This window comes from Odocoileus virginianus, chromosome 9 (genome assembly GCF_023699985.2).
Source record: "Odocoileus virginianus isolate 20LAN1187 ecotype Illinois chromosome 9, Ovbor_1.2, whole genome shotgun sequence".
Taxonomy (NCBI): Eukaryota; Metazoa; Chordata; class Mammalia; order Artiodactyla; family Cervidae; genus Odocoileus; species Odocoileus virginianus.
Genome location: NC_069682.1, coordinates 32,145,895 through 32,290,073, shown reverse-complemented (window position 1 = coordinate 32,290,073; position 144,179 = coordinate 32,145,895). Strand labels below are relative to the sequence as shown.

General features: G+C 46.4%; 1 protein-coding gene across 5 annotated transcripts; it reads left to right on the top strand.

Annotated features, from left to right (window-relative positions):
- Window positions 1-41,175: 41,175 nt before the first annotated feature.
- Window positions 41,176-119,442, top strand: JCAD (junctional cadherin 5 associated). 5 transcript variants are annotated; one of them, XM_070472162.1, is made up of 5 exons: window positions 41,176-41,310; window positions 41,634-41,755; window positions 96,781-97,122; window positions 109,059-112,660; window positions 113,042-113,377. In XM_070472162.1, exons 3-5 carry the CDS (start codon window positions 96,839-96,841, stop codon window positions 113,269-113,271), a joined length of 4,116 nt encoding a protein of 1,371 aa, XP_070328263.1. In that variant the 5' UTR covers window positions 41,176-41,310; window positions 41,634-41,755; window positions 96,781-96,838; the 3' UTR covers window positions 113,272-113,377. The 5 variants fall into 5 exon arrangements, with proteins under 5 accessions (XP_070328263.1, XP_070328265.1, XP_070328264.1 ...); XM_070472164.1 differs by lacking the exon at window positions 41,634-41,755; XM_070472163.1 differs by lacking the exon at window positions 41,176-41,310 and having other exon boundaries at window positions 41,525-41,755.
- The last annotated feature ends 24,737 nt before the right edge of the window (window positions 119,443-144,179 follow it).

The window sequence follows — 144,179 nt, the reverse complement described above, 5'->3', positions numbered from 1 at the left end:
CCTCCCTTCAGGCAGGACCCTGGGAAGGGGCTCTCTAGGGGGTGCACCTAGTAGCGAGGAAAAGCAAATATTTGGAATAAATAGTACAATCATACCATCTGCTGTATTCTTTTTTAGAAAGTTTTTTTCCCCCCCTTGAACTGATTCATCCAAAACTGAGATCTGGGGACCTCCCTAGTGGTCCAGTGGTTAAGAATCCGCCTGCCAATGCAGGGGACACGGGTTCACTCCCTGGTCCTGGAAGATCTCTCCAAGCCGCACAGCAACTAAACCCGTGTCCCACAACTACTGAGCCCACTCCCCCTAGAGACTGAGACCTGCAACAAGAGAAGCCACTGCAATGAGAAGCCCACACACCGCAACTAGAGAGGAGCCCTCACTCGCTGCAACTAGAAAAAGCCCATGTGCAGCAACGAGGACCCAACACAGCTAAAAAAAAAAAAATCAAAATTGAGATTTGTCCTTTTCAAGCCATCATGTGCTAATGAGATAAGAGATTGTCTTTCCTTACCACCCCTGTCTCTTCAGTGAGTGCGTGGCCTGGCTCTGTGGTAAAGGATGAGCTGCTTTGCCTCAGTACATAATGACCTGTGAACATCCAGTCCCAGAGTATGAAGGTGGTTCCCATGGCTACCTGTCCAAGTAAGGCACCAGCACTCTCAGAGCTCCCTCCACCTTCTCCTCAGGGTCTCTTATGTAGAACCCCACTTGGTGAGATGCTTTGGATGTCGTTTGGGTGTGGTTTCATGTCCATCATCATCTTGGCGGCGGGGGTTTCCACTGGTTTCCAGGCTGAGATTGCCATGAGATCCTCGTTTCTCTTAAAACTCATGTATATTTTCAAAAGAAGCTCCCATCACTGGAGGTGACTGGAGATTTCATTCTAGCCAGCAGAAAAATCGAACAAGACTCTTGTCTCTAAATATTCTGTACTTGCACACAAGGCAGGTAGTGGGATCTTCCTTTCCTCTAGTTGCTGACTGAGCATAAATTAATGGCGTTTACATTTTTAGGAACAGTCATCAGCTCATGATTCATGATGAAGAAAATGTTCCTATCTCTCCTGCTCTGTAAGGGTTTATTTTGGTTTCCTGGTTGTTTATGTTGAAAGTTCCAAGATTCACGGCCTTGGCTAAATCTGCAAAGAATCCATCATCTAAACAGCACCTTTCTCTAGGTCTGTAGGGTACAGACTATTTATTTTTATCTGAAAGTGACCAGCATTCATTTCAGCATTGGTCCCAGATGTCACACCCCGAAAAGCTGACCTAGCCCGGGGGTAGCTTTGCCTCTCTGCTCCTAAAGTGAGAAGGATATAGCCTCTTCATGCTGGAAGAGAGTGGAAGCCTTGGAGCTCTGAGGGTGACTAGGTGTTTCTCTTTGAACATCCGTCCTGTACAAATTCTCAAACTGGCCACATGAACCTCTCAGCTTGGTCTAGTGGTGTGTCGATATTGCACTACTTTGCTTGTGAGTGGTTGGAGGAGCCCTAGAATTAAGGTTAATAGAAAAGCTCCTTTAAGACGTCCTTGGTGGTCCAATGGCTAAGACTCCAGGCTCTCAATGCAGGGGGCCGGGGTTCAATCCCTGGCCAGGGAACTAAGATCCCACATGCCGTAACTAAGAGTTCATATGCTGCAACTAAAGATCTTGCATGCTGCAACGAAGATGAAAGATTCCATGTGCTACAACTAAGACCCAATGTAGGCAATTTTTTTTTTTTTTTTTTAAGAAAGAAAGGCTTCTTCACCTTGAGTTGAGCGAGGTGGTCTGATGACCCTCATGGACTGTTCACACACGGTCCCTTCCCCTGCCAGGCACACCTGGAGTGGCACTGCCCCTCACCTTGAGCTCAGGTGGAGCCCTAGCCAGTGAAATGTGAGCAAATGCCTGTGAGGGCCTGTGTGCAGTTCACTACAACCCCTCCTGACACAGCAAGGGTGATGCATCTGGTTATTGGTAACCTGAATGAAAGGAGGCTGAGCTCGTCTGCCCTGGACAGATGGTATGAGCAAGAAATTCTCTTTGTTATGTTCAACTATTGACATTTTGTGGTTATTTAGAACCATACTTAAACACAGGCCATCTTGGGCCGTGAAATAACATGGAGACTCAAAATCCAACCTTTTTCTAATTCTGACCTGAAACCCAGAACCATAAGAGAGAAAATTTACAGATGACTCTGTTTTTAAAAGTCAAAAGGTCCTAAATGGTAAGATTCAAAAAATGCAAAAAGCAAAAGAGGGAAAGTACACTGCGGGGAAGATGTTTGGAGCTCCTGGACTGTAGGCTTGTTTCTCTGTATTCAGGTCATCCATACTTGCTGTTCCTCCACTTAAAATGCTGTTCCCAAAGACAGACTCATGGCTCAGACTCTCACCCGCTCCCAGAATCAGCTCAAATGCCATCTTCTCAGAGAGGCTTTCCTGAACTTGAGTTCTCATGCAACGGCTCTCCTTTCCTTTCTTTATTCTCCTGATAACATGCTTTCAATGTTGTGCCCATCTATTTATTTATTAGGTCTGCCCTCTCCACCCTGGGATGTCTGCTGTGTTTGCTTGATTTACTGCTATGCCTCCAAAGTCAGACACAACTAAGCGACTAGCATTACTATGTCTCCAGCACACAAAATGTTAGGCACTCAATAAGGATTTGTTAAATGGATCATCCAAGTCTGGGGATGTGAAAAAAAAGTACAAAACAGTATGAATGTTATGCTTCCATTTGTGTAAAAGGGATTTATCCCCTCTTATGTAATCTAGACTGTTGGAAATCCTATAGAACAAACAAATGGTTTTGCCAACAAATAAATTGCAAGGAGTATAAGAGAAGAGGAAAAATCTGTAGATTAAAGAGACCTAAGAGGGAAGGTGGAGGGAGGGATAAATTAGGAGTTTGGGATTAATATTCACACTGTTGTTTTTCAGTTACTCAGCTGTATCCGACTCTTACGACCCCATGGACTGCAGCATGCCAGGCTTCCCTGTCCTTCATCAACTCCAGAGCTTGCTCAGACTCATGTCAATTGAGTCGGTGATGCCATCCAACCGTCTCATCCTCTGTCGTCCCCCTCTCCTCCTGCCTTCGATCTTTCCCAGCATCAGGGCCTTTTCTAATGAGTCGGCTTTTCACATAGTACTATATATGAAAGAGATAAACAAGGACCTACTGCATAGCACAGGGAACTCAATATTCTGTAATAACCTATAAGGAAAAATAACTTGAAAAAGAATAGACATATATATATACATATATATATATATGTATATGTATAACTGAATCACTTTGTTGTACACCTGAAATTAAAACATTGTATATCAACAATACTCCAATATAAAATAAAAATTAAAAATGAAAAAAAATAAAAGAGACTTAAAAGATGCATCAATAATAGCACCACGTGTATCTTATTTGGCTCCTGATAAACAGAATTTTTTTTAAGAAAAAAGGCTGACGTTTGTGAAGCCATTGGAAACTTGAATACTGCCTGAATGTTTTAGATTATTAAGGAATTATTGTTGATTTTAGGTTGTGATTACTGTATTTTGGTTATGTTTTAAAAGTCTTCATCCTAAAAAAAAAAAAAGGTCTTCATCCTTAGATAGACACACAGAAATATTTACAGATGGAATGCTGTGATGTCTGGGAGGGGACAGGGGTGTGTGATTGAAACAGGATTATTCTCAGGTTGATACTACTTGAAGTAGGGTGGTAGGAGCACAGGTTTCCACGAGAGCATTTGGTCTGCTTTGCATTTTCCACAGCCAAAAGCTTACAAAAGAACATCTGTATGCACATTTACACACACACACACACCCCTCTATTGACTTGTACATGCCACATGTCTCTCTAGAAAGATCCTCAAGAAACTTACATTGTCTGTGGGTTGGGGTGGGAGTCCCTGGATAGCTATGAGTAGCAGGGAGTTTTTTTTTTTTTTTCAGTAAATTTATATGTATTTTTCAAATTTTGGACACTATGAATGCATTCTCTATTCAAAAAAGTCATTTAATTATTTTAAGCTGGTCCTCAAGAATGCTTATTCTTAGCTGTATGACCTCAGGCAAATTTCTATAAAATTTTCCTCCTATAAATTGAGGATAATGGTGTCTCCTCCTGGAGGTGAGGAATATAACACCCTCGGCATAATGCCGAGGATATGGAGAAGTCTTCACAAGCTGTAGCTCTTTTCATTTTTACTAACCCTGAGTGAGGGATGGGGGAACCAAGAGAGGAAACGAGAGATCCTGGGCTTGGACCAAAAGCTCCGAGAGAGACACGCATGTTTGTTTTTGGGGTCCTGTGGCCTTGCCTTGATTAATATCAGCTGCGTGAGAGCAGACAGGCCGTTATTTATCTTAGAGAAGATGACTTGGGTTGGTACTCAGTCTGATTTTCATGTGCCTTTATTTTGAAATTGTGGTTTGAGGGCTGCCTCAGGAATTGGAAACAGCTGGGGCCTCAGAACCTCAGTGTGGTCCTGCCAGGCAATTCTTACCTTTTTAGGTTACCCCATCATCTTTATCGATAAATGAGCTAGTGAGGTCGGAGGACCATTCAGGACCACTGATTCTAACTCCTTGTTACTCCCCAGAAATATTCAGAAGTCTGTTTCCAATGGTCTCAGAGGGGAGACTTCAAATTCATTCATTTATTCAACCAATGTGTGCCAGGCACCATTCCAGACACTGGAAACTCAGCAGTGAACAAAGCCTAGAGGTGGGCTCCTCTCATGGAGCTATAATTCTAGGAGTGGAAGGTAAGCAACACTCAAGTGAGCCAACCACCAATCCACAAATATCTAAATAATTTCTGGTACCCACCTGTACTATCAGGAAAACAAAATATGAAAGTGGTACAAGAACAGAGAGGTGGTTAAGAGAGTTCTCTTTCGAGGGTGGAATACCTGAGCTGAGACCTCAAAGATAAGACATGAGTCATCTGTGAGAAATGGTCTAAAAAAATGCAATTTAAATGCAAAATAAATGACTGTTCTGCTCCACTTGCCTGGTGTGTCTGAATTTAATGAGAATTTGCTGTACCTGTTCCCATCCACTCCCACAGCCCAGGGAAGGGCTACCTTCAAGGCTGTTTGTTACTTTTAAAAATAGCTCATCTAAGGTACCTCTGAGAACTTCTCTAGGGATCTGATTTCCAAAAGCGTTAATGCTACATTTTGACGATAGATCAATCTGACAAACAAATGCCTCATTTTATTCTGAAAACTGTCCTGAGAATACATCTTAAAATGGTGAAAGACCTGAGGGACAGTATCCAATTCTCAAGAAGAAAAGGAGAGTCTTTGGAATTTGCTTTTTCGTTTATCTTATCTGTCCTTATCTTTCTTTTCATTTCCTAAAGCCTATGCCCTCAGATGGAGAAGGAAATGGCAACCCACTCCAGGATTCTTGCTTGGAAAATCCCACTGACAGAGGAGCCTGGCAGACTACAGTCCATGGGGTCGCAAAGAATTGAACACGGCTTGGCTACTGAGCAAGCATGCCCTCGTAATCTTTACCCAGAGAAGAATGACAAGCTTCTCCTGCTAAAACCTTACTTTTCTGGGTCTCTTTCCTCCACTCCAGCAGTTGTATGGGGGAGAAACATGCATAGGATGGAGCAGGGCAAAACTCATCCTTTCTGAGTAAATTCAGTGCCTCTTTGTCACACAAGCACACTGCTTTTGTAAACCTTACCGGACAAATAAGCACATATTTCCCACTGATTTTTAAGAAAAGACTTAGTGAATGTAGGGCACTTGAATTCAACCACTGGCACTTGGCGACACAAGCTCACACCCTGGTCACGGGACACTGACCCGGCGTCCTGGGAGTCAGGACTCGGGGACACATGGTAATGCATGTGAGCTGTGATGACCAGTGGACAGAGAGCCAACGTTCTCAGTGAGGGCAGTAGCCAGGGCCCATAGTAATTCAGGGACCCAGGAAAATGTCTTAATTTCTTTCAAAACCAGAAGGAAAAAATACAATTTTAGGCCAAATGAGAAGTTAATAGATATTACCAATATACTCATCTTTACACCCAAACAGTGATAAAATATCATCTTTTTAATGAAGGAACAGCCTTTGAAGGCCAAAGAGCCCAAGGCCATTGATATTGTTCAGGGTTAGTGACAAATAATGCAATAATGAAGCTGCGCGTTTATTATCTATGATCAGGAGTGGATTTGCTAGTGGCAGAACATGTAATAAGGTCACTCTATGAGAGATGATTGGCAGCCACCTGGGGAGAGGCCTGTTCTGCCTTCTTCACTGAAAGGGGCATTTATTTTCCTAATTTCCTCCATCAGTTTTCCCCCTGCCCTTTTTTGGCATCACTGTTGTGACTTCAGCAAGTCTTTCTTCTCTGTGTCCCTGTTCCTCCCCTCTTCCCTTTCTTCCTCTGATCCTTTCACTTTACTCCTCATTCCCTTCCTCTGGGCCTGTCTCCTTCCCACTAAATGTGTCACACTTTTCCTTGTGCCTGAGGTGACACCAAAAGGGGCGAAGCAAGCCAGGAAGTCATAATACACACAAAGGACGATCTCGGGATGTGGCTGAGTCCCACAGATCGCATCTCCATGATACACACACAAAGGACGTTCTCGGGATGTGGCTGGGTCCCAAAGATTGCATCTCCATGATACACATACAAAGGACCATCTCGGGATGTGGCTGAGTCCCAAAGATCGCATCTCCTATCCTTTTTATGTACAAGGGAGGGTGTATATGTGTGCATCCGTGTGCTTGTGTGTGTGCAAGTGTGTTTAGTAGAATCCACCTGCTTCACTCTCTCAGGAAGTCTTGTTATAAATTTGGTCTGCTAACTCCTCACACTACTTGCCTTCGAAATGTCCTAAAAACATACTTCTGTCGCTTGACAGCAAGTTGAGGAACATGACAACCGAGGACACAGAATTAATGGAAGTCATAAAGTTTTACCTCCATGAGATGCGCTCTTGAGATCATAAAGCTGTAGGCCATGAAAAACAGTGACTGACTGCAACCCTGGGGTGAGGAAATTCTCTTCGGAGTTGAGCTCTAAACTTGGCGGCAAACTGGGCAAGGCAATGCCTTTGTGGACAAACTGTGAATTAGTAAATAGATACAATTTAGACTTTCAAGAAAATGAGGTCAGGCAGGGGTTGATTGTGGGGCAAGTAGAAGGTCCTTGCTAAGTTTTTAAGGCCTCAGATTTATGAACATTCTGAAAGGTCACTGACTATGGTGGGAAGTTGAATCCATATTTCAACACTGACTCTGACTTTGCTACAGTACTGATGGTTTCCTGGGCCTGGCCAAGCCCTGACCTCTTGGCAGTAGTAAAATTTCTGGAATTTTAGCTTTCTCTGCTCTGAAAGTGCACCATGACCTAAAGGAAAAAGTTTTTGCCTCTAAATTATTGTGACTAATATGTTACATAGGTCTAATACAAAACAAACATATTTGATAATAATGTTATTCTACAACAACCTTTTATTTCTTGTAACTACTTGATGGGCTCCCCTGGTAGCTCAGTGATAAAGAATCCACCTGTCAATGTTTGATTCCTGGGTTGGGAAGATCTCCTGGTGAAGAAAATGGCAACCCACTCCAGTATTCTTGCCTGGGAAATCCCATGGAAAGAGGAGCCTGGTGGGTTATAGTCCGTGGGGTCGCAAATCAGACACAGCTTGGTGACTAAACAACACTAGCAACAACTACTTGATGTCCAGAAACTTAAGTTACAAGACATGTAACATTATTTGGTATCTAATATACCTGCTTACTTGAAAATGCGAGGAAAAAACAAAAATACAAGAAGAGAATGCATTATGTGAAACAGGAATCTTTTAGATGATGAAACTATTCAGTAATGGTGGCTATATTATGCTATACACTTTTCAAAACCTATCAAACTTCACAGCACAGAGTTAACCTTACTATGTGCAAATTTTTTAAAAAAATCATTTAATAATCAACAAGATCCTATTGTATAGCACAGGGAAATACATTCAATATCCTGTGATGAACCATAATGTGTGTGTTAGTTGGTCAGTTGTGTCTGACTCTTGGCGACCCCATGGACTAGCCCATCAGGCTCCTCTGTCCATGGAATTCTCCAGGCAAGAATACTGGAATGAGTTGCCATTTCCTTCTCCAGGGGATCTTCCCAACACAGGGATTGAACACAGGTCTCATGAACTGCAGGCAGATTCTTTACCATTTGACTACCCAACCAGCAGCAATAAACCATAATAGAAAAGAATATGAAAAAGAATGTACATATATGCATGTGTGTGTCTGTGTGTGTGTATGTACATATATGGGAAGCAAGGAATTCAAACCAGTCAGTCTTAAAGGAAATCAGCCCTGAATACTGTTTGGAAGGACTTATGCTGAAGCTGAAGCTCCAATACTTTGGCCACCTGATGAGAACTCATTGGAAAAGACCCTGATGCTGGGAAAGATTGAGGGCAGGAGGAGAGGGGGTGACAGAGTATGAGATGGTTGGATGGCATCATCGATCCAATGGATATGAACTTGGGCAATCTTTGGGAGATGGTGAGGGGTGGGGAAGCCTGGTGTGCTGCAGTCCATGGGGTCACTAAGAATCGGACATGACTTGGTGACTGAACAAAAACAAAAAGAATATAAATATTCATAAGTCTACCTTGATATGAATTAATAATTGAATACATTTAAAAATTGAAGTATAATTGATTTAGTTTCAAGTGTACAACATAGTGATTCATGTTCATATTTCAGATTCTTTTCCCTTATAGGTTATAAAATCTTGAGTATAGTTCCCTTTGCTATACAGTTGTACCTTGTGTATCTATTTCATGGATAGTATTGTGTACAGTTAATCCTCAATTCCTAATTTACCCATCCCCCAATACATTTTTCTAGTTGGAGGAGAATAGACATATTTCACACGCAGAAGAATTCTAAATGACTTCTGTAGACACTCCCTTCAAGAAAGACCGTCACTCCCATCCGTTAAGTGTGGGCTGTGACTTTGTAGTGAATCCCTCCAAGAGGACAGCGTGGAAAGGCGAACCTGAGAGAGTGGCTTTGCGATGGAGAAATCTCATACACACAACCTCAGCTGGGCAATCTAGGTCAACGTCAACATAAATCACATTGATAGGACCTGCCTTTGATAAGATGTGATGAGAAGGGCAACTGACCTCAGTGGTCTTCCTCCCCAAACCCATAACCCCTGTCTGACCGCAAGGAAAACATTGGACAAACCCAGAGGAATGTTGCTTAAAACACTTGACCTGTACTCTTCCAACTGTCAAGATGATCAAAGACAAGCAGCCTGAGAAATGATCACAGTCAAGAGGAGCCGAAGGAGACAGGATTAAGTGCGATGTAATGTCCTGGGTGAGAGCCTGGAACAGAAAGAGGACACTGGGTAAAAACAAAAGACATGTGAATAAAATCTGGACTTTAATTAATGATGTAACAAGGCCGGTTCATCCATTGTGACAAATGTTCACAATTGGGTAAACCAGATGTGGGCAGGTGGGGTTGTGGACTATCTTTGCAACTTTTCTAACCTGAAAAGCTTAATTAAAAAATGAAAACAAAACAAAACCAAGCAAAACACAGTTTATCAATTCTCTTTCCAAAATACAGAAAATCATCCAAGTCCCCCTTTCCTTTAACATTGCAAACAGGTTCCTGGCCCCTGAGAGCCCTGGATGGCTCTGGCTACTCCTTTCTTTGCTGAATTTCTTCTTCAGCCCTGGACTCGACAGCAGCTCCTGTTCAACTGTACGTGACCTTTGTTGGGTGAATTTCTGAGATTTTCACGGCACAGAGTGTCTTCTGACTATTTGTGATGCATCTGTGGGCACCCCACCCCCACCCTGTCCATACCCCCCAGCCAAGGCCACCGTGACCTCACTGCCCAGGCGTTCGGCCCGGCAGGCAGAGCACACCACCACCACGTGCCGCGGCAGCTGGCTCCTCCTTAGCACAATGGCCTGATTTTGTAAGCAGATGATCATGAAACTATCCATTGGGGCAGTTTTATTGTCTGGGTGCTTCTAGTGTTTGGCTCTTATTATGGCTGCACAGGACATCTCCTATCCAAGGAGTGACATGGAGCGTGCCCTCAGTGCTGGGTCATTGAGAGGCTGTAGATGCCCAGGGCAAGGCCTGCCGAAGGCACCGTGGCTCTTGGCATGTACTTAAGTCCTCATCTCTCCCTTCCCACCTTCCTGATCATAGAGGGGTATGTAGCCTAAGATGTGCGTGCATGTTATATCGCTTCGGTCATGTCTGACTTGGTGCAACCCCATGGACTGCATCCTGCCAGGCTCCTCTGGCCATGGGATTTTCCAGGCAAGAATACTGGAGTGGTTGCCATTTCCTTCTCTAGGGGATTTTCCCTAGAATAGGGTTCCCCAAATTGTGTCCTGCCCATCACTCTGAAACCCCCAAATAATGCATGTGTTGTAAACACATATGTTTGGGAAATTCGTGCACTGTGCCTTTCTCTTCGAGTTTGTGATGTACACTGTGGCCAGTTGATTTCCTGTAGTACAGACAGGTGTGATTTTTTTTTTTTTTTAATGAAAACCCCCCAAGCCTACTGAACTCTTATTGCCTGGGAGGTATCCACTCCTGAAGCAGTGGAAATCCTGGATTTAATGAGGGGCAGGAAGCCAGGCAGGAAGGCAGGAGGTGGCAGAAGTCTGAAGACCAAGTATCCGCAAGACAGATGAAGCTGTTGGCCACCAGCTGCTCAGAAAGCAATCGGAAGGGCAGCATGCGGCGGCGTCTGTGCGCGGCTCCCACCAAGGCCCGTGGAGGCTGCTTGAGTCGCTTTTTCCCTAAAAGGGCAAGTGTTGGGGGTGGCGGTGAGCCATGAGAAACCATGAAGTCCTGTTCTCCAGGTTCATGCAGTGAGCTAATCACCAGCTCCAGCTCCTCCGCTGTAGGAGGAGCAAAAACAAATCCAGAAGTCCCTGGTTCAGACTACTGCTGGTCCACGGCATCGGGTGATGGGTGATGATGCGTGCTTTGTCGCGTCTGACTCTTTGTGACCCCATGGACTGCAGCCCACTAGGTTCCTCTGTCCATGGGGATTCTCCAGGCAAGAAGACTGGAGTGGGTTGCCATTTCCTTCTCCAGAGGATCTTCCCAACCCAGGGATTGAACCTGTGTTTCTTGTGTCTCCTGCATTGGCAGGCGGATTCCTTACCACTGTGCCACCTGGGAAACTCCAGACCTCCTCAAGAGGCTCCAGTTCTGAGTTATTTACTGGAAATGGGGGAGGCTTGGGATAGCTTTCTCCCTCAAGATTTTCTGATTCCCGTGGGAGGTGGTTGGCAGTCTTTCTGGGATCCCTGTGTTTACCGAGATAAATTAATCCTTGTGTGATCTGCTTAAGAAGAGATAACTCCAGAGCATGCATCTGTCCAGATCCCAAAGCCTCAGAGAAGAAAAGCAGACCCTCTCAAAGCAGCCGCAGGAAGACCGAAGTGTAAATGTGGCTGGCCATTCGCCTGCTGGAAGGTTAAGTCCTGTAGTGTTTTATAGGCAGAGTTATAATCCCTCTCCTGGGGAAATTTAAAAGCCTCGGGGATAGACACAACTCAGAATGAAACACAGCACTGGAGGTTCCAACATGTCTAAGGCAAGCGTCCTCATACGAGACAACACCCATGAATCACCCTTCCTCTGAGATCTCAAATTCTCCTTTTGTATAAATGTAAATGCAATGAATCCACAGACATTGCATTTCAGATATCTTCAGCCAGATCCACAGCTGCAGAGTCTTTTTGATCTGGGTATAGTCTAGCTGCTTCACTGAATGGCTCTAGGTGACAAATACTTTCTCCAGTCTTTGTCCTTGTAAAGTAATTTGTTGTTACAAAAAAGTATCTTATTGTAGATATTTAGTTTTGAGGGCAGGAACCAGGGAATTTTTCTTGAAGCTGTGGGGCCCTTTCTAACTCCAATTTATCAACTGTAAGATACTTGATTTAGGATTTCTGGCCCCCAGGACTGTGAGCAAATCAATTTCTTTTGTTTTAAACCACCAATCTGGGGGGCATTTATCCCAGCAACACAGAAATCCCTAGATACCTTGCCCAAAGCAGTATCAGGTGAGTGGTGAGGGTGGACACCAAATTGAGGAGGTATTGATACTGGAATGCATGACTCACAATAAATTCCAGGAGGAATAAAAAGAAAACACAATAACAAAACTTTGAAAATATTGTAAGCAAATATAAGAGAATTAAAAAAAAAATAACCTTGGAGTGGGAAGGCTTTGAAAGAAACACAAACTCAAATGCATAAAATGAATAAATTTGACTATACCATCAATAATTTAAAAATTCAGGACTTCCCTGGTGGCTCAGAAGGTAAAGCGTCAGCCTACAATGCGGGAGACTCGGGTTCGATCCCTAGGTCGGGAAGATCTCCTGGAGAAGGAAATGACAACCCACTCCAGTATTCTTGTCTGGAAAATCCCATGGATGGAGGAGCCTGGTAGGCTGCAGTCCATGGGTCCCAAAGAGTCGGACATGACTGAGCGACGTCACTTTCACTTTCATATGGTACAAAAGACCATACACAAATTTTAGAGGAAAAATGAGCTATGGATTTTGATAAGCAAATATTGTATATTTGATATATATATATATATATGATATTAAGGTTCATAATTAATAAAGCATTTCTATGAATCAATAAAAAGGATAAATAGTCCAATAGGAAAATGGGCAAAAGAAACAAAAAGGCATTTCACTGAAGAGGAAAACCAATCTTCAGAAGGGGGTTCCAATTTGAAACTGTATCATTTCCTTCAAAATGAAGGGCAAGTGCTTAGATAAATAAAAGATTGATGACATCTTAAAAAAAAAAAAAGAAAACCAAGTGGGCAATAAATACATTAAAAGATGCTCTACTTTATTAATGATCAGAGATACATTCATATCATATTGGGGACTGGGCATTCCTCAAACATGGTTGGTCGTGGTGGTATAAATTGGTGCAGCCATGAAGGATGATTTGGAAATATTTATTTACAGAATCCACTTTGTATAATATGCCCTCAGAAACACTTACATTTGTGTAGAAGGTGGTTCATTGCTATGCTAGAAACAGACAAATGCAGCCAGCGCATCACCTTTTCATTCTGGAGCTCTGGGCCCTGTTGCAAATTTCAGTTCCTTAAGGTTTTAGGCCTGAGGCCCCCATTTTTTGCTGACTGTCAGTGGGGGGCTGCTGTCCATCCTGGAAGCTGCCCACAAACTCTGGTCATGTGGCTGCCTCTCAACAGGCACCTCATTTCTTCAAGGCAGGCAGGAGACTCTGTCTCCAGGAACCCTTGCAAAGACGGAGTCAAATTATGTGGTGTATTCAAGGGAGTGACCATCCCACCAGGCAAAAGTGGACACTCTCAAGGAAATTATTAATAACATCATGAACTTATTCTGGTCTGTTGTGAAGATGATTTTTGGCTTGCGGATTTTATTCAATAAGAGACCAGAAGATACTCAATTGTGCAGTATCACTACATTGTGTCTTTTATCTTCAACATCTAAAGACGATTGACTTACAGACCCCAACGCTTTACCTTTGATCAGATCAAGGGCGAATCAAAGTGAACTATACTAAGCTACGAAAAAACACAATCCCTGAAACGCTAAGCTTCCTGCTTGCTCGCTGCCCTGCGGTCACTTGTACAAACATTTCCTAAGCTTCCTATCTCCCGCACAGTCCTGGGAATTGCTGTCAAAAGCAGGTTGTACTGGCCTTTGCAACTTGGGTTTTGTTTTTCTTCTTTTCCAATGTGGATAAGCTCATGGATGATGTAGGCCTTGATTAAGACTGAATAGACCCAGCAGTAGAAATGTATATATATATAGGCCCTGGATTTCCTGCAGAGTTTGTCATCTTTGGAACATTCACAGTGGAAAATAAAGGTATCCCTCTTCCCCGTGGCTATGATAATACAACAGTTGTGTTCTTTGGACACTTTTGCTGCCCCAGCAGTCCATAAGTGATTTCCGCTTTGTCATTAAGGCACCATCATGAGCAAATTGTTTTGTTAGTTGGCCAGAACCTCTATATACACCAGCATCACGTTAGCAGGAAACTCCAGCTGCGAGGGTGGAGGTGGGGTGGCCTTGCCTTCAAGAAAGTTTCATTTTTGTTTCAAGTTGTCATCATCTTTTATTGGGTTCAGCAACATCAGATGAAAACATATGCAGGGGTGTTTCTACATCTGGAACTTAGACCTCCCGCTGAGGATGGTCAGGGTGACTCCAGGGAATAGCCTCAGAAAAGAAGCCAGAGAAGGCACTCTTCATTGCACCAAGATGCTCAAAGATCCTGTGTCAACCCCACCCGTGCCCCGGGAATAATCAGACTCCACCGCAGGCCCAGCACTCTTCACCTTTTCCAGCTGTTTTTCATCTCCTGTTCATTTCTCTAGACCCGGGCCCTGCCCAACATCTGCCCTGGCCGGAAGTGTACATGAAGTCTAACCAAGACTTACTGATCTATTGTACTCAGATCACTGGTACTGCCTGTGGCTTAATTTGCTTAACTCTCTGGACTCCCACGTGTTCCTGGCCAGTGCTATCTGCCTAGTCTGTGGTTTTGCTTCAACCACCTAAACTCTGGTTCAGCTGTACTCAAGATCATCCACGCTCTGACACCCTGGATCTCGATTCAGTCACCTCTGCTATAGCTTACTTTTTGATCTGTATTTGTCATGTTCTTCCTAACCCTAAACTTTCCATTTAGGAGCCAGACTGTGGCCCTTTCCCAGTCCCAGTGCCCAAAGACACACAAGCCCACCTGCTCACTCAAGGCAGCTTTTCAAATCCAGGCACTCTTAACCTATCCTGACCGTCCCCACCACGTGCCCTCGGGGAAGGAGGGAGGTGAATAATACAGTTAGACTCCAGGACAGGATGAGCAAAAGGCTGGAGATGGGGGAAGATGGGTGTCCACTGGCCACATATCCTGATTGTACAAAACTGGATGGTTAATGACATGATGAGAGCTGTGGAATTCGTATGGATGTCAAACTCTCAAAAAAACAAGAGTCAAAGCAAGTTTATGGTTACCAAAGGGGAAAGGTGTGGGGGAAGAAAAAATTAGGAAGTTTGGATTAAAATATACACAGTACTATATATAAAATAGATAACCAACAAGGACCTACTATATAACTCTGTAATGACCTATATGGGAAAAGAATCTGAAAAAGTAATAAGACACATATATGTATAACTAAATCACTTTGCTGTATACTTGAAACTAACACAACATTGTACATCAACAATACTTTAATATGAAACTTAAATTAAATTAAAAGAAACAACACAGTCAAGATGGCACTATAAAAACTCGCACTCCTGCCACCCACAACTTGAGTGACTTGGGTGTAACTGTTACAAGGCAACAATAATAACTCATTTTGTAGCATTTCTGAATTTAAACAGCATCTTTTAAAAAATTCTTTTTTAAACAATAATACTAATCAGGGCTTATTTATTTATATTTTTATTTATTTCAGCCAGGTTGCATACCCTGTGAGATCTTATTAAAAATTCCCTAACCAGGGATTGAAACTTCGTATCCTCTGCAGTAAAAACGCAGAGTCCTAACTACTAGACTGCCTAGGAAGTCCCCCTAAAGAGCATCTTTGCATCTCATGTTTAATCAGTTCCAAAATGGATATATTTTTAATGTATATTTTCAAACTTCTAAAATCCTGTATCTTGCAATCAATGTTTTGTGATCACTATGGGCCAGGTGTTACCTGTTGTCACTGCTTCAGCTTTGAAGATGCTGGCCTCAAAGTCAACAGCATGGGTGGCAACAGTCTGGGACAGTCCCAGGGACTGTGACCCCATAGTCCTTGGGGGCCAGATTCCTTGGTGGGAGTGAACGAGAGGGAAAGATGGTGCATTAGATGGACTTGGCAATTCTTAAAGGACAATTCAAAAGAAGGCAAGCTCTAAATAATTGTGGAGTCAGCTTAGGAGATCAGTACTGTTGGCTTGCAGCTCTTTGATGGATTCTTTTAAGATGCACTGTAGCATTAAACTCTTCATGGCACAGAGGAGAGTTTATGTGGTAAAACACAGCTTTCAGCGACTCTGAGTTAAAAAGCCATTTGGAAGAGTCTGAATGTGAAGATGTTTCTAATTTATTTCTCTCGTGTTTTCCTTTTTATAGATGCATGTATGTTATACAACCAATGTCTAAGTAAGACTTAAACAGCTCTTATAAGACAAGTAAGATAAAAATTTTTCATGATAAGAAAGCATTGTCTCATTGTTTGGCAGTATGTTTTCTTTCTTTCTCAGTGGCTTTCAGAGCATGAAATATGTCTTCATTTGGTCCCTGAGAAGTGGAAGACACTGTCCTCAAGTGTGAGCCACTGGTCCTCCTTTTGGTGATGAGGATTCTTTGGTGGTAAGATTTCATGACGATGTGTCAGCTTCCTACTCCCTAGTGGTTTGATTCAGTTTTGGCCACAGAACATTCCTTATTTTTCTGTTTCAAGGCACTCATAGGCTCTAGGTTGATAAATGCTTTTGAAATCCATGCACCTTGTAAAAAGCAAAGCTCAGAAATGGAATAGTGAAAAATATGTCCAAGTACAAAGCATTGGCCAGTGTTCGCAAGGCAGCTTGGGTGAGGCAGTGGAGGATCACTAATTCTTGGACGTACTAATTCTTGGCCAGAAGCCTTGAGAAATGTAGGGAAAGTGTGTGGGGAGGACATGTTGCAACCAGAGCTCATAGAAATCAAACTTGGTAAGACCACGAATATCTTCAGTGAGTTCACAGCACTCAAGCCAGGATTCATTGAAACCACAGTGTTCAATACCTACATCCTTCTCAGGGAAGGACTGTATCTTGCTATTATCAGCTATAGAGTATCCATTTTCTTTCCCAAAATACACTCAGTATTCCTATTGGAAATTACATCCTCCTGTTGAGCTCTTTTTTTTTTTGGCCCCTGCTTCCTGCCTTTCTTTACCTCTCCCCACTAAGGTTGGCAGAGGCCAAGGGAGCCCAATACTTCCTCCCTCTGCCTCTTACTATAGTCAGATTGGGCCAGTGATCTCAGCTTGAATGATCAGATGCTTGTTCTTAGAATCTGTTCAGGTGACAGGGAAAGTGAGGGGCTTCAGAAGTTGGATTCATCACAGTGATTCCTGTGACTGTCACAGTGATGTCTTGATCACATTATCCCAGTAACAAGACTGTTGCCTTGTTCTGTGCATTGTGACCTTCCTCTCCAGGTCATTCATGGTTCTCTCCATCCCAGACCTATTATTCCAGCTTCCTACCAATTCTAAGAGTCTCACATAATTTCTTCTTAATAACTTAGTGCTTCCAAGGGCCAGTTTCTCTTACTTGCCACCAGGAACTCTGATTGATTCAATAGCATCTTGCATAGACTAAGTAGTACCATAACAGAGGGGAGGGAAACCTGCAGAGCCTCCTCTTTTGTGTCATTCAAGGGAGAAGATGAAGGCATGGATTCCTTCTCTGGAGATCTTAAAGAACATGATGATGGCGCATCTAATATAGGGTGGTCCTCCCAAAGGATAATAGATGTGGCCTTTCAGGCTCCCCCTGCCCAAGATTAGGTACCTGGTGAAAAAAGAAAGTTGCTCAGTCATGTCTGACTCTTTGCGACCCTATGGACTGTAGCCCCCAGGCTCCTGCATCCATGGAATTTTCCAGGCAATAATACCGGAGTGGATTGCCATTTCCTTCTCCAGGGGATCTTCCCGACTCGGGGATTGAACTCAAGTCTCCCACATTGCGGGCAGACGCTTTACCATCTGAGCTACCAGGGGCTCTAGGTACCTGGTGGGCTTCCCCAATGGCTGAGTGGGTAAAGAACCCACCTTCAATGCAGGAGACACCGGAGATGAGGGTTCACTCCTTGGGTTGGGAAGATCCTCTGGAGAAGGAAATGCAACCCACTCCAGTATTCTTGCCTAAAAAATTCTATGGACAGAGGAGCCTGGTAGGCTACAGTCCAAGTGTTACAAAGAGACGAACACGACTCAGTGACCAAGCATGTGAGCACCAGAAGCTCAGCAGGAGAGAGTAGGCTAAGAACACAGAAGTCCCTGTGCCCAGCGGCCTCATCCTGTCTTTTCCTGCCCAAGGTGCTGAATTAGCTTCAGAAGCACTCGGCAGGTGATGATGACATGGTCTCAGCCAAGAATCAACACAAGGACCCTACTGTAGAGCGCAGGGAACTCTACTTGATATTCTGTAATAACCTCTATGGGGAAAGACTCTGAAAAAGAATAGATGCTTATATCTGTGATAGCTGAATCACTGCGCTAGTGTGATTCACTGATAACTGAATCACTGTGCTAGAACCTAGCACAGTACTGTCAATCGACTCTACTTCCATAGAGAATAAAAATTAAACTAAAAAAGCAGAGTTCCTTTCAGGGTTCTGCACATATGTTAACTTTGCTAAGCCAAGAAACATCCACTCCCTACAAAATCATACAAATCTATAAACATTTTTTTTGGCAGTAATATTGGTGACAAGCAGACATGCATCCTGGAAGAACATGGTAGAGTGTGGGTATGTGTTGATTTGGCATTCAAAATAGATCCTTTGTCGATAAAATTGACTGGATATTTCATTACCTATTACTTCTCTTCGGGAAGCAGACAAAACAGAACTGGCAGTCTCCAAAGCTGAGTCTTGTTCATTGGGGAACATGTGTCATTTCGAATTATGGTTTTCTCAGAGTATGTACTCAGGGGTGGGATTGCTGGGTCATAGGCAACTCTATTTTTATTTTTTCAAGGAACCTCTCTATACTTTCTCCAGTGGCTGTATCAATTCATATTCTGCCAGCAGTGAAAGAGGGTTCCATTTTCTCCACCCCCTTTCCAGCATTTATTGTTTGTAGATTTTATTAATGATGGCCATTCTGACCTGACCTACAATGATGACCTCATTGTAGTTTTGATTCACATTTCTCTAATAATTAGTGATGTTGAGTTCATTGCAGCAATATTTATAATAACCAGGACATGGAAACAGCATAAATGTCCAATGACAGATGAATGGATAAAGAAGATGTGGTACATATATACTATGGAGTATTACTCAGCCATAAAAAGGAACAAAATTAGGTCATTTGTAGAGATGTAGATGGACCTAGAGTCTGTCATAAAGAGTGAAGTACGTCAGACAGAGAAAAGCAAATATCATATAGAAGCATTTACAAATATATGTGGAATCTAGAAAAATGGTATAGATGAGCCTACTTCCAGGGCAGGAATAGAGATGCAGATATAGAGAATGGACATATGGACACAGTGGGGAAGGGTAAGGTGGGACAAATTTAGTGATCGGGATTGACATGTGGGGTTTACTACCATGACTGGGATTACTACCACGTGTAAAACAGACAGCTAGTGGGAAGCTGCTGGATAGCAGAGGGAGCTCATCTCAGTGCTCTGTGATGACCTTGACAGGTGGGGTGGGTGAAGGGGAGAGGTCACCCCAAGAGGGAGTGGAAATATGTATACATACAGCTGATTCACTTTATGTATAGCAGAAGCTAACACGACATTATAAAGCAATTATACTCCAGTTTAAAACAAAAAGCCTAAAAAATTAAAATGGATAACCAAAAACAAAACAAAACAAAAAAACCAAAGTTGAGTCTTGCTTGGGGAACTGTACCAACATCATCCACCCACGCAGGAAGATGCAGAATCTCCCACAACTGAAGGCGGTCTGGAGGTTCTCGGTGTCTACTCTTCCTCTTCTCTGCGGCTTCATGGGCTGGGGATAGGGGAACCGTTGTCTTCGTTTCTTGTGTCCCAGTCCACTTGGCTCACTAAATCAGTGTAGTGCTTTCCATGGGAATTAGACTACTGAATCCCCAAAAGGGGAGTCTAAATATGAATTATTCTTCTAGGAGGGGTAGTATATGTGACTGGCTGGACAGATCTTTATGTAGCTGGCCAGCTCTGGCAGTTCTAGCTGGGATGCTGAACTAGCATCAGATGCACTCAGCAGGTGGTGACAAGATGGTCCAGGCCTAGAGTGTCCAACATGTTGGTCCTTCAGCAACTCCTCCTTTTTGTCCAGATGACATTAAAGGAATGTGAAGTTTTTTGTATTTCCATATAAATTGTGAATAGAACTGCCATATGACCCAGCAATCCCACTCCTGGGCACACACACCAAGGAAACCAGATCTGAGAGATATACATGCACCCCCAGTGTTCATCACAGCACTGTTTATAATAGCCAGGACATGGAAGCAACCTAGATGCCCATCAGCAGACAAATGGATAAGAAAGCTGTGGTACATATACACAATGGAATATTACTCAACCATTAATAAGAATTCATTTGAATCAGTTCTAATGAGATGGATGAAACTGGAGCCGATTATACAGAGTGAAATAAGCCGGAAAGATAAAGACCAATAGAGTATACTAACGCATATATATGGAATTTTAAAAGATGGTAATGATAACCTTATATGCAAAACAGAAAAAGAGACACAGATATACAGAACAGACTTTTAGATTCTGTGGGAGAAGGCAAGGGTGGGATGTTCAGAGAGAACAGCATTGAAACAAGTATACTATCAAGGGTGAAACAGATCACCAGCCCAGGTTGGATACATGAGACGGGTGCTCAGGGCTGGTGCACTGGGAAGACCCAGAGGGATGGGATGGAGAGGGAGGCGGGAGGGGGGATCAGGATGGGGAACACATGTAAATCCATGGCTGATTCATGTCAATGTGTGGCAAAAACCACTACAATATTGTAAAGTAATTAGCCGCTAACGAATAAAAATAAAAGAAAAAAAATAAAAGATGCTAGGAATGTGAAGAAATTCTTAACTCCTGCTCTGAAATTGGCAGGAGAAATGAGGTCAAAGTACAAGGTTCACTTGCCCAGTTATGAATGTTTCTATTAGTAATGTGTAAGCTAAAGAGAGATTGAAGGTGGATACTCTTCCCAAAAGAGGGAAGAAACCTAAAAGAACTGAGACTTCATGGAAAGGCTCATAGATACAGAGCAAGGCTGTTAGTCCGTCTCCAGGCAACACTTGTAAGTTTCACATCAAGGGATTTCTTTTGAAATCCCACCTACTGAACTGGGTCCTACCACTCCTGACTCAAGGGGCAGCAGAGTCCAGCCCCTGAATCCCACTCGAGATTCCAAAGTGGCAACCCTTTTTGCACCACATCCTGTACCATCTTTTACCGTTGTCTTCCCCTGGACCCTCATCTTAACTCCTTGTCCTGCAGACCTTCAACCTTCCCTGGACTAGAAGGCTTTCTATGAAGCATCCCCAGATCTGACATGATTTTTCCAGCTTCCAGACTTTTCTCTCACCCTGTTCCCCACCTAAGCCTAGATCTGGCTCTCAGACTTGAATTCAGACCCAGTGCTTTCTTGGTTGGCTTGACCAAACTTCCTGGACCATGTGGTGTTTTGGTACAGATGGCCTGTCAACATCACAGGGTAGAGTGCATCCAAAATCCAGCATCCAGAGCCAAAGGGATTCCTTTAGCACCTCAAACTCCAGACAGCAAGCTTATGGTGCAGTTGTGGCCATGATTCTTAATGCATTGCAACGAAGTGAAGTGAAGTGAAGTCGCTCAGTCGTGTCCGACTCTTTGCTACCCCATGAACTGTAGCCTACCAGGCTTAATGAGGGATCACAATAGATACTTTTTTATATATAATTTTATTTATTTATATTTGGCTGTGCTACTTCATTGCTGCTCAGGTTTTTCTCTAGTTGTGGAGAGTGGGGGCTAGCTGTGGTACACTGTCTTCTAATTGCAGTGGATTCTCTTGTTGCTGAGCACGGATCCCAGAGCATATGGGCTTCAGTAGTTGCAGCGCACAGGCTTAGTTGCCCGGCAGCTTGTGGGATCTTCCCGAACAAGGGATCGAACTTATGTCCCTTGGCAGGTGGACTCTTAACCACTGAGCCACTAGGGAAGCCCACAACATAGTTCTTAAAAATTCTCTTCACACAGAGAGTCTTGGCACTATCTAGGCTGCTGATAAAGAGGACCAAGGAAACTCAGACTGTACAGAAACCCATCAACCCTACTCCAGCCCACCCAGAAAGGACTGTTGGAATTCTTTCTAAGGATGAAATTCAGAGTTGAACTCTGCACGCAGAGACTGAAGTGAGTGGAAGTCAACAGCCTAGAGAAACTTTTGTAGAAACATCAAAATCATTCACAACAGAAGCATGATACCCCCAAACTGCGGCAGAGACATGGCCTGTTCACCACCTTATCTTCAGACCCTATTTGAATGTTGAGGTTGTAGTTAGTGCTCAAAAAGACCTGATGAGTGAAACAATGAATGGATGGATGACCTGGACAAGAGCAAGGGGACCTTGGACTTGAGGGAGAGGGAACACCTGTTGCTCTAGATCTTCCTTCCATGAGTTTGGATTCTGAGGTCCCCAAGTACCATCAACAGATGCCTCCTGGCAATGAAGATAGCCCTTGGGGACAGGCAGGGAGCAGCTCAAAGAACCAGCCATCCCGGAGAGGAGGAGATGATGGCATTTTGAAGCCAGATGATCTGCTTGTATGTTAGTTTCTTTTTTTCTCTTTTGCTGTCCATAAACCTTTAGTTTAAAATTCCAGTGCTATTGAGTGTGTTGTAGGGAATAAACAGAGTTAATGTCCACATGTGGGTGAAACTTTAAAGAACAGCAGGTCCTTGTGGATTGGCCTGAAAGAGCCCTAAAAAGAAGATGATTTCCAGGAGGGCAGGCATCAAGATTGCAGTGGTAATCCTGTCCCTCTTTGGAGATTCTTATTCCATTGATTTAATTTTTAAGGAAGTCTGAATTTGGTCTTGCCTTGTTGTCTTTGATCAATGTGGCCTTGGTTACTTTCTACAGCTGAGTGTGAATTCTGTGGGAGGCAGGGTATAGAAAACACACACATGGCATTAGCCAGAGACTACCTCTAGCATCCAATCCTGGTGACTCACAGAGTTGTCCTCACCAAAGTCACCAGTCTCAGGATGAGGGTGGAGGAGATGGAGCCAGTACATGCCAGGGGCAAACTGAACCTTGTCACACGGGTGTGTCCTGTGGGCTTCCGGCTCCTGGGGCAACCACAGTAACAGCAAGGAGAATCCATTTAGGGCAAGGTATTTTCATGGGCAGCTTTCTGATACCCAAGGGCTTAAGATTTTTAAGAGTTAAAAACCATTCCACTGATCTTTCAACAAAAGGATATTTTTTAGGCACACGCCCTCCCCTGAGGCAGCCCTGAAGGCCTCAGGGTAAATTCTGCTCTGTACTTAGGTTTTTACATTTAGATACAAAGGCAGTTTGATGCTGTAACTGGCTGAGAAACTAGGCAGTTGTGCCTGGCATTTGAAAAAAAAAAAAAACAACTATTTGTTTTGCAACTCCAGGTACAATAACCTATTTAAAAATTTTGTATCAGATTGAATCAGAAACAAATTTTAACCAGGTGCATCCTCTCCACCTCACCCCCCTCCATCCCACTGGTCCATTCTGTCACCGATCTTTCTCTCAAGGGCAATTAAATCTCCCAGCACCACAGCAGTGTGGTTCAGAGGTGGAACGCTTGGGCTCTGGAGTCAGCAGACCTGTTCAAGCCCTCCTTTAGCTACATGTACCCTCCTTCCTGCGTCTGCGAAGTGACGGTGGCAGAACCCACTCACCATGGGGTCAGAGGCTGCGGGACGAGCTCTGCAAACAGTAAAACAACTTTTGAAACCAAACATTCTCTGTGAGTGTCCTCCATCTTCCAAGGTCCTTCCACTTTGTTTTCCACTTTCTGTTCCCACATCAGCCCAGGTGATGGAACACGTGTTCCGGGGGCCTGGTCACTACCCGCTGTCCCCACCCCGGCCCCCTGTCCCTTTGTGCTGCGACCCCTGCCTCCGGCTGCTGGAGGCTGGCTGCTCAGAGCCTGTCTGGGACTGACAAAAGCCAGGCCCGGGGGACTTCCCGGGAAATTCACCCCCTCTGAGGGCTCCATGTGGCTGCTCCCGGGGGTTTACCTGCTCGGGAGGCATTTCACCCCTAGAGCACCTGTTTCTCCAAAGTAGGCCTTGGCCTGCACGTGTGTGTGTGTGTGTGTGTGTGTGTGTGTGTGTCTATGTGTGGCATGTATAGTTCATGTTTGTGTCTATGGTGTGTGTAGTATACGTGTGTCTGTGTGTGGTGAGTGTGGTATGTGTAATGCATGTGTAGTGTGTGTGGTGTGAATGTGTCTATGTGTGGTCTGTGTGGTGTGTGTGGCGTGTGCAGTGAGCATGTCTTTGTATGGTATGTGTGGTGTGTGTGTAGTGTGTACGGTATGAGTAATGTGTCTGCGTGGTATGGATAGTGTGTGCACATGTGTGTGTGTGCAACGTCCTTGCTTTGGTCAACAAGGACACTTCCTGAGTTCCTCAGCTCCCACCCGTCTGTACAATTGTCCCCCTCTCCGTCTACACAGCCACCCCCGTCTACACAGCCCGCCTTCCTGGAGGGCTTCATTGCTAGCCCTTGTGGCCTGCGGGTCTCAGACACACATTTTGGACAGAAGTCAGCCTCTGCCCCGAGAAGGGAAGACGCAGGCTGCTTCCCTCGCTTCAAAGCCCAGCGGCCTTTCCTGAGCTCACAATGAGGGCCCCACCTTTTTCCTGGCCAAGTGTTTACTCCTTCTGCCCTAGCGTCCGGGGGCCTCAGGGCAGCCTCTTTCCAGCCTCCTGGTGCAAAGCGGCACCCAGGTCTGAGGCCTCGCCCACCGCCCCTGCCCCCATCAACTAGTGGTGGGAGAGGGCCCACCATCAGACTGCAGGGGGTCTCATGATGAACTTGGCCCTGTTTCTGTTGTCCCCAGGTCCACAAGGATCAGCTGAGCCTTCTGCAAATGGTGCATCCACACAGTGTCATTTGCAGACCAACAGCTGGAATGTTCAGTCACCTTTCCTCTAGCTGGGGACTGAGTGTGACAGTCTTGCCCAGTGACCATCAGCCCGGGACAGGGGTCTGTGGTTAGGCTCAGGCAGTGCTGAGGGGCCTTTATTCTCCCTCCCTGGCTGGTTTTGTCCCATGGTTATTTTCAAGGCAGGACAATAGATTGCACAGAGCAGCTTTACAGTGAAGGCTCCAGAAAAGAAAAAAAAAAAAAATGCATGTTTTTGATGAATGATTGCCCCGCTCCTCCATGAAGTCCACGCCGCCTGCCACCTGCCTCTCCCCCTGAGGGACCTGTGTGTACCACTGGCGGGAGGCACTTTCCACACCCCAGACATTGGCACAGCCGGGACTCGGCCTCATCCCAAGGTCCAGCTGACAGCCAGGATGAACGATCTTGCTCCCAAGAAGACAGATGAGTTTGGTCCAGCCTGGAACTGTCTTATAGGGATGGATGGTTCAAGGCTGTCACCACTGAATGTGCATCTAGAAAACCAGAGGTACAAAATCGTAATTAGCCCGAATTTAGGAAGTGAACATTCTGTACACAAAGTCCCAGGTGGGAAGGATGCTTTGTCTTCTTTGCTTCTCCAAAGCCACATTGGTCCCTCCACCTCTGCCTCCCACCTCTCTCCTCTGTCTCCCTCCACCATCACCTCCCTGAACACCCTGACATGTGACTGACAAACAAAGAGATGATGGGAGACAGGTGAATGGCTGTGATGGATGCTGTCAAGGAAATGCGTTTAAATGGAATAGAGTGGGCTGTGCCTGAAGAAAAACCCTTTGTGGTTAATCTGGGATCTCCCAAGTGCCTGAGGTTTCGTGATGGTCCCTCTGGCCCCACGGCAGTGCAGTGTGGGACGTGAGATGCAGCCACTGAGATTCGGGGAAGAATCTCATTCCAAAACATCTCTCCTTCTCATCTCCTCTCCAAGAAAACTGCAAGGTGGGGCTGCAGTAAGGTTCTCAGGTATTTTTACTGTGTTAGTGTATATTATTGTTCAGACAGCTGCTCCGTGTTGCTTATATAACATTTTCACTTATATAAAATTGCAGCAGGATTTGAAGTTTCCTTACACGCCCCATCTCAGGTTCACCTTCTCTGCCGCCTCAAAGAACAGTCCTGGGGGTCTGGGCTGGGTGGACATCTGCCCCCAGAGTCAGTCCCATGGCTTCTGTCACCTCTGGGGGCCTCCACTGACAGTCCCTTCTTCCCAAGCCCTGACCCTGTGTAGATGGTATGACTTTTGACAGAAGCTGCTCCTGGCTAATATATTCTGAGCACTTAGTGTGCTAAGAACTGTGCCAAGCAGTGTGGTGTGTGTGTGTGTGTGTGTGTGTGTGTGTGTGTACACTTTCTTATTTACTCTTCAGATGATCCCACATGGGAGACACTGCTGTTATCCCCATTTTTCACATGAGAGGACCCAGGTTCACAGAGGTTAAGTCTCTTGGATTAAGTCACACAGTTAATTAGCTGTGAACTGGAACCCCAGGTAGGTCTGTTCGCCAGAACCAGAGTATTCTATTCCCCCCAGGACTGCAAGCCTTAAAAGCAAGCATCTGAGAAAAGAGGGTAGCTGACTGGGCAGCCCCAACCCTCTGCCTGTCTTCATGGGGATGGTATGCCTGGCCATATTGTGGGGGCAGGGATTCGTCATGGAGTTTTTGTCCAAGTCCAAAGCTGGTCTTCAGGGCATCCATGAAAACCCCTTGAAACCATATGTGCAAGATATTGTGGATATGAGTGGTGTGGTCTCTCTTTTTTTTAAAGAAAGGCTGTATAATTTCACTGATTCTCAAAACATTGGTGCCCCCCCAAAAGTTAAGAATGCTGTCTGTGACAGAGGACCACATCAATTGACCACATCACCTGCTCCTCTTCTCAGCTTTCCCAACCCCATTTCTGCTGTCCACCCCATTTTGTTCAGTTATTAGGAACTGAACCCAGGGCTTATGTGATGATGGCATGAGGTGAAAGACAGTGAATCCCAGCCCTCACCATCACCTCCGACCTGCCTGGCTGCCACCTTCCTCTGATGTGTGGCCTGAAGTCACTGGACTCTGGACCATCTCTGAGTAGGGAGCTGGGGAGGCACATGGCTGGCCCACTAGGAGGTGATTTACACTAGGGTGTGAGGGACTGGTTTTACTGGTATGAAGAGTAGGTGGGCCCATGTATCTGCTGAGCCAAGGGGTCCGGCCTCCCTCTGCTGCAGGCTTCATTTGGAATCACAAGTGGTCTTGCTCATCCTTCAGGCAGGGTCTTGAACTTGAGGGACCTCCAATGACAAGACTAATACTACCCTGCCGAACAGAGATGGGGAGTCAGGCCATGGTCTTTCTCACTCATTTTCCTGAAGTAAGAGCTGAAGGTTGAATTCCCACAAGGAGCAAACCTAATCAGGGTGAGGGTACAGAGGTGGAAACCCCAGATACCAAATGTTTGCAAGCAGTGAATAGTTTTCCTTGGGATAGAGGTCACATCAGAAATAAAACCCTCTGAATTATAGACAAATACAAATACACTTGGACTCAGACTATTGTGGTCCAAGTTAAGAAAATCTAGACATTCGTGTCTCAAGATCTTCGAGAACTATCGAGAACTTCGAGAACTATCCCGAAAGCTGTTGAAACGGAAACTGAGAGTCACTCAGTCTTGTCCTACTCTTTGCGACCCCGTGACTGCAGCCAGCCAGGCTACTCGATCCATGGAATTCTCCAGGCCGGAATACTGGAGTGGGCAGCCATTCCATTTTCCAAGTGATCTTCCCAACCCAGGGATCGAACCCAGGCCTCCTGCATTGCTGGCAGATTCTTTACTGTCTGAGCCACAGGGAAGCCGAAAAAATCATGGAAACTATCACCCAAAGCCATGGAACTTATTATCAATTTTTCCATTTATTTTTGGTTGGAGAAAACTGGCTTAATCAGTTGCTGAGGGGCAAAGTTCTTTTTCATCACTTCTTCCTTCTTTTTTATCCTCGGCCTGAAAAGAGCCTTCCTTTGGTGGATTAAGGGCCAACTCTCACACCTCTGAAATGACACCAAAAAGAGAGTATCTTGCTCTTTTGCTTAACTCGTCTGGCTGTACCTGAGGCTGGCTGAGGGCTGGGTTCCCCTCAGCGTCTGGTTCACAGTGAGTGGATTACACCTTAAAGTCCTTTGGTGGCCTGGAGGGGCAGGGGTGCTGGTTTGCTCGAGTCTAAGAATTGATTTTAACCTTGACTTCCATAAATAATTTTTGGAATAAGGCACATGGAGGGGAATTAATAAAGGGTTTGTACCCTGGTTCATAACTGGAAGTGGATTCTGAACTGAGCCAGGAAGTGAGCCAGCCACGTGTCCTGGGGCTGCGTGTTTACTACGTGCAGAGAGGAGGGAGGTGCTGGGAGAAGGCCAGGTCTTAGAAGAATTCCTTCCCTCAACCACAAGCTTTAAAGTTTATAAAGGCTAGAATATAGTTCAAATAAAGCCCTTCTCCTCCTTGCCTTCTAGAAGGACAGTAAGTCTGGGATGGGAAAGGGATCAATCAGAACCACATGGGAGATGCAGGTCATCACAGTGGGGAGGAGGGGGACATTCAGAACCCAGCTCCTTGTTGATATATAACCTAAATCAGGAATGTAGCCTCTGCATGTCTGTTGTTCCTGACCTGTGATATTCAGATACAGATGGTTCCTGACTTACGATAGACTTAAGGATTTCTCGACTTCATGATGGTGTGAAAGTGATAGGCGTGCAGTGGAAAGCACACTTCTAATTGTGACTTCTGCTCTCCTCCCAGGCTGGCGACATGCAGTATGATATGCCCCTGAGGATGGGGCAGCAGCAGGGAGACGGAACTCCCAGTCAGCCACGTAATTAGGAGGGCAAACAACCCCTACACTTACAGCCATTCTGCTTTTCACTCTCAGTATAGCAGTCAGTAAGTTACATGAGGCATTCGACACTTTATTATAAAGCGGGCTTCATGTTAGATAACTTTGTCCAACTGCAGGCTCATAGAAGTGTTCTGAGAACATTTAAGTTTGGCTAGGCTAAGCCATGATGTTCAATAGGTTAGCTGTATTAAATGCATGTTCAGCTTACGATATTGTCATCTTTAGATGGATTTGTTTCGCTGTAACTTCCCCATTGACTCAGCGGTAAAGAATCAGCCTGCAATGCAGGAGACAAAGGTTTGATCCCTAGGTCAGGAAGATCCCCTGGAGGAGACAGGGCAACCTACTCCAGTGTTCTTGCCTGGAGAATCCCATGGACAGAGAAGCCTGGTGGGCTACAGTCCCTAGGGTAGCAAAGAGTCGGACATGACTGAAGTGACTTAGCACACATGCCCAAACTCATCTTAAGTTGAGGAATATCTGTAGTCACTTGCCTCACTTTTCCTAAGGATGAAAGGAGTTAAAATAGATGATGGCTGGAGTTGAAATTGGCTCCTGGCAAGTACTAAGGGAAGCCAATAGGTGAGATTGCCGCTGTGGTTATTGTACAAACCACCTTCTTTCTTCTGTAGGATGCCAGAGCCTGAACTGCTGGACCTTGATGGGTGCCATCATCTGCCCACCTCTTCTTTCCCCCGCCAGAATTCTGTATTCCAGACACAAGTCTGTTTTTCCTCTTCTAAAGAAAGGAGACCTCACCATGCCTCTGTCATCTGATCTCTAACAGTCCTTCATGCCAGAAAGTTTTCCTTGGAAGTTCATTAACCTCTCTTCTTGAAACGGAAGCCATTTCCTCTCACTGAAGCCACTTTAAGACAGAGAAGTGCTTTTCTCCTTAAATAACTCTCCTATGTTTTAATGCTCTATTAAATCCCTTTTCTGGCTTTGCTTTTCTTGAAGAGAATTAGAATCATTTAACGTTTCTCTAGGGCTCCTTTCAATTACCTGCTGGAACTGTTCTTGTTCTTGCCTTCTTGTTTTCTGCACATCACTCTTTAAAACCAAAGCCACCATGAAATGAGCAAATGCCGACAATCCTTGCGGATGCTACAGGCAAGGGAGAGATTACTTCCTGGCTCCTGCCCATCCTCTGCCTATTCAGTCTTGGTACCATGCTTGTCTTCACAGCCACAATCAAAGATGCTCATGAATCACCCTCACTTAATGGAGGGGACCCTTCTTGATCTTCTTCGCTGTCTCATCCCTTTCTTCTACCTACCATTCATCCTTTGAAGCTCTGATGGTCTTTCTGAATCTGTCCAAGATGCTAGATTCACATCCAAATTTGGACTCACCCTTCAGTTCTTTTTAATGTAGACTGATTTTTTAATTAATTAATTTGTTTATTTATTTTTGGCTGTGTCGGGTCTTAGTTGTGGTGCATAAGAGCTTAGGCTATGGCTGGAATTCAGGCTCTTAATCACGGTGCACAGGCTTCTCTCTAGTTGCAACATGCTGGCTCTCTAGCTGAGGTGTCCAGGTTCAGTAGTTGCAGCACATGGGCCTAGTTGCCCTGAGGCATGCGGTATGTTAATTCCTTGACCAGAGATCAAATCCTGTCCCCTTCATTAGAAGGCATATTCTTTCTTTCTTTCTTTCTTCTTTCAATTAACTTTGAAACTTCAAACTTTGTATTTTGTATTGGGGTATAGCCAGTCAACAATGTTGTGATGTGTGTGGATGTGTTATTATTCCCCTGAAAGTGAAAGTTGCTTAGTCGTGTCCGACTCTTTGTGACTCCATGGACTGTATGGTCCATGGAATTCTCCAGGCCGTAATACTGGAGTGGGTAGTCTTTCCCTCCTCTTACAGCAAAGGGGACTCAGCCACACATACACCTGTATCCATTCTCCCCCATACTCCCTTCCCTTCCATGCTGGCACATAACATTGACAAGAGTTCCATGTGCTATACAATAGGTCCTTGTTGGTCATCCATTTTAAATATAACAGTGTGTACATGACCTTCCCAAACTCCCTATCTATCCCTTCCCCTACCCCGGCAATCATAAGTTCATTTTCTAAGTCTGTGAGTCTCTTCTTTCTGTTTTGTAAGATCAATTGCAGCACTTCTTTTTAGATTCCACATTTAAGGGATGCCATATGATATTTCTCCTTCTCTGACTTACTCACTCAGTATGACAGTCTCTAGGTCCATCCATGTTGCTGCAAATGGCATTATTTCGTTCTTTCTAATGGCTGAATCATAGTCCATTGGACCACCTCTTCTTGATCTGTTCCTCTGTGGATGGACATTTAAGTTGGAAGGTGGATTCTTAACCGCTGGACCTGCAGGGAAGTCCCTCATCCTTCAGCCTAATGAGCAGGTGAGCTCCTTGAGCACTGATTGCACTCTGCCTCCCCAGGCTCAGCATGACACCTGGATCCCAGTAGATCTACAGGACACACTAGTGGACACTCTTCCTCAGTCGTTGCTGGCAACGCGGGGTGTTCAGTCCTGTTTGGTCTGAGGTTGGTCCTGAGGTGACATCTCCTGAGAGTTTTCCTCTCTTGTATTCCCACATGGACGTGGCTGGCAAGTGTGTAAAGAGAACTGATGTCTCTCAAGGCCTGTGTGTGTGCCCATGTGGAAATATGCTTCTTAGATTTTCTTTTTTTTTTTTAACCCGTGTTATTTTATCTTCAAGTTGGAAATTCTCAAGAAGTATTTGTAAAGCCTCCCAAAGGGAAAACTTGCTGTGCTTAGGGCCTGGATGCCATTCTGATGAACTCTTTGGAGAGATAGGGAGTGGAAAGTGGGTCATTGTGAAATCAAACCGACAATTACAATGTCCCATAACTCCGACTGGGCTGGGAATTATTGGTTCAAGTCACACTTTCCACTGGGTCGCTATCTCTGAGTGTTGCTCTTCAAAGAGAATTACATAGCCCCTTGTTAAATATCCATATGTCACATTTATTTCCATCTCCTCCAATGTATGTCTTGTCCACCCCAGGCAGCTGGCCCTACTCCCTGCCCCCCACTCCTGCAAGTATCATGTCTGTGGCTTTGCTGATACTGTTTTCTTGCCAGGCATGCCCTGCTTCTCCAGTCTAGGGATGTCAGATACAGCCCGAGTCTTCCTTCCTCATGGTCATTATTCTCTGCTTGTTCATATCTGCAGATTTTCTCTCCTAACTCATCACTGAGCATGACTCAGGGTGACCAGGGGCTCCACTTCGTTTCCAGGCCTCTGTTCCCAGCAGAGCACCATGCAGAAGAAAGAGACCTAGACCAGTGGGCCCCAAACATGACCCCAACTTCCAGAATGACCCAGAAAATTCTTGTTAGAGATTTCCTGAATCAAAATCTACAGAGATAAGTCCCAAGAATCTGCTTTAAAAAAAAAAAAATTGCAGGAGGTGAATCTGTTGATGGATCAAGTTTGAGAATTACCAAGATGTGAGAGGGAATTATGTCAAGTTCTTGGTACTTAGAGTGTAGAGCTGCTAAGATTTGTGGTTGGTCCCACAAAACTAAAACAGCCTCCTAGGAGGTGCTCTGTGAGTCTTGCATTGGGGTCCAGGGAACATTGGCTGCTGTGACACTATACACATTGACATATTGGCTTTCCATGCCCTGGAGATATATATGTAAATAATTTTTTTAATATCCTGTGTCACATTCACCTTCAAACTAAGTACCACTACTCTTACCAGTTCATCAATTTTGCATGGAAATAAATAAGGCTTTACTGGGCAACTATTATTTTCCATTCATCCTACTTTGCAAGATGGCTCTTCCTGGACCAACATACAGGATCAATTCTATTCAGCTTAATGCTCATAAGTGATTTTGTTCATGATGTGCTTGTTCATTCTCGGGAGGGACATGCCCAGCCACTATGATTGCCACATCCATCATACTTTTCTAGGCAGTGCCCACTTAACTGTGATGTTGGGCTCGTCATCCATTCACCCCTTCAGGCAGAGATGAGACTGCAGGTGCTGACCTTCAGGCATACAGTCAGCTTTGCTCAGCTGTTTGCCTGCATCCTTGCTAATCTGTGGTTTGGACTGTCCCATAAGCCTCTAGTCTTAGCCTTGGGTATGCTTTAATATGTTCACATGAGAAATTTTTCTGAGTGTGGAGGCATTCAATTTCACTTCCCATGTAATATCCACTTATTTTATTTTGAATTACCAGGATGACATAATATCAATATTAATACACCATTTATTGAGAACCTAATATCTGTAGGGCAATGTATGGGGTAGATATAGAGGCTTCAAAGATTAAGGAGATAAGGTCCTTGCTCTAGACAGGACCATATTCTGATGCCATACAGAATGCCATTCATAAAAAAGCAATTTACAAAGCCAGACAGCAGATACCAAATACCAAATGAATGGCCCAGACAGTAATCACCCTCAGGCTTTGGAGGAAGGTTTGACCATGAAAAAATGGAAAATTGGAGAACTGACTCTAACACAGGGCCTGGCAGATAGCAAGTACTCAATAAAACCTGTCAAATGAATAAACAAATTACTGGGTGATGGTAAGTTATGAGCTGTGCCCTGGCGTATAGGTAGAGCATACTCAAGAGAATAAATACACACACACACAGCTTTTTCATCAGTGAGGTTATGAACCTATTTTATCAGGAAATAACATGAATGAGAAACTTAGGAGAGCATACCTTCTTGTTAAGGTTAACTTTGTAGTATTGGTGGCTATCACATATTGGGGCTTCCGTGGTGGCTCAGAGGTTAAAGCATCTGCCTCCAATGCAGGAGACCCGGGTTCAATCCCTGGGTCAGGAAGATCCCCTGGAGAAGGAAATGGCAGCCCACTCCAGTATCCTTGCCTGGAGAATCCCATGGACGGAGGAGCCTGGTAGGCTACAATCCACAGGGTTGCAAAGAGTCGGACACGACTGAGCGACTTCACTTCACTTCATCACACTTCACTTCACTTCATCACATATTGAGGCCATCATGTATTGAGGGCTTCCCTCATAGCTCAGTTGGTAAAGGATCCGCCTGCAATGCAGGAGACCCTGGTTTGGTTTCTGGATTGGGAAGACCCTCTGGAGAAGGGATAGGCTACCCTCTCCAGTATTCTTGGGCTTCCCTTGTAGCTCAGCTGGTAAAAAAATCTGCCTGCAATGTGGGAGACCTGGGTTTGATCCCTGGGTTGGAAAAATTCCCTGGAGAAGGGAAAGGCTACCCATTGCAGTATTCAGGCCTGGAGGATTCCATGGACTGTACAGTCCATGGGGCTGCAAAGAGTAGGACATGACTGAGCGACTTTCACTTTCATCATGTATTGAGCAGTAACTAAATGAATGGTACATACTAAATATCGTTTATTTCCAGTAAATTGATTCAGTGTTTGCTATGTAAATTCATTGCTTTACAATATAACAAGGAAACAAGAGAAGTGCCTATTCAGTCAACTGAGCTATATACAGTAACTGCCTGGTTTGCTTTGGAATCAACTACTTTAATTCTGGGTTTCCCAAGGGGCTCAATGGTTTAAAAAAAAAATCCACCTGCTAATGCAGGAGACACAGGAGACATGGGTTCAATCCTTGGGTTGGGAAGATCCCCTGGAGGAGGAAATGACAATCCACTGCAGTATTCTTGCCTGGAAAAGTCCATGGACGGAGAACCTGGCAGGCTACAGTCCATGGGGTCACAAACTGTCAGACACAACTGAGTGACTGAGCACACACACACAATTTAAATTCTGCCCCTTCTTGCAGATTTGATACCAAACAAAATATAAGACCCAAAATAGGAAGCAAAAAATAAAGACGGTGAGGAATTGGTCAGAAAAAAAGACTGAAAGAAGCTGGACTAAAATAATTGAGACTTTTTACAGTATGAGCTGTAAAAAAAACTCCCTATAGTTTCCTAGAACTATAAATGAAATAAGTTTGTAGTTGAAGGAAGAAGAAAGCTTTCTCCTTGCTCCTGATTACTAAAGGAAACTTTTTCCTGGGGCTATTTCTCAACTCAAGTCCTGAGTTAATTGCTGCTACTCCTAGTTTTACTACTAGGGGGACTGTTATCACCAACTAGCCAACTTTTCTGTGCCCCGGTACTGCGCTAAATCCCATACACATGTTTTAAAGACTTTAATCCTCCAACTGCCCTGTGAGTAGGTCCTGTAATTCCCCTCTTCTTGCAGACTGCTCTTCCTGAAAGCAGTGAGTCCTCTCCAGGCTGGGAATCGACACACAGACGGGAGATGCAGCCAACGGGAAGCCTGCCCAAGGAGAGATAAGAAGACCCTACTTCAGAGCAGCTTTGATGTCGAGGGAGGGGCAGGCCCACAGGGCTGTGCGTGGCCAGAGCAACTCCAGGGGAGTCGGGACGAGGTATCTGGACTGAACAAGGAAGAACCATCCCTGGTAATTGAGGACTCTGGTTTGTTTATTTGTTTTTATAATATATCAACTTTATTTGGGATGAATAGATTAAGTCATATGATATTTGGGATTAACTTCAAAGTCATCAGGTAGAAGATGAAGTGAGGTGGTGGGGAGGAATGGGGTGAGGAGACAGTTAGGGAGTTTGAGATGGACAGGTACGCAGTGCTGTATTTAAAATGGGTAACCAACAAGGACCTACTGCATAGCACAGGGAGATCTGCTCAATGTTCCGCGGCAGCTTGGATGGGAGGGGAGTTTGGGGGGAGAGTGGATACATGTATATGCGTGGCTGAGTCCCTTTGCTGTCCACCTGAAACTATGACAATGTTGTTAATTGGGTATACTCTAATACAAAATAAAAAGCTTAATTAAAAAAAATAAAAGACATAAGGGGTCACTTCCCTCCTCCTTCAAAAAAAACCTGAACATGAGTTAAAGTTTGTTGAAAGGACCCTGGTTTTGATTGGATGCCATGTTAATTGCTTAGATGGCAGCGTGCTGGACTTGGAATCAAAGGAGACATTCCCACCATGTGCATCTAAGCTGGTCTCTCCCCACCTCTTTGCTCCATCTTTTAACTGGCAGGAAGGGCGCTTCCCCCACACCACCTGCAGATCCCACCAGAATGCGTATAAACACGAAAGCTGTGGGCTATTAGTCATTCCCAGTGTCAAAGGCTATGTGTGCTTGTTAATACATGAGTCCTAAAATTCAGTATTTCTGGTTCCTCAGTATTGAGTAGTTTATTCTTTTAAATACTTTTTACTACTTCTGTGCCTCCTTCAATGTGTCCCAAGTCCTGCTGGTGGCTGCCTCCAGACCTGCCTATCTCCTTCTTGTCATCCCTTAGTATTGCATGATCTTAGGTAGAAGGGGGAAGAATATTTACTGTTGTACAAACATCCTTATTTATCTTATTTACTCCATTAAAAATTGAGGTATAGTTGATTTATAATGATTCAGGTGTTTAGCAAAGTGATTCAGTAATATATATATCATATATACATTCTTTACATATATATGTTCTTACACATATATTTATAAATATATTCTTTTTCAGATTATTTTCCATTATAGGTTATTACAAGATATGGAATACAGTTCCCTGTGCTATACGGTCAGACCTGGCTATCAAACATCCTTATTTTTTAAGAATGGCAATTTTATAAAATTAATCCACCTCTCATGGATTAATTTTATAAAATAAAATAGCATATTTATATTTAGTAAATAACATATTTATTAAATAAAATAGCATATAAAGTAGCATATTGATTCCCATTCCACTTTTAATTTGTCTCTATACATTTATGATTTTCACATGGCTGTGATCACAGGGTAGATACATTATCTAGTTCCCCTCTGTATTTAACATGGATCTAAGCATATCAAGTTGCTATCTCACCTTCATAATTGGCTTGGCTACTGACTGAAAACAATTTCAAGATAAAATGTCTCATGATGAAATGTAATTTTACTACTGTTGGACATTTAGATTGATTTTACTAAATAACGCCAGAATGAATACCTTGGATTTATAGCCTTTTCCCCATTGTGAATTAGAAAAAGTCTTTTATACAGTTGTTTGGTTTTTTTTTTTCTAAAAGCCAGACACAATTTTCTAAATCCCCTCTGTATGTGTCAGCCTTCACTGACGCATCTCTGCTTCATCTTGTTTTATCCTCCTGGGATGTTCTGGTCTGTGAAAGCAAGGATGTAGCTGTTGTTTCTGATCATGATTTCTTCCCATCAACAAGTCTCTTTGAAGGCTATTTCTTACTCTCTGAGAGGCCAGAAGATTACGTATATCAAGCAAATGACTGATAACATTTGACTCATGGTTGTCCACTTTGGAGAAGTGACCTTGTCCAAAGCAATAGGAAGAATTTTTCTACCCAACAGGGTGAAGATGCTGCCCAGAGAGTCCCATCCAGCCATGGGGATGGTGGCTCTTTAACCTGAAGTGGAAGTGATGTGCGGAGCTGTATCAGTCAGGGTCTGACCAGCAACATGAGATTCACTCCAAGTATTAAAAGAGAGGATGTGTAATTCAGTGAGGTGGTGACACAGACGATGGAAAGGTTGAGGAGCAGTCAGAGATGGCAGGAGGTCACTGCTACCCGGAGATGGTGCCCAGAGCCAGAGTCATCTGTTAGGAGCTGGACCCGGGAGGCTGGTCCCTGCAGAGCTAAAGTCAGAGAGGGGGAGACGCAGCCCTGCTGGAGATGCCACCCAAGGCAGAGCAATGGGGAGAAGCACCCCAGTGCTCCCTTACTCCTGCTGGCCTGCCCCCCACCAGTGCCTCTCCTGTGTTGAACTAGGTGTCACAAGATCCTGCAACACACAACTTGCAGGGGTGAACCGCTCCCCAAACACACACACTGCCTGTGATATGAAGTGAAGCAGGAAAAAGATGAGGAAGGAGCCTGGAGCAGATGAGCCAAGAATCAGTACAAAGTCACATTCCAAAGACTCGTTCCAAACAGCACTGGGGCAAGAGAAAAAAATCCTCCAGAGAAGCAGCCAAGGAACCAAGCAGAAGGAACTAAGTGCCTTAGTCTTAAGCACCAGCATCAGCCATACACATGTGTGTTTTTCGTTGCAACTGGTACCTCCTGCTAGTTTGAGCCAAAAGATGATTTACTGAAAACTATCGGTAGGTTATCGATCTCTGGGAGACCAGGGTCAGGTGTAGAAGCTGCATGGCTAGGAGCACAAGACAAGTTATGGGGGGGAGGGGTGCTGGCTATCCCTGCAGAGGTGGAACTGGGACCCTGGACTTACTCAGCAAAAAATCTGTACCGGACACATGATCGACTCTCTCCAGGGCCGCCGCTGAGAGCTGATATCCCCCTGCCAAGAGGCACTGACCTCCTGTAGAGTGGATTCAACTCCTTTCCTGGTTTTTACTGAGTTGAAGGCACATTAGGCCTGACATATGCCTGCACCCTGGCTTCAAAGAAGGCTGGGGGAGACAGTTTGGCTTCTACTTTGGGGAAGGGCAACTACTACACACTGAATTGTGTCCCCTCACCCCAACAATCATGTACAGATGATAGAATTGGTGATAAAGAAGGCTGAGCACCAAGGAATTGATGCTTTTGAACTGTGGTACTGGAGAAGACTCTTGGAGATCCTTGGACAGTGAGGAGATCAAACCAGTCCATCCTAAAGGAAATCAGTCCTGAATATTCATTGGAAGGACTGATGCTGAAGCTGAAGCTCCAATACTCTGGCCACCTGATATGACAAGGCGACTCACTGGAAAAGACCCTGATGCTGGGGAAGATTGAAAGCAGGAGAAGGGGATGACAGGAGATGAGATGGTTGGATGATATCACTGACTCAATGGACATGAGTTTGAACAGACTCCCAAAGATAATGAAGGACAGGGAAGCCTGTCATGCTGCAGTCCATGGGGTCACAGAGTCAGACAGGACTTAGCGGCTGAACAGCAACACCGAAAATTCATATGTGGAAGCCCTAATGCCCAAAGTGACTATATTTGAACAAGAACTTTTGGAGAGTAGTTATAGTTAAATGAGGTCAGAAGGGTGGGGTCCCAATCTGATAGGATTGGTGACCTCATAGAGGGAGGAAGAGAGAGAGCCATCTGTCCTCGTGCAAGCATCAAGGAGAAGCCAAGAGAGGACCCAGCCACAAGGCGGCTGGGCAGCCTGCAAGCCAGGGAGAGCACTGTCACTGGAGCCTGGCCATGCTGGCACCCTGATCTTGGACCTGCAGCCTCAAAAGCCATGAGAAAATGTACTTCTGTCTGTGGGGTTTTGTTACAGCAGCCGGAGCACTGAGATAAAGACTCAATGGGGGAGTTCATCACCATCAAAGGAATTCTGTTCCCAAGATATGGGGTGGCCACACATGTGACAAACGTCCTGTACACCCAGATTACCACCTTCTGTTTGCTACAAAATGTGACCAGGTCTTGTCACACTGGTGCCCATTAAAAAGGATATGAATGAGGACAGAGGTGGCCCTGCCGGTACCCTTGGTGCAGCGCCAATGCCACTTGCCATGTGAGAGGGCTTGTTCCGGTGAGCTCCGGACCTGACTGGCCAGGTCTGCATCCCTTGGCCACGTGACAGGTGGGACCACACCACAGAAGCTAAGCTAGCACCTTAGGAACTCAGAAACATTCTCTCTCCTTCCCACCCAATGCCAGACTCTTCCAAGCCTTCTGACCAACCCTAGTTGCCACAAAACCTGTCTTTTTCTAACATCTGCTGGTATATAGTCATACAAGGAGGGTATTCTCCCACAAATTCAAAGTGAGATGATCAACTAATAGAGAATGTATAAAAGTCAACCCCACCGAGGGGCAAGGATGGCAAGAATTGGGCCAGGGTCAAGCTTGAGGAAGACTATTTTAAGAAAGTTGAGTCTTCAGAGAATGTCAGACACCCTTTCATTCACTTCTGTTGAGATTCTCTTCCAGTGGATTGACAGATTGAGTTTTTTCTGTAATAAGAACCCCCATTAACAGTGTGTCCCCCTTGTGCACCTCTTACTGTATTAGGTTCTGGAGATAAAGCATTGAATACAATATTGTTCTTGCTCTCAGGAAACCTACAGTCCAGAGATCACTGTGATATAATATATTATGGATATAATAAATATGTCATATGCAGGGTATTAGTCTTTATTCTGTAGGTCACCAGGAGCCATTGAATACAAATGAGCCTGTGAAAGTCATTTATAGCTTTTATTGCATTCAGAAAGAAATCATCGGGATACAATGACAAGAACTACAAGAGAAGAATGAACAGAATAGATAAGAAACTTCCCTGGTGGCCCAGAGGTAAAGGCAACACACTCCCAATGCAGGGAGCCTGGGGTTCGATTCCTGGTCAGGGAACTAGATCCCACATGCCACTTTGGAAGGCCAGGTCCCCCTCTTTATTTCTTACAGATCCTCCTGGCGCCGTCCTGCTGTCCACCGGTGGCTCCCAGCTGACTGGCCATGTCCTGGCCCCTGGCTGCTGGGCCATTTTTCATCCCCAAGGTAACTGTACACAGGATAATTTATATTTTGGTGCCAACACACCCCAAGCTCCTTTGAGATGAAAGACTCGATATAAAAGTGAGTTATGACCCTGCTGAAGGGGAGCACTGCTGAGTTTTTCCCAAAGTGGAGTTTAACCCTCTTTGGCTTCTGCAAAGGGCCGGCTGCAAAGGACCTTTGGCCATTTCAGCAGCTCTGTTTTTAGCTATCGATTCTGTTGTGATAAATTGTCGCCCTCCTCCAAGTCCAAAGACGGCGTTTGTCCAGAAGTTGGCTTATGTTTGCCAAAATGCCGAGGAGGAGGAGGAGTTCCAGCTGAGATCCAAGCTAAGGCTGGATCTTTGATTTTTAAGTTGTTAGTGAAGTGAGGGACAGACACACATACACAGGTTCATGTTCCCTAATAACATAGTCCAGGAGAGTTCCTCCCTGACCCTCTGTCCTCCTGTGGGTTCTCAGGACACTGGTTGTGTTTTTTCAGGAAAGACTGGACTTGACCAGGGTTCTTGGTCACTCTGTCCTGTAATCCCTAGAAGGCTCTCTACTGTGTGGAGCAGGCTGTCTGCAGGCATGACTTGCTCTTGTCTGAAGCCCAGGGCTCCCCAGGGTGGCTCTGAGCTGGGCTTCCCTTCGGACAGTGTCAGACCAACGTGTCTTTTTTTAGAAAAGACTGTAAGTGTCTTATCTTACTCCTCCGGAATGCTCCACAGTTATTTCACCTCTAGTTTAGGAAAAGTTGGTTTGAGGATTCTTCCATCAGCTCCGCGAGCTCGTCTCACTTGGGGTGGCGGTGCTTCTGCATGCCAGCTTCATTTCCATCTCTCCTCCTCCTGACTAGAAACCTTGTGGTTAAAATAACACACAGCCTCTATTCAGAGCTCAACTCAGAGCTGCTCTCAGAGGCAGATTTCAGATTGAAACACCACTCTGGGAAGATGTATTGGCTTACTTTTTAAACGTTCAGTTTTAGACTTTTGTGAAGAAGGTGGGGATCTCAGGTAAATATTTCCTTTCCTTTTTCACTATTTTGCTGAGAAGATGATCGGGAAAATTGTGCCAGTGGGCGATGGGAGAAGCCAGCTGCTTCCTAGCTTTTGACTGTTGAACGGGGCTTGTGTCTGTTTCTCTGAAAGAGGAACAAAAAAAGTGCTGAAATGTGGATCTCGGGGAGAGAAACGGCAAGGGGGACTCTCTCTGTGCAGAAAGGGCTGGGTGTTTGAGGAATGCTTGTGCCTTGGTGGAGCCGCCCAAACACCTTTGGGTGCTTGGGAGTCGGAAAGGTGGGAAACAAGGGTCTGTTGGTCTCTCTTCTCTGGTACAGCTGCTTGGAGGCTGGTCACGTGACCAGCTCACACGGAGTGGGTCCCAGCCCTCTCTCATCTTCTCTTCTCATCGAATGAAACCAAAGTGGTTCTCTTTCCTGGCTGCTTCCTGCTCAAGCAGGTGGGTACCATTACATCTATCTACCATCTACCTATCAATCAATCTATCACCCACCTACCATCTATCATCCACCTATCTGTTATCTGTCTATATCCTACTTCTAAATTGCTGTGAAACATTAGTCTACTGTCTCGTGTTTTCATATTAAATTTAAATGTATGCCTTTCTCTGGTGATAGGACCTTACAGATTTGCCTTCCGTCTCTTTGTAGAACATATTAACTATTCCTTTGAATGCCAATAACTATGGTCCCTGAAACAAGAGGTCATCTGCAGAAGCTGCTTTGGGGAAGAACTTGCCACCACTCCTCCAGATCTTTCCTTGTTCGGTTTTTTTTTTTTTTTAATTCCTGTGAATATTGGTGCCTGTGAACTTTTTCAGCTCAGGGTGGCAGGACTAGGTGTTTATTGGTCAGTTTTCCATCTCTCTCTCTCTCCCTCCTCTCTCCCTCTATCTCTGTTTTTTTTTTTTCTCTCTCTGTCCGCCTTTGCCCCAGTGATCATTGCTTCCTTTGAAGTTTTAGTTTGAGGAAAATTCCATTCCTATTTGATGACAGAACCAAATCGATCAAGAATCGATCCATCATCGGTCTCCCAAACATCCCCCCAAAAGCATTTTCTATGCTGTATATGAGAAGAGTCACCAGAGTAGAGGCAGGCTGTGCTAAGTTGCTTCAGTCGTGTCCGACCCTGTGACCCCATGGACTGTAGCCCACCAGGCTCCTCTGTTCATGGGATTTTCCAGGCAAGACTACTAGAGTGGGTTGACCTACCCTCTTCCAGGGGATCTTCCCTACTCAGGGATCGAACCCGCATCTCTTACATGTCCTGCATTGGCAGTCGAGTTCTTTACCACTAGCACCACCTGGGAACCCTGGGGTGGGGAGGTTATCCCAATACATATAAATACCATCATTGGTGTTTATCATGCATTTTGATGCTCACCTACATCCATTAAATAATTACCAAATATAGTACAAACTGAAGTGCTCAATTTCAAGCTTTAAGTACAGTTGAGGCTGATGTCAGAAAATACAACTCCTGTTTCCATGAGCTCACCATGCATCGGTGACTAAGTGAAGCACTTTGCAAGTATCTCCTCTCACTCTGTCAACAGCACTCATGTTATATATTGGAGCAGAGGTGGGTGCTAGGTGCCTGTGTACCATGGCTGGTGTGCAAGTCAGAGTTCCAACCTGGTCTGGGGCCAGTGCTCAGGACCCAGCTGTCATCAGGATGTACATCCATCAGAAGTGGCCCTGGACTGGGCTAGGAAGGGTTATCCAGGTCCAAACGAGGAAAAGGATGGATTGCTGGGTGGGGGGTTGGTAGGACGGGCCTGGTGGGGGGCAGAGCATGATTTGTGCCCTGATGAGAGGCAGGCAGGGAAGTGCTTGTCCAGGGGCAAGAGGGGTGGTGCAGAAGGAGCTGTCTGTGGCTTCCGGACTGAGGCGTGCGATGAGGAGTCAGGGGATGGTGGCTACTGCTCAGAGTCACTGTGGGCTTCAGTGTATCAATGGGTTCCTACAATATGTGGCCTTTTGTGTCTGGCTTCTTTCACTGAGCATGATGTTTTCAAGGGTCTTCCACGACGTGGCCTGATTGGCACATCCCTCCTCTTCATGGCTGAATGATATTCCACGGAAGGTATAGAAACCATCCGTCTATCTGTTCATCACTTGAGGTCATTAGAGTCATCCCCACCTTAGGACTATTGTGAGCAGTGATGCTACGAACAGTCATGTACAAGTTTTTGTTTGAACACATGTTTTCAATTCTCCCAGTGACTCTGTAGGAGTGAAACCCCTGGGTCATATGGTGACTTGACATTTAACTTTTGGAGAAACTGCCAGACTCTTTCCCACAGCAGCTGCCCCATTTTATACTCCCATCAGCAATGGATGAGGGTTTCGATTTCATCACCTCCTTGCCAACATTTGTTCTTCTCTGTTTTTTTTTTAATTACAGCCATGCTAGTGGGTGTTAGGTGGTTGGTCATTATGGTTTGATTTCCATTTCTCATAACATTGAGTATTTTTTCATATTTATTGGCCATTGGTCCCATTCATGTTTTATTGCCTTTATTTGACTCTACCTTTTATTTCTACATAAGTCCTATGATTTATCCCTTCCTATCACTTTCTCTCTTTTTCTATTTACTATCCATCTCCTCTTGTTTCTAAGGAAGTTCCATAAGGACAGGAACTCTGTCTTGTCCATTACTGTATCTCTGTATTGTGGGGACGCAATATATATCTGCAGAATAGTTGAAGACTAGATTATGGTTATGCCCCCAGCCCTGTGCCTAGAGCCCTGCCCCTTTCCTATAGGTGGATCAAGAGTGGGGCCGAGTTCTGCAGGGGTCGGGGGGCGGAGCCACAGGTGGTCTGCACACCAGTCAGTCCCTGACCTCATTCCCCACCCTCTCTCTCCCTCCCTGCCACTGACGTTGCCAAGGCCAAGGCACTGGCCTTAGCAATGGAGTGCCCTCTGCAGTCCACTCACCCCTTGGTTTGTGGGGTGAGAGGATGGAGCAGCAAAGTACTTGGAGAGATCATCAAGGTTTGAGGGGATGAGAGCCTGAGCCGAGGCAGAGACGAGGAGTCCAGAGTGGGAGGAAGAGATATGAGGCAGATATTTAAGGAAAAATCAACAAGACTCCTTGACTGGTGGGGGTGTCAATCAAGGTGACTTCAGATTTTGAACTTGGAAGGTTGGGGATGTGGTGGCACCGTGAACTATAAAAGGAAGTTGGGAGAAAGAGTCTATTTGGGAGCAGGAGAATAGGGAGGCTTCTTTTGTATTGAGTTTGAGACAAGGACTAGAGATCTGAGTGTAGAAAGCTGGGATGTGGTGGCAGAGACAGCCCTGGAGAGTAAAGGGGAGCCCAACATGAGAGGTGAGGACAGGTCAAAGTGGAGCATCAAGGAAATCAGTGAAATCCAGAGAGGGACTTCCCTGGTGGTCCAGTGCTTAAGGCTCCACGCTCCTAATGCAGGGGTTTCGGGTTCAATCCCTGGTCTGGGAAATAAGACCCCGCATGCCACATAGTGCATGTAAAAAAAAAAAAAAAATATATATATATATATATATATATATTCAGAAAACGGGCAGTTTGTGTGTGTGAGAGAGAGAGAAGGAGGGTGGGGGGATGCCAAACGGAGAAATATTTCTCTGCTGAGGGGTTGGGTAGAATCAAAGTGGGTGAAGCCAAGAGAGGAAGGGAAAGAGGATGTGGGGAGAAACCCAGAAGCAGGGAGGTGTTGGAACAGAAGGGAGGACGGGAGGTGAAGTAGGACACAGACAAGAGAGAAGCTGGAAGGAAAGAAGAGAGACAGAAGATGGAGCGAGGGCGTTAGGAAGAGAGGGGCTGGCACCAGAGAAAACTGTCCACCTGCTCAGAGGAAGAGAAGACAGGAAGGCAGAGGGAGGGCAGGAGGGAGGGGTGTGCGGGCTGCTGAGTGAGGTTAAGGAGGCGCTTGGTACCCAGACTAGAAAATTCTGAAGTGAGGAAGAGCATTTAGTGGCTGAAATCTCCCAGTCAGGAAGCTGGATGCCTATGCTTCTCCAGCTCTGAGCCTGAATAAAGAGAACAATTCTGCGCCACATACACTGTCCTGACTCCCCAACAGCCCTTCCCCCTCCCAAAATAGCCATTCTTATCACAAGATAGGGCTCTTGACATATTTCTGGGACAGAAGCTACTGACTACGGCGTCCTAGGCTGGAGGAGGGCACGCCAGGATAGGCTTCGTATCTCATTAAATGGCATGGCCAAGAATAAAAACAAAAAAAGCTTTCAAGAAATTGTCCCTTAAGTGATTAAAAAGCAGATAAGAGTTTCATCTTCAATCTGAAACAATGGGAATTCAGGATTGACTTCTGTTGACTAAAAAATCTATATTCACAACCTGAAAGTAGAGAGTTATTTTATTTGATGGGAATGTTTAGGATTCTGAGCCCAGGAGTCAGCATCTCAGTAACTCTGAGAAAACTGCTCCAAGGAGGCAGGAGGGGATGTCAGACTGCACACAAGCTTGCACAAAGGGAGCAGGCCCTCTGAACATCAAAGATCAAGTATCAAGTTAAGGAATTTAGCCTTCTGTGTACGGGAAGATGCAAGCCTCTTGTCTCACTGAATTCATTCCTTTCATATGCACTTCAGCTACCTGGGGCCAATCCTGCTTCCTTGTTCACCTTGCTTCTTGCATTCACCCAGCTCCACAGCAATCCCCATGAGGGGTGGTGGCATCCGCTGGATCCCAGTTTGGGGAGCCCTCTTGCACATTTGGAGGCCAGTGACATTTCTTGTTGATTAATATGGTAGGAGATATTTTCATTTCACACTTGCTTGGACGAAGTGTTTTCTGATTTCATAAGATCACTGACTAATTTGTATGCATATTCATCTAACAAATCTTTGTGGAAACTCGTTAGAATAAGCACATAGACAGTGGGAGGGGGAGGGGGATGGGCCACATGACCTGTCCTCATTCTCCAGTCAGGACTAACACGTGGAGGAAAAGCGCTACAGGTCATCATGTTCATGCAGATTAACCTTGTGGGTGGCTGCAGGTTTCAGTGACAAAAGTCCTTCCTAGTGTGCATTTCCTGTCATAGAACACCTCTTTAAGATGACAGAGGATGTTTAAAACATCATCTATATTAATGGTTCTATTGTTCTGGACCTGTGGCCTCTCTGAGTTGTAAAACATCTCTTTAAAATGAAAAAGGATCCTTAAAGCATCGTCTGTAAATCATGATTCTATTGTTCTGGAATTGGGGTAAAACACAAGTAAAGGTTGGGGTCTTAGTACCATAGGATGTTTTGTTCTAAAGGGAGGGGCGTGGTGTGTTTCTTCCTAGAAGTCACCACTAGGAAATCAACTAAGTTAGGAAGGTTAAAAGTCATTCAGTCATGTCTGACTCTTTGCGACCCTATGGACTATACAGTCCACGGAATTCTCTAGGCCAGAATGCTGAAGTGGGTAGTCTTTCCCTTCTCCAGTGGATCTTCCCAGCCCAGCGATTGAACCCAGGTCTCTCATATTGCAGGTAGATTCTTTACCAGCTGAAGTTAGCATAAGATTAATGCCAATTCAGGATACAGGAATGATGTAAAATCACCATTCTGATTTTTGCACATAAATTGTAAAATCAGCCTTTGATCTTTTATGTTTAACAAGAGCAGTGATATCAATTAATCTCAAGGCTAATTTATAACAACAGGTAACACAAATAAAATGACTATCCTACAGGAGTTAGGCTTTGAAAATACTACATGGGATTATTTTAGAATAGCCTTGCTTTCCCGGTTCTTAATTTTCCTAAATTGATATGAAAATTATGCTGAGGAGTTCAGCACAAACAAATTGAAAGTGAGGAACTGGGCCAGAAAATTGGCAGAAGGAGTCCCTAAAGGGTGAAACGTTCCCTGCAGTACAGGCTGGTGACAAGCCCAATCAAGTTCAACTTTTGTCCCCGCATCGTCCTTTTCAATACCAGCCAGAGTTGGGGTGTCTAATGATTATTTTCACCTTTCCCCTCTGTACCCCACCTTCACAAAATCATTGTCAGTTGGGATGACCTTGCAGGGCAATATAATATCGCAGTTGAGAAACTGGATTTAGGGATAGGATTGAACTGGTTCAGTCTCCAATCTGCCATTTTCTAGCATGTAGCTTCTTGAAGTTTCAGTTTCCCCCAAGCTAAAATCAAAATAACAAAAGCTCCTAGGATTGTTGTGACAATTAAGTGAGTTAATGTATGCAAAACTCTCTGCTCATTCAATCAAAGTGAACTATTATTATCGAGGGGGCAGGTGAATCACAGAACCGAGCTTCCACTTTCCAGCTGAACAAACACCAACCTGCTTCTCTTCTGTCTTCTGGAAGTTGAATCCTCAGGCACAGTTGTGATGAAGTTACTCCTCTGCTCAAAACCTTGAGTGAATCAAATTCAAACTCTCTTCACATGGCTTGGGAAGTCCCTCATGAAGGTGCTTTACTCTGCCTCCCACCTACACCCCAGGACCAGCCTCTGTGAACCCACTTCTGAGTCCTCATTCCTCATGTGGGTTAGTTCCCAGCAAAACATTCAAGCTAGAGTTCATCTCCTTTGGTGCATATCCATGGTACTCGTTTCATGCCTTTATGTAGCACTTAGCACTGAATGAAGTCTCCCATGTTATAGATAGCAAACTCCTTGAACATGGAAACAAGGCCTTGTTCACTTTTATGTCTCTTATAGTGCTTTGCAAGCAATTATTCACATAATCAAACAGGAAAGGTTGGTTGAATTGAACTGAAAAGTTGACTCAGAATGTTGTTTATTATCAGAAGGTCATTACAAGCTTATGGTTAACAAAGGAGAAAGATGGGATAAATTAGATAAATTAGAAGATTGGGATTAACATATATACACTTCCATACGTAAAATAGTCAATAAGGACCTAGTATATAGCCTAGGAAACTATACTCAGTAACTTGTAATAATATAATAGAAAAGAATCTAAAAGAATATATATATTCTATTATATATACACATGGAATATATATATTATGTGTATATATAATGGAATATATATAATGGAAAAGAATCTAAAAGAATATATATATTCTATTATATATACACATGGGCTTCCCTTGTAGCTCAGTCAGTAAAGAATCTGCCTGCAGTGCAGCAGACCCAGGTTCGATCCCTGGGTTGGGAAGATCCCCTGGAGAAGGAAATAGCAACCCACTCCAGCATCCTTGCCTGGAAAATCTCATGGACAGAGGAGCCTGGTGGGCTGCAGGCAATGGTGTTGCAAAGAGTCGGGCATGACTGAGCAAACTAACACTTACTTACTTATATATACACATATATGTGCATAGATATATGTATCACATATATGTGTATATATATATATCACAGCAAAGTGATTCAGTTATATATGTATATATAAAACTGAATATATACACCTGAAACTAACATAGCATTGTAAATCAACTATACGCCAATACTAAAAAAATTTAAAAAGAAGGTCATTACAAAATAAAAATTAAATTAAAAAAGAAGGTAGAGACAGGGCTTGTTTAGGAGCCGAAGAATGAATATGTATGCATATATGTGTGTGCTTATATATGTGTTTTTCTATATATTTCTTCACCTGTGAAATAGACAAGTGTCATATGAAGATCCTTCCAATGCTAAGTACGTGAATCTGAACTATTGGCCTTGCTATCTTTATAATGGGCTTCCCTAGTGGCTCAGTGGTAAAGAATTCACCTGCAATGCAGGAGACACATGTTTGATCCTTGAGTCAGGAAGCTCCCCTGGAGAAGGAAATGGCAACCCACTCCAGTATTTTTGCCTCGGAAATCCCATGGACAGAAGAGCCTGGCAGGATACAGTCCACAGGGTCTCAAAGAGTCAGACACAACTTAGCATCTAAACAACAGCAACAAATCCTTACAACACACTTCTAAACTTTGTAGCAAAAGAGTAACCGAGCTCTGCCATCTAGGGCCACAGGCTGTGGACTGAGAGGGGGTGAGTCCCCCAGAGTGACCTGAGGGTAGCGGAGCAGCTCCCCATCCCCCGTGGCCTTTCCCAGGCAAAGGCTGCTGTGAGTCAGCTTGTTATTTCAGTCTTGCTCTCGAAGGCACAGTGTCACGGATTTTCTCTTCATTGTGGCAACAACCGGCATGTATGCTAGCTAGTACATCACACACAGAAGACAGCCCATAAAAATCTCTTGAGTCACTGAGTGGATAATCTTCCCTTTCATTAAAAAAATAATGACAAGATTTGTAATACATCTATGGCAGAACTCTGTGCTTAGAAAGCAGTCCCAATTTCCACCAAGAATAAAGAACCCCCCTCGATACATAGTCATTAGCTCCCATGATTGTTACAACAGTCCTGTAGGCTAGGAGTTATAAGTTCAGATTTTTTTCATTGTAGATAGCATTTATCATATAATGTTTTTCATGGAGTCTCTCACTATCTGCAATTATACAGTATATGTCATTATGTTTTTTATACCTCTCTCTATAAAATGTAATCTCCACCAACAGAGGGATTTTTCTTTCAATTTTTTCATTACTGTTTTCCTAAGACACTGCCTGGTACATAATAGGGGCTCAATAAATACTTGCTAAAGAGAGTTGAAATTTATATCAAGAATTTGGTACTAAATAAGGTCTACCAGAAAGGGAAAATCATTTAAGCAATGAAGAAAGCTCATTCTAAAAAAAAAAAAAAGAATGAAGCCTGAGGCATAATTAAAGTTTAGGGAGGAGGCATAGGATTAATGGGAGTTTTTTTTCACCCATGATTTGTTTTGGGGGGAAAAAAAAATGGAATGAGACAGAAAACGAGAAGTTGGGAATCCCCGGAAGGTTTTGGAAATAATTAACTGAGACCTTTCTTTTGTAATGTTTTATGTTTCAGAAGTAAGAAGAGTTGGAAATAAGTGTGGGTTTCATTTTCCCCACTTCTGAACGCTTTTCTTTAAAAGGGAAAGAATAGGAATAGAAAGACTGCAAATTTAGAAGAAGTCTGAGGAAAAGATAGACCAAAAAAATTGCATGCAGCATAAATTAAAAATCTCAAAAGACAATGCAGATATTCTGGCCAAGAGAAAGCTAGGAGTTCAAAGGCTATCAGGGCAGTCAAGTGAAAGAAACAGTGAAAAAAAATCAAGAAAATTGCATTACTGAGGAAAGAACCACAGATGGCAGGAACCATCTAGCCTGCCAACAGGAGACCGAATGGTTTAAAGGAAACAGGAAGTTTGGGGGTGATTGTAGCCAGTGGAGCAAAGAAGGGAGAGGTGGGTGGAATTTTAAGGTTGAAGATTTCACGACAAAAAGTTATGGGACACTAAAAACTTCGAAATGGCTCGTAAAGAGAAGATGAGTCATTCAGAGACTAAATAGGCTTTATAAAAAGATGTGAAAGTGTTAGGAATTGGAAGACACTTGGCATCCTGAAAATTGCCTTAGAAACAAACCAGAACTCATTCATTCCCTCATTCAGCATTTTTTGAACATCAACCAGGCACTGGAGACACAAAGGTGAAGGGATTCAGCCAAACACAAACCCTGCTTTCTTTGACTTTACCAATGAAGAAAGCAGATGCTCTCACCAATGAATACACACATATTCAAGTAGGCGTCAGCCCAAGAAGTTCATGTGGAAGAGTAAATAACAAATGAATCAGGTCCACTTGAGGCAGAGAGGGATGAATGTGAGGCAGGCTTTCCATGCAGGGGCATCTAAGCTGGGATCCAAAGCGGGAGAGGAGGGGAGCTGGGTGGAAGAATTCTTCTAGAGACAGGGACAGCACATGCAAAGTCCTTTGGAGGAAGGCTCATGCACCTTCCAGAAAGAGAAGGAAAATTAGTACAGCTAGAGAATAGAGAGCCAGGAGAAGTGGGGTTCACTGAGGCAGGGCCATGGGAAAGCTCCAGCACGCAGTCTGGAGGGTCACGGCAATTATCTGGGTTTTCGTCCCGAGAGCAGTAGGACATCACAGAGCATCTCTTGCTTAAAGGAGGGATGGGATGTGACCAGGAGCTGGACTCTTCAGATAACCAACACTCACCAACCTATGTGCCCAAACATTTATATTTTTACTTTCTTTGAAGGACAAAGACCTGGATGAGGCTGGCTCTTATCCTTTCTGTCCGTTCTTACATCCCTGAACCCTTAACATTTTTCAATGGTCCAAGGCACCAAAATACCATATTTTTAAGGTATAAAGGCTGCTTGTCTTGTGTTCCGTGATCCTAGATTGTTTTTCTCTTTCGGAAAAGGATTTCAACTCTTCTTTTCCATCATGCCTGCCTCTCACTCTAATTGGATGCTTCCAATCTATTGGGGAATGAAAAACCAGAGAACCAAATCGAGAGACCAGCTGAGCTGAAGTTCATGGTCTTTGTAGTTCCCCAGCTACCTCATGGTTTTCCTCCTCTGCCCCAGTGGTTCTTCAGATGGCAGGGCGGCTACAGGGAGCTCTAATTGATGCATTAGAATTGCACTGTCCAACATGGTAGCCACTGGTCACAGGCACTATTTTAAATTTCAATTCGTCAAAATGAAATAAAGTTAAAAAACTTAGACTTTAGTCACAGTAGCCACATGTCAAGTGCTTGATGGTCACATGTGGCCAGTGGCTACCACATGAGACCACACGGATGTGAATGCTTGTATTATCCCAGGAAGTTCAATTGCACAGCACTGTCTCAGAGTGTTCGTGGAGACCATAAATCAGATGGTGTACACTATTGTCATTCATATTTTTTAAAACATCTCTCTGACAGTCACTCCAGGCATGTACCAGCCTTTCTGGTTCCTCCAAGTGTACAAAAATACAATGTGTAAATTATTCCTTTCAGAATTGTTATAATTACTGTAATGCTATTGAAAAAAAGCACTCAGGGATCTGCTATTTCCAGCAGAGAAAGACTCAAAGCTAATTAAAATTCGACAGTTGCTCCCTGGAAAATCTGAGCTTGATTCACCTTCCCACAGTGTCTCCAAATAGATCCCTGTCGTACACATGTCACACAGCCTTAATAATCTAGCTGAGAAATTTCAAGACACCCGCCTAAGCCTTCCGCCATCCATATCTCAACCAGGTACTTCAGGAACCTGAGACCTTGGCACAAACACATGCTCATTTTCTGGAAAAAAAAAAAAAAATCAGTTTGTTGAACTGCTGAGCTAGTTATCCTGTGGTCTGGCTCAGAATCGCAAATGAAACAAGAAACAGATCGAAGATATTCTGGCTGAATGTTGTATAAAAGTCATGTCAAGGTGTGATGAATAATGCATAGGCAACTCCTTGATTTTCATGATGTGGCAGCTTGAGAATGTCATCCGAGCCTAGAGGTTTCCATAATCACCACAATAATCACAGCACTCAGACATCCCTCATCCTTGTAACAACTCTGTAAGGTGGGTGGCATCTCTCACATCTTACGGATGAGGAAACTGAGGCTTGGGAGTGAGGCTGAGACACAAGAGGAGGCCCGCTCTCTGTCATGTGATTTTGTATCCCCAGACCTGCCACCAAACTCACTCTCAGATGCACATGTTTGTGTCTCCTGGTGCCTCTGGAGGTGAGGAAGCCTAGACAGGTGGGTCAGGAAGACACGGCAAGACAGAGAGATGGGGAGAGGAGGTCTTAGCAGTTCAAGCTGATTGCATCTTTCTGGAAGCTTCTATGCCCTCTCGTGATAGATGATGTTGTAGCATATGTGCTTTGAACCTTGGCTTTTACTGACAATAAAAAAAAAAGGTGGAATGCAGCAAATTTTTTTTCCAACTGTTGTGGTCAGCTGATTCAACATGACCTGAGTTTCAGAGAGAATTCCATTCTGTTTAAAAAGGAGCATATAAACAAATAGAAACAGACAGAACTAAGAAAGTCTCTAGGATGAATGAGGACAGACTGTCTCTTGAAAATTTGGTCATTTCTTCCTTTTTTTTTTTCATTCTTTTCCATTTTGGTTTATCAAAGGATATTGAATGTAGCTCTCTGTGCTATACAGTAGGACCTTGTTGTTTATTCACCTTATATATAATAGTTCACATCTGCTAATCCCAAACTCCCACTCCATCCCTCCCCCACCCCTAGCCTCCTTGGCAACCACAAGTCTGTCTCTATGTCTGGAAGTATGTTTATGTTTTGTAAATAAGTTCATTTGTGTCATAGTATAGATTTCACATATAAGTGATGTCATATGATATTTGTCTTGCTCTTTCTGTCTTACTTCACTGAGTATAATCCTAGGTCCATCCATGTTGCTGCAAGTGACATTATTTCTTTTTTCATGGTTGAGTAATTCTCCATTGTATATACGTATATACCACATCTTCTTTATCCAGTCATCTGTCAATGGACATTTAGCCACATCTTGGCTATTGTGAATAGTGCTGCTATGAACATTGGGATGCAGGTAGCTTTTTGAATTATAGTTTTCTCCAGATATATGCCCAGGAGTGGGACTGATGGATTGATCATATGGTAGCTCTATTTTTAGTTTTTTTGAGAAACCTCCATACCGTTCTCCATAGTGACTGTGTCAACTTACATTCTCATGAACAGTGTAAGAGGGTTCTCTTTTCCCCACACCCTCTCCAGCATTTGTTACAGGTCATTTGTTCTTCCCACTGTGTCCAGGATAAAGTACTGACTGCAGCGAGGCTAAAGTTTGAGGATTCCATAAGGTCTCTCCCTTGAGAACCTGAGTGGCTTGTAAATATTTTCTGAGCACCTGTCTTGTCACCCAAAGATGAATGAGGTGCAGTTCTTGCCCAAGAGGAACTCATAGAGAGGTCTAGGAGACCAATTGGTGAGCAAATATAGGCACATTTCATTGTATTGTGCTTCACAGATACTGCATTTTTTAGAAATTGAAAGTTTATGGCAAACCTGTGTTGGGTAAGTCTATGGGGCCACCTTTCCAACAGTGTTTACTCACTTCGTATCTCTGGGTCACATTTTGATAATTCTCACCATATTTCAAACCCTTCACCACTAAAAAGATGATAATTCACTGAAGGTTCACATGATGGTTAGCCTTTTTTATTTTAAAATTAAGGTATGTATATTATCTTCCTAGACATAATGCTATTACTGCACACTTAATAGACTTCAGTGTAAACATAACTTATATATGCACTGGGAAACCAAAAAATTCCTGAGACTTGCTTTAGTCTGATATTCACTTTATTGTGGTGGTCTGGAATCAAACCCATGATATTTCTGAGGTCTGCCAGTAATTATAACACAGCATGATAACTGCTATGAAACCAGGACTGATGAGGTGTAAATGAGTGAAGAACTAAATGCACACTTCCGAGCAAAACTTCTGAATTATAGTAGGTCAGACAGGGAGGCAAGCTCAGAAATGGGGTAAGACAAAAAGGGCAGGCTATATGCTCTGATTAGAGATGAGGCAATGCAGACAAGGCACCTGGGACACTGGGTGTCCTTTATTGAGGCCATGGGGCTACTGGTAAGACTGGCCCAGGGTAAAAGCCATGATTTACCCAGGGATGGAATTAGCTTTAATCACCAACTAGTAAATATCTATGAGGAATAGTAGAAGTGAAGAAATGAGTCAGGCATCAGAAAGTAACTTCAAGTGATAAGAGTCGTGGATTATACATCAGGGGCAAAATTGGGAACTGCAAGTTCAAGATAGGAGAGAAAAGTGGGGGCATGGACCACAGAAGGACCCAGAGTTCCAGGGTGCAGTTGATGGACATGAAGTTTGTCCCAGGGCCACAGGCAATGTTAGGGAAAAGAATAAAGGGATCAACCAGACCAGCCTGAACCCACCCCAGACCAAGAGATGCATCCCTAGGTCAAACATCCTACTCAGGCCATTTGAATGGAACTAATTTCTGGTGAGAGATAGATGTTCTTTTCTGCTCTTTTGAATGAGGGACTCAGCATGCCCATTTCAGAGAGAGTGTAGAAAGAGGTGAAGATGGGAAACGATGACACACCCCAGGAAGGTCAGGGAGAGAGAAAGCCAGGCAGGAGACCAGGTGATGAGAATGATAGAGGACTGGTAGGCTGAGTCTGTGAGGTGCATGGGCAAGAAGAAAATATGTGGGAGTGGCTGGCTGCCCTCTACAAAGGCAGGAATGGCGCTTCTTTAGTTTTGAGCTGTAACAGGACAGATTACTTTCCAAAGACCAGCACCCACCTTCCTCAGGGCTGCACAAGGTCACGCAGGCAGTGGTGGTAAAGGTCCTCTGACTTCAGTGAGAAGGTAACTATTCTATATGGCCCCCCTCACAGTGCCAGCAACCCCATGGCCATATTTCACAGTAGCCCCCAGAATACAGTTCATGGATTTTCATCTTGACTTCGGTACGAGAAATATCAAAACAGGGAGGCAAGTTCCCGATGACTTCCCAGAGCACTTACATGCCCCTTCCTTGCGTGTGGCAGAAACCATCTCAGTGAGTCCTCAGGGGCCTAGCAAAATGCCAGGCAAGAAAGAATCCGACAGAGTCCCCAGCTCTTTCTAACAAAGATGTCCAAGACCTCAGGTGAAGGCTTCATTTACTGCACGCAATATCACTGAACCAGTATTCTCCAAAACCAAAGAGTTTAGAGCTTACTTTGGAGATGCCCATTAGAGAAACTTGCCCTCCAAAAACTTGCTGAGTCTCTAAGCTCTTTTCTGTCCCTGGGGTTCCCTTGGCTTCAGTGATGCTGACTGGAGTGAAGGCCTGAATGCTGCCCTGGTAATATAAAAGTCTGGGGTCCAGGACATATTTGTACCTCTTCAGGGACATAAGGCACCGAGCCATGCTATAAGTGGATCCTCATCATTGGCCCAGTAAACAAACTTTCAGCCTCTTGTTTGTTCTGCTGTCTTGGGAGGGGCAGCTTTGGGCCACTCTCTCATCCACTTCTCCAAGGCAGCTTGAATGCACCACCAATTTCACCAGTTCCCAATGATCCAAACCTATGTGGGTGCCCAGATGCAGGAAACAGTGGACTTGTGACTGTAATACAGACACCAGAAACCACTCCTAGAAAGAGTATGCCATTGGGATGTACATGCAAAAAATAAAAAACCAGGTTTTATCAACGTATAAACCACACCCAACTTGAGTGACATCAATACGTGGTTTGGCTGATGGTAGATTCCTTCCATAAGTTTGAGCAAGCTCCGGGAGATGAAGAACAGGGAAGCCTGGCATGCTGCAGTCCATGGGGTCACAAAGAGTCGAACATGACTGAGAGACTAAACCACAACAGATTCCTTTTATTACTCGGTTTCAGGATCTGCAGCTCCTTCACATCTCAAAATCAGAAAGTACACTAGAGTCAACATCCAGAACCCTGGTGTAGCCGCAGATTGAAATCTGTTTATGATATCACCTTTCTGCTATTTTCTAATTTATCCAAAATTTCTATTTTCTGGCTAAAACCCACAGCTCCTTTGGAGCATTTTGTTATCTTTTTCATTTTCAAAATTCGTGTACTTAATGGTTTCTCTTTCTGAACACTTTCCCACAACAGAATATTTTCTGTTTCTAGCAACTCATAAGAGGTACTGAGCGGAGAAACAGCAAAGCCTGACTGAAATGTGGACGCTAAGTCGCAAGCACAGCTCACTCACCAGCCACATGGCTCGCTCTCACCCCATACTCTGCTCTCCTGCTAATTCCACTCTGGGCCTCTATAGGAGAACAAGTGATCATATGACAGGCTCTGGGGGTTGGTCACAAACAGTCAGACCAACGGTCCAAGCTTCAAATACCCGGCAGCCAACGTCCTGGCTCAGATGCTGCTGCTGACACCACCTGCAGATGGAAAAATGCTTGCTTCTCGAAGCTTCTAAGCTGTTTCAAGGACCCTGGACTGTGTGCTTGGCAAAGCAAGTTTCCGACTGGGATGTTGTCCCTGAGACCATCAAGGGGCTCCTTCCCCCAAGCTTGGTGAGCTAGGACCTGCTGTCCTGCTGGCTCCTGTTTAAATGGATAGTGGAGGTGGGTTGGCTGGGATGACTTTTGCTTTTTTTTTTTTTAATTGGAGGATAATCGCTTTACAATGTTGTGCTAGTTTCTGCTGTACAACAATGTAACTCAGCTATAGGAATACCTATATCCCCTCCCACCAACCCCTCTCCACACCCCACTCCTCTGTGTCATCACAGAGCACCCAGCTGAACTCCCTGTGCTATATAGCAACTTCCCACTAGCTATTTATTTTACACATGGTACTGTCTGTACGCCAAAGCTACTCTCTCAATTTGGCTGAGATGGTTTTGACAACTGTAAACCCCTAGTATTCTGCATGGCCTGTGCCCGTTCGCCAGGAGCTACCATGCAAATACGTGTCTCCCTGCTGCTACAGTTCCACTTGGATCCCCACAGACACCACCCAGAGGCACAATCCCCTGGCCCACCCCATCCCCCATTCCCATTCTCCACTCTTCTTTCTTTCTCTAGAGGATCCCTATTATGTCATAGAAAACATATTTTTGGTTTTATGCCTAAAGTAGATTGACATTAAGGAATTTAACTAGAGTTTAAAATATAGTTATTGCCACTCCGAGGAAACTCAGACAGCTGATAAAGTCATCTTCTCCCGTCTCTCCCTTTCCTAACTCCCACGCCCCTCCGAGAAAATCTGACGTCAGTCACCATGTGTTCGAGCAGCCAACTTTAACCACCCTCTCCACCCTGCTTCTGACAGGAACTTCCTTTACAGATAAATTTAAACCGAGAGTCCATTATGCCATTAGAATCTCATCCAGAATCACATCTATTTTTGAGGAGTTTTTTTCTTAGCTCTGTTTAGCGATTTTTTAATTATGCCAAACAACTTGTCAGAAATCATGTTGCAGACACAGCTTCTCACCAACGGACCCGTCGGTTGCCGTTGAGTCGCCCTGTTGTTCATCCTCCAGGGTCTGAACGGGTTTATTTAGCCGTGAGGATAAGGACAGATGCCCGTGCGCCTGTGGGTAAAGGGTCAAGCCCGGAAGAAGTCAGACCCGGAAGCAGATTCGTGCGCGCGCGGCAGGGAGAGGGGGTGAGAGGGTTGGCTGTGAGACCAGTGCTCACCGTTTCCGAGGCTGTGTCTGCATCTGGCTGTCGTTTCTAATCTTACCATGGGCTCTGTTCCCATCCGCTCCCTCTACCCGATAAATCAATAGCCTGTGAATTAGAGCAGAAGTCACCAGACAGTGAGCTGACAGGGCCCAGGCCTCCGCCGTGTGAGGACAGCCCTGCCCAGAGGCCGAAATGTTCCACCATTCCTGAGCTGCCTCCACCTTGACTTTCAGTTTCTGGGTTCATGCCGCTCATGGTTTCCATAATGGGGAGCTTCGGCTGAGTGTGGAAAGGGGTTTAGGAATAAGCAATGGAAAGATCTAGAAGGTTCACATTTTTCTCCTCTTAATCACCTCTTTTACTTATCCCCCCCACCCCAACTCCCCACTCCTATGACTACTTATCACCTGTGCAAATTTTTCTCCTAAACAGAGCCTCAAGACATCAGCAAGGAAGTAGGTGATATCTATGGTGAGTCTGGGACCTTGATGTACTCAGAGGCTCTTTAGTCAAATTAGCTCTGGTTACAGAGGACTGCACAGAACACCATTATCCCATGGCTGGGCTCTGCAGCTTTCTGGGTGATACTCCTGCATTAGCGGTCCCAACTTTTTTGGCACCAGTGACTGGTTTTGTGGAAGATAATTTTTCCAATGGACCAGGGTTCAAGGGGTGGTTTCAGGATGATTCAAGTGCATTACACTTATTGTGCACTTTATTTCTATTATTATTATATCAGCTTGACCTCAGATCACCAGGCATTAGATCCTGGAGGTTGGGGACCCCTGTCCTACATGAAAGATGGTAACAGATCAGCACCATTATGTTAAGAAGGTGAGAGTAACCAGGTCATCGAAGTTCACTAGTGGGACACAAGGACCATTTTCATGACCATAATTTGGAACGAAACACATTTTGAACTCATTTTGGCACAATCACATTTTCATGAATTGCAAATAGCTTTTATACTTACGGGCTTCCCTGGTGGCTCAGATGGTAAACAATCTGGCTGCAATGCAGGAGTCCTGGGTTAGATTTTTCCTGGATGGGAAAGATCCCCTGGAGAAGGGAATGGCTACACACTCCAGTATTTCTGCCTGGAGAATTCCATGGACAGAGCGGCCTGGCAGGCTACAGCCCATGGGGTTGCAAGAGTCAGATATGACTGAGTGACTAACGCTTTATACATACCGCAGAGTTGATGGGAGTGTGCGTGTGTGTGTGTGTACTTTAAAAGCCTCAAAATGCAGTAAAGCCTTGCTGTTCGCTAGACAGCTGGCATCAGCTGTTCTCTTCCGAGTGATTAACTCACCTACGTGATTCCTCACCACCCTGGATAAATCAGTGTCACTGGCTACAAAAATGGCGGTGGCCATCCCATATCCTAGGAAACAACTGTCTAGGGAGCACTAGGTCCAAAAGGGTCTCCCAACATTTCTGTCCCTAGAAAGCCATTAGCAACAAATAAAAAGTCTGGAAGGCACATCCACATTTCACAGCCCACATCCCCGATGTTCCTTGGAGATTCCCCAGATGGAGGCACAGCAGTCGTTTTGCAAGTGACTGCCAAATGGGGCAGGCAGACAGGCAGGGGAGCAAGAGATTCTGGAAGACAGATGCTAGTCTCTGAACCCTGCTCACTCTCAGGTAGCCATGCTCCCATCGACACCTCCACAGTTCAGTTCCTCCATCAGGCAGAGGCAGCTGGAGGCAGAAGTCCCACCCTCACCAGCAGTGGCTTCTCAAAATTTACCCCAAAGAGGGAAAATAAAATGTCTCCATTTTGATTAATGAGCATTACTGTTTGTACATCATCGTCCTTCTTGGGATTGAGATCAATGGTCCGTGTCATGTCTTTTCTTCCCACATCAAGGCTTGGAAACCAAGTGGACTTCGTCCAGCTCCTGCTTTGGGGTCACTGTGTTCCTGACCCTTATTATTTTTAAAAGAGAAAGAAACTGAAATGCAATCAGGCCCCTTATCTTGCTATCTCCTCAACTCTTTGATTTAAAACCTAAACCCTGAGCTGGCAGACATCTCCCTTTGTTCTAAGTCAACACATAAATCTGGGGGTTGGAGGGGGGGGACTTCTTTAAGTTCCTCCAGCGTTGGCTGAGACCCCAGACTCAGAAAGGTTGTGTGTTCTGGAAGTCCTAAGGGTGACCATTCTCTCCTGATCTTCCCAGGAGGAGAAAGACTGCTGTTTGCTCTTAGAATGCTAATGATCTATCTTTGGGAGTTGGAAGTCACATCAGCTACTTCCAACCACCTGTGTATAATCTTCACACTCAACCTGCTTGGTTTTTTTCCTGCCAGATCCACTCTCTCTATTTTCATTCATTTTAAGCCAAAATTGACAACTCCAGTGAGGTTCCAGGGTCTGTGCTAGGTCTTTTTGACTAGAGATAGAGAAACAACCTCCCCTACTAACCTTCCTCTCCCACACTGGGAACTGGTTAAGCCAGGCAATTGTGTTACTGACAAAATGATGTTGGACAATGTTCCTCCCCAACCAGACAATCAGATACTAAGTTGGCTTCCTTCCTGGGGTGGAGAATGTGCTATCATGAGAGGCTGATTTGGGGGAACAGGTCTGCCTCCACCACACAGCTGTTCCTAACTCAGAAGAACCAGGACTCCCACCCTAGGCTCCAGCCCCCATATCTGAGTTCATCCTCTATGTCTATCCTGCTATTCTTTTTTTTTTTCTGCCCTGGGTTTTCCTTGCTGCAAGCAGGCTTCCTCTAGTTGTGGTGAGCAGGTACTCCTCTCCAGTTACAGTACTCTGGCTTCTCATTGCGGTGACTTCTCTTGTTGAAGAGTGTGGGCTCTCAGTAGTCGTGGTGTGCAGGCTTAGTTGCCTCATGGCATGTGGGATCTTCCCAGACCAGGTATTGAACCCACGTCCTCTCCATTGGCAGGTGGATTCTTAACCACTGGACCACCAGGAAAGTCCTATCCTGCTCTTCTGACAGGTAACATTGGAACTTCTTTAGCAAGAGATAAAAATCTCCAAAATTACTAAAACATCATTCCATACTTTCCAAATATGAGAGACATTTATCAGTGTACCTTTTAGAAAAACTATTTCTGACTTATCAGGAAGACCTAGCTTCCTTATGTATAAGAAGTAGATGAACATATTCAGATCATATGCCTCAGATTGGCAAGAGTTCAGATCTGCTGGCTAGAAAAAGCTAGATGGACATTGCCCATCTCTTGATCCAGAGTATAAGCTGTGAGAAGGCCCAGGGTGACAATAAGGAGGCCTTTGGCCTGTTGGAACAAAGCACTGAATGACTTTTTCCAATAGTGGAACTGGATTTTCCCCCAGCCTAGATAGTAAGTAATGAGCTATATTTGCAAAATGTCTCTCAGTATGAAGAATTCACTGTTGAAAGTTCAGCACTAAGACAATTGCTGAGGTTGAAATACAGACAGACAGTTCTACCTTGGGCATACTGACACCATCCTGCAGGCAAACAAAAACAAGTGAGCTCTTCATTGCGTTGTTGAAGGCAGCTCATTTCAAACTGGGTAGCAGTGTCTATTTTCTGCCCTGTCAGTAAAAAGCACAACAGACTTGTCTGCCAAAGGGACAAACCAGGCCTTTGTGGAGGGAAAAAGTTTAATATCCAAAAAGAGCCAGACAATAAGTAAGCTTTGTTTTCCTGGGCAGTTAATCTTTACTGTGCTTCGTACATGTTCATTTTTCCATGAGAAAAATCCCTTTTTATAAAATTTCATGTAAAGTTTTATTTTTTGGTGACAGTTTAATGCTAAAAATAATTCTAAATTGCCCATTTTTCAAGAGTTGGTAGAGATACAGAGTTTTGTCATTTTTGTCTATAAAATTTGTCATGTAATTTCAGTTTTGAACATTTTACTGGAGTTCATTTAAACAAGTAGACTTTCCAGAGGAAGGACTAGATTGACGTTCAGTTCAGTTCAGTTCAGTCACTCAGTCGTGTCAGACTCTTTGCAACCCCATGAATCGCAGCACGCCAGGCCTCCCTGTCCATCACCAACTCCCAGAGTTTACTCAAACTCATGTCCATTGAGTCAGTGATGCCATCCAGCCATCTCATCCTCTGTCGTCCCCTTCTCCTCTTGCCCCCAATCCCTCCCAGCATCAGGGTCTTTTCCAATGAGTCAGCTCTTCGCATGAGGTGGCCAAAGTATTGGAGTTTCAGCTTCAGCATCAGTCCTTCCAATGAACACCCGGGACTGATCTCCTTCAGGATGGACTGGTTGGATCTCCTTGCAGTCCAAGGGACTCTCAGGAGTCTTCTCCAACACCACAGTTCAAAAGCACCAATTCTTCGGCGCTCAGCTTTCTTCACAGTCCGACTCTCACATCCATACATGACCACTGGAAAAACCATAGCCTTGACTAGATGGACCTTTGTGGGCAAAGTAATGTCTCTGCTTTTTAATATGCTATCTAGGTTGGTCGTAACTTTCCTTCCAAGGAGTAAGCGTCTTTCAATTTCATGGCTGCAATCACCATCTGCAGTGATTTTGGAGCCCCCAAAAATAAAGTCTGATGCTGTTTCCACTGTTTCCCCATCTATTTCCCATGAAGTGATGGGACCAGATGTCATGATTTTAGTTTTCTGAATGTTGAGCTTTAAGTCAACTTTTTCACTCTCCTCTTTCACTTTCATCAAGAGGCTTTTTAGTTTCTCTTCACTTTCTGCCATAAGGGTGGTGTCATCTGCATATCTGAGGTTATTTATATTTCTCCCCGCAGTCTTGATTGAGTTCGTGCTTCTTCGAGCCCAGTGATCCTCCTCATGTACTCTGCACATACATTAAATAAGCAGGGTGACAATATACAGCCTTGATGTACTCCTTTTCCTATTTGGAACCAGTCTGTTGGTCCATGTCCAGTTCTAACTGCTTCCTGACCTGCATATAGGTTTCTCAAGAGGCAGGTCAGATTGATGTTAGAATCTGGTTAAACAAAATTCTCTCTGATGCCATAAATTTCTGCTGTGCTGATGAGAAGGGCACGCAGTTAGAACCCCATGGATTGGACAACATCACCCTGAGTCCATGGGCACTCTTAAACCGAACAAGTAAACTGAGGCATGGATGACGCTAGAGATTAGAGTTCTCGGCACAGTTGCAAAACAACTGAAGGGCATTTTGGGGGTCAGCCCATCATTCCTCACTCACACACACACTTTCCAGTACACACCTGTGGTTCTTGAAACTGCTCACATCTTTGACTCAACTCCTATTGTCCATTACTTGGGAGTCCTTCCTTCTTCCTATTCTGTAAGTTATCTCATCTCCTTCAAGTACCCTTCTGTGAATGCATAGCTCTGACTGGCCCGTCTTCTCAGATTTTCCACAAAACCTGTGTTCCACATTATAGTCCAGGACAGCTTTTTTATTTTTAATTATTAAACTTCTTATTTCATATTGGAGTACAGTCAATTATCAATGTTGTGATAGTTTCAGGTGGACAATGAAGGGACTCAGCCATAAATATATATGTATCTATTATCTCCCAAACTTCTTTCCCATCCAGGCTGCATAACATAACATTGAGTAGAGTTCCCTGTGCTATATGGTAGGTCTTTATTGGTTATCCATTTTATATACAGCAGTATACACATGTCAATCTCAAACTCCCTAACTATCCCTTCTCATCTTTGCTCTAACTTGAGATTAAATTTATTGAAAGCAAAATTATAACTTTGATTCATTACAGAATTCTTGAGCTAGAGGGAATCTTATAGTAAAGACTAAAGGACAAATATAGAGATATTGAAAGTGAAAATGAAAGCAAAGTCACTCAGTCGTGTCCGACTCTTTGCGACCCCATGGACTGTAGCCTATGAGGTTCCTCCTTTCATGGACAAGAGTACTGGAGTGGTTTGCCATTTCCTTCTCCAGGGGATCCTCCCAACCCAGGGATTGAACTTGGGTCTCCAGCATTGCCAGCAGGCAATTTTACCATCTGAGCCACCAGGGAATCTCTGGAAAGTAAAGACCAATGCAAGGTCACATAAAAAGAGTGGCGAATAAGCACTCTTCAAAATAGCCAAGACATGGAAACTACCTAAACGTCCATCAATAGGTGAATGCATAAAGAATATGTGGTACATATACACAATGGAATATTACTCTGTTATTAGAGTGAAATAATGCCATTTGAAGCAACATGGATGGACCATACAAAGTGAAGTCAAACAGAGAACTCATGCATATTTGAAAACCCTGGAAATGTGCACTTTTAGTCTGGAATCAATGGCATCAGTTTGATTTGGGTTTCACATCATTTGATCAAAGAAGCTTTTTTCTTCTTCCAGTTTGTGACCTTCATTAACAGTGAGCTGTCATAGTCTTCCCAAGGCAATTTTTTTACAAAAGAATTCATATCTTAAGGTATTAGAAAAAGTAAAAGCTTTTCTTAGCACTATCTGAGAACTGTCTATTTTTCTTCCCACGGGAAGCTGAATTTGACAGCTAATGGGTCTGTTTTGTACTAAAACTACTATCTGTTCCAAGGCACTTTTAAAGGTTCCATCATCACCATTATATGTGAGATATATAAATATATATTCAAAATTATTCATTTATAAGAAAGAGGTAAAAACAGTTACACTTAGGCTTCAAAGTATATAACATTTATACAAATGCCGCTAAGTTTAAACTGCAGCAAATAAAAGAAGTTGATATCCCTGTAGACCTCCTACTTATATACACATTTGATTGATAGCCCTAAAAACTAACAGAACATCTTTTTGCACCAGAATTTCAGGCAGTGCTGGAAGTAATAGTATTATGATGGTAGTGGTGGCGGTTTAGTCACTAAGTCATATCTGACTCTTTTGCAACCCCAGGGAATGTAGCCTGCCAGGATTCTCTGCCCATGGGATTTCCCAGGCAAGAATACTGCAGTGGGTTGCCATTTCCTAATCAGGGGATCTTCCAGACCCAGGGATCGAACCTGCATCTCCTGCTTTGGCAGGCAGATTCTTTAGCACTGAGCCACCAGGGAAGCCCATGTAGAAATTAGAGCCATCATTCATTGTTAGGGGGAGGTGAAATGGCACAGTTAGTGTAGGAAATTGTTTGGAAGTTACTCAAAAAGTTAAACATAGAGTTACTGTATGAGCTATAATTTCACTCCCAGGTGAAATACTCAAAAGAATTGAAAGCAGGGACTTCAACAGACATTTCTGCACCAAAGTTTCCAAAAGTATTATTTACAATTGCCAAAAGGTTTAAACAACACAAGCTTCTATTGATCTATATATAAACAAATGGATAAACAAGATGTGATATATACAAACAATGGAATATTATTCAGCCATAAAAAGGAAGGACATTCCAATTGATGTTACAACATGGATGAACCTTAAGGACATAAACCAGACAGAAAATGAGAAAACATAGAATAGGTAAATTTATAGACAGAAAATAAAATTGAGGTTACCAGGGGCTGAAGGGAGGAAGAATGAGGACTTACTATATAAGGGCAAGAACTTCTATCAGGGATGATGAAAAATTTCTGGAAATGGATATAGTGGTGGCGGTTGTACAACATCATGAATGTAGTTAATGTCACTGAACTGTACACTTAGAAATGGTTCCAAAAAAAAAAAGGTACAGAAAAGTAAATTCCTTTGTTCAATTCCTTGCCAATGGTGTAGACACCTCAGTTCCAGGTACCACCTTCTGCCCATACCTGTGTGTATACCTGCCCATACCTTGCCACAGAGAATCCTGGGAGCTCTCACTCTGGAGTAGGTGGCACTGGATTGTTCCCGGTGCCTTGCAGCAGTGTCCTTAATAGTCTCTGTGATTCCAAATGTTTTTTCCCATCTTCCCCAGCTCAATCACCTACATGTCCATTTTTTCTGCCTGCCATTCTGGGCAAGTGAATTCTTCTGGGGAATGTCCCTTCTCCTCTCCCTCAAGCAACTCTCCTCTGAATAAAACAGGGACCCAGGCAATTCAGCCTTTGCAGCTGGTTCTTGCAGGCGTATAGTGTGGCTTTTGTTTCCTTCCATCCTCAACAAGTAGGAGGGCTCATGCTGATTTCGATTTCTGGGAAGTTGAGGCTGGCAGCCATCTTTCAGTCCCATTACACCAGAGTCCAATTAATTTGCTTATTTTTCAAAAGACTTATGCATTTATTTTTTTACTTTTGGCTGTGCTGGGTCTTTGTTGCTGCACTCTGGTGTTCTCTGGCTGCAGCGAGTGGGGGTTGCTCTTTGTTACAAAGCTCAAGCTTCTCGTCTCAGTGACTTCTCTTGTTGTGGAGCACAAGGTCTAGGGCACAGGGGCTTCAGTAGTTATGCCTTGAGTTGTGGCAGCTCAGTAGTTGTGGTCCATGGGCTTAGTTCCCACACAGCGAGTGGGATCTTCCTGGAGCAGGGATTGAACTTGTATCCCCTGCATTGGCAGGTGGATTCTTAACCACTGGACCACCAGGGAAGCCCGAGAGTACAATTTAGATGGGCTGGCAAGGCCCCCAGGACTACCTATGTGTACTATTGTCCTCAACCCCCAGAGATGGCCCCTCACAATCCAACCCCACAACTAGAGAAGGGATAACCCGCACGCTGGGATGCAGTCCCTTGGTGAATGGGGCAGTCCCACCTCTCTGGTAGAGTGAGTCCCACAGTCTTGGAGCATCCCACTTTGAAATCCAGCCCCAGCTGTGGTTCTTGCCATCAAGGACCACCTGGGCAGTGTAACTATTTTGTTAAAACACTGGTTGTGCAAACTCAAGAAAGGAATCCCTCTGTCAGATTTCTGAGGGGGTACCAAACGCTCAAAATGTCCCTGCACGAACCATATTTCTAAATGAGAAGTGAAAACACGCTTGCCCCAGGAAACGTCAGGCTAACTCTGTTTGTCATCTCGGTGGAGAAGATTCAGAACAAGTGACAGAGCTGGGAAGTGCATGTTATCAAGAAATGAGGATACAGGAGTGGCAGGCTGGGCAAGCAGAGGTGTGACAGTTCTTTGCTTTTTTACTCTAAGCCTTCCAGGATGCGTTTTCCCCCTTTAGCAGATATTACTGAAACAAAGACAAACTGCCCTCATTTCGAGTGCATTTTCCCCTCCCCACTTGCTCTGGGTTTTTCCACCGTGCTGCTCCATAATCTGATGGCATGGTTCTGACAGGCTGGCATCTGCCAGTGTTTGGTGTTTGGCATTTCTGATGTGACACTGGCTTCACTGGATGCAAGGCATTTTTCTCTGGAATCAATGTAAGTTTCTAGAATGGGTTAAGGGGACAGCCTTGTCTTGAAATCCAACCAAGTCGGAGCCAACCTTGGGCACCCTTTCTGCTTAGCTCACTTGTTATATAACAATTACCCAGTGTCATTGCTGCTGACAGGAAGATTAGATCAGTGAGGCCATTCCCTGGAGTTGGGATAAAGCTGTGTGAAAGTCACTAGGCTAATGGGTTTAACGGGGAGAGGGCTTTATTCCTAAGGACTCCTACTGAAAGCAGACTGAAAGCAGCATGTCACAGTCTGTGTCGTGGGCTTTTTCTTGGACTCAGAGGGAACTGTGATTGTGTTGGATCCTCCATCCTTAAAGCCTGTCTATTCCCTTCAGAGAGGAGGACTACCCCGACCCACTACCCTCTGGATTCCAGAGGCTTTTGCCCCAGGGGAAAAGATGTCTATAGAGATCTCCTGCTTGTGTAATCTAGACTGAAATAAAATAATTGAAGCTTCTCAAAACTAGTTGGATGGAGGAAATGAAAAAAAGGGGGGGAGGGTCCTGCCTTCCAGGACTCAGCAGGTATTGAAAGCATCACGTGATGGGATGGGCGGATACAGGACAGGGACTGGGGGTTGTGACACAGCAGACATCTGCCCCATCACCTTCCACCACAGCCCTGCTCTGAGGATGGTGGTCATGACTTCTGCACCCTTTGTGGATTCCTCTCCCCTGTGGGGGTCACAGCAGCTTCAGATCCCTGGAAATCATGGTCAACATGTGTCTGGATGGATGCAGAGCTGTGGCCATGAGCACTACACCTGCCATCACACACCCACACCTGAAGAACTGAGGCACGATCCACCTGGGGACGTTTAGAAGCCAGGCCAGACAGCCAGGCTGACTCTTCAGAACGTCTGGGTCAGAGAATCTGGCTCAGGACACACAAAGAGACTTAAGCTTGAAATCACTCAAACTTTCAGTCAATTTTTTTTGTTGTTGGTGGTGGTGGACATGCTATGTGGCTTATGAGATCTTAGGTCCCCGGGGATTGAGCTCAGGTCCTCGGCAGTGAGAGCATGGAGTGCTAATCACTGGACTGCCAGGGAACTTCCTCAGTGAGTTTGTAACATGGTCACACTCTGTTCCTTTGGCCAGTTGCCTGTTTGGTGCCCTCCCATGAAATTTGGAAGAAAAGGGTGCAAATCAGTGCAGTAGTGTCCTGGCGGCAGGTACATGGTGTGTATCATCCAGAGGGAGTGCCACTGATTTACCCACTCAGGGATGCTTCAGAACACACTGAGTTAATGTCAGGTGGTTACTTGGTCCACGGTGTTTTTGTCAAGATTCCTAACACATTTCTGCACCCTCTCATCATTGGGCTAAAACTACTCTTCTAAATGTTGAAAGCTAGCCCTTTTACTGCCCTCTTGTCACACACACACACACACACACACACACACACACGCGCGCGCGCACAGACAGACACACACACATACAGAGAGCCATATGCTCAGATTAAGCTCTGAGCCATCACATCTCACATTAACTGAATCCTCTCATTAGATGTTCTCTTGGATCTTGTGGTACCTGGGATTCCTGGTGGAATGTAGGGAGCTCTTAGCATTCTGCCTTACGCGGTCTCTTATCTGAATGCATTATGACATTTAAGTAGCTTTCAGAAGCTCTAACCCTTTGTTATAATTTGAAAATGCACATGCTCTTTGTGATACCATTCTCTCATCTGTAGAGAAGGAAGGAAGGAAGGAAGGAAGGAAGGAAGGAAACCAGCCTTGGTTTTCAATTAAGAAGCTAAGTGGAACAGTCTTTCTTACAATCTGTTAATCACCTAATATCTCTGTAAAGTTTTTCCTGCAAAAAGTGAATGAATCCAAGCAGGCCTCACAGATATTCTGGGTTCAGCTCCAGACCACCTAGATAAAGTGAAGACAGACACAAAGCAAGTCACACAAATGTTTTTGTTTCCTAACGCGTATAAAAGTCATGCCCATACTATTTGTAGTCTCTGAAGTGTGTAATAGCATTATGTCTAAAAAACATTTTATTGGTAAAAATACTAACCACCACCTGAGGTTTTTTAGTGAGTTGTAGTAAAAATGATCACAGATCACCATGATAAATATAATCATGAAAACGTTTGAAATACTGTGAGGATTATCCAAATGTGATGCAGAGACACACAGCAAGCAAATATTGTTGGAAAAATGATGCCCATAGGCCTACTCAGCGCAGGGTTGCCATGAACCTTCCATTTATCAAAAACACACTATCTGGGAGGCACATTAAAGCAAAATATACTAAAACAAGGTCTACCTGGAGAGAAATAATTTCCTCTCTTGGTTCTCAAATGAGAGGATGGTGCTCAGAAGTTACATGTTGTCCCCAGAACATGAAGACACTGGGAGCTCTTACTGGGAGAACATGTGACGGCCAGGAGTTCACATCACTCTCACTCATTCTCGTGTGAACCCCTGGAAAGGCACAACCTTTAACATCTGTAACGGCTAACATTTATGGAATGTCAACTCTATTCTGAATGCTTTCACGAAAGGTCTCATTTGATCGTTGTAACCACAGTGTGGTTTGTTATCCTATAAGGAAACTGAGGTTCGGAGAACAAAGTGATTTCCCTAAAGACACGGTCAATGAATGACACCCGGGACACCCAACCCAGACCTATCTGACTGCAGAGTCTCAGTGCTGCTGCTTCAGGTTATGTCACTGCCTGACAAGCAGGGACACGGGGAGCTAGGTCACATGTGAATGTCTTATTCCCCATTCTGGGCAGCCAATGGCTTTGTAGTTAACAAGGTCTACAAGGCAGATGAAGAAGCCTCACAAGGAGGACCTGCCAGTAGCAAGTTAAGACCACGATCTGTCACAAACCACGGCCCTTAAACTTTGCTGCTCATCTGAACCAGGGAACTTGTTTAAAATGCAGATTTGTGAACCCTGTCTCTGGGTTCCTAGCCACTGAGTAAGTAAGTGAGTAAGTGAAGTCACTCAGTGTGTCCGACTCTTTGCGACCCCATGGACTGTAGCCTACCAGGCTCCTCCATCCGTGGGATTTTCCAGGCAAGATTAATGGAGTGGGTTGCCATTTCCTTCTCCAGGAGATCTTCCCCACCCAGGGATTGAACCCAGGTCTCCCACCTTGTAGACAGACGCTTTACCATCTGAGCCACCAGGGAAATCACTCCTAGCCACTGACAGCTACCCACCTTTTTTTTTTTCCTCAAATGGACCCAAAATTTAATAAAATCAGCTGACATTTCCAGCCTTAATGGTTTCTGTTGTGAATGGTAGGTTGTCATTGGGTGTCTTGTCTTTAAGAAGCTTACAATCTATGAGATGAAAGAGGACTTTGTACATGTAGGTCCTGCAGGAAAATATACTCTTATTTTGAAATATTAGTAAAAATAGTGGCTTCCCTGGTGGCTCAGATAGCAAAGAATCTGCCTGCAATGCAGGAGACCTTGATTCTATCCCTGGGTCCGGAAGATCCCCTGGAGAAGGGATTGGCTACCCACTCCACTACTCTTACCTAGAGAATTCCATGAACAGAGGAGCCTGGAGGGCTAGACCGTGGAGTTGCAAAGAGTCGGACACAACTGAGTGACTAACTTTCACATAGCATGGGACATAAAACAGAGCACATAATCCAGAGAATGGGAGTGTTCAATAAATATACTTTACTGAGTAGCAATGGCAGTTAATTGTGCGCTAAAGATGTTTCATGGACTTTAATTTAAATGCCAGGTATGTTTAAGTGATACTAACCTCTGGTCACCCCCTTTTATGGAAAAATGGAGAGGATTTTCTTTTTCCAAAGCAATGATGTACTGGCATCTGTAGGGTTCCTTCTTATTGTCCTTATATGAGTGTTTCAAACCTGCAGCTAAGAAAACCTACCTATCTTTTAACTTTTAAATATATTCCCTTAAACATAGGTATTAAGCCTCTAAAATCAAGAGATGATCATATTAAGTGAAGTCAGACAAATACCATATGCTATTACTTATATGAAGACTCTAAGAACAAACAATACAAATAAACTTATTTACAAAACAGAAATAGACACACAGACATACAAAACAAACTTGTAGTTACCAATGGGGAAGACGGGAAGGGATAAATTAGGAGTTTGGGGTTAAAATATATACAGGACTATATATGAAATCAACAAACAACAAGGACTTCCTGTATAGCACAGGGAACTGTATTCAGTATCTTGTAATAACATATAATGGAAAAGAATCTAAAAAAGAATATTTGCATATATATATATATAGATAGATAGATAGATAGATATGCATATAGATATAGATAGATACATAGATAGGCTTCCCAGGTGGCTCAGGGGTAAAGAATCTGACTGCCAACGCAGGAGACGTAGGAGACGTGGGTTCGATCCCTGGGTCAGGAAGGTCCCCTGGAGTGGGAAATAGCAACCCAGTACTCTTGCCTGGAAAATTCCATGGACAGAGGAGTCTTGCGATCTACAGCTCATGGGGTTGCAAAGAGTAGGACACGACTGAGCAACTGAGCACACATATGCATATATATATAAATCACTGCTGTACACCTGAAACTAACACAACATTGTAAATCAACTATACTCCAATAAAAAAGACCTTATCATTTTATATCAAATGACTGAAAGTCAGTTTCACCATCCTGCAATTGCTTCAGTATCAGAATATTTTATCCTCATATCCTCCATCTCTGCTCCCATATGGTGTCCTATTCACACTGCAGTTCATTATCAAAGGTGAGGAAAGTAAAAATAAAAATAAATAATAATAATGAAACAATCTATTATGAGTTAGCAGCAGAGAATTAGTCACTAGGAAATTTTAAATTACCCCTTCAACATATAAAATCTATCATAACCTCATATACAGATTTGCTCACTGATAAGCAGGTGGGCCCTGACCACAAATCCGGCAGTGTTCTCTGGAAAAGATATTAGTTTTGTTTATGAATAGCATCTGTTCCAAGAATGTATGATATTATGGCTCCAGTGTATACCATGTAGAGAGGGGAAAAAAACAGGGATGAACTTAATACGACATCTGTGACTAGTTAGTTATGGTAACCTCCAGGTATTTGGTGGTTTCAGCAGAAGTCCTAATATACATTCCAGGCATGAGGAACTACAGAGAAGGCTGTAAAAATACTGAGACAAAGATGAATACATTCACCAGTTTGAGAACACTAGGAAATACACATGGCTCCCTGCTGACTTGAGAGCTGCACTCAATTTCTCCTCTCCCACGGGAGGTGTGTGCAGGTTCCCACATGGGGACAGAGGCTCTGGCCACCCCAGATGCTGAGATGGGGAGTCACTGGACCTTATTAGTGGTGACCCCCCACCAAATGGACTAAGTTTCCACGTATCCAGGGGACGGTGGCTGACAAAACAAACATGGCAGGAGTCAAGGAGTTATCCAGGCGTTTACTAACCAATTGTTCCAACCAAGTGAGACACAGGGATTGGACTTTTATTTTGTAACCACTGCTGATGAAAAGCTGATGTTCACTAATGATTTATTTTCTTTTCTCAGACTTAGATTTCATGTCTGTTAGTTGGCTTCTGACAAACCATTAATTCTTCTTGGCTCTCCTGTTTGCATGTTTTATATTATTTGCTTTTAGAAAATGTAATTTTGTAGAATTCAGCCAAAAATCAAGCAATCTGATACATAGGTATATATCAGATGGACTATATATATATATATATATATATATATATATATATATATATACACACACACAGATTGACCATATATATATATATATGGTCAATCAATCACCAGGAACTTAAGAGGCTAATAAAGTTTGAGAACACTAAGCTGGGTTTATGATAGAATACAGAAAAAGCAGAAGTAAAACTCAGAACAGATTTAAAACAAATAGACCAAAAATTCAAGAAAACTCAGGCATTTTCTAAATGTGTTGGTCATTTTTCCTTTGGTGACCCTCAGCCCTCTGCTTACTGTTTTTACTGTGTGCATATTGTGAGGATTTATAACTCAGGATGTGCACAATGTCAGTTTTGCACAATGGCCATTTTTCACTTCAGATACATTCAATAATTCAGTGGAACAAGCAGTTGTTTCATCTACCTGTTCAAAGGTGTGGTTTGAGGTTGCAGTGAACAGAGGGGTTGATTTGGGTCTTAATTTATAGAGGTGGGTGACAATTTGGGCTTCCCAGGTGGCACTAGTGGTAAAGAACCTGCCTGCCAGTGCAGGAGACATAAGAGATATGGATTCAATCCCTGAGTCGGGAAGATCCCCTGGAGGGGAGCATGGCAACCCACTCTGGTATTCTTGCCTGGAGAATCCCATAAACAGAGGAGCCTGGCGGGCTACAGTCCATAGGGTCACAAAGAGTTGGACATGACTGCAGCGACTAAACACCCATGCACAAGTGATAATTCAGAGAGGCCAATGCTTTTGATGGAAAAGTTTAGTGTCACTCACAATTCCCCTAGAAAGGAGAGGCACGCAGGGCCGTGGGGGAAGCACCAGTGTCCACCAGGGGCCAGAGAAGAACAAGTGGACAGCACGGGCTACAGCCTTTACTGGGGTGCCTGTGGAAAAGGGCAAGGCAGGGCTAGGGAAACAACTTGGGACTGGCTGGTTTGAGTGACTCTGGTGGGCTCTGGGGCATCAGGGCTTTCCCTTGTTGCCTGGGAGGGATTTAGGGCAGGGACAATACTGGCTTGGTGTGTGAGGGTTAGATAAGGAGGTAGTTTACAACCTGGGCCCCAGATCACAGGAGACTTGTAAACAACCAGGTCACTGCTTTGGCTTTGTGATTAGTGGATGCCAAAGAGATAAATATGGAACCTAAGAAAACACAGGACAGAGATGAACAATCTCTTCCACCGAGAACTCAGAATCCAGCAGCTGAACTAAGCACGCTGGCTGATAGAGCAAATCCAAGGTATATCATGATAAACCCAATCGTAGCAGCTTAAACCAATTGCTGTGGGTGTTTTATGAATGCAAACAAGCAAAGATGTAGAAAACTCTCTTATATAGGGGATTCATAGCCTCTTCAGCACTCAACTCAAATCACTCCTTCAAGATCATCCAACCCTGGGTTTCCCTTGTGGTTCAGACAGTAAAGAATCCGCGTGCAGTGCTGGAGACCCGGGTTCGATCGCTGGGTTGGGAAGGTCCCCTGGAGAAGGGTATGGCAACCCACTCCAGTATTCCCGCCTGGAGAATTCCATGGACAGAGGAGCCTGGTGTGCCACCACTGAGTGAGTAACCCTGGTAACAAAACTGTTGGAGGATTTAAGTCAAGGCCTAGCCACACGCCTGGCACACAGCAAACATGAAAGGAAGTTCTTGCCTCTCCCCCGGCCTTGGTGTCATCTTTGTATCACTTGCTATCACAGACCCAATAAAAGCTGGATAATGTTATTCTCTACCCCAGTGGAAGGTTTCCCTGGAGGCTCAGATGGTAAAGAATGCACCTCCAATGCAAGAGACCAGGCTCTTTTTTTTTCCAAATAATATTGATAACCAACTTGTTTCATAGCTGTTCGCATATCTCCCATTAAAAAAAAAAAGTCACATGGGGATAAAGAAAATACTCAATGTTTAGGAATTCACTGGTGGTCCAGTGTTTAAGGTTACACACTCCTAATGCAGAGGGGGCCTGAGTTCAATCCCTGGTAAGGGAACTAGATCCCATATGCTGCAACTAAGACCTGGCCCAGCCAATAAATATTTTTTCTAAAAAATGAAAGAAAAAAGAAAATACTCAGCTTAATTCTGGTCGATTCTCAATCATCTGGTGTGAGATGGCAAGAGAGGAGGCCGGAAGTGCCTGTGTGTGGACATGCCAGTGCTGGTCCACTGTCCTCCGGAAGCCACATCTGTATCTCCTTTGTCCCAGGCAGTTCCAGCCAGCCACTGTCATTCCCTGGAAAACAGGAGAATTGGGTTTTCCTTATGAATCTGACAAAGCACCACAGTCTGTAGGCAGGGGGATGCTTGGAATGAGCTGCAATTCTGCTCCAGTGGGTGGTGATGGCGCTCGGTGGTGGGGGGGGAGGGGTAGGGGGGGAGGCCATGAAAGTGTAGCCTGATGGAGGAGAAAGTGGAGAAAGAGACAGCAAGTGATGAAAAATGATTTTTCTTGTGCAATAACCTTGCAGATCCAGTCTCCATAGAGTGAAGGTACATTACTGAAACGTATTTGTCATCCTTTTTCTTAATCCCCATAGTTGTAAATTTTCTGTTTGGGTTGGTGCCAAATTTCTAAGGCAACAGTTAACACACCCCTAATGCACTTTATTTCCCTGGGGTGTCTTCCAGCCTCATGGAGTGACGTTGATGGCTACCGTTCTGGGAATGTTTATCATGTGCCAATCATTCTGTTAGGCCCTCCACACACTAGTTCTTCCACTTGTACTCTTGCTCTGCTTCTCAAACTTGCCCATGTGTATGAATTGTCTGGGCATGTACTTAAAATAGAGATTTCAGGCTCTCAACTGTAGGAATTAAAAATTCTGATGGTGTCCAATGAGGTCCAGGAATCTGGCTTTTAGTCAGAACCCCCTGAGTTGATCCTGAAGCGAGTGATCCATGGAGCACACTTGGGAAAACATGCCTAGTTCCTAGTTCGTGGTCAAAAGTGATTATGCAGCATAGCCTCTGAATTAATAGAAATATTGATATCTAAAAACAAGTTTTCTTAGCACCTGTGGACATAAAACCCTTTCTAGTTTTTGTATAACCACCATTGTCTGACTTTCCAGAACAAGCCAACAAAAGGGACTTTGAGATCTTATCGAGAACATTAATCTTTTCAGAGAATGAGAACTGGTAGTGTTTGTACAGACTGAGAAAAACATCAAAGAATATTAAAGTTAAAGGAAACCTTGTGGTAGGTCATCACTGAGGCCCTAAAGCAAGGAGGGTTGTTTTTTTCCCACTGGGTCCTTGAAAAAAAGCAGCAAATCAAAGAAACAAGGATTTTGTCTTTTTTTTTTTTTTTAATTTTTATTTTTCCTGAAGAAGACCGTTAAGCATTCTTGCTCTGGTCATGTCACATCTGTCCTGATGACTCAGTAATCCAGTTCCTTCCTGAGTCTGTGAAATCCCTTCTCCAGAACCCGCAGGGGGGCGGGGTCGTGGAGGCAGACAGGGAGGCATCCTGGCCCAGGGTCCCGAGCAGCATCACGCTCAGAGTTGCTTTAAACCACATTTTCTGTTTCCTCACAATTACATAAGCAGGCGATAGATATTTTTCCTGTGTTTAAGTCTCCCAAAATCAAGTAGGTGAGAGAGAGAGGGGTGAAGTTACCCTATGATTGGGAGATTCAGAGGCAAGGTGGGGAAGAAATGGGATTCCTCTTATGGGCAAAATGAAACCTATGCAGGTGCTTTCTGAGTTACAGAGATCTGCCTGATGAAGAAATGCCTTTTTTCTAAAAATATAATAATAAGCGCACATATACATGTGTGCTCAGTTGTGTAAAACTTTTTGCAAGCCCAAGGACTATAGCCCACCAGGCTCCTCTGTCCATGGAGTTTTCCAGCCAGGAATACTGGAATGGGTTGCTATTTCCTCCTCCAGGGGATCTTCCCTATGCAGGGATCAAACCCGTGTCTCTTGTGTCTCCTGCACTGGCAGGTGGGTTCTTTACCACTGAGCCATCTTGGAAGCCCCATATACCCATGTGTGTATGTATACAGAAGGGAGAAGACCACAGGCATATACATGTATACACAGTTGGTTCTCATCTCTCATGCCCACCACGCCAGGTCCAAGTACTGGAGACCAATGTGCAATGGATTTTTTCCTCCTCAGCTTCCACCTTCATTTGGGGAAACACCACACCCCCTCTTTGTGCTCTTTAGATAGTCGACCTCTCATACTCATTGCCTTTTCTCTCTTGCCCTTCTTCCTCTTCACAATTGTAGCCCCAAATCTACAGAAAAGGCTCCCATCTTTTTCCTTGCTTCCCACCTCCCGCCCCCACTCCACCCCATCCTCATTTTTTTCATTCTCCTTGTTCATCTGAAATGATCTTAGTCATGGCTGGAAGGCATGAGAGCTGGGCCAGGGATGTATCTGTGCTGGAGAAAGCGGAAAGGCAAAAATTTTGGAATGAGGTTATCATGTTAGAGAGCTGGTGTCAGGAAACCACAACAATCTAGGAAATCATGAAGTCATCTCCAGAATCAGTGATAGTGCAATCTTGTCACCTTCCTCTAAAGAAAGCTGCCTTCACCCACCTTTCTGCCCCAACAGTTTCTTATTACAGAGGCTTTATGTGGGTTGGTTTAGCTTGTTTCTCCCTTTGCCCCAGTGTTGTCTTCTGCTGCAAATACACAGCAGTTCAGCTGCATTAGGAAACTTCTGCAGGGTTGACCCAGAAACCCAACAATATAACTTTGTTCTGTGGGAAACCATGTCCTGATCTCAATGTGCTAGTTGATAAATGATCTTGCGAGAACATTTGGCTCCATGTGTGTGCATACTGCTGGGCACATAGATGCTCCATAGCAAAAAAAAAAAAAAGAATTATTTCATTGAGTTGACAAATTGAGGACGGATGCGAATAGTGTATCACTGAAGCCTTCTATTCCTGAGACATGATTTCATAAGAAGAAGTCATGTCACTGCTGTGATTTCCCAGGAAAACTTCTGCATGTCATTTTCTTTGCTTTTTTCTTATTTTCCCAGCCTTCCTCTGCCTAACTGCAACCTACCAGGTCTCTGAGGCGTTTCCCATGAAGCCTGCTCTGTGGTGAGCACCATTAAAACAGGTGTCAGTGGTAGGAGCTGATATTTCTGCCTTCTTGCCTTGTGCCAGCAGTGTGCTGGTTGCTCAGAAGGCCTCATCTCACATAACTCTCAGGGCTTCCCTACAAGGTGAGTGCTATCATTGTCCTCATAGTATTTGGCAAGAAACTGAGGCTCACAGGAGTCACATATCTAGAAAGTAACATGTGCTCAGTTGTATCTGACTCTTTGTGATCCCATAGACTATAGCCCACCAGGCTTCTCTGTCCATGGAATTATCCAGGAAAGAATACTGGAGTGGGTTGCCATTTCCTCCTCCAAGGTATCTTCCAGAGCCAGGGATCGAACCTGCATCTCTTGCATCTTCTGCACTAGCAGGTGGATTCTTTACTACTGTGACATCTGGGAAGCCCCTAGAAAGTGGCAGGAATATCCAAGATCAAGTACACAAGCCATCTGCCCCTTGAGCTCCAGAGCAAGCTGTCTGCTCCCCTCTTCCCTGCCTGGTTTCCTGAGATACAAGAGAGATGATTTCACCACATGACCCTTGACCATATCGCCTTTCTTTTCCAGCACAAGTGTGTTTGGCTTTTTATGCTCTCTTAGACTGCACACGCCTTGTGGTCAGGGTTCAGAATGACAGTCTTGGGCCAGATTCTGCAATTGCCTACCTGCAGGGCCTCCCAGAGCCCCAGTTCCCAGTGGCACCATCTCCTAGGACAATGGTGAGGATTGAAAGAAAATAACGCACTTGAAGGGCGCAGCCTGGGACTCCCCGCAGTGACAGCGCAATGACTTTGGAGACCATTGGTGTGATGGTAAAGAGCACAGCCAGAAATCAGTAACGTGACTGGACAGTTTTCTTTCTTCTTTTTTAAAATATTTGTTTATTTGGCTGCATCAGGTCTTAGTTGTGACTCCCCAGATCTTTGCTGTAGCACATGGACTCTCTAGTCGTGGCACGCAGGCTCCATAGTGATAGCTTACAGTGAATGATGTCAGATTTGTGATCTCCAAAGATTTTGCTTCAGGACTAGGGACCAGACTTCAGATACTCAGAACTCTACATGGCAGAAATTCTATTACAGCGAAAAAGGACAGAGAAAGCCTCTGACATAGACATCAGAAGGGGGACAGAGACTGCCCCACTCACTAGTCTTATCAAGTCCTTATATACTTTACCAGATCCACTGCCAGAACATACATCTTAAATTAACAAGATTAGAACTAGCAATAGAAAGGTCTTACCAGAACCACTCCCACAACATAGATCTTAATATAACAAGATTAGTCAGAAGGTTCTTGTTAAGAAGGAGAAACATGTCCTTAAGCAAGATACATTGTTGTTATATAATCATTAAGTTCAGTTCAGTTCATTTGCTCTTTGCCACTCCATGGACTGCAGCATGCCAGGCTTCCCTGTCCATCACCAAATCATGGAGCTTGCTCAAACTCATGTCCATCGAGTCAGTGATGCCGTCCAACCATCTCATCCTCTGTTGTCCCGTTCTCCTCCTGCCCTCAATCTTTCCCAGGATCAGGGTCTTTTCCAATGTGTCAGCTCTTCGCATCAGGTGGCTAAAGTATTGGAGTTTCAGCTTCAACATCAGTCCTTCCAATAAACACCCAGGACTGATCTCCTTTAGGATAGACTGGTTGGATCTCCTTGTAGTCCAAGGGACTCTCAAGAGTCTTCTCCAACACCATAGTTCAAAAGCATCAATTCTTTGGCACTCAACTTTCTTTATAGTCCAACTCTCACATCCGTACATGACTACTGAGAAAATCATAGCTTTGACTATATGGACCTTTGTTGGCAAAGTAATGTCTCTGCTTTTTCATGTACTGTCTAGGTTGGTCATAGCTTTTCTTCCAAGGAGCAAGCGTCTTTACATTTCATGGTTGCAGTCACCACCTACAGTGATTTTGGAGCCAAAAAAAAATAAAGTCTGTCACTGTTTCTATTGTTTCCCCATCTATTTCCCATGAAGTGATGGGACCAGATGCCATGATCTTAGTTTTCTGAATGTTGAGCTTTAAGCCAACTTTTTCACTTTCCTCTTTCACTTTCATCAAGAGGCTCTTTAGTTCTTCTTCACTTTCTGCCATAAGGGTGATATCATCTGCATATCTGAGGTTATTGATATTTCTCCCAGCAATCTTGATTCCAGCTTGTGTTCATCTAGCCCGGCATTTTGCATGATGTGCTCTGCATATAAGTTAAATAAGCAGGGTGACAATATACAGCCTTGACGCATTCCTTTCCCAATTTGGAACCAGTCCATTTTTCCATGTCCGGTTCTAACTGTTGCTTCTTGACCTGCATACAGATTTCTCAGGAGGCAGGTAAGTGCTCTGGTAGTCCCATCTCTTGAATTTTACACAGTTTGTTGTGATCTACACAAAAGCTTTGGCGTAGTCAATCAAGCAGATGTTTTTCTGGAACTCTCTTTGCTTTTCCTATGATCCAACAGATGTTGGCAATTTGATCTCTGGTTCCTTGGCCTTTTCTAAATCCAGCTTGAACACATGAAAGTTCTTGGTTCACATACTGTTGAAGCCTGGCTTGGAGAATTTTGAGCATTACTTTGCTAGTGTGTGAGATGAGTGCAATTATGTGGTAGTTTGAACATTCTTTGGCATTGCCTTTCTTTGGGATTAGAATGAAAACTGACCTTTTCCAGTCCTGTGGCCACTGTTGAGTTTTCCAAATTTGCTGGTCTATTGAGTGCAGCACTTTAACAGCATCATCTTTTAGGATTTGAAATAGCTCAACTGGAATTCCATCACTTCCACTAGCTTTGCTCATAGTGATGGGCCAAGTTCCTAAGGCCCACCCACTTGACTTCACATTCTGGGATGTCTGGCTCTAGGTGAGAGATCACACCATCGTGGTTATCTGGGTATATAATCATTAGTATAGAGCTTAAGGAAAAACATACCCTTGACCAAGATGAGTTGTTTTGTTGTGTAATCATTAGCTCTGGGCTTAAAGTTATTGTTAAAGATTGTTGACACAATTACTTAAGAAAAAATGTCTTATGTGACTAAGACAAAGCGATGTAGAAAAAACACTTGTCCCTTTCTCCCCTTCGAGAGCCCCAGACCCCTTTCTCCTCTTTGGGGACTCTGGATTTCTTATCAACCTACCTGAGAATTCACTCTCTCAGTAGCTCCGAGGCATGTAGGATCTTAGTTCCCCAAGGAGGGCTCAAACTCAAATCCTCTGCATTGCAAGGCAGGTTCTTAACCCCTGGGCTGCCAGGGAAGTCCAATTGAAAGGTTATCCTTCTGCAGTGACCCAGGGCTGCTCCATGCCTCTGCCTCTGTGAACTGGACTTAGCCAATACCATCGCCCTCTCCATGACTCATTAGCAGGGTTGAACATTTTGTCTTTTCTCTGCCCTCCAAAGTGCAAGGACTTTTGCCCCCAAGCAGATCTGGCAGCAGTCTGATCGTGACTGTGAGGGAGGGGGAGAGGTCGGGAGCAGTATATGTTCACTCTGCCTGACCTCTGCCTCCTCCTGGCTTCCGTTTCCTCATCTACCAAGAGACTGGACTGACCAGCTGACCTGTAAAGGCTCCCCAAGCCTCTAGCTAAGATACTCAGCCGTCTGCTTTTAAAGGAGATTCCAAGCAATAAGCTGTTGTCACTGACTTCTGTTCCTCACACCTTCCCTGCGTGTATGTTTTTGTGAAAGTGTGTGTGTGTGTGTGTGTGTGTGTGGCTGCGTATGACTGTGCGTCTATGTGTGGCTGTGTGCATCTGTGTGGCAGTGAACGTATGCATACGTGTGTGTGGACATCCGCACAGCGTTGAAGCTGCCTAAACCCAAGTGACTGGAAAGAGGGAGAGGTGACCAATTCACCTGTGCCGTAGGCGGTGCCGGAGGAGGCCTGTGCCTTTGCCTACGGGTCTGCCCGCTGCCCGGGTGCTGCCCTCCCGCCAGAGAGCAGACCCTGGAGGCCGCTCTTCGGACGGGGCGGGGCTGAACGCGCGGGGCGGAGCGATGGGCGGGGCGGGGATCGCGAGGCCGCGGGGGCGGGGCGCTGGGTGGCGGAGGGCGGGGTGATGGGCGGGGCCGCGGAGAGCGGGGCGGTGGCGGCGGCGGCTGCGGCGGCGGCGGCGGAGGAGGCTCCGAGCATGCTCGGCCGTAGAGGCTGCGAGCGGGGCGGGTCGCGCTGGTCCCCGGCCGGCCGGAGCGGCGGCGGCAGCGCAGGGCAGCATGAGGGAGCCGCTCGGTAAGTCCCGGCGTCTGTCGCCCCTTCTGACCCTTCGTCCATCTGGTCGGCGCCCTGGGCGCCCCGTGGGCCTCGCCCCAGCCTCCCGCGCTCGCCCCCCAACTTCTCCAGCCCGGACGTGGGTCGGGTCGGCGCCCTCCCCAGAGCGGGGAGGGGGATGTCCGCACCCCGTCCGGAGCCCCCGGCGCTGCGTCCAGCCTCGCATCCTCGGGCGGGGGGCGCCTCTCTGCTGGGGTTGGGGGGGACGAGTCCCCGCCCTCAGGTGCCCAGCCCTGGACTCGCGCTAACCTGTCGGCGTCGAGGGCCGCGTCGGGTGTTGGCGCTCGCCTAGCCCCTCCGCGCTGGGTGGGGGGGGGCGCGGGGTAGGGAGGCGGGGGTCGCTGCCCAGCTCCCGGCGTCCCAGCCACCGCCTGGGTCCAGCACACCCCCTTCTTCGCCTGCGCCCTCCGACTTCGCGGGCATCTCCACCACGGGGAACTGACAGCCGCTGCATGGGGTCTCCGGGGTCCCTAGTTCCCACTGGCGCCCCTCCTGCCCGTCCCCACCCGCGGCTGCTGGGACCTGCCCGCGGGACGTTGGGAGCCGGCGGCCGCGCCCCCGCCCCGCCCCGCCCCGTCTCCGCCCGCCCGCGCGCCCACCGCCCGGGGGTCAGGGCCGGGATTAGGGTGCTAATCGCCGCTGCCTCCCAGCCGAGCGCGCGGCGGCCCGGCCCTCCCCCAGGCTGCTGGCGCTGTAGCCAAAGAGAGAAAAAGGAAAACAGGGTGGGAGAAAGGAAAGAGCCCCGCCTGAGAGCGCTGTAAATCCGTTAATCAGCCCACTTCTGGGATCCGGAGCCCGCCCGCCGGTCCTGGGTCTCCGCGCGCACCCTGCGTGCCCACACCCCCAGTCGCCGTCAATTCACCCCGAAAACCAGGTATTTCCTAGAAGACCCGACCGCAATGACCTCAGCACTTACAGCTGAGAGCGCCGCTTTGGCCCCCTGTCACTGGCGCCCCGGATTCTTCTAGGGGTTTGAAAAAGAAGCTATGTTTCCACTACTGAAGAAAAAAATGAAAAAAACAAAAAAAAACCCGGGAACTTCACACCAGCGCCACCTGGTTACGCCCTAGCCGTTGCTCATCCGCACTCTCTAGGAGCGAGGACTTTGGAGAATTAGGAGGCAGGTCCCCACCCTCACCCACACACACCCACACCCTGCCTCCCAGTCTCCCATCTCCTGCGTCCCCACCCCACCCCCATCAGCATCTCCCTCCCCAGATCTGGTCGCCTGGCCTGTCTTGGGGAGAGGGTGGAGCGGTGAAGACCACACAACTAGGAGGTTTTCTCCCTTCCCTGGCATTTTTGTCTTTTCAGATTTGCAAGTAGAGACGGGGTGGGGGGGGGGGGGGGTAGTTGTTGAGTGGAGGGTTGGAAGATGGGAGGGGGAGTGGAACGGGATTCAGGCAGCCAGAAATGCGTGGACAAAAATTGCAGACAGTAGTTTGAGTGGGCAAAACTTCAGGGAAGTGTCGTCCTAGGTCAGGTAGTTTTAGAGTTTAAGATAACTGGACTAAGACCATCCAGCAAGGCAGAGGCGAGTGTAAAGTTTTTTTGGAAGTTTCACGCAGATTCTATTTCGGGGAACCTGTGTTGGCTTTGATGTGACCTGGGAAGTGTGGTAAATTCGTTTGGTTTTCCATAATGTTCTGTGGGTTTGGACTTTATGTTTACCCTGATATTAGGTGTCTAATTCTTGGCCACCAGCTCAACAAGCCTTCTGAAGGGCTCCAAGTGTTACTCAAGGCAGGCAGCTTATAGAAAACGATTTCCCTCCCACTGGAGGGGTGAGCAAATATTTGTTGAACAGAGGCCTTCATCTACTGGGCCTTCCTCCCACCAAACTTCACCCTCTGCTGCAGAGATCGGAAGGTCAGGCCCTTGGCAGGCCCAAGAGATTTAGGGGGATTGGGTGGGTGGAGGAAGCCTGTGCCAAAAAGAAAAAAATTTCTGTCTTTCCATCTCCTTGGAACATAACTTAAAATGCCCGGGTGTCCACATGCTCTGGAGGTCTTGACAGCTAATCACAGTTATCTAATAAGGCATCTGAGTAAGTCACAGATTCCAGAAACATTTGGCTGTAAAATTTTAGCTATAAAAGGTAACTGGAGATTGGAGGTACACAGGAGAATAAATAAGGACCAGTTTTTCAATTAAAAAAAAATTTCTTTGAAAAGATGCTTGGAGTCTAATTTTTTTAATGCGGTTTAAAAATAAATCCTAGAAATGGCTATCAGCAAAGAAAACCCAAGGAGTCTGCGCCCCCGCCAAGTCCTCATTGTCCTTGCTGCAGAGTCCTCGAGTTTGCAGGACAGTAAACACCATGGGGCAGTAGGAGCCCAGAGTTTCTCTAATAATGAGCTTGGCGGGACTTCACGCTAATTGATCTAAAGAGAGTTTAGAACACAGAGTGTGGGATTGAGATGGTTGTTCTGTTGTGGTTTTTCTTTCCAGAGGCAAAGACCATGTCTCTGAAATCCTCCAGAGATGGGATCGCTGAACCCATCACTGCAGTTCATTTGGTTTTTCAGCAGATGTTGTTTTTCACCTTTTGGATGGCAAGGGTTATCTCATTCACTGAAACTTTCCTATTGGTCTTTGCTGTGAGGGCTGGCCCACTTCAGGAATGCTGAGGGGCACTCAGTTGATAAAGCCAGCAGGCTGAGGACAGTCTCCAGTGCTTTGATACAGCCTTTAAACCTTTCATGTCATTGAATACAGGAACCGCCCTGATGCTAAAACCTCAATTACCTTGATTTGAATTTTCGGTATCTTGTTTAAAATTTGACTTTTTACCTTAAATTTCTTTGACCAAATATATTTCCCAGAAACTGTCTATAGATAATATAGTTGAGAACAGCCTGACCCACATGACAAAACCTTATTATCAGACCAGTAAATAAATAGCCTTGTGGTTTGTTGCTTTCTGGTTATCTCTCTGGAGTTGCTTATTGAGCTTGCTTTTTTTCTGTATGGAAATGTAAGAATTTAGATACTATTATGAAGACACCAAGATAAATATTTCAAAGGTGTGGGGGGGGGGGAAGGGAGTGAGAGAAAGCAACCATACATAGGATGACTAGTTGGAGAAATAGAAACCAGATGGTTATCTCTTGACACAGTGGTGTTTGAGGGAACTTTTACTTTCTAGTTAAACACTGAAAAATTCTGGAATAATGTTATAGAAAATGAATAATGTAAGAATTATATGAGTTCATTTAAACTTTGACATTTTGATAAAACCTTGGCTGCTTTATTGCAAAGCTATTTAAAAGCAAAACTAGTGTATTGTAAGTTTAAGAGATTATTTTAAGAATCTTTATTGTGGAATTTGATGTCTGTGATCATAGTGGAATTTCATTCTAACCTATTATAAGTTTTACAGTTGTTTTTGTAGATAGTCAGCAATTCCAGAAGATTTAGAAAATGTTACCCAATTTCAGTCCTCTTTTCTTAATGACTGCTAATCTTTCAGAAATGTTAATGAGATACTTAGAGTCTCTTAAAAATGGTTGAGGTCTCCAAAGCAGTAATTGTGTGATAGAATTTAGAGGTGAAAGAAGACAGGAGAGCGTGTGTGTGAGTGTATATGTGTAAAGTGTGTGTGTGTGTTCATACAGGTGGAAGAGACAAAGAAGTTTAAAAAGGTAATATTTACAAAAAAAAAAAAAAATGAAGTCCGTAATGTTTGGCACTGTACTTTCTTCTCTTTTTGAATTAGTGCCTTAATACCAACCCAACCCAGCAAGGTTAGCTTTCCAGGAAACTTTTGATTTTAGACCCAAGATTTCCATCTCTTTTGTTTCATTTTTTTGGTTTGTTTGGTTTTTGCCACCTTAAAGAAACTTAACTCTGAGATGGCTGCCCCACTAAAACCACAACCTCACAGATTCAATATGCTTTTTATGTCTTAGGAGATTGTGACCACCTGAGGACCCTGGCAGAGGTGGGTCATCCCTCTGTGGTGTGGTGACGACAGTGTGTGAGAACTTACTGTCCCAGAACTTAAACTCTTGAGCTCTTTATTTAATTATTAAGACTGGAAAGGGAAATGGCAATCCAATTGCTCATAGTAAAATCCATGACTCTGCCATCCAAGAAAACAAAGAAAGCTGTAGAGAGTATTAAAAATCCGTGCATCAATTAGCAGCCTGCCTCAGTCTGGTTTGTTTTGTATCTTGGCTATTTACCTCTTATTTAAAGAAAGTACTTTGTTGTATGTTAATCACAACATTAGATGGAAAAATTGTCAGTTGAAGAAATATTTATAGTCAACTGCCAACAATTTGAGGGACTAATTACATCTTAAGGGTGGAATGTCATTGAATACAAGAGAGAAGCCTTAGGTTTTCTAGTACCAATGTCTCATCAGGACTTTTAGAATGCTACTTGGAATCTTGTATTCAGTTTTATCAGCAGATTGGGATTTTAAGCCTGCCAGATTCAGATTAAGTATCTCTTGGTAGCAGATAAGACATAAATACCATATCTTAAACTCTTCAAACTTTATGTAATTTACTTTTCATTTATTCTTCTCTTCTGTGTCTCTCTTATTCTCATTGAGTCTTGAAATATATAATATGTTTTTGAAGATATTTTCTCCTAATCTTTCCTATGTGTAACTTTTTGTTATTTTTTCCCCTGATGATGAAATAGTAAGTATAAGAAAATGCCACTACTTGACCATTTTTTACCTGTAAAATGGCAGCTTCATATGGTTTGATCTAAGATATTTCATGATCAAATATCATAAATACAGGAAAGTATAAATAAGGGCATTTTTTTTAAAGCTTAGAATCCAGTACCACTGTTGCTATTTTGGTATGTTTCCTCTTGGTGTTTCTCCCCATACTGTATTTGTATGTATTTAGATGGAATTCGTATTATATACACTGAATCTAGGCTTTTGTATCCTGTCTTTATTATTTAACATGGTGCCATGAGCATTTTCTCCCTGTACCATTCAATATCTCAAAACATCATTTTATACACATGTGCATATTATAATCTTCCACATGGAGGTACCAGAATTCTTTAGCCATCCCATAAATGACTGTTTAATCTAGCTTTTTAAAAAATTATTATCATAATTAAAACTTGGGTAAGTATCCTTATATAAAACTTTGTATGTATCTCTGATTATTTCATTAGGGTGGATCCCAAGAAACAAGATTATTAGTCTATAGGGTTTCAGATTTTTAAAGATTTTATAGCATTAATCATTTATAAGAAAGGAAATAGTCGTTCACCTACAGACCTATTCCCTCCCCCCCGCCACCAACCCCGCTCATACACTCACGAATGGCAGAACCCTGACAGCTCATTCACCATGCCCTCAACAAGAGCTATTGCTTTCTAGAAACTTCAGTAATGTGAGAAGTGAATAGTGGCTTTTGGGTTTAATTTGCATATCTTTTATCTCAGGTCAGGGTGAACATTTGTTTGATATTTTTAATTGAGTATTTGTCTCTTTCTTAGTTTGCAGTTCTAGGCAGATGTTAAAAAGGAAGAAAAGTGCTGGTTGATTTCGTGAGTTTATTAATATTTCATTTCACTGTCTTGAGGAGCCTAAGAACCGTCAATATGAAAAGAAAACACATTTTTACAGATGGGGAGGGAACGGGCAGTGGAGCCTGTGTAGATAACATTCATTTGCGAGGCTCGACCTCTAGTGATGAGGGCGCCTGTGACTTCAGTAGCGCCTCCAAGCTTAGAAGGTCCACAGGGAGGGTGTTGATGGGCCCTTCTGTATCTCCGTGTCCTCGGAGCCCAGGGCCGGCACACCTGGTGCAAAGCAAGTTGCGGTCAGTGGGCATGGCTGCGCTCCAGGTCTCCTGGGACAGACGGTGCTGGGTGGTGGACTTCCTGGCCCTCCCCACCTCCCCCTCTGCTCACTGTGTGGCCTTTAGCTCTGCCGTCTGGGCTGGCCTCTGTGTGGGTGCTGCTAACCAGGCCAAGGTCAGAGGGTCTATCTTCCTGTGACCCAGTTAGCTTGTTCTGTGTTGCGGCCACAAGCTGTATTCTCTCCACCAAGCTGACTGACTAAGAAATGCATGCTGCTCATCACAGGGAGAAGAGGCCAGAGAGGGGGGCCATCTCTAGAGCTGGAAGGACCCAGAAGATCCTCTAGTTCAGCCTTCTTAATGCACTTTTTGGGAAGAAGACTGAAACCCATAGGTTCTCCTAGGCATTGTTTTAGGCTCAGTTCCCACAGCAGTGTGTGTTAAGCCACTGTGGCGGGATGGAAATTCATGCCCGTAGCAAGGGAGTGGACAATTCCAGTCCGTGCCTAGATGCTATGAACTGTTATCAGCATCCCTTCAGCCTGAATAGAAAGGATACGGCTGATAAGGACAGAACTTAGAAGCCCACCACACAGGAAGATGGCTTACTGTGGTCTCATTCGGGTTCTCTGGAAAGGACAAGAATTCTGATGAAAAGCCATTGGAAAATGATCTGGGCACAAGAAAATTTTGCAGGAATAAATTGGTTAAATTAAAAGTCAAATGACCCATCATCATCTCCAACCAAGTGTTGTTTCCAATTTCTGTGTTTCTCATAACGAGAGGACGATTACTTTAGTCACCAAGACCAAAATTCACTGTACTTCTTCCCTTGGAAGTTACACTCATTAGTTTTCTTTTTTCTTATCCCCTGCCCTCCCACCTACCCGTGCACATTACAGTAGAAGGGACTTGTGACTATTTGTCACACACATCTGTCCTGTTGTGTCCATGTTATTCCTTCATTCTCCTCCAGAGTCACTATAAAGCGCCTTTCCTTTATCTGCCCAAACCTTCCGCAATCTGCTTTCCCACAGTCTGCTCATTCAAGTCCAGACTGTATTAACACTGCAGAGAAGAGTGGCTATTACTATGTAGATAATTTTTTTCTCTTAGAACTTAGTTTTTTTTTTTTACAAAATACGCGCTCCCTTCCCATTTCTCATAGATGTAGTTTGTCTGCTTTTCAGCTTCACACAGCAGGTTTCGTGAGAACTCCAGGTCCCTGATGGAGAGCCTGGAACCCCAAATAATCGAATAGGTCTGCTGAAGATCACAGAGCATCACGTGGTGTATTTGTGAATGAATCATGTTATTTGAGTGTTTAGAAGTCAGTGCTAGCTAGTGTTGCTATCAAGACACTGCAGTGGAGTGAAGCATCAGCCTTGCACGTGTGTGTGTACGTGCGTGTGTGTGTGTGTGTGTGTGTGTGTGACGTGCGCGTGTGTGTGCATGGTGTGTGTGCGCTCAGTGTGGGCAAGGCAACGGTCACCTCAGAGAGCCATCCTAGCCCGAGAGAATAAAGGAGTTCTCTCGTTTTTATTATTGTATTTCATCTTCATGCCACCACGCCTTCTATCCTTTCTTATTTATATTTTATGCATTATTTGGTAAACTGGGAAACTTTTGTTGCTATTAAGGAAGGAAATTTAGAGCCTAAAATAGTAGCATGAGCTTTGAAGCTAGACAGACCTTGGTTTGACCCTTGGATCTGCACCTACAAGCTGTGTAACCTTGGACTCTCAGCCTCGGTTTTCTTGTCTGTAAAATGGAGATGTTCATATCTATAGCAGGACGGTTCCTGGGAGTGGAAAATAAAGAGTGCCAGGCAGCCGGCAGAGTGGCTGGCACATCACGGATGCTCGGGGGATGGATGATGTTGTTATCTCTCGTGAGCTGCTATTCTGAGCTTAGAGAACAGGCTCTTCCTTCTCTTTGTATAGAGAGAGTTAACGGGGGTGGTGGCTGAGTGGGGGGTATAAATTAACCACGAATTGGAAGATGTTCTTGGTGAATTCACTACGCATCTCCTGGAGGACATTTGAGCATCTTACCACTTATCCCAAGCATCCTCAAGGGGGAAAAAGTGATCGACTATAAATCTAGTGATGTAATGAATCAATAGAAAAAAAAAACCCAGCCTGGGAAGCTTGGCTGTTGAGCATTCGTTATTCCTCCCCCTGGGTTCCCTTTTAAACCACCTAACTTAGAGCCTGCGTGCCATAAGCGTTTCTCTTTGGGTCTCCTCTCGTGACTGTAATCTAATTTAAACCAGTCCTGTCGAGGTGAACAAGAGAACTATAGGCTGAACGCAGGCCTCTCACCCAGCTCCGTGTCCTTGTGTTTTGTTTCCTTCACTCTTTCTTCCATTATGTTAGTTTTGACACTTGGAAGTATGCATTTTCATAACAGAACAGAGGGGAAAAGCTAGTTTGCATTTTGCTTAACTGTTTTTGGTTTGTTGTTATACACTGAGCACAAAAGTTTTCTCCTATGAAAAGAGACTTGTTGGAAATCCAGTTTGCCTTCTTTCTGTACATTGTCTACAGAGTTTGCTTTCATCGAATGACTGCATTGCTCAACTCAAGTTGTATAACCAGGTGAGAAGTTCTCTGAGCCAGGGGTCCAGATCTGTTGTTGTTGTTTAGTCGCTAAGTTGTGTCCAACTCTTTGCGACACCGTGGACTGTATCTCACCAGGCTTCTCTGTCCAGGGGATTTCCCAGGCAAGAGTACTGGAGTGGGTTGCCATTTCCTTCTCTGGGGGATCTTCCCACCCCAGGGATTGAACCCACATCTCTTGTGTCTCCTGCATTGGCAGGCAGGTTCTTTATCACTGAGCCACCTGGGAAGCCCAGGTGCTGGGTCGGGCCCGGGTTTCTCTTTGGTATCATCGAGCAATGCCACAAAGTCCGGTAGGAATTACGAGCCTGACATCCTAATAGCCACTAGATACCACATACTTGTCTTTGGAGTAAGTGGCCCATCCGTCTATTTTACAGCTTAGAAAACTGAGACTTGGAAGTTAAGTCCCTTGGTAACAGCCATCTACCAAGCAGAAGCTTGACAGAAGGAAGCCTTTCTATCAAGAAAGCACACTGCTCTGCTCTGTTTACACTCAGATCGGGAGGAAGTCTGCAGGCAGGTTCCACCTGCGATGAGAAGAAACAGGTGAATACACGCCACCCAGGGAAGGAGACCCACCATGTCCCTTCTGCCAGACTATCAGGTTTTTTCATTCGGGTGGCAGGGTTTTTATACTGCTTTCTCCATTTTGTCTTTGAAATGATGGGCTTACTCCAGGAATATATGGGGCAGAGAATAGTAGAGGAAGAGATAAAAAGACCCATAGTGGACTCAAAGAGACAGAAGTCTGCTTTCTGGCTCTTTCAAACAAAAAAGAGAATACAAGTGGCAGTACTGTAGGTACAGTTCATCCTGAGGGTTCCTTGGCACCTTCCACAATGCTGGCTTTATCTGTCAACCAGTGAGGCTGTGTTCCGAGGCCTCGGGTCTCAAGCCCAAGGTGGATCACAGGTAGAGGAAGGAAGCAGGAGCCAGGACTTTCCCTTCAGGAGGTTTCTTTCTTTTCATCTTATGCTCTTAAGAATAGGGAAGCAGCTTCATTTAGTTGCTATGACTTTTTTTGGAAAGGAAATTTTTGATCAGATGGAACAGCTGTATTTTGCTGTTGAGAACAAAGCAAGGAACTTGTTAAGGAATTTCTCATCAATTGATGGGATCGTTGAACTGGACAGAATTTCAGGGGTCATCTAGTCCAGCGTCCTGACCAGCACAGGATTGATTTCTCCATTAGTGCTTTCCAAACACTGGTTCTGATCAATGACTGCGACATCAAATTTAGTGTGTAGTGACCAGCATTTCTTCAAAAGTGAAATAGAATAGAAAATATTGCAGTGCCCCTCAGGATGTGAGGGTGAATATGTGTGCATACCTTCAGTGGGTGGCTGTAAAAACAATAGAATTTGCAAATTCATTGCCTTGACCTCCACTTAAGACTCTCCCAGCCAGGAACTCCTCACTACAGGCCTTGATGTTGTTCTGTTAACATGAGTTTTTTTTTTTTTTTTTAATAATTTCATTTATTTTTGGCTATGCTGGTCTTCATTGCTGTGAAGACTTTTCTCTAATTATGGCGAGCAGGGGCTACTCTTCGTTGTGGTATGCAGGCTTCTCCTGTGTTGGCAGGCAGATTCTTTACCACCAAGCCACCAGGAAAGCCCAGCATGTGTATCCTTATCTTAATTGTCTGCCCTGCATTTAGTCCTAGAATGAATGAGTTACTGGAAGTGGGCTTCTTCATCTTGGTCCTGTATTCTCAGGATTCTGTCTCTGAGAACGTATCTGGGCACCAGCGCTGCCTGGACTGCTCTTATTAGATGTTCCACTCTGAGTGTTTGATGCAAGGTGGCAAAGTAGCAAAGGAAGACACTTCTTATGTGAACTGGCTGGAGAAGCATCCTTACAGGGTGACCTCACATCACAGCTCCACCTTGAAGGGCTTCTTCGGCTTTGACGTGCTCTTCCGGAGGCCGTCCTGACCCCCTGAGACCCGGTGAGGGTCCCGTGTTCTCCTCCTGTCCTTGTCCCCATCGCAGTGCTGACACTGCGGGGAGCAGGCAAGCTCCCGTCACTAACACACGCGTGTGCCGTGTTTCCTTGGCCTGTTCTCCTGCTGTCGCTGCAGTAAACTTCTCAAGAGCAGAGAATGGGTCTCGTTCATTACAGTGTAAGCGCCCAGCGTGTCCCAAGCCCTCGGAATGTGTGTGTGCATGTTCTGGACTCAGTGAAATAACATTTGCCATCCTCAGTGACTCGGATGATGACAGAGGTACCCCTTCCTGGAAGACAGGTGTCTGGGAGATAGAAAGTGGGCTTGACTTTGGGAATCAAGTCACAGTCCAAGTGATCCACGAGGAATCAGGGAACGGTCCAGTGGTCACAGCGAATAACTGCGGTGAAAGCTTTCCATGAGGACAGGTGGCCCTTCAGAGATGGAGGCACCATTGCTGCGTGATAAATGCTATCTCAGACTGTGTGTGATTTACGCTTTTACGTGTACTTACGTAGCCCTTGGGAAGCCTGGCGTGCTTCAGTCGCTGGGGTCGCAAAGAGTCGGACACCGCTTGGTAACTGAACAACATGTGGCCCTTGGAACAGTCTGGGAAGACAGATGTTAGTGGCCCTGCCATTTTTCAGATTGGAAAACTGAGGTTTGGTGCAGCTAATGAGTTGCTCCCAGGACCACAGCCGGGACTGGTGTCAGCACCACCTGGGGATGAAAGGGCTCACGCCAAGCCCATGCTGTTTTAACTCAAGTGGCCCTTGAACAACTTGGGTTTGACTTGCATGGGGCCAGATTCTTTTCAGTAAGTGCCTGCTTACAGGGTATGAGCCGGCCCGGCCTAGGCGTGGTTGAACCTGTAGCCGAGGAACCTTGGATACGCATACAGAGGGACCCCGTATACAGAGGCTTGACTGAAAAGTTTACCCTCAGATTTGTGATGACCCGGGTGTTGGTGCCACGAGGACCCATCATACACTCACACCTTTCCAAGTTGTGAAATACAACGTTCTAATAATTTACATTTAGGTCCAATTTTGTTGTATGCTTCTCTGAACAGCAGCCCTTTGGGTTGTGGGTGGGGGGTGGCCTCGAATACCTTTGATTTGGAAGGCTGCTGCCTCAGGGCTGGGTGGGGACTTTGAGAGGACTCCTCAGCTCCGTGGCATCCCCTCCTGGGGGCCGTGGGTCTGATGTGTTAGAGATGCGCTGGTCCATCCACAGTAGGGAAGGATGCTACAGGAAGGATGCTGAATACAAAAAGGACTGGATGGGCCACGTGGCTGTTGAGAAGTCTGTCTGCTGGGAGTGGCGATATTTGACATGGGGCTGGAAATGAGGTAGAAGCCAGGCTCTGAGCTGGGGTCCAGGAGGTGGTGGGTGTCGGCCAGAGGAAGGCGTCCTCCAGGGGTTGGGGGCACCCCTTATCTGGGCTATGGGGCCTGTGCTGTGGGTCATCCCCTCTTGTGGGGCCTGCACCCCGAGTGCTGAGGCTGATGTGCTTCATCCTCCTGCCCCCACAGGCTGCTGGCCTGTGTGAGACCAAGTTAAAAGAGTCCCCCTATGTCAGTACATGTTTGACCTCAGACCTGTAAAGTCAAGGACAGTTCTTACGAGTTTGTATGAAAGATATTCATGGCTGGGCCTGATCTGTTGTACCGTTTAAGGGTTTGCAAAGTGTACTTACCTCACAGACAGAGGCAGCATGGACCAGCTCACCTATCCCCAGGAGGACAGTGACCCTCAGGCATTTTTCTGGAAGGTCATTGCTTCTTAACGCCCTCATAGTGGATTCTATCATAGACACTGGCCTGCTCCTCTGTGTAATGGGTGGCCTGCTGGGGTGCTGTGAACTTTGCTTTGCTTTTAAAGAGCCTGATGTAGTAACAGAAAGAAGCTGAGTGTCCTCAGACCTGAACTCTAACCATGGTGCCAACTGTATGTGTGACATTGAGTCTGGGGACCCTCAGTCTCACCTGCAGGATTCTGTTGCCATGTCTTTTCTTTCCTCCTGGGATGATTGTACCCCAAATCTATTTTAAATGTTAATTCCCCATCTCATACACACGTGCACTGCAGTTTATGCAGTGAACTCCTAATCATTCTTCAAAACCTAGCTCAAACATCACTTTTTCCCACGGTGCCTTCATTCAACAGTGATTTATTGAGCATGTACTATGTGCCGGATGCCGGGGGCCTAGCATTGAATGAAGCAGACCTTGCCTCGATGTTCCTACAGCCCTGGGTTTGTGATGGGGTCCCTGTCCTCTGCAGGCCCAGCCTGGGGACCAGAACAGTGGACTCAGAACAAACGCTCGCCCCTCTGGTCCTGCCATTTCTGTCTGTCTTGTGCCAGCCCCTAGAAGACGTGGAGCTGGAGCCCAGTGCCAGGACTAGCTGAGTTGCTGCAGAGATGCTTCTCCTACTACAGTCCCTGCAGGAGCATGTGGATTTTCCATAACATGGGGACCTGATGGGGAACCACAGGCTTCCAGAGCCTGATCCTTCCTGCCTTCTCCATGCCGGCAGCAACTTGGCTGCTGCCAGAGCCCAGTGTGTGCCGAGGACCGGCACAGTCAGCAGGATCCTGCGATGAGCCCCGGGGAGAGGCCCCACTGGCAGGAAGCACAGGGGCCCCCCTTTCACCTGCACGCGGGGGCAGGCATTTCCTGGCCATTGTTTGCAGGGGCTGCCGCTGCTGATAGTTGCTATTTCCGTCCAGCAGCCAAGAGGGGCTGGAGCAGCCGCGTTCTTTCAGGCCCGCCTCTCCTGTGTGGCTTTCCCAGGCCCGCATCACAGCCCCTGGGGAAGCAGCGGCAGGACTGACCAAACTGCCTCCCACCCTGTTAGCAACAGGAGGTCTTGGGAGAGGAGATGCTCCCTTGTGAAAATAAATGTGGCAGCCCCACCTCTGCGCACACAGGCGCTTTCACGTAGGTTCCCTGTTCACTTTCATTCTTCTTGGCTGGCGCCATTGTCTTAGGACCATGTGTTTTTGAATCGTTGCTGCTATTGAATTCATGCACCCTGGCAGGACTCAGATGTGGACACCCTGGGCTCGGAGATGTAGACTGTGTCCCCAAGATAAACTGGAGAGAAATCTGATTCTTCAAAGTTCGGTGGGGGAAGAAGTTTGGAATTGTGTAGTGCACAGGCTACGTAGGCTTGGTTAGTGTTTCTCATTATGAGCTGAAAGACTTAAGACCTATTTTCAGTGGCTCATTACCCACCCAGATTGCTTCCGCCAAAGTGCATCATAACCCTGGGCTGATTAGAGATCGTCCCCTGCCCTTTTGGACCGAAAGGTGTGTCTGCGAGATGAAAGCAGGGAGGATAATAAGATGGAGCTGGCCGCTGGGGGTTTCTCTTTTTAGCAGCGTGGAGTAGTAATTGCAGCTTCCGAGTCTCTTTATTTTGACCTCTCTCCTGTGTGTGTTGTCTTTAGAGGTCTGGGGCAGGGGACACTAGTCATTATTCCGTGGCTTAAATGCTATTCCGGACTCTCCTGCAAGTGGTGGCTGTCTCGGAAGGGGTCCCCAGAGTCAGTGCCCCATCCTGGCTCCATGGAATCCAAGATCAAACACTCCCTCTCTGGTCCAAAAGGGACCATCTCACCCAACCCCGGGAGGGCAGCCCTCCTGCCTCCACCCTCTGCCTGAGTGAGACGGGGAAGCCCCCTCCTCTTCTCTTTCTCTTCAGGCACTGTGACCAGGGTGCCGTGTGGTCAGGGTCCGGGGGGGAGGAGGTGCGGGAGCCCTGGGGGCATCGTCCACGGCTCACAGACACTCTCCTTGTCCCCACAGTGTGGGCCCTGCCACCACGACGGTCCCTGCGGTGGCACGTTGATGCAGCCGGAGCACTATGTACAGTGTCGAAGACCTGCTGATCTCCCACGGCTACAAGCTGTCAAGGAAGCTGCCAGCCCCCCGCAAGGATGACGGCGAGGGGCGTCAGCCCGCGAGGACCGTGGTGCCCGCGGGCCCCGGCCTGCTGAATGGCTGTGACGAAGGCCCCACTGCCCTCCCCCGGGGCAAGGCCTCTCTGGGGACGGGCCTCCTGAGCGACCCTGAGAGCCGCCGCCTCGGGCCGAGGGGCCACGGGGAGCGCCCCAGCGCTGCAGCTGCTACCAGGATCTCCGAGGCTGGGTAAGCTCCACCAGGACCCGCCGGCTCCCTTGGCCCCGGGGGTCTGGTAGCAGGCGTACGTGTGTGTCCTGGCCGCCGTCTGTGTGTGGCCGGGGCCTGGGAGGGAGGGGAACTGAGCGGCGAGACCGCATCTTCCCTGGAGCATCTGGGATGCTCGGTGGTGCTCAGTGCAGGGTCGGGTGTATGAAGCCTTAGCGGGCGGATTCTCTCCTGCCAACGCGGCATTTTAATCCTCAGCCTCCTTGTTCCCTCATAGTCTCTTCCTGTCTCCTCAGCCAGGAATCATTTAAAAACTCTAGAAAGGCCAGTTTATGTCAGGCACACACTCCAAGCACATCTAGCCTCCTTGTTAACACGTTCCAATACCTTACAGAGTTGAAACACCTGTACGTACCTAAATACAGATGCGTTCCAATACCTTGTACATGACAGCGTTGAGAGACACCTGTGCTCCCCTCCACTTGGGCAAAAGCAAACCTCTCTTCTCTCATATTCAAGTCATTCCTGTGGCCTCCAACACATCTTTTCCCATCATTCATGGGCCCTGAGGTGGGCATCCTGTCTCAATACAGCTGCGTCTGTGAGTGTTTTCTTACAACTGAAAAAGAGGGTGGACTGGCTGGTGGCTGGGGAGGGAGGTAAATAGGAGGGAATTTGAGCAGCTTGCCACAAACCCTGCAGCCCACAGCCAGCAGTTTTAACCTGGAGGAACTCTTGTCATTGCTTCCTAAAGCTGTGTTTGTCTTTAATACTACACGGGGACTCGGCTTAGGCTGGTGGGGGCCTCTGTCTACAAGTAGAAGCAGAGGCCTGTGTTTAAGGCAACAAACCAACATGCAGACGGGGCAGTGAGTCAAGTCCAAAGGGGATGAATGGCCTCCTATGGTTTCAAGTCACCTGTCTGCCCACAAGGAGAATCTTTCTTGTTGGATGACAGTCTTCAGGCAAAAAGGGAAGGGGTCTTCTTTTCCAAGTCAGAGCAGTCAACCCCTTGGTCATGGAGTACTCCCCAAGGGGAGAGCGCCTCTTCACGCTCCTTGGAGCAGACACAGGTTTGCGTTACTACCCAGACCCACCTCTTCAGGGAGGGCTAGAATTGTCAGCGATGGGGCAGGTTCAGGAAGGATGGAGAAGGACTTGAAGCTGCTCCTGTCTAAGCATGTCCTTCAGAACTTGCACTTGTGTCTAGTGGCACCTTGGGCCCCGGTCTTGGCAGCCACAGTCCCTGAAAAGCCTGCCCGCCATGGACTTTGGAAGAGGGGGCTTGTGGGTGCGTTGACCCAGGGTCAGGACAGCCTTCGCTTCTACCACGCAGGCGCCGGGTGTTACTCTGCCTCCTGGGCTTCCCGTTCTCTGCAGAGTGTACCTGTACTTCCCGCCCTGGATTTCAGGGCGCCGGGGTGCACCCTGCCCCCCTGCCCCGTGTGTCCCACAGAGCTCACTCCAGTGCTGCACACACGGGGTGCTCAGGATAAGCCCCAGGATCCAGTTCATCCTTCCAGCCTTGTGACGGCCATCGAGGAGCCGAAGGCTCGGTTTTGAACGAGGTGAAAAGATGGCGGCCGTGGAATCCCCATGAGCATGCCATGTGTGGGGCCCTCCCAGTCCTGGAGGGCTGACTCAGATCAGGGTTGGGTCTTGGGTGGTGGGGGCAACAGAATCCCCGTTAGGATTCTCTGTGGGCACTGAGGCCCCCGCCCTGTCCACAGCTTGCCCGGACTCCCCAGCCCCCTGTGATCATGGGGCCTGAGGACTGCAAGGCCCTGCAGCCCGGCCTCTGTCCAGCCCTTGGGCGCCTTTCCTCCTGTCTCGAATGAGGGGCTCAGCTGGTTTGAGAGTATCGTCGGCACGGCTTTGTCCATCCACAGAGTTCTGACAGATCCGGCCATTCCCTCCCAGTTCTGAGGTCTACTGGTTAACTTGGGAGGTGTTGAGCTTTGGGGTTGAAGGTTGTCTTGTAGGGTAGAGAGAGACAGTGCACACATGTTGGCAAAGACCCATCCCAACGCCCAGCACCTCGGAGACCTGCTGCTGGGCTTCCCGGGCTGAAATGAAAAGACATTTTCTTTTTCAGTGGCCATTAGAGAGCTGGAAACAGGAGGCAAACGGAAAGGTAAGCGGGAGGAAAATTATTTTTCCCTTTCAGGAGAAACGTGCTCTGAGGGGAAATAAATAAATAGGAAATAAAACTTCAACTTGTGAAGCCAAATTCTCTGGCTCCTGGGAATTCTGAATCTGCATGGATCAGTGGTGCTTGGCCACATCCCAGCCAGCCTTCAGTTACTGGCCCCTGCAGTGACCCCGCTGTCCTGGCCTCTGGGTCTGGTCGGGGAGGGGTCGGGCGATGGGGCCCAGGAGGTGCTCCCCAACTCCTGGGCATCAGGGTGACCTGAAAGCATCATGAGGACCCCTCACCTGCAGTTTCTCCTGAGTCCCTGCACCATGTCCCTCAGCACCCCGTGGACCTCCCGGGGACAGCTTGGAAGGCCACAGGGGCCAGAAGGGGACTGGAATGTTTTATTTTATTTTGGCAGGCTGGCAGAGAGGCAGGCACATTAGCAATGTCATTACAGCCAAGAGCGCGAAGCCCAGGGAATGTCAGTGACTCTGCAAGGGCCACTCGCTCAGTGCGTCCGTGGAGGGAAGCCAGGCTCTGGCTGCAGCGACTCTGGACCTGGCCGCACCCTTGCTGGCGGGGCTCTCCCTGGGCTGGACCATCCTCACTTCCTCATCCCCTCCCGCTGCTGGCAGGTGGGGGGTCAGCTCCCCAGCACGGCCACGCCCCTGTCTAGGGAGCTGCACAAGGACCACATCTGTGCTCCCAGACCAGAGCTGGGCAGTGATGCCCAGCCACACGAGCAGGGGCACCATCGCTGTCATCTGGGGCGTGGCTGGAACTTCAGGATTCCCGAGGGAGGAGGAAGATGATAAGACTGATAAGTACAATCGCCTTAGAGTTTCTCACGTATGAGCTGGTTATATCTAGGAAAACGCCTAAGGAAAATAAAAGCAGGGACACAGAACAACTTGCTCCCATGAAACTTGTAAAGCACTGTTATCAGGCATTCCCTGTTTCCTTACTGTGTTCCCTTTCAAATGTTATAATTGGAGGAAGCTGTAAAATAACGTAACATAGCAGAGGTTTGAATCTGAAAGTTGTACCATAATACGCTCTTCTCTGCTTACCCCAGAAATCCTGGCTGAAGTTTGTGCTAGTTAACCATGAGACAAGCTTGTAATTATCTGCTGTCAACAGCACAGTTGTGACTGATTAGAGACTCCCCAGTCTGGGAGGGTCTCTGATGCGGGGTCTGGGGCCCCCGTCTGGGGAGGCTTCCATCTGCTCAGTGAACATTGTTCTAGGTGGTGCTACTGGATTCAGTAAACAGTTCCTTTTTGGAGGCTTTTTAAGCTTCTCTCAAATCCCATCTTGCTTATAATGGCTTTCCTAAAAAGGGATGTCTCGAGTTTAACATCTGGTTCCATGTATCTCTTTTTCTGTACAGAATGACACTTCCACAAACATCTCTGGTCTTGTTTCATCTCCTTGCTTCATTTCCTAAGTGTTAGGCCTTGTTAATTTGACCTCTTCACTGAGCAAAGTATGAGTTACGTGAGCTGGTGTCTCAGCCACACGTGAGGATTCAGACCTCCTGTTTCCCCTCTGTCTCCTGGGGCACTTTGTTCTTGTTCGTCAGCAGTGTAAGCTTCCAGAAGCCTGGACACCAGTCCTCTCTCTGCACACTTTCCCGTGTTGCTCTTCCGTCACCGTGGTTTCCTAAGAAGAAGCAGGTTGGACTGTTTGAACATGAGATTTCAGGAAGAACAGTGTGAAGAAGTGTTTCAGAATTATCGGGAAGACTTCAGAGAAAACAGGGATGGGAGTGTGCGGCGCTTCTAGAATTAGTGGGAAGACAGCAGCAGTGCAGCCTGGAGTTCCACTTGTCTAAGAGCCACGTTACCACCAAGAGGAGACTTGTCGGTGATGAGTTTCTTCTTTAACTAGAGAACTAGGTTAGTTAACAAGCTAAGAAACACCCATATATATCTGTAAGTGTGTTTGTTAGTCATATGTCCAACTCTTGGCAACCCCATGGACTGTAGCTTGCCAGGATACTCTGTCCATGGAATTCTCTAGGAAGGAATACTGGAGTGGGTAGCCATTCCCTTCTCCAGGGGATCTTCCCAACCCATGAATCAAAACTGGGTCTCCTGCATTGCAGGCAGGTTCTTTTCCCATATGGATACGGGAAGCTCGTATCCATAAGGATATATGCTTGTTACAGAGAAAATAGGAAACTTCTGGAGTAATCTGCCTTACTTATTGGTTTACTGGGTCCCAACTTGCTCTTCCTGCTTTGTTTGAAATAAACTAAACACTGGGTGACTGGACATCATCGTTATGGATCCTCCCTTAGAGACTGGCCGGAGGGGCAGGGTCTTGTTATGACAGTCAGGACATCGTGGCTTCCTGCTATTGTGAAGGCCCATTGATCACAGTTGAGGAGGGGACAATCCCAGTCTAAAATAAGCCTGCACTAAGACAAACACTCATTCTTTCTCTCTTTCCTGCGCGGCCCTCACCCTCTTCATTGGACGAAGTGAGGCAAGAGCTTTGAAACAGATCCTACTCCACTGAGAATTGATATTAATTGGGTTCAGATAGTACCAATAGCTGAAGACAAGGAATTAGTATATTAGACTCTCTGCCAATCAGGTAACATGTATTATCTTCATGAATCCCTCTCAATACACTTGAGAAGGAAGACGTTAGGACCACCCACTCGATAGCGATGATGAGGCTGAGGCCGGGGGCGGGGGTGAAGCATGTTGCTGAGGATACTGATGACAAAGCCAGGTCCCCGTCATCAAGACGCACACACACTCCCGGCAGGTTGGCCACCCTGCTCTCCTCCGGTGGCATCACTCGTGGTCTGCTCGGCCCTGGGCAGCTGCCCCGTGGTTCTCAGCCCTGTTGCCGGCGGGCAGCCCTCTCTGGGGACCAGCTGCAAGTTTCCTGGTAGCCTGACCGCAGGCACCGTTTTCTCATCCCATTCTTCTCCGTTTTGAGCCCTTTCTCCCTGAAGCCTGGAAACCCATCAGAAGTCACCAGATCACCTGGAGTAAGTGCAGGGGCAGCTGCCCAGTCATTGGGGGCGTGGGGGGGGGGGGGTTCCACATCTGGGAGGGGAGGGAGGCTCTTATAAAAAGCAAGTAATGACCCCAAACACCCCTCCCTCCTAGGGCAGGGCCTCTGACTTAGGTCTTTACCAGACCTCAAAGCATCAAAAAGCTCTTGAAGTCCTACCCCAATGATGATGTGGAAAGCTGCTGGCCCCCACATGAGGAATCTGTGTCCACTTCCGGCAACATCTGATTTCATGGTTGTGCAGCATAGCAGGATGGCCCCGTGGGACCATCACCTCCCCCGGAGGCTGCCCATCCTGAACCCCTCTCTGTAGAACTGAACTTAGGCTTGGTTATTCAAACCCCCTCGTGGGGGACCCAGACTCAGAGGCTTCTGTCCCCAGTGTCAGCAGGCGGGTTTCCCAGGTGGGTCTGCTTGGTCACCTGTGTGCAGTGAATGCTCTAGACTGTCTTCCTGCCCTACCCGCCCCCCCATAGGCTAAAGTTAGCATCATGCATCAGTCCAGTCATTCATTATGCTTCCTATTCCCATTGTTCAGTGTGTGTATTTAAAAAAAGATGATCAAACAGTAACCTACTGAAATAGTCTCCCTGCTCCTTGATCTCAGCTGGAATCATTTGCACTCACTTAGCATGACATCGCGGCTTCCCTCCTGGCTCAGATGGTAAAGAATCTGCCTGCAGTGCAGGAGACCTGGGTTCAATCCCTGGGTTGGGAAGATACCCTGGAGAAGAGAATGGCTACCCACCCCAGTATTCTGGCCTGGAGAATTTCATGGACAGAGGAGCCTCGTGGGCTACAGTCCATGGAGTGGCAAAGAGTTAGACAGGACTGAGCGACTTTCACATTCACTTTTCTCTTCATCAGGACATTGTGAAAAGCAGGCCTAACGGTATGCTAGTCATATGACCCAGCAGTTGTGCGTCTCCCAGTTATATCTATGCCAGTGCATCTTGCAATTCTTGTTCAAATTGAACTTGGCTGCATAGTGATCTTCGTGCAATATGTTCCCAGACCAGTTATATCCTTTCTGACGGATTTTAATTTGTGCTATCCTCCTAAGCTCTGTCATGATCTCCTCTTGACCTTGTAGCTCCCCTTTCCAAAATTAGTCTATTACTCTGAGTCAGAGGGCCATTCACCCAGTTGTAGTATGTTGAATATACCACAATTGACTGAAAAGTAAAATCGTAGGCTTCCAGGCCAGAGAGCTTTGAGAGCAAGTTCTGAAGCATGAGATGGCTGACCCCATCCCAGAAACACCTAACACTGGACTGATAACTCCGAGTCACTTAAGAGATGCCCTAGTGCCCCTGCCAATCCAGGAGGAGAGAGCTTCTCCTTTAAGGGGTGGGAGGTTCTTTAAGTGGCACCTACCACCTTTATGCTCAGCATGTGCTTCTGAAGGATGTGGCCTCAGGGTTTCAAGGTGATGATGGGTGGTGCTGGCAGCTGCTAGATTGGCAGCCCTGCTGATGGGAAGAAGTCACTGAACCAGGGACCTCTTTAGTGGGGCCTTCTCCCTCCACCCCGATCTTTACAGGGAAGACGAGACTCCAGAGGTCCCCTGGGGACCCACTTCAGGATTTTGTTGGTAGAGGAAGGAGGGAGTCTCCCCTGACCCATGGGGCAACAGGCACCCAGCTGGGCTGTGTCATGCCCGGGCAACACAGCCTGTGCTCTGTCAATTCCATGATCTAGGGACCATGGAAGGGATAGTCCTGCCATGGGTGGAACTGTGGTTAAGTCATGGCGTTGTTGCCCTTCTAAGTAGGCTTTTCCTTTCTATAAGGATGGTGGGATTTTCTGTTGCCATGGAAAATGTCATGTGAACAAACAGGTCTCCTCATGTTTTTCATCATCAGCTTTTATACCTTCAGCAAATAGATTTGCCTTTCTTCCAGCAGACATGTTGTTTGCCACATGTTCAGGTTTCAGAGTTTTTCCAGACACTCTGTATCAGTGGTTTTGTCATCACCGTGTCACTGCTGATAGACCAGGGAGCTGCTCCCAAGTGTAGCGTCTGTCTTCTCTCTGACCTCTTTTCCCAGGAATTCTGCACAAAGACCCTGCTTGTCTCCCTGACCTTGCTGACACTATTTATTTGGGCTCACACACTCCACTTGGCTTCCTTATCTTTTCCCCACCCTGTTTGAATGCGTTCAGCGTGTTTTTGTGGAATGTCCCATTGTTAACGTTTTGTGAATAAATCTGGGGCTTCCCTGGTGGCTCAGACTGTAAAGGATCTGCCTGCAATGAAGGAGATCCAGGTTCAATCCCCGGGTGGGGAAGATCCCCTGGAGGAGGGCATAGCAACCTGCTCCAGTATTTTTGTGTGGAGAATCCCACAGATAGAGAAATCTGGCGGGCTGCAGTTCACGGGGTCGAAAAGGAGTCAGACATGACTGAATGACTAATAAAAAAAGAAATGTAAATTATTAGTCTCATTCTTAAAAGAGAAAAATTTGATCTCAGCTTATTTCCTCAAAGGTACCAGAAAACACATTCCTAGCTTTGCAACCATATGAAGTAACACATGTTTTAGCTGCTGCTGCACATCATACATTAAAACTATCCAACTTGATAATGTATGTGAAGGAGAAATTCAACTGAACTGTGACCACGTGGATCCACCTGTGCCTGTCAGAGCCAGGCTCAGACTAGGCACACTAGATGTTGGTGAAATAATCGATTTAGTTTTCTATGTCATGTATACTCAATAAAATAGATTATTTAAAGCTCTCCAAGTGACCCTGTGTTTTCCTTAAACTGGGATTTTGGTGTATGATGCAAATGGAAAAAAAAATGTTTAGCCCAGAATGCTTGGCCATCTTGATTAATTACACATGGCAGCTTGGATGATGTTAAGGTGATGTCACAGTTTTCAGCGGGAAGGAAACTGACCCCCTTCCTGGTGTAGGTAGCTGCAGCCTGTTTACGTGCTTGTCCTGTTTCTGTCGTCCTTTGTTAGTCTCCAATTGTGCTCGTGGCCCAAATGTGGGCAGATTGCACCTTGGGATTTCAGCCCCTCTTGGTATTTAACAAATCACGCATGTACTGGGAAACTGGAATGTCTGTTGAGCAAGTGAGCAAAAGCTAGGCAGCATGGTCTCTTCTGTGAAACCAAATGCCCCAGACATTCAGGGGTCTGAAAGGAGCCAGTCAGTGGGTGTGGAGGGTTAAGCTGGCTCACTGTCAGCTATGGAACAGGCGAGAAGGGAGATTCCCATGCTGGGCATCCACCACACACTGCGAGTGGTTTGTTTTACTCTCTTAATGAGGTTTGCAATGATTGTAGCATCTTATTAAGCTGCACTTTTGAGTCTTGCCCTTGGACTTGGCACAGAGTCTAAGACCCTGAAGCCAGTAGGTGCACCATGGTTCATGGTCAGTATCAGACTCTGGACAGGCAGCCAGAGGGTGTCACTAAGGACAGGAATGTCAGCTTCTGAGCTCTGGATGCCCTGTGCTGGCTCGGCTAGGGGTGAGGGTGGGGGTGACGCACTCGGAGGCCAGTGAGGCGGCTTCCACAGGGACCAGCCCTCATAGAACCTGAGAGGAAGGCTCTGTCAGTCCTCAAAACCTAAATGCCCCAACAAAGAACTTGACCTTCAGCTGTGGGCAGGGTTAAGACAGCTTGCACTGTGTGTGTGCAGTAAATGCAGAAGCAGTTAGGCGGTTCTGGCAAACGCTTTACCTCCAATCCATTTCAGACATTTTCTGCTTCTTCAATCCTTGACTCAGGTTTACTAAGTGGCTGCTGAAGTTATTGGGGGGCAGGGGGCGGGATGCGGGATATGAGAAGCTGCCTTCACTTTTTAAGGCAAAGAAATGAATTCCAAAATAGTAATGATAGTAATAGCTTTTTACCGTTTATTTACCATGTAGCTCCTGTAGAACAGCCCTTCTTTCTGCCTGTGTATTGTGGGTGTGGGGGTGGGGGTCCCACCTTCAGTCCATCCCCCACAGTGCCTTGTCCCCAGGCCATCACCTTCTGTGGCTACGGGGAGTGAACATCCTCCCTGCTTTCTGTACCATCCTGTCAACTGGTAAGTGGACTGTGGCATAGAAATCATTCCAAACCACAAAATGTGGTTTAATGGCACCTAAGCACATAAAAAAGTAATCCTCACTAGTAATCACAGAAATGCAAATGGAGACCAATGAGTGCAGGAACAAATGAGCCCTGATGATCAGATGCAGGCACAGTCCAGCAGGACCAGCTCTGCTCCAAGCTGCGGGCAGGAGCCTGGCCAATCTGCGGTCAGATCGCACAGCAGGGATAACATGATCCCCTGACCTGCTGATTCCTTCTCTCAGGATTGATTTTCCAGAACCTGAGACACAATTAGTAATGGCAAATAGCATTTCTCCAAAGTGTTTTAGAACTAAGGAACACAGATATCCCAAGTCTTCCTGGTAGATCAGTGGTAAAAAATCCACCTGCCAATACAGGAGGTGTGGGTTTGATCTCTCGTCCAGGAAGATTCCCAGGAGAAGGAAATGGCAACCCACACTAGTATTCCTGCCTGGGAAATCCCATGGGCAGAGAAGCCTGGTGGGCTACAGTCCTTAGGGTCACAAAAGAGTCAGACACGACTTAGGGAATGAACAACAAGACCATGGATGTCCAACAGCAGGGTGATGGTTAAGTAAAGCAGGACTCATGAGAGACTGTTCTCCCACCAAAACTGTGCCCCTGAGGAATCTGTCCTTATGCTGGAAGAAGTAGAACGTGGTGGCTGCCGGGCTCTATGGTCACCTTCATTGGGTTTGAGCTCTCCTCCCACCACTTACAAGCTGTGTGACTTGAGAGAGCCGCTGAACTTCCCTGTGCCTATTTCCTCCTACCCCAGAGGGGTGCTGGCAGAGCTTAGAGGAGTCAGGAGAGCACGTAGGGCCTGGAGGGCTGTCACCACTGTGTGAGCGCCAGCTGCTGTCTGTGACACAGTTATTGGGAAACATTCCCGTAAGGCCAGATCCTAGTAGAGTAACTCTAAGGCTGTTTGAAGCTGTAAATCACGGTGACCACCTCTGGGTAGAAGGACTGCCAGTGACTTTTGATTTCTACTCTTCCCTGTATTTTTCCAAGTTTTCAGCAATAAATTACATATTCCTTTATTTTTATTTATTTACTTATTTTTAATGGAAGGATAATTGCTTTATGTGTTGATAGGTGGCAGAAAATGACAGAATGTGTATTCTATAATGTGAAAAGCAAGCAGCACTGTTAGCTGCTTGAAACCTTTTCTGGTTTCAAGAAAAGTTGAAACCTTTCTGGATTAGCCTGTGGCCAGTTGAGCTCATGGAGCACCCCAGGCTTCCTTCCGCCCAGTGAGATTTCTGGGTTGCAGTCCTAGTCTCTGCTCCCTTGTGGTCAGTAGCTTAATATTTCTGCACAATGTGCCAGGGTTCTTCAGATTGTTTCTTTGGCTCCATTAGAAGAGTGATTCTCAACTCAGGGTGTGTGTTAGAGTCATTCGAGGAGGTCCCAGGCTCCTGGCTAGACAGATTAAATTCCCCCATCTGGGGTGGGAGGGACCTGGGTAGTAGTATTTTTTAATGGCTCACAAGGAAATCCTGATGCACAGCCAGGCGGCGGGCAGCAGCCTGGGGTCGGCTGTCCTCGGGCGCTGCCCTTCCTCGCCTGGCAGAGAGCTCTGCTCACGAGCGGAGACCCCGCTTCCTCCGTCAGTCTCAAAAGTCAGTCCAAGCCGTGTTTCCCCCATCGCCCTGAAGAAAAGATGCCCCTGACAGCTTGCTTAAAATAGATATGTTAGTCTCTCAGTCTTGTCCAACTCTGCAACCCCATAAACTGTAGCGCACCAGGCTCTACTGTCGTTGGGATTCTCCAGGCAAGAACACTGGAGTGGGTTGGCATTTCCTCCTCCAGGGGACCTTCCCAACCCAGGTATCGAACCCTGGTCTCCCGCGTGGCAGGCAGATTCTTTCCCATCTGAGCCGCCAGGGAAACACCCGAACCCTAGCCCAGACCTACTGAATTGGAACTTTAGGGGCAGGGACTTGGTAATGTGTATATTTAATGAGCCTCCTGGGTGGCTCCCCACCATCACAGAGGTGTGGGAACTCTGCTCTGCTAGAGCCGAGGGGCCGTCCCAATCACATGCTGGGAAGAGCTGGGGGCCCACCTGGCTCTCCACCTGCCCCTGAGACTCTGACAGGTCGGAGCTGGGGTGCTGCCTGGGCGTCGGGAGTGGCAGGGTCCCCGGATTGCTGTGCAGTCGTTGATGCCCGCTGGCCGCGATGGTCCTCAGGGGTCGCTGGGATCAGCAGTAGCCACAGCACCCGGGACCTGTTAGGAGTGCCCATTACAGAGTCCCCTCAGGCCTCAGAGTCAGCATCAGGGGTGGGATTCCTGCACCTGCTGGAAGCACGTGCCCGGACTTGCTCCCAGAAAGCAAGGTCTTCCAGTCTGAGCTGGGTGTGGACCCCAGAGGCCCAGGATCACACTTGCAAAGCCCTGCTCTGGGCTCACCCATGTCTCTTGGGCATTTCAGGTGCACTCAGGTACAAATCTAGTCCTAATGATCTTGTGGGCAGCGTGTTGCTGCCACTCTTAAGTCTGCGATGGCAAAACATGTGGCTGCCTTCCAGCTGTAACTCCTGCACCATGGTTTCTTTCAAGTGAATGAGTACTGTGGTTGGAAATGTGTCTTTCAAAGGTTCTGACCTAAGTTTGACTCGGAACATGGTTGCATAGGCAGAGAGGTGTGCGTTGCTCCCGTGGGCTTCCTCCAGGTGTAACCTGTGGCCCTCTGTCTCGCAGGTTCTACCATCAGCCGGTGCTCGCGTGGTCCTCGCAGCCCCTGACCGGCCGCAGCCACGCCTACTGGAGGAGAAGAGAGCAGGAGGCCCGGGAGGACCCAGGGGGCCGAGGCCCGGCCCCCAGCCTGCCCGCGCACCCGAGGGAGGGTCCCTGGGAAGTTGGAGGAAGGTCTGAGCACGTGATGAAGAAGGCTGTTTGGGAAGACGAGCTGGGAATGGCGGGTGCCGCCAGATGGCAGGATGTCAGCGTTGGAAGCTGGAACCAGCCCCCGAGACTTGGGAGGCAGATGTCAGACGGTGTTGGAGAGAAGTTGTTTCAGGACCTGTACCCGTTCATGCTTGGGGAGCACGGGCTGACCTCCCAGAGCAAAGGGAAGTCCCAATCACTGCCTCGAGTCCTTTCCCCCGAGAGCCTGAGTTGTGTGGAGGTCCCTATCCCTTTGAGCGATGGCCATTTACCAGGTGTCCCTAAAGTGCCACTTCAGCCTCCAAATTGTGCTTCCAATTTGGAATCCACCAGGAACCCCGAGAAGGCTGGCACCTCGGCCCCCTTGCCCCGGCCCAGGTTTGGGAGACCCCTCAAGCCCCCGTCTTACGGCTCCCAGCCACACTCCAGGGCCGGAGCAGAAAATGGCAGCTACGCAGACAGCCGGCAGCCGGACCCGGGTGCTGCCCACTTGGCCAGGACGAACAGTGCCAGACAGGACCTCTATGGGCCTGACCCCGGCCTGGAGCCCCCCGTGTATGTGCCCCCACCCTCGTACAAGTCGCCGCCGCAGCCCGCAGCACACCCCTGCCTGGAGGAGGCGGTACCCAGGCCTGATGGCGGAGGCCGCCGTGTACCACAGCATCTGATGGAGAAGCCCGCTGCCGGCGGTCAGCCTCTTTCTGGCTCCCGGGGAGCTGGGAGTGAGTGGGGGGCCAGCCCATGCTCTCCTGTAGGTGTCCCCCCACAGCCCCACCCCACCACGGCTTACGACGGCTCCATCCTGATAATTCCCTTCAACGACCCACGGATACGACACATTAAACTAGCCCGACCCCATGGATTCTGGGAAGATGTGAAGCTGGATGGTGCGGTCCCTGCCCCTGACCCAAGAAGCCTGCAGCAGGAGGGGGCCGTGTGGGGCACATCAGGGAGGGAGAGGGGTCCTGCCCCTGCTGATCCCAGCCCCCCATGGCTATGGGGCCAGCCCCCCAGGGATAGAGAAGACGGCAGTTCTCCTGACCGAAGAGACCCCTGCATTGTCACACAAAGAAAGCGGCCCGATGTGAGCGGCAGCCCACGCGAATATCCAGAAAGCCTCATGTCCTCCCCGAGCCCCCAGGGCGAGAGTTCCTGTGAGATGCAGACCCAACTCAGAAAGTTCGAGACAGGGCTGCAGCCCAAGAGAAGCTCAAAGAAAAAAACGAGCGAGACGATCTTTTGTTTGGTTTCCATCCCGGTGAAATCGGAGTCCCAGCCGCCAGGTACGGACACGAACAACAATGACCTGAAGCGGAGCGCGGCGTTGCAGGAGCAGAGCGGGCTCAGTTTGTCTTCCACCGACCTGGAGCTCCAGGCACTCACTGGCAGCATGGCCCCGAGGACAGAGCTGCCAAGACCAGACCCGGGGGGCCCGGGAGGGGGCCGGCAAGCAGACGGCCTCAGATCCCCCAACCCCGCAAAGCACCGCGCGCTCGCATGGCCTGGCCCATGGCCTGGGCACCACTTCCGAGACCAGCAAACACAAACCAGCTTCGCTCAAGAACCTCAGAGCCTGCAGCCCCTCCCAGGCGAGAGGCCAGGGGGCTCCCCCGACCCCGTGCTGCCTCCAAGGTGTTTGGACCCTGCACCCTTTGAGGTTCAGATGCACATGGCGTTGGCGTCCAGTGACCCGAACCAGAGGCCCGGGGCTCATTCCCCGAAAAGTCAAGGGTCCCTCAGCCCTTCCAGCAACAGCGCCTTCTCCGGGTCCTCCTGGTCCAGGAACCAGGTTCCCGCACCGAGGGCCAGCCTGGGTCAGCAGGGCTCGGATGGCCGTGGCCGCCGAGCCAGCCCCGTGTCCAGGGGTGAGGTGATCAAGGGGGAGACCACGGGCCCCTGCAACAGTCGACAGCTGTTCGGGCAGTTCCTCCTGAAGCCCGTGAGCCGCCGGCCCTGGGACTTGATCAGCCAGTTAGAAAGTTTCAACAAGGAGCTTCAGGAGGAGGAAGGAAGCAGTAACAGCAGCAGTGATGGCAGCGGCAGTGAGGACAGTGACACAGAGCTGCCCTGGCGGAGCTGTGCCCGCCCGGCACCCCAGCGTCCGGGCCTCCTGAAGGGCCTGGTGCCCGAGGACCCCAGGACCAGGCCGGGCAGAGTCAAGAGCAAGTCCGAGAGCTGGAGCGAGGAGGGGAGGCCTCGGTCCCCCAGGCCCTGGCAGGCAGAAGGCAGAGGCTCCGTGTGGCTGTCCCCCGCTGGGAGCTGGATTGCTGAAGACGGGGACCGAGAGTTTGAGGACAGGGTGGCCCAGCTGGCAGTCAGCCCAAGGCCTGTGAAACGAGCAATATCTTCTGGGTTGAATGATGCAAAACCCGAGCCCCGACCCGATCCAGCGGAACGGAGGGAGCCCCCGCCCAGCCAGGAGCTCCCTGGCAGTCTCGGAGCTGTGGAGCTGAGTGCAGCCGCCCCTCCGAGGGCGGGTGATGGGGAGCAAGGGAGCACAAGGGCGCCCCTCTCTCTTGCCGGCAAATCCCGAGGCCTGTCTGCACCAGACTTGAGGTCTGTGGGGCTGACGCTGGTGCAGGAGCAGAGTACCAGCCAGCTAGCAGGGTCTCCGGGTGATGCCAATGCCATAGAAATCCCCCCAAATGAGTCCCTTGAAGCCAGGGCCGCCAGGATCCTGGGCATCGAGGTGGCTGTGGAGTCCCTGCTGCCAGGCGCCCAGAGGGCAGGGCAGAGCCGGCACCCCGAGCCCGACGGAAGTGCCCTCAGGCCTGAGTCCCCCAGACAGGAGGCAGCAGCCAGCTTGGCCCAGCCCAGTGAGTCCACTGCACCCGCCGACGCCTTCTATGGCAGGAGGAAGTGCGGCTGGACCAAGAGCCCTCTGTTTGTAGGCGAGAGGGACAGCAACCGGCAGGCTCCCCGGGCCTCTGCGCCCGCGGATGTGGACGGGGCCGTCCCCAGCAAGGCTCCTGAACCTCCGCCCAGCCCCCCGGAGTCCCAGCCTTTCCTTCCCAAGGACGTGGAGACAAAGCCACCCTTCAGGTCCACCTTGTTCCACTTTATAGAAAGGACCCCAGACTTGGCATTCTCGGAAAAGAAGCTCCGAAACACTTCCAGAGTGATCGAAAGTTTACAGGAGAAGCTGGTCTCCCCACCCAGGAGGGCAGACCCCGACCGCCTGATGAGGATGAAGGAGGTGAGCTCTGTGTCTCGGATGAGGCTCCTGACGTCCCGGGGCGTGGACTCCACGGAGGAGCCCAAGGCCGAGAGGGACCCCGGGGCGTGGCCAGGAGGCCTAGTGGCTCCCAGCGCCGGGCACAAGCTCTCCGACCCCCAAGGTTCTCTGTCGCTGGAAGCAGACAGGCATCCAGCAGTGCGAAGGGAGGAGAATGGCGGCCGGGACTTCTGGTGCCCAGGTGAGGAGTCAGGCAGAGGGGCGGGTGTTCAGGTTGCGTTTGATGTCCTGAGAGCATCAAAATACCTAGTGGGTGGGTGATGAAACCTGCAGATTCAGAAAAGATCAGATCGACCTTGTGAATTATGGTGCCCAAAGAGTCTTCATTCTACCTAAGAATTATCCAGAAGCTTCTCTTAATAGTAAGACCTTGCAGTGTATTTTCAATGATCTGTGTTCATAGATAGTATATATGTAAGTGACTAGATAAAAGTACCTATATAAACACCCTTGGGGCCCCTGACTCTGAAGAGGTACATCAGTAAGCTATGCCAGCCAGGGTGTAGGCACCTTGATCGGTCTCCTAGGAGACTAGGGCGTTTGTATTCTGTTCTCTCCCCAGAAATAGACATTATCCCAGATAACTCTCGGACTTCCCAGGTGGTTCTAGTGATAAAGAACCCGCCTGCAAATGCAGGAGACATGAGAGGTGTGAGCTTGATCCCTGAGTCGGGAAGATCCTCTGGAGGAGGACATGGTAACCCACACCAGTATTCTTGCCTGGAGAATCCCATGGACAGAGGAGCCTGGAGGTTCCAGTCCATGGGGTTGCAAAGAGTCGGACATGACTGAAGCGAATGAAGCAAGAAGCGAATAACCTGCATTGCTTGGTTAGCCTAATGAGAAAAGACATACCCGAGTGATTCAATAAACTTCTTGCCCTGGGATTCTTACCGAATCCTTTGTCCTCCATTGTTATCTCTTTTCGCCACCACACCATTCACAAAAGACTTGAGAGGTTTAGATAGGATTAGCAGTTTGCACTTTCTCAGCACCAGCCCACACACCCCTTGAAGCTCACAGGCCCACCCTGTTTCTTCCAGCCCCTCAGCACTGATCACTGGGCCCAGGGGAGCAGGTTCTGGCAACAGCCTCCTGCAGAGCCAAAGCCACGCATATTCTCATCTTCGTGGGTCTCTCCAGTCTTCTTCATTGTATAGACCACGGGGCAGGTTCTCTCAGCAGGGACATGGTGCCCCCAGACACCAGTTCACTGTCTCAGCTCTGACGAGAGCCCTGGGAATTTCTGGTCCAGGCCTGGAGGTTATCAATGATATTACCAGTCATATTCCCTAGACATGGTTCAAGGAGGGGAGGCATCCACCTTGAGCTACCGACTGGAAGGGGCCTTTCTGCCGGGAGGGGAAGGGTGCCCTGTCCTCAGTGGTCTGGCGCCGCCCCCACCCCAGCCGGTCCTGGCAGCCAGGCCCTTCCATCTGCCTAGCTGCCCCAACCGGGTGGTTCTCCCCACGCCTGCCAATCTTCTTCCTGTTTTGAAATCAGAGGTTTAAAAGGAGATGGAAAAGATCACTTATTTCAGCTGGAAGAATCCCAAAATTTTTGTTCAATTAAAAAAAAAATCTCCTTCACATTTTTTCAGTTTTCCCCCAAATGCAGAGAGATCCTCCCACCCTCTCACAGAATCCAGGATCGAAAGAAGCCGTCTGTCAGGGCCCTCCTGGGTCATCTGAGTGACCACGTTGGTCTTTGCCGCGGGAGAGAAGAGCAGGGGTGTGGAGCCTCGGCTGTTACGTGGAAAGAGCTCCACGGTGCATCTGTGAGCCGTAGGGCTTTGTGAGGCTGCAGCAGGAGACCTCCCCTGACCCCCACCAAAAATAGACCCCTGGCTTCTAAGTGCTGATTTGAAAGCCGTCATAGGCTTTTTCTTTTAATTGAAGGGTAATTACTTTACAGAATTGTATTGTTTTCTGTCAGACTATCAACCATAGATGTACGTGTGTCCCCTATGTCATAGGCTTTTAAAGTGAGTCTCTTATCTGTAAAGTAAATCAGACTCACAGTGTTAGTCCTCCCAAGAATTACGAGAATTTTAAAGGAAGATGCATCTGGTTATAAGAAAAACAGCAGTGTGTAAAGATTTCTCTGCCTCCATTCATGGCCATGTATTTTGGGGAATGTGTCATAAAATTTCTAGTCCATCCAGCTCTCCCTCAATTCTCAGCCTTAGCATCCGGCATGTGAATGGGGTCAGATGGGTATCTGAAATCCCCCAGAGAATGTCAGTTTTCATTTTAACCAGCCATTCAGACACCCTCACCTGTGACTTTATTTTGTAACCGTAGTTTCCAGCCATTAGAAATTTTAATTACTTTTTTGCCACTCCGTTCGGTGCATTTGCTATTTAATACACAATAAGATGGCCAGAAATCTCAAGGCAGAGAGCTCGTGGTGGTGACGGCTTCCTAAAGTGGCCACATCGCGAGACCCATGAGGGCGACTCCCCAGGTGTGCACCCACTCAGGTACCCCCCTTCAGCCTTCCAGCTGCTGGTCACCAGGCCGCAGTGTGCAAAGCCAGTCTTTCTGAGAAGCCTTCATCGAGGGAGTGAAGCCTTGTTGCTCACCAGCCTTTGGACTCTTTCCTTTTGATGTATTTTTCTCATTTTAAACACAAAAGTCATCATCTCCATCCTCGCCCGACCCCTGCCTCTGTCACCTCAGGGTGTGGGACCCACTTCACTGCCCCAGGCTCACAGCCCACTTAAATTCAAATCTTGTTCTGGAATTTTCAAACAATATCATACCTCATATATCTGTAAACCGCCCACCCCCCCGCCACCACATACACACATACGTCCAGAACTTTATTGTCTGTGTTATGTATCCATCATATCATAAAGATTTGCCTTCAGCTTAAAGACAGTCATTTCAGCTAACATTGTTTTAGTGTTTTTTGGTCAGGGGAGCTCTGGCTAAGAAATCAGCAGCTCAAAACTAATTCAGGTCACAGCACTCCCATCTCCGCTGGGTGGATTATGTCAGAAGCCTAATCCGGGCGCATCAGTGTCTGAGCCTGCTGGTCTGGCCCCACCCACCTCTGATGGCCGCTTTCCTGGTGCGCGCTCAGGAGGAGAGTGGGGACAGCCTGTCCTCTCCGGGCCTGGGGTGGGGATAGCCGGGGCAAGCTTGAGGGGAGCCACATGACGCCATGAGAAGGCTGAGCGTCAGCACATCCTCACAGGCAGCAGCCTTCGAGGGCGTTCACACACGAACCACCAGGGTGGGCCTCAGTGATCCGTCTTCCCCCGACACGGCGCCCGCAGGAAGCAGGAGGGGCATGACTTCCCTCTTCTCTGGCGCCTCAGCTGGCCAGTGTGGTGGCCTCTGGTCACACGTGGCTCCTGAGCGCTTGAAACATGGCATGTCCCAATTGAGATGGGCTGTAAATGTGTGATACGCATGCCAGGGTTCAAAGATGTAACCGAAAAAAATCTAAAATGCCCCAATAATTTTTATTGATTGCCTGTTAAAATGATAACATTTTGGATATATTTGGTGACATAAAATGCACCATCGAAACTATTTCCACCTGCTTCTTTTGTTTGCCCTAACATGGCTACTGAAAACTTTAACATACTGCGGCTCACATTGTATTCTTATTGAACCTCGACCCTCCACGGTCTAAGGAGTCCTTGGTCGTACTAATTTCTCTCTGTGGTTCTCTGTCTCTGGGCCCTCAACTTCAGCAGTGGGGGTCAGGCTGCAGGCATGTCCTGTAGGGCGGTCTCCACGCACATGCCCTCAGGTGGGCCGCTGAGGGCCGGGCTCCGTGTCCCTGGAGGCTCAGCCTCTCGAGGCCTCTTCCCGCCGCCAGCGTGCCCTTCCATCCCTTCGTGACCACCCGCCTCCATCTCATCTTCGCTCATGGGGGTCCCCCAGAATCAGCACTGAGTGAGGCCAACTGGGCGCAGAGAGCTGCTCAGCCGCTAAGGCCCGCGTTGTCACGGTGGGTGTTGAGTGTAGACTCGCAGAAGGCAGCTTGTTCATGGGATCTCTGCCTGCTTTCAACGAGATGGGCACTTGGTGCCGTAAGAGGTTGAGGAGCAGCAGATCCCTTCCTAAAAGCGGAGCCTGTCCCAAGTGCGACACACATTGTCTTAGTTATTGCAACTGTGGTGTCTCATCGTAAATACATCCCAAGGAGTCAAGAACGTATGTGATGTGTTAGTCATTCAGTCATGTCTGACTCTTTGCCACCCCATGGATGGTAACCCTCCAGGCCCCTCTGTCCAGGGGATTCTCCAGGCAAGAATACTGGAGTGGGTTGCCGTTTCCTCTGTTGCCAAGGTGTGCAGAGGACACAGCAAGGTATCTTGCTGCCAGAGAAGTGGGACTCTGCGTGGCCTTCAGAATGTACTGTCACCCAGATGGATTGAGGAAGAGATGGCTCTGTGATAGTTTTAATACATGTTGAATTGTACCATCCTTCCAGACTTCTTATGTATTTGCTCTTAAGAACTTAGGAGCTCTTTGAGCTGCCATGGGAGGAGATTCTGACCATGGGAGGTACACATGTGAGCCTCAGGTTTGCCTGGACCCCAGAGATCTGTGATGCCCTAGGGGCCCAGCCACAGCCCAAGTGATAATCTAGGACCATTGTTCTATTGTATGGTGTCCCTTTTTGGAACCGGGGCCACTTGGGCCCCGTTGTGTAGCTGTAGAGTGGAACAGCATGGCAACTCAGACAGACACACACTCCAGTGTGGAAGGCTGACGGGCGAGCCTGCAGCCTGGTGCTCGCGTGCTGGCTGTGGGGTCAGAGACCAGAGGCCTGCCATTACCAGGCCCAGTTCTCAGGGTTTCAGGCCCCCTGGGACATCACTGGTCACAAGGACACGCGTCCCACAGCAAGCTTTCCTTAGAGCTGTAACATTCATGCACACAATATCCTGCTTAGCATCAGCTGAGCGCGTCACTGCTGCTTTACGAGAGTTGCAGTTAAAGTGAATTATGTTCCCTGTGAACAACAGGAAGAGACGGTCAAAATACTAAGCTGCCCCCATTTCCCATCTGTGATTAGGCATGGGTCATACCCGTTCCTTCAAAACAACCTTTAGATGGTAGCCGTTTACTCCTTGGTGAAAAATAAGGTCAGTGAGATGTCTGAAAATGAACATCTCGACACCTGTGGGCCTGGCTCCCTACACATTTATTTCTGGCCTGAGGATTAAATAGACAGCAGACCAGTGGAATATACTACTCATTTTCTTTTGTTTTCTTTTTTTGCAGATTCCTATGACCCAAGCAGGGTGGAGAGGGTGTGATGGCACCCCGCTGAGTGTGGGGCCGCATCTTTTGCTGACGGGTGACCCCCGAGCTGGCCGCAGCCCCGCCACCTGGGAGGAACCTCACCGGGCCATCCTTCCCCATGGCCAGAACACACATCGACCCCACAGAGTCACTCTGTGGAAATAAAGCAGTAGTCTGTTGAAAGCATCCGTTTTTATAGCACGAAGGGTTAATACCTATATTTAGAAAAGAGTCACAAGGACCCTCCTTAATGATGGATTTAGCCAAGTTGATAGAGCATTTGGTGTTAATCTGGCTCTATGTGAAAACTCAAATGTGGGTGGTTTACTGTATGATTTTAAAAGGACCAAGAATGTCATAAATCTCCCTTCATATCTCTGGGGCCTGCTGTCCACACTCACTTTAGGGAGTTTGGGGGACGTAGGCCTTTGCTAGTGTTTCAGCACTTTGAGTTTCCGGGAAATGTGAACAGATATGTATGATCCATTTCTCATAAATTTGGCCTTCTGCTGCTGAAGTCACTTTACCTGTTAAGTAACTTTCCATCAGCAAATGAAAGCGGTAGCTTGTAAGTTTCCAAAAGATGAAACCTTTTACTATGATGAATAAGAGTATTATTTATCGGCAATGAGATGCTCCGATCTTTTGCAAACATGCCATCGTCTGCTTTGCACTCAGTATTATCTATTTTTATTTCCTGTATGGATGTCTAGAAATTCTTTATATGAGAAATAATTGCTGGTAAAATAGACCATTTTAACAAAGTAACTATATTTCTTTTTACCAAAAAATGCTATTTTTCTATGATGTAAACAATTGTTAGGTGGCAGATTTTTAAGGTAGTTTATTGTATTTAAGAGTCTGTATCCCTTTGTGTGAGAGGAACCCAGAGAGGGTTCGCATTTGCTTTAAAGCATAAACCCCTCACCCATTCACAACTCCTGCTACTCTTAGTTTATCTTAGAAAGAGATGTCACTAGAGACATTCTTCAGGGTTAATAAAATTAACTTTTCACAAAGAATTTTTTTTTTTCACAAATGCAGCTATAAGGTTATATTTGAAAATAACCCTCCTAAAACCAGCCAACATCCTTAACAACAAATTTTTGCTGCCATATTCACTAGAATTACCAAAAAATACCCCATAGTTTCATCTTTGTTCATATGCGGGGATGTGCCCTGAGACCAGATCCCGCCTCCCCTCACCCCCATCGTCCCTTTAGAGAAATGTGTATTTTTATCTAGAATGATCTTTAATTAGCATCTGCATATTTTCCAAAAGTGCTAGAGACATTATATGTACGCCATTACAGAAGTATTATGAGGCCTATGTATTCTGCTGTTTACTATTGCATTAATCTGCACAAAGTTTATGCATTTCTTTTATGCATCTGTCACTTCTTTCTAAGTCAGACTTTCTCATGAGCTAACATTTCCTCAATGGTTTCTGTCTCCTCCCTCCCTTCCTCCTTTTTGTCTTTTTTTCTTCCTTTTTTTCCTTCTCTTTCTTTTTCAGAAACCACCTTATCAATTTTTAAGCATTTTGAATTCCTAAAATGTGAACTGTTGAGTGGTCTGCCATTTGGCCCTAAAACAACTCTGGGCTCTCATGGCCTGTTTTTATCTGTACCATATGATTTTATTTCATCAGAACTTCATGTATTTGGACAGTAATAAACAACACAGAATCTAAGCAGTTCTGAGAAGTCTTTTCAAATCCACTTCTCCGCAGCCTTGCTTCTTCCCTGTTTCTCATGGTCACTCCTTTCCAGATTTTGCTTCATGTGAAATTAGAGGCTTTTCTGCTTCTCACAACCCGTGGGGATGACGGGCCAGGTCTCTGCTGGGAAAATCACTGGAGTCACCTGGTACCACTGGGAGCAGCCGCCTGGGGGTCCTTGTGGGAGGGTGTGCGTCCCTCTTAGGTGAGAGAGGGTGTATGTATATACACATATGCACACACACACATGCATCATGTAAGCATGCATACAGACACATGCATGTGTTGTGTATGTGCACACATATGGACACACACATATATATGTGTGTGTGTCATGTATGTACATACATATTACCGTTCTGACTTTCCCCTTACAGTCTTCGATTTCATCTAAAACATCTTTTAATCAAAAGAGTTCAATCAGAGCTTATTCCTCCAGAGAAAGTGGAGGATCCTAAAGGGAAGAGATCATCACAGACAAACCAGAATATGACACACTTTGTTTTCTTCTAAATCCTTGTATCACGTCACTCTGAAACTATTCTAAAAATTAAGGCGAAATTATCAGTATTTATCCCTTTAACCTTAATTTCTAGATTCTTGCCTGTACATAAGATTTTGGGAGGAGAGGTAACTGAAAATGTGACTTTTAAACTTGCAATTTCTGAGGTAAATAACTGTTTCTAATGCTACAAAATAGCTTTCCCAGAGGTTTTGAACTTTTGCTAATTCTTCTTTTATGATTTCTGTTTCTCACACATGCACAGCTCTCTCATCATTTGTGGCTGGAAAGGAAGTATTCATATTTTGTGTTATTCTTTCTCTCATTCATATGATTTACTGTTGGTGTTTAATAATTGGGGGCTTATAAGATTAAAAGTTCTAATTTTGACTATTTGGACTTAAAAAATGTGAGGAATCACATTTGAAATGTATTTGTATCTCTTGATTTGCAAAAGAAGGGGGAAAATATTGGTAATATACCTCTAATTACCTTTCTTTGAAGAAAGTTCCTGGACCATTAAAAACCAAACATCTTTATTATTGTTTTGAACCTTCTGTTTCTGCAAACTACAGAAAACTCCCTCTGAAGGATGCACCGTCCCTGACTGCATCTTTAGAATCTTTTCCCATGTTTGTACCTAACTATTTGGGTCCCTTTTTTCTTATTTAACATCCCTTAAAAATATATGTACTGTGAGATCCTGATTTCCTTCTGAGAGTTGTAGGTTGAGGTTTGATTCCTGTGGAAATCCTAAATAGATCCTTTTCTGTTTCACCTGACAGTTTGTGAAGGGCTGTCTGTTGTTCACAGAAGTCCAAGTGTCTAAACCCAAATGACCCTGTTAAGCTTAAACTCAAATGACTGCTTTCTACAACAGCAAAATGACTTTCTCTGATAGCACCTTGGTTGCCAGTTTCTGGGGGAAAGAATTTGATCTTCAGTTGATACAACTACTTCCCAGCTCTGAGCAGAAAGGGCTGATGGAAGATAAGGTGAACCCACCATCTCATCCGTGACCTTCCAAGATTATACTTGTGTGTCTTTTGTTTTGTTTAAAATGACTGAATGATACACAGTTAAATGTCAGGTTAGCATCTTCTGGAAATGGGCCAGCACTGCAGAATCCCTTTAAATATCTGGGCTCAGAGACCTGGACGCAGTGTCATCACTCTTTGGATGGTCATTGTTCTGCCAGGTCCACTTGAGTGCAGAGATGGAGTGAAGGATGCGAGTGTGTTTCTTAAGCCGAAGCTATTGCAGGCCTGGGGACTTCTGCATTTTCTTTCTGTTTTGTTTTGAACTCCTGATTCTGCACATCTGTTTGTGGGAGGAGGGTTGCTACTCAGGACAGGATATAAGAGATGGATTCCAAGTGACCTTTAGGAGTCTGCCTGGTGGGAGGTCCTTTTCCAGGAGTGTGGGTTTGTCCTCTCTGGGACCTGTCAAGCCAAGAAGGAGAAGATGATAAAATAACATGAAAGATAGAATGGTCCCCAGCCTGCACATCTTTGGTTTTTTTTTTTAAATAAGGTGGGGAGGAGTGGTAAAGACTGTAAGTAATTCAGCCTCTGGGGAACGTTGATGGGGTCTAACAGCCCCCCAGAACAGTCTCAGGTTCATGGGCAGCGGGGGGAGGGGCAGGGCGCCTGCAGAGTTGTGTGTGTGTGCTCAGTCCTGTCCAACTCTTTGCGACCCCATGGACTATAGCCCACCAGGCCCCTCTGTCCATGGGATTTCCCAGGCAAGAATACTGGAGTGGGTTGCCATTTCCTCCTCCAGGGGATCTTCCTGACCCAGGGATTGAACCCGTGTCTCTATGTCTCCTGCATCGGCAGGCAGATTCTTTATCTGCACCACCTGGTTGTTTCTGAGTTGGGGGGGAAAAAAAAGGGTCCTTTTTACCTCTTTCCCATCAGCTTTTGCAGACTTGCCCTCATCCTTTCCTGGCTCCATGTGTGTGGAACTCAAAGCTCAAGAGTTCCAGGGCCCTCTCCCTAGTCTGAAATTTCAGATCACGTCAAGATGCAGGCGTTAAAATGAAGAGCTATTCCCCGCCAGTTGGTAATTCAATGCACGTATTAGAATATAACTGGAAAAGAAGTCCCTTGACCAGATTAATGCTGTAAGATGAAGCGCTCAGGCCAGGAATTGGCTTTAAGCTCTGCCTAAACTCTCTGTGACCATGGCCATGTCTGCTACCCACTTGGAAACATTCCATAAGTGGGAAAAGGGATTGAACTAAATTAGCCGGTTTCTTCCAACTCTAAGATGAAATAACTATTGTTTGGTGAAACTGAAAGTCCATAGGGTCTTTCGCCCTGACAGAACAGTCCAAGAGTAAAATAATTTGAAAACTGTGGCTGTACATGACGGAGGACCGGGCCATTCCCGGGGTAGGGAATCTTGCCATGACTTAATCTTTCACCAGGGTGGTCTACCTCCCCCTTCCCCCTTCCAATAACTTATCTTGCTTTTGTTCCTCCCACCCCCCCCCCCCCGCCGCCCCCCACCATAATACAGACCAGCCAAGAGACTGACAAGATTGAATTCTCCCAAACATTTTTCTTAGGTTAGAACAGGGTACCGGGGTGTTTATGAGCCTGGCAGTCAGTCCAAGGCATTAATCTGCAGTGTCCGTGTAGACTGCTTTTCTCACAATTTAAATGCACGCAGGTTCGGAGAGTTTCTCTCTCCCCAGTTAAGGCGGCCTTTCTGCTTCTACCCCGAGGATAAATCTCCCCCAAGATAGTCAGCTTGCACTTCACAGGCAGGAAACGCTGTCGATCACCCCATTGCTTGGCACTGGGGCCAACAGCCCCGTGGGAAACGAAGCATCATTCCTCCAGGCCCGGTCGGTGTGGTCTGGACTCAATGGGACAGCCCAGCTCTTGAGGTTGGGCTTGTGCCTGATCACATAGAGGCTCTGTTTGCTGTCTCGTGTCATGGCTGCTTCTGTCCTGCGCTTCCTGCTTTACTACCTGTGGCTGTTTTTATCTTGCCCAACCCCACTGGCATTTCAGAGGTCATCACGGCAGGGCCAACTTGTATAGAAACAAACCCAAATGTGCGTTTACCTGACATTTTCTCTGAGTATTTAAAATCAGGGAACACTTCTACACTGTTGATGGGAATGTAAATTGGTACAGCCACTATGAAGAACAGTACAGAGGTTCCTTAAAAAACAGAGCTACCATCTGATCCTGCAGTCCCACTCTTGGGCATATACCCAGAGAAAACATAGTCTGAAAGTATATATGTGTGTTCATTGCAGCACTGTTTACAATAGCCGAGAGATGGAAGCAACCTAAATGTCCATCAACAGAGGGATGGATAAAGGAGATTGGTGCATATATGCAATGGAATATACACAGTTTTATAACACAGTTATTAAAAAGAATGAAATAATGCCATTAGTAGCAATATGGATGGACATAGAGACTGTCATTCTGAGTGAAGTCAGAGAAGGAGAAATACTGTATGGCATCCCTTATATATGGAATGTAAAAAAGGAATGGATACAAATGAACTTCCTTACAAAACAGACTCACAGAACGAACTTATGGTTGCTGGGGAGAGAAGAAGAAGGGATAGTTAGGAAGTTTGGTATCACGGCATTGTTAATCAGCTACATGTGTGTGTTACTAGCTCGGCTTTGTCCAACTCTTTGCAAGTCCATGGAAGAAAATAAGGAAACCAACATTGTTGGGTTCCTACTGTGTGCCAGGTATGCTGCTGCTGCTAAGTCGCTTCAGTCGTGTCCAACTCTGTGACCCCATAGACAGCAGCCCATCAGGCTCCCCCATCCCTGGGATTCTCCAGGCCAGAATACTGGAGTGGGTTGCCATTTCCTTCTCCAATGCGTGAAAGTGAAAAGTGAAAGTGAAGTCGCTCAGCCGTGTCCAACTCCTAGCGACCCTATGGACTGCAGCCTCCCAGGCTCCTCTATCCATGGGATTTTCCAGGCGAGAGTACTGGAGTGGGTTGCCATTGCCTTCTCTGGTGCCAGGTATGTTATAGCATAAATGCAATGTACAACATTTTACAAAAGAGAAGACAAATAATTGCTTGCAGATGCAGCTCGCAGCTGGTCAAAGGGCAGGGGTTCAAACCTATTTCTATACCCCAAAGTCATGCTGTCCATCTTAGCTTGCTGCATCGCGGAGGACAAGAGAATGATCCTCTAACTAGTCAAGAAATTCAAAGGTAACATCTTACAACACTATATGCATCTGTTAGAATAAGTTTCAGCTGCTTATCAGAATTGGAAAAACCAGTAACTTAAGTGAAATGCAAGCTTATGTCTCTCACACTTCCAAGGAACTCAGAAGTAGGCAGTCCAGGGCTAGCATGTCCGCTCCATGGCAACTGGGGAGTCTGGGCTTCTTGTATCTTTCTGTTCTAGCATCCTCACATGCTGGCCTCCATCCTCAAGGTAACCTCACAGATCAAGATGGCTGCCAAAGTGCCAGTCATCTTGGACACTTTCCAGGTAGCTGACAGGAGGAAGAATTCTCCTCCCAGATGAGTTGCTTACCTTAAAGAGATGCCCCCCCCCCCAAAAAAAAAAGAGATATCCAGGAAGTCCTAAACTCTTCTGCTTATATTCCATTTGCTGGAACTTAGTCACATAGTCAAACTAGCTGCAAGGGAGGTTGGGAGATGTAGTCCTTTAAATTGGGCACCATTATAGACCTGAATATAATCAGAATCCTGTTCCCAGTGAAAGCAAAAGGGAAACTTGTGATGGCTAGTGGGGAAAGAATAAGAAATGTAAGATGGGGCCTGGGAGGATTCATTTTGAGAGCTCTGTAATTTTACCATACAGTCCACCTTTTTTCGTATACAAGCTGTCAGGAGAGTTATTTTTGCCTTTGGGAAGCCCTGCATGCATGAACTTGGACAGAAGTCTGTGTTTGAGTCACACCAATATTACGCCACACAGTTTATACCAATATTTTTTAAATGACTGTCTTTATTATAAATGTCTGTTACTCTTGGAGGATTCCCCTGCCAGAGGTATAATCATGCCCATATTATATCTGGTTCAGATACAATTCATGTACACAAGATTGTACCATGAGGAAAAAGAGGCTAAAGTTTGCAGACTTTATTTCATTCACAGTAGATTTTCTTTTGTAAGTTTGAGCACCTCCAATGGATAATGTCTATGAAGGGGTTTGTTTTTTTCTTTATTCAGAGAAGTTTCAGGTCACAGGGGCTTCCCTGATAGCTCAGTTGGTAAAGAAGCTGCCTGCAATGCAGGACACCTCGATTTGATTCCTGGGTCAGGAAGATCCTCTGGAGAAGGGAAAGGCTACCCACACCAGTATTCTGGCCTAGAGAATTCCATGGACATCCATGGGATCAAAAAGAGTTGGACACAACTGAGACACTTTCACTTTTAACTTTTCAAGTCACAGAAGCATTGCCTAGATCCCGCTGTCACACACAATAGAGAGAAAACCTCTTCTTATGAAAATAGAAGGTGGTTTCTTGAATAAGATTTGCTCATGGTGTATCGAAGAATCTCTGCAGGACAACCCAGAGTGAGCTTCAGGTGAGCTCTGGGATCACAATCTGGGTTCCCACCGAACGGTCATCTCCACGGGGAACCCCATGATGACACAAATGGTGGAGACCGGGCAGAAACTCTCACTCCCACTCCTCAGTCTTTGCCAGGTTGGCTACACAGTTTTGTTTGTTCTTGAGTGATATTTAAGAAATGTGGCAATTGGTCATTTTTCTGAGGCTGCACATAAATCCTCCAGTTTGAAGCTGGTGAGTCTCAGTACATCACTGGCCAGGGAGCCAGCCCAGCAGGTGCCTCTGTGTGTTCCACCCACTGATTAGTTCAGAGGCACATTGGGGTCCACAGGGTATGATATTTGGATTCCCATCGCCTTGAAATGTTCCCATTGCCTTGAAAATATGCCCCAGCAGCCCCTCATTCTGGAAAAATGAATGATGCACTTACGCTAGTCAATCCAAAGACCTGTAGGCTGAAGAAGAGTTGCCCTAGCCGACCACAAATGTGTGAGAAACCAGTGCTCACTGTGTACGTTCTTGAAATGTTCGAGGTTGCTTGTTACACAGCACTATACAGTAACAACGCTGCTGGCTGAGATAAATTCCATTGTTCATTGTATACTGTTGTGTTTATGGTGAGATTTGCATGCTCTCAAGGCATCCATGGAGAAGGCAATGGCACCCCACTCCAGTACTCTTGCCTGGAAAATCCCATGGACGGAGGAGCCTGGTGGGCTGCAGTCCACGGGGTCGCTACAAGTCAGATATGACTGAGAGACTTCACTTTCACTTTTCACTTTCATGCACTGGAGAAGGAAATGGCAACCCACTCTAGTGTTCTTGCCTGAAGAATCTCAGGGATGGGGCAGCTTGGTGGGCTGCCGTCTATAGGGTCACACAGAGTCAAACATGACTGAAGCGATTTAGCAGCAGCAGCAGCAGCAAGGCATCCACGAATTTTTTTTTAAAGTCTTTGTTGAATCTGTTACAATATTGCTTATGTTTATGTTCTGTTTTTTTTGACCATGAGGCAGGTGGGATCCTAGCTCCTGGGTCAGGAATTGAACCTGCACCCCCAGCGTTGGAAAGTGAGGTCCCAACCACTGGACAGCCAGGGAGGACTCCATGAATTTTTATAATTTGCAAATGCCTGAGGCCAGGGCCTCTGGGGATATCAAGAACCACCCAGAGGGAGGTGTGTGCTCAAGAGATTAGCTCTCTGCCCTTTGACCCCATACCTACCCCTGCAAACATGATTAGATTGACCTGGGCTGGTTGCCTTGGGAAAACTCACCTCTCACCCACCTGGTTTATACCTGAGGGCCAAGTTGACCTCAGACCCTTCCTCTGATGCTTCTTCAAAGGCTAAAAATCATTAGAGGCATCTCTGCTTTTTGGACATTCAAATATCTGTCCAAAATCCACACAGGAGGAGATTCTGTGTTTCTTAGTGCTCAGGTTCATGTCTTTGGAAATATCCTTGGCTTCCCTGGTGGCTCAAATGGTAAAAAAAGAAAAAAAAAAAATCTGCCTGCAATGCAAGAGACCCAGGTTTGATCCCTCGGTCAGGAAGATCCATGGAGAAAGGAATGGCAACCACTCCAGTATTCTTGCCTGAAGAATCCCATAGACAGAGGAGCCTGGTGGGCTATAGTCTATGGGGTTGCAAAAAGTCAGACACGACTGAGCAACTAACACTCTCACTCTTGGTTTCTAAAGGGACAGTCACTTGAGAGAAATAAGGAAATACCTCTGAGGTTCGTGGAATTCGAGTTAGCATTCCTGCCAAATAGCAACACTGGCTCTTAGCCATTGGAATAAACGGCTTCAGGGATGAGCAATGTCCCAAAGTCCCCTCCAGAAGAAAAAAACCCTTCTCATAGAGCCGAGCCTGCAGGAGGGTGCTGGCAGCTCCGCTCAGCCCTGGAATGCTCGAGATTCAGCCCAACGATGCTCGAGATTGGCGGGCGGGGCCTGGCAATCTGTGTGGAGAGGCACTGGGAAGTAGTGAACTTTTCAGAGCAGGGAGGTGCACACTCTGTCCTGTGACTCCAGGGATGAGAATGACAAGTCTATCAACCTGCACTTCCTTGGAGGAGGTGTCCCACCAGTGTTCAGACACTAGAGGGCAGCATCATTCCGAGGAAGCAGCTGGTCCAGAGCATCTGGTACCACCTTGCTCTGGGGAGGCTGGCAGCTTTTCCTGCAAATGGAACCCCTGACCTACTCATCTAAGACCTGGGTTGAGGTACTTTGCTGCCATCAGTCAGCATGAAACAAAGACTCTTCAGGGATTCTGCTCCTGGACCCAAACTTGATTTGTGAAAATATGCAGATAACCCACAAGCTTTTTGTTGGAAGCATATATGTGCCTTAGAGCCAGTGGGGCTTTGGACAAACAGGCGCCTGGTCACTTCCTGTTATCACAGAGAGGGTTTCATGAGGGTCAGATAAAATAATGCAAGAGAGAGCTTAGCAAAGCGCCTGTTCAATCAAAGTTCGTCAGCTGTCATGCTGCGGCTTGGGAAAGCGGCCAGGCTGGGCACAAGTGCTGTGTTCCTCAGTCATGTCCAAGTCTTTGCCACCCCATGGACTGTAGCCCGCCAGGCTCCTCTCTCCATAGAATTCTCTGGGAAAGAATACTGGAGTGGGTTGCCATGCCCTCCTCCAGGGGATCTTCCCAACACAGGGATCCAACCCAGGTCTCCCGCATTGCAATCAAATTCTTTACCGTCTGAGCCACCAGGAAAGCCCATGCTGAGCACAAGCCCCAGAGAAGAGAGGGCAGGAACTGGGGCTCTTGCAGGACACCCCCCACACACACCCCCCGCAGAGCCCCTCCTGGGCAAGAGACCCTCCTCGACATCCACAGAAGCACAAAGACAGACCTCAGTCCTAGGCCATATGACTTCTGGAGCCTGGCTAGCTTTGTTGCACAGAAATTGCCCCTTGGGTATGGACCCTTAGGGGACAACAGCATTGCCCACACAGGCACAGGGGTACCTGGTTGACCACCAGACTCCCCCTCCCCACACCTGCAGCCCTGCCCATGCCCATCCCCTGGGCAGCTCTGGGTCCAGGTGCTCCTGGGTGTCCTTAGCTCCCTGGTAACCCTCTGCCGCCCCTGCAAGCATGATAACCTGAGGCGAAGCTGAGTTATTTTGCACCCCTCTCACCTGTTTTCCAGGTTTCCCTGGTGGCTCAGAAGGTAAAGAATCTGCCTGCAATGCAGCAGACCCAGATTCAAGATTCCCTGGAGGAGGGCATGGCAACCCACTCCAGGATTCTTGCCTGGAGAATTCCATGGACAGAGAAGCCTGGCAGGTTACAGTCCAAGGGGTCGCAGAGTCGGACGTGACTGAGCAACTAATAGTTTTATGTTTTCACCTGTTTTCAAAGGAGCTCAGCTCCAGAAGTTTCTGAGGGCGGTGACTGCCGAGAACTCCCAGGGGTTGTAATCTGTAGGTTGTCGTGGGGATGGATGGGGCTTGAGCGATCTCAGAGGTCATCTTGCCAGAGGCCTGGAGTCTACATTTCTCAGTGTTAGACTCAGCAGTTCACTAAGTAGCCAGGTGGCCTGGGCAAACAAGTCTGTATAAGCAGCACGACGGAGTCGTTTCTGCCCCTCCCCCCCACAGGGGACAATTGTCAGCATCAGTGCAGTGGGAACACTAGATGGATCCCCAGCACTTACACTTTCAGATGGCGCTTTTTTGTTTTCATAGAGCAGCCACTATGGAGAAAAGTATGGAGGTTCCTTAACAAGTTACAAATAGAGTTACCATTTGATCCGGCAGTCCCATCCCAAGCATACGTCTGGAGAAAACTAATTCAAAAAGATCCACGCACCCAATGTTCATCACAGCACTGTTCACAACAGCCAAGACATGGAAATAACCAAAGTGTCATACACATATATATATGTGTGTATGTGTGTGTATATATATATATATATATATATATATATATAAAACAATATATATAGCAACAAATATGTATATATATTGAGAGACAGAGACAGTTGAGAGACAACTCAGGCAGCTCTCTGTGGGTCGCCTGCCCTTCTGCTGACTGCTCTTGTTCTAGATTTTGCTCCAAATCAGCTTTCCAAGGATGTTTGCAGAGTGAACAGTCTGAGATGTGTCCGTCACCAGGGCAAAGGACAGGTTTGTGGATGGCCAGGTGGGATAAAAACAGCCTCCCTCGGGGGCAAAGCTCAAGCACCCATTGCTCCCCTGACCCCGTGGGTTTCCAAAGCAAGGGCTCCTGTCCCACAGGCGGGTGTCATCTGGCCCTCTGCACGGAGCCCTCTGCCAACTGGGGGTTAGGGATTTGGATCCAGGGCCAGACAATACTGCCACCCAACCTAGGACCCTTGCTGAGTGTCGCACAGCCTCCACCCTGACTCCTGTGTCTGCTGTCCCCGCCCATGATACCCCGGTGGCCTCGCTTACAAGGTGGGTGGCAATCTCAGGACCCTCTCTTCTGAACCCCTTTCAGCCAAGGTTGAAACCCTCACTCACCATCATCCTGTCAGCCAGGCACACAGATATTTTCTTTCCTATTTTGCGGGTGAAGCAACAGAGGTTCAGGAAGTTTAGAGCTCTTTCCAAGGTCAGGTTATACACGGCAGAGGAGCAGAATCTGAAAATTGTTGCACTTGTTGTTTAGTCCCTAAGTGGTGTCCGACTCTTTGTGATCCCATGGACTGCAGTCCGCCAGGCTCCTCTGGGATTTTCCAAGCAAGAATACTGGAGTGGGTTGCTATTTCCACCTCCAGGGAATCTTCCCAACCCAGAGATTGAGCTCGTGTCTCCTGCATTGGCAGGCAGATTCTTTACCACTGAGCCACCAGGGAAGCCTCATCTGAAAATTAGTGCTGCCTAAGAAGAAAAATACAGTACTGCCTCTAACCTCTCTCTCTCCCTCTCTCTCTCTCTCTATATATATATGCAATGTTGCAATGAATATGGGTGCAAATAGCTTTCCAAGTTGCTGGGTTTTTCCTCTCTGGATAATTAGCCAGCAGTGGAGTTGCTGGATTATATGGTAGTTCTTTTTTTAAAAAAAAAAATTTAATTGCCAAGTTTGTGTTTATTGTTATAATTTTTTAAATTTAATTTTTATTTTATATTGATTTACAATGTTGTGCTAGTTTCAGGTGTAGAGCAAAGTGATTCAGCTATACCTCTATATTTACATACACATACATACACTTTGGGGCTTCCCTGGTGAGCTCCGACAGTAAATAATCTGCCTACCAATGCAGACGACCGGTTTCATCCCCTGGGTTGGGAAAATCCCCTGGAGACAGGAATGGCTACCCACTTCAGTGTTCGTGTCTGGAGAATCCCCATGGATGGAGGAGGCTGGCAGGCTAGACTCCATGGGGTGGGACGTGCGTTAGCAAAAGAGTTGGGCATGCTTTAGCAACTAAACAACAACAATATATACTTTTTTGGATTCTTTTCTAGTAGAATTTATTACAAGATACTGAATATAGTTCCCTGTGCTACATGGTAGGGCCTTGTTGTTTCTTTTGTACATAGTAGTGTGTATCTGTTGATCTCACAATCTGAGTTTATCCCTCCCCCCTTCCCCTTTGGTAACCATGTTTGTTGTCTGTGCCTGTGAGTCTTTGTAGTTAAGCTCATTGTGTCACATTTTAGACGACACGCATAAGTGATATGTCTTTCTCTTTCTGACCTACTTCACTTAGTATGATCATCTCTAGGTCCAACCCTGTTGCTGCAAATAGCACTATTTCATCCTATTTTATGGCCGAGTAGTATTCCATTGTATATGTGTACCACATCTTCCCTATCCATTCATCTGTCAGTGAACACGGGTGGCTTCCTTGTCATGGCTATTGTAAACAGTTCTGCGATGAACACCAGGGTGCATGTATCGCTTCAAATTAACGTTTGCTCCAGATATATGCCCAGGAGTGGGGTTGCAGGGTCACACGGGAACTCTATTTTCCGTTTCTAAGGAAGCTTCATACTGTTCTCCACAGTGGCTGCTCTTCTGTCCCTTTTGTTGTAGATTTTTTAACGAAAGAGACCTCTGAGGAAACTTCAACTGCAGGTTCCAAACATTGTGTGTGTGTGTAGGGAGAGAAGGGTGGGAATGCAGACTGGAAAGGGCAAAGGAAATGGGCTTGGCTGGCATTCGGTGGTGACAACCTCATGTTTTAGACAAAACCAAATTCAGGCTGTGGGGCCTGGCCACGTGCCTGCCGCTCCCCCTCCTCTCTGGCCCTGGGGCTTTGTAAACAGCCAGCGGGTTCCCACAGCCGCCAGGCCTGCTTCACCCGCAGGAACCCTTGTGATGTGCTGTCCCCACAGGGATGTAAACTGGAAAAGTGTAAACTGCACACCGGGTTTGAAGACTTCAAAAACCAAGTGCAAAGTAGTTCCTTATTTTTATATTACACATCAAAATACTATTTTACTGGGTTAAATAAAACACATTACCAAATTTCATCTCTTCTCCTTTTTGAAAGGTGCTACTGGGGAATTGAAAGTCACTGACAAGTTCTCAGGTGGTTCAGTGGTAAAGAATCCACCTGCTGATGCAAGAGATGCGGGTTCCATCCCTGGGTCCGGAAGATCCCCTGGAGAAGAAAATGATAACCCACTCCAGTATTCTTGCCTGGGAAATCTCATGGACAGAGGAGCCCGGCGGGCTACATCCATGGGGTAGCAAAGAGTCAGACACGACCAAGAGGCTAAATAACAATAACAAAGATGCTTGCATGTGTGGTTCACATCGTCTTTCTCTTGGATGATGCGGCTCTGTTGGCCACGTAGTGCTCCAGGAAACGGGCGGGGATGACGAACTCGCCCAGCATTGAACACCTAGTTAGAGGCTTGGCTGCAACTGAGACGACGCGGACCTTGCCCTTACTGCCTCAGCCAGGCGGCTCTGCGTGAAGCCCGCTCTGGGAGGTTTGGAAGGAAGATGAGATGGTCCTGTTTTCTCCATCGCTGGCCCGGAAGCACCCAGCGCAGGGCCTGGCACATCAGCACAGGATGAGTGTTGTCAGGTTCATTCATCCTTCCCGGCTGGGTGCCTCCGACGCCTTTGCAATGCTGCCCCCTGCTGGCCCGTTCGTGGAAGTGCCCAGCCAGGTCTCAAGCGCTGAGATGCCTGGGTTTGTTGTCTGAACGTGCTACTACTGGGTACAGCGTGTTGCATGTGTGTGGGTGATGATGTGTGTGCACAAACCAGCGCTTGTTTTAACACTTCTCAGCTGACAGTGGTCCTCAGTGTCACTCTCCTCCCATTTTCCGAGCAGCAGTTGTTGGGTCCAAATATCCTCGAGCAGTAAGCAAACAGTCCCTGTTTAAAAACCGGGGGTCCCCACACCCCACAAGGGCCTTGTGCAGCGCTGATCTCAGGCCAACACAAAATTATTCCTGAATAGCGGTACTCTGCGGGCCACCCGAAGTCTTAAGTAGAAAATTCTCCTTCAAGTCTATTGTAGTCCACATGTTCCCTGCTATAGCAAGGAAACTGTTGCTTCCAGACCGAGGGGTGAATTTGCTCCGGGAAGGTGGCAATGAGGGACTGAGAGGAACGGGGGCGGGGGGCAGGGCGCCCCGCTGGATCCTGCATTGGGGAGACAGACAGGAACAATGATAATTCATTAGTTGGATTTTCAAATAAAATGGTAGAAGTATTTTTTTATAAAAAGGGAGAAGGGACTTCCCTGGTGTTTCAGTGGTTAAGACTGTGCTTCCAATGCAGGGAGTGTGGGTTCCATCTGTGGGTGTTGGGGGGAGTTAAGATCCTGCGTGCTGCCCGGTGTAGCAAAAAAATATATTAATTAATGAATTAAAATAATTTTTTTTAAAAAAGAAAAAAGGCATGATGTCTGATGGCTGAGATTCCTGAGTTTTGATCCCCAAAACACGTGGTACAAATGTTCGTGTGTTGGGAAGACATGTGAACACATGGCTGAGTGTCCTTACCACCCTGAATGTAGGCTCATCTGAGCATGCCATGTGGAGGGCATGGTGCGGCTCCAGTCCCTGAGAGGCTTAAAATCCCTCCCTTCTTATTAAATCCCATTTTTTTCAGGCAGACCTGTGCTCTGAGTGCCAGGTGATGGCCAACTAACCTGATAAGCTGGTGGATTAATGCCTACTCCTTTCTATGTTCCAGGTCTGCAGTTTCACTTGGCCTTCTGGATGGATACGGTGATCTACCTGTTCGCTCACTCGACAAATACCTCCTGCCAAAAACACCGTCAGTCAGTCCCCAGGCCAGAGATACTCAGTGTCTTCTGAGATGAAGAGACAGAGATGGAGAGACAGAGACAGGGACAGACAGAGAGAATTTCCATGCACTGAGCAGTTTCTAAGTAGCAGAGTAGTGCAAGTGAAACTCTCTCAGTCCTGTCCGACTCTTTGCGACCCTGTGGACTATACAGTCCATGGAATTCCCCAGGCCAGAATACTGGAGTGGGTAGCCTTTCCCTTCTCCAGGGGATCTTCCCAACCCAGGGATTGAACCCAGGTCTCCTGCTTTGCAGGCAGATTCTTTACCAGCTAAGCCACAAGGGAAGAAGAGTAGAGATGTCTCTAAATAAATGGATTTGGAATCAGGGAAGATAGCACAATTCATTGCTTGACAAGGCCTATGGAGACTTGCCAGAGGAGGAGAGCGTTTGGGATGCATTTTGAACAGTGAACAAGTGATCTCTAGGGGCAGCAGTGGGGAAAGAACCTCACACAGGAGGGTATGGTGCACAGGAAAGCATCCAGCATAGGAGGTATTGCCTCACAGCCAGGGGGGAATTTCAAGTCCCCCAAAGTGAAGCAGGACATTCGGCATTCTTCAACTCTGGACTTTTCTGGAGGACTTCTTCCAACTCTTGCTTCTAGGGACTAGGACACCACCTCGGTGATGCGTGTCCCTCCCACTGCAGTTGCATCGGGATCTGTGTGGGGTCAGTTTGTGAGAGATATAGACTTTTATGAGTTATGTGCTTGAGGTTGTCCCAGATGGGGACAGTTGTCCCTAAATAGATTCACCTGCTCAGTCCAGATGTGAGTAAGACACCTGAGAGGTCTGCCTTGGTCCGGTTATTTATTAATAAACATAAATGCACAAAGGAAAATGACAAGACCCATTTTGGGGGGACGGATCCCTTGAGGGATGGGAAGGGATTCGTCTCTCTCGGTTCCCTTCGGTTCCTGATTTGAGGTGAATAATGTGTTAATCACCCCCTTGCTGCCTCACTAGCACATATGAATGAAATATTCCCCCAGCACACAGTTCTTCCTACACAAATGCTGGCCAGGGCTTTCTCTCCCCCTGGAGAGCTATTTGCTGCTTTACACATGTGCAGCTGAACTTTCCTTCTCCCTTTCCATTCTGCTAAGTAAGCAGACTCTGAATAACGACACCTGCATCCTATTCAGTCTGCAACGTGAGCCAAAGGGGAGAGAAGCTGGTGTGTGAGGGTCCAAGGGCAACAAGGGCTGGGGCAGCAGGGCCTCACTTCCTCTGTTTCCTATCAAAGGAGGCAGTGGGGAGGTTTCAGAGTCAGGATCGCAGGTCAATAGATGGTGATGCTTCTTGTTTACTGACCATCACGTGCACATTCAGCCCACAACCCACGGATGGTGAGCCTGTTGGTGGTCCCTGTTTCCCTGACACTTCCCTTTTAGTGGAACAAAAATTTAACTCTTTTCTAGGGCCCTAATAAAGCGGACATTGGAACAAACACACTGTTTCTGTCCCCAGTGATTTAGCACTTTGAACATTTCCATCCTGAAAGCATTTATACACACTTAGGAAGGAGTCAGCTCTTCTGAAATCAACACAGTACTAATTTGAAAATAGAATCATCAACACAGACACCAAATACTTCTGTCATCACCTTCAGTGGACACAGGCTCCTTGTATGCATACAAACATTTGCCAGATACTACGGCGCCCTCATTTCTGGTATTTCAAAGTGCTGTTGTTGGGAGCTTCTTGACAGAAGAGTTGATGTCACCATCTACATTACCCTGATGGTATTTGTTTTTCTATGAATGGACATTTAGGTCACATTTTCCATCCACGTCTCCTGCTGGCTGTGAGCAGTGACATCTCAGATGCACTTGCCTGCTGACTCACCGCCTGGGGTTATGACACCCATCTGGCTGTGCCTAGTGTTTTACACATGCCTCATTTATTTTCCACCTTTCCAGGTAGTTAGCACACAGGAGACTGAAAGTCAAAATACTATCCATCGGTAGATGAATGGATAAGCAAAATGTGATATCGACATATGATGGAATATTTTTCAGCCTTCAAAAGAAAGGAATTCTGACACATGCTACAACCTGGATGAACTTGAAGACATTATGCTAAGTGAAATAAGGCAGTCACAAAAGATACACATTGCTTGATTTCTTTGATATGATATGCCTAGGTATTCTAGTCAAGTTCGTAGTCAGACTTCTAGAGACAAAGTAGAACGGTGGTTGCCAGGAGGTGGGAGAGGGTGTGAATTGAGTGGGTACAGGTTTCAGTTGGAGAAGATGAAAAAGTTCTGAAGGTGGATGGTAGTGATGGTTGCATGATAATGTGAATGTACTTGATGCCAGAGAACTGTACACATAAGAATGGTTAAAATGGCACTTCCCTGGTGGTCCGGTGGTTACAAATCTGCTGGCCAATGCAGGGGACATAGGTTTGATCCCTGGTCCGGGAAGATTCCACGGGTGCAGAGGAACTGAATCTCTGCCCCACAACTACTGAACCTGCACTCTAGAGTCTGTGAGCCGCAACTACTGAAGCCCAAGAGCCTAGAGCCTGCGCTCTGCAACAAATCACCACAATGAGAAGCCTGCACACCACAACGAAGGGTAGCCCCCACTTTCCCCAACTAGGGAAAACCTGCACCCAGCAATGGAGACCCAGTGCAACCAAAAATAAACTGATACATTTTAAAATTGTTAAAATAGCAAATTCTATAATATTTATATTGCCACAGTAGAAAAGTACTGTCATGGAAGAAATTGATGTTACAGATAGACTATCCTATCGCTTTGAGAATTTCTATCTGTTAAAATTCTCTTTTTTTTTTCATACTCCACCGTATCTGTAGATTTACAGATCTGTCACCTGTAAGTTTATCTGTAGATTTACCACTCTGTTTTTTAATGGTGAGAGTGGCTCTCTCTGAACCCTCTGTGTAATCTTTTCCCTTGTGTCTTATAAAAAGCGAGCTTCTCTCTTCTATGCACTGTCGTATGTTTAACTTGCCCTAAGGTGATGGGGTAGCTTTCCTAAGCCCTCCTGGCTGTTTCTCTCTTGAGTTTATTACCACTTCCTCCTCAGGAACTCTGAAGAAAAGTGTTCCAACCTGTCTGGCCCGAAGCAACCTGGCCTGGCGCCCACACCCGCTGGGCCTGTGCGTCTGAAGCTGTGGAATCCGGTTCACACAGGGGCTGCTGAACCACTTGAGCAGCCCTGATGAGGGTGAGTGACGGGTTTTATTGTGATGTGGGCATTTACAGTATGGTCTTTTTTTCTTTTTTTCTTTTTTTTTTCCCCCATTTATTTTTATTAGTTGGAGGCTAATTACTTTACATCATTGCAGTGGTTTTTGTCATACATTGAAATGAATTAGCCATGGATTTACATGTATTCCCCATCCCGATCCCCCCTCCCACCTCCCTCTCCACCCAATCCCTCTGGGTCTTCCCAGTGCACCAGGCCCGAGCACTTGTCTCATGCATCCCACCTGGGCTGGTGATCTGTTTCACCCTAGATAATATACATGTTTCGATGCTGTTCTCTTGAAACATCCCACCCTTGCCTCCTCCCACAGAGTCCACAGTATGGTCTTATGTGGGAGGCACCTCTTGGGTTTTCTCTCTGATGAAGACCACTCCTGGAATAGAATGTCCTAGTCACTGCCGAAAGTGACTGGATTTTGTTGTTTGTTTGTTTAAAGTTTTCTGCTTTGCATTGGCAGTAATCATTACTTTCTAAATTGGAGAATAGTTGATTTACAACATTATATTAGTTTCAGGTATACAGCAAAGTGATTGTTTTATACGTATTTTTCAGATTCTTTTCCATTATAGGTTATTAGAAGGTACTGAATATAGTTCCCTGTGTTGAACAGTAGGTCCTTATTGCTTATCTACTTCATATATAGTATAAAGTGTGTATAGTATAAAGTCTTTATAAAGTATAAAGTGTGTATACGTTAATCCTGAACTCCTAATTTGTTCCACCCGCACCTCCCTTTCCCTTCTGGTACCATAAGTTTATTTTCTGTGTCTGGAGTCTATTTCTGTTTTGTAAGTAGATTCATCATTTTTTGATTCCATGTGTAAGTGATTTCATACAATATTTGTCTTTTTGTCTTTCTCTTTCTCAGGACGATAATCTCCGGGTCCATCCATGTGGCTGCAAATGGTGTTAGTTCATTCTTTTTTTATGGTTGAGTAATAGCCCATTGTGAGGAGGGTGTGGCAACCCACTCCAGTATTCTTGCCTGGAGAATTCCATGGACAGAGGAGCTTGGTGGGCTACAGTCCATGGGGTCGCAAAGAGTTGGACATGACTGAAATGACTTAGACAAGCACAATAGTCCATTGAATATATGTGCCACATCTTCTTTATGGTAATAATTTGTTGACATCCTTAGCATTCCCTCATAGCTCAGTTGGTAAAGAATCTGCCTGCAATGCAGGAGACCTGGGTTCAATCCCTGGGTTGGGAAGATCTCCTGGAAACGGTAAAGCCTACCCACTCCGGTATTCTGGCCTAGAGAATTCCACGGACTGTATAGTCCATGGGGTCACAAAGAGTCGGACACGACTGAGCAACTTTCACTTAGCATTATTGGGTGCTTTGATAAGCTCACTTGATTCCCATAATTTAAACGGGTGGACTGGGACAAGTAACTTTCCCTTGGTGGTCAGGCGATGTGCTTGAAGGCCGTGTTCTCACGTGTGAGCAAATTTCAGGAACACCCTGAAGGCTTGTTAAGACAGTTTCCTGGATCCCTTCCTGGAGCTTCTGATTCAGTAGGTCAGTGGTGGGGCCTGAGAACTGGCATGCTCACAGGCTCCCATGAGGATGGTGATGCTGCTGGGGCCACCCGTCAGGCTCACACTTTGAGAAGCACCAGCCTGAGGTCACGGAGCTGCAGAACCAAGCCTCCTGGGCAGAACCACGCTCAGTGTCCCTCCGCTCCCAGTCCTGATACCAGTCCACGACAATGTGTATAGCAGGGGTGGGGTCGAGCCATAGAACTGATTCCACAAATCCTTCCCCAAACAGTGTCATTATTTCACAACCAGTTACCCTACCAGTTCTCAATTACCCTAGCAGCCCCTGGAAGGCAGGAGTCTCCCAGGACAGCAAACCATACCTGGCTATAATGAACATGTAACAAATAGTGGACATGAATATCCTGATATGACTAGCCCACCTCAACCTCTCCTGATTCCTAAGGTGCACTGGTTGATGCCCGGGAAGAGTGACTAGCCAGGCCTTTCTTCCCACCCCCTCACCTACAGGACTGTCCTCTCTCAGTGACCCAGCTTGCATGTGAGGCACGGAGGCTTTCTCCTGCCTGCAACACAGGAGGCTCTGTACCTAGAAACAGAATCTAGAGCAAAGTGCTAGACACCCAGCAACCTCCTTCTAGTGAACCAGATCCAGGATGTTCCACATGTCAGCATCCACATAGGATTGCTCCCTGTCACTGGGCAGCGGGGCGGCCGCAGGGCTATGGCCCTGAACCCCACATCTGCGCGGCCATAGCCACCGGATGACGCGGACAGGGTGTGCAGTGCTCCCGGGCGGTTTTCCGTATGTCACACACACACACACACACACACACACACCTACCTTACTTGTTCAGTCTTCTGTACCTATATATACCCTTGACGTAACACAGATCATTTTGACTTCTGTTGTTTTAACTCCCTAAAAGAGTCAGTGTCAGTTTTCTGGCAAACACAGATAATTAAATAGCCAATATGCATGTGTATACGTACATCTGTGTGTGTCTGAGTATATGTATGTGAGTGTCTGTATGTGAATGTGAGTGAGTGTGTGACGGTGTGTGAGTGTGTGTCTTTTGTGTGAGTGTGTGTGAGGCTGTATGAAAGTGTGTGAGTGTATGAGGGTGTGTGTCTTGTGTGTGAGCATGTGTGAGTGTGTCTTATGTGTGAGTGTGTGTATCTTGTGTGTGTATGTGAAGGTGTGAGGGTATATGAAGGGGTGTGAATGTGTGTCTTGTGTGTGAGGGTGTGAGGGTATGTGAATGTGTGTGAGTATATAAGGGTGTGTGTCGTGTGTGAGGGTGTGTGAGGGTGTGAGGGTACGGGATTGTGTGAGTGTATGTGAACGTTTGTATGAGTGTGAGAGTGTGTGACTGTGTGTGTTGTGTGTGAGTGTGTGAGAGTGTGTGAGAGTGTGTGCCTGTGTCTGTGAGAGTGAGTGAGCGTGTATTACAGATGAGGAAGACTCCCGGGAATCCCAGGGATCTGACTGAAGGAGGCTCTTCTTCAGGTCTCAAGTCTGAGTTCTTTCCATCCGGGCCGTGAGGTCTGCGTGTCCCCCCCAGCCTGGCCCGCAGGCCTCTGAGGCTGTGTTTCTAGATTGATGGGGTGCCATTTAAACTTTCCTAGGCCCTGCCAATAACAGTTGGACGCGCTCTAGTTTACGTTCTGGCAAATGTTGGCAAAACAAAACACAGCGGAACTCCATTTCCGAGGCATCCAAAGAGAGGCGAGATGAGGGAGTTTCTGAACATTCGCTCAGCTGGCCGAGTTGTGTCTGACAGTCACACTTCAGAGAGAAGTGAGGACTCGGGCTGGTGCCCGGCACAGGGGTGTGCGTGCCCTAGAGCAAAGCGATTCACTTGCACGTGTGGGTGCGCGTCTGTGCACCTCCCGCCATCTAGGACCCTGAGGCAAAAGGAAAATTCAGCAATGATGATTCTGTCTTTATGTAAAATTCCGGTCATTTGTTCACTGTGGATTCTTATGCATTAGTTTTTATTTTGATTATGTCGCATTAATTGGAGTGTTTTGTTGTCGCCTTAAAGTCTGCACCTGAGATGGTTGCCTCACTCCCTCACCCAATTCTGGCTTTGAGTTTGTGTTTGACTCTCAGACAGCCACAAGCCTGGAAGCTTGGGTCACTACAGAGCTCTGGGTGATGATGGGTGATGATGTGGTGGGTAGGCAATCCCTCTTGTCTGTACCAGCTTCATTTATGCTGCGCTTTGTCCCCGCAGGGCCCTACTGATGCCTCTTCTCACTCTGTAAGCTCCTGGAGCTTGGACGTTATCTAATTTACTCACTGTCTTCTCCAGAACAAGGACGGTCCCTAGTACCCTGTAGTTATTCAATAAATACTTGTTGAAACAACCTCTGAGGTTAGTGCTGTTGTTTATTCACATTTTACAATGGAGAAACTAAAGGGTTTTTTTTTTTGTTTTTTGTTTGTTTTATTTTTTGGCCATGCCACACAGAATATGAGATCTTAGTTCCCCAACCAGGGATCCAATTTGTGTCCCTTGCATTGGAAGTGTGGGGTCTTAATCACTGGACCACCAGGGAAGTCCCTGGGGGCAATGTCTTAACTATATTTTTATTTATTCTGTAAAATGAGAAGACACAGAATTTTAACTAGAGTATGCACCTACCTGCTTGTTCAGTCATTTCTCTTTGTGACAATTTAGACTGTAGCCCACCAGGCTCCTCTGTCCATGGAATTCTCCAAGCAAGAATACTGGAGTGGGTTGTCATTCCCACCTCTAGGAGATCTTTCTGACCCAGGGATCGAAGCCACGTCTCCCATGTCCCCTGCATTGCAGGATTCTTTATCTCCGGAGCCATCAGGGACGCTCATGACTTAACCTGAGCCATCAGGTCCCTTTTTACCCAGGGAGACTGGCGATCGCCTTCACCTCAAGGGCAGAAGTGAGAGGAGCCCGAAGCGCTCAGAACTGGCAGAGCCAGAGAGAAAAGGTTCAGAAGTGTAGCTTTCATCAACAGGAAGCATAAAGATCTGAACAGAGGTAGGCAAACTTTTTTGTAGATCAGGGAGTATTTTAAGCTGTGCTGGACATGTGGTCTCCGTTAGAGTTAGTCAACTTGCCAGGCAAAAACAGCAATAAACAATACGGAAACAAGTGGGTGTGGCCGTGGGCCAATAAAACCTTATTTACAAAAGGAGTGGAGGGCCGGTTTTGGCCCACAGACGGACTGTGGTTTGCCAGCTCTTGATCTGGAATGCTGTTTCCCTTAACGAGGTTATGTTAATTTATCTATGTATTTCCAAACCAAATATATGGACCAATAACAGTCATGATGATGGTTGACAGCTAAAAAACACTTATAATTAATGGAGAACGTATGCAAAAACTCTCTTTGGGGCCTGTAGAACTGACATCCATCCAGTCCCCACCATCTTGTCCAACACCCCCTCATAAAGCCCATCCTCTCTTATTGAATGGCCACAGGGAGTTCCTACTTGGACATCGCTCCCTCCACCCCAGCTCTGTGCCACTGATTTCTACACAGAAGCCAGGGTCATCTTTAAAAATCAGGAGGAAGATACAACCTTCCTACTTAAAACCTTTGGATGGGGACTTCCCTGGCAGTCCAATGGTCAAGACTCCATGCTGCCAATGCAGGGGGCACAGGTTTGATTCCTAGTCGGGAAGTTAAGGTCCCACATGCCACATGGTGTGGCCAAAATAAAAGGAAAATAAAAATTGTATGTCTCCACTAATGTAAGTACTTTAATGTAAGGGCTTTCCAGGTGACGCTAGTGGTAAAGAATCGCCTGCCAATGCAGGAGACATCTGACATGTGGGTTTGACCCTTGGGTCGGGAAGATCCCCTGGAGTAGGAACTGGCACCCCGTTCTAGTATATTCTTGCCTGGGAAATCTCGTGACCAGAGAAGGCTGACAGGCTACCGTTCACAGGATCGCAAAGAGTTGGACATAGCTGAGGCGACTTTGCTCAATGTAAGTACAGTCATTGTCGTAAATGGTTGACGGATGGATATATTTTCAAAAAGGCAATGAATGGACTTCCCTGGTGACCCAGTGGTTAAGAATCCATGCTTCCATTGCAGGAGCACGGGTTCAATCTCTGGTAAAGGAACTAAGATCCTGCATGCAAAACAAAACCCTTTGATGACTTGTCACTGCTTTTAGGATTAAAACCCAAGCGTCTCCCAAGACTCCCAGAACACTGCAAGCCTTGGTCCAGCCTCTCTTCCCTCTCCCCTGCCTCCTCACTCCTGGGATTCTAACCACACTGACCTTTTTAAAAGTCCCCTGGCTCACTGGCTCCCGCCGAGGAACCAGTGTCTCTTGGAGCTTCCCCCCACACCACCTCTCTTTTGTCTGTTGATTTCCCAGCATCCACCTCAAACATTGTCTCAGGAGAGCCTTTCCTGACTCCCAGATGAGGTTAAGACTTCCTGCTATCGCCTCATTCAGTTCCCTAGAGTTTTCATCCACAAGAGTGCGTTTCACCCAATACATTAGTGTTCATTCCTGGGTCGAATGCTTTCTCCTCTTAGACCAGAAACTTCATGAGGGCCGTGACAACACTGTCTCATTCGAGCCATGGCCCCGGCACCCAGCAGAGAACCCAGTCCAGAGTGAGTACTCAGGAAATACTTCATTAAGACACATGGAAGCAAATCCAGGCATGAGGTATACGATGTGTGTGTGTGTGTGTGTGTATACACACACACACATATATATACATATATATATTTACAGGTTTATATATATATATGTATATATATATTTACAGGTTCACACACTATATCAATATTTAAAATAGATAACCAACAAGACTTACTGTATAGCATAGGGAACTCTGCTCAATATTCTGTAATATCCTAAATAGGGAAAAGAATTTGAAAGCAAATAGATATATGTATATGTATAACTGAATCATTTTGCTGAACACCTGAAACTGCGAACCCGTCAATCCCTAACTCCCTAACTATCCCTCACCCCTCTCGCAGAACCACTGTTATGACCTTGGATTCAGACTGTGGGGCTACCTTGGCCAAAAGGGACCAGAGAAAGGTAGAGACCATGTCACAAGCTGAAATGTCTCCCCTCTTTTGAGGGTGAGGTGGACATTGGGACCCTGGGAGGGGGGGAATATATCGGCTGGCCTTCCCTGGTTCTAGGACCAGGACCACACAAGGATAGAGGAGTGGGATTTCATGGGAAAAAAAAAAAAAAAACGCCCAACTTTCTTTCTGTCTTTGAATTGTCAGCTTCCACTGTCTAGAAGAAACCAGCCCCCCCAGGGCAGAATTGCAGGCTTCCTTTTAGGTTCCAGGGGGACACTTAACAAAGCCTAGTGGGTGGAGGTCTGTCTCTTTGATCTCTGTCCCATCCATTCTTCTTAAAATCACATACCCAGAACCTCCCGCCAATTTCTGATCTTTTGTTCCAAGTCAACTAGTGAACAGTCATAAATTGCTTTGAAGATAAAAGCACCACATCAGTGCACCATGATACCATTATTATTTTAACAAGTGGGGTCTGCACATGTCTCCTTGACATATGAGCTGTTCAAAATATTTGTCTTGTTTTTCAATTCAGCTGCATGGGAAAAGGACTTGCATCATCCCTTGTGTATACTCCCACATCTACCCTA

Excerpts from the sequence above, each read along its gene's own strand:
- JCAD (XM_070472164.1), top strand. The coding sequence starts at position 96,839 with ATGTACAGTGTCGAAGACCTGCTGATCTCCCACGGCTACAAGCTGTCA. Across the intron at positions 97,123-109,058 it reads ACCAGGATCTCCGAGGCTGG|GTTCTACCATCAGCCGGTGC; the intron begins GTAAGCTCCACC and ends TCTGTCTCGCAG. Across the intron at positions 112,661-113,041 it reads CCGGGACTTCTGGTGCCCAG|AAATAGACATTATCCCAGAT; the intron begins GTGAGGAGTCAG and ends TTCTCTCCCCAG.